The 101,896-nt window shown below is 48.3% G+C and overlaps 3 protein-coding genes and 1 pseudogene across 9 annotated transcripts; 3 read left to right on the top strand and 1 right to left on the bottom strand.

Moving 5' to 3' along the window:
• The first annotated feature begins 4,678 nt into the window (after nucleotides 1-4,678).
• LOC147375065 (etoposide-induced protein 2.4 homolog pseudogene) lies at nucleotides 4,679-5,766 on the top strand (annotated as a pseudogene).
• A 15,666-nt stretch (nucleotides 5,767-21,432) lies between these two features.
• On the top strand, nucleotides 21,433-52,102 carry LOC147375063 (bone morphogenetic protein 8A-like). Of its 2 annotated transcripts, XM_086380763.1 has the most exons (7): nucleotides 21,433-21,893; nucleotides 37,266-37,455; nucleotides 37,886-38,034; nucleotides 45,853-46,053; nucleotides 46,757-46,836; nucleotides 47,319-47,429; nucleotides 51,301-52,102. In XM_086380763.1, the coding sequence occupies exons 1-7, from the start codon at nucleotides 21,557-21,559 to the stop codon at nucleotides 51,448-51,450; spliced, it is 1,218 nt and encodes a 405-aa protein (XP_086236889.1). In that variant the 5' UTR covers nucleotides 21,433-21,556; the 3' UTR covers nucleotides 51,451-52,102. The 2 variants fall into 2 exon arrangements, with proteins under 2 accessions (XP_086236889.1, XP_086236885.1); XM_086380759.1 differs by lacking the exon at nucleotides 51,301-52,102 and having other exon boundaries at nucleotides 47,319-47,636.
• Nucleotides 39,744-41,770, top strand: OXCT2 (3-oxoacid CoA-transferase 2). Its single transcript, XM_086380754.1, has one exon. The coding sequence runs from the start codon at nucleotides 40,016-40,018 to the stop codon at nucleotides 41,567-41,569; it is 1,554 nt and encodes a 517-aa protein (XP_086236880.1). The 5' UTR covers nucleotides 39,744-40,015; the 3' UTR covers nucleotides 41,570-41,770.
• Nucleotides 52,103-56,713: 4,611 nt separating the features above from the next.
• Nucleotides 56,714-71,567, bottom strand: PPIE (peptidylprolyl isomerase E). Of its 6 annotated transcripts, none has more exons than XM_086380786.1 (10): nucleotides 71,154-71,567; nucleotides 70,430-70,528; nucleotides 67,731-67,774; nucleotides 67,020-67,046; nucleotides 65,359-65,440; nucleotides 64,595-64,695; nucleotides 63,199-63,322; nucleotides 58,350-58,535; nucleotides 57,238-57,380; nucleotides 56,714-57,047 (listed from the first exon to the last, which is right to left on the bottom strand). In XM_086380786.1, the coding sequence occupies exons 1-10, from the start codon at nucleotides 71,179-71,181 to the stop codon at nucleotides 56,979-56,981; spliced, it is 903 nt and encodes a 300-aa protein (XP_086236912.1). In that variant the 5' UTR covers nucleotides 71,182-71,567; the 3' UTR covers nucleotides 56,714-56,978. The 6 variants fall into 6 exon arrangements, with proteins under 6 accessions (XP_086236912.1, XP_086236945.1, XP_086236901.1 ...); XM_086380819.1 differs by having other exon boundaries at nucleotides 71,403-71,567; XM_086380775.1 differs by having other exon boundaries at nucleotides 71,528-71,567.
• Between the last annotated feature and the right edge of the window lie 30,329 nt (nucleotides 71,568-101,896).

The following is a 101,896-nucleotide window of genomic DNA, read 5'->3' as shown; positions in this document are numbered from 1 at the left end:
GGCTGATGATTAGAGATCCATGCTGCCACTGCAAAGGGCATGGGTTTGATCCCTGGTTTTGGAACTAAGATCCCACAAGCAGCTTGGCCACAAAAAAAAGAAAAGAAAGAAAGAAAGCACCTCAACTCCATACCATCACAATCTCTGAAATTGTACTAAGGGCATCCTAGATTGCAAATCTCTCCAGGTGTTTGGCAAAAGCAAAACAGTAAGTCCCCTCTGGACTTAGTCTCTGGAGGAAGATAAAACTACTCTCAGCCTGCAATTGTTTCTATAAGGAATGTTCCAAATACAGTGACAACCCAGTTCATGCACATATGTAAACACAAACACACAACAAGCACGTGAGGAGTTAACATGAACAAAATCAGTAGAACAATAGATTAAAAAAAAACAGACCTCAGAGGTTTCAGATACTGGATCTATAGACGTATCTTTATTGTAATTTTCAAGTGTTTTTCTTTGGGGTTATCTTTTTTTTGGCTGCACTGTGAGGCATGAAGGATTTTAGTTTCCCAACCTGGGACCAGGGCTTCCCAGGCGGCACCATGGTAAAGACCCCACTTTTTCATGCAGGAGACTTAAGAGATGTGGGTTTGATCCCTGGGTCAGGATCCCCTGACCTGCAATTTCCAGGAGTAGGAAATTGCAATCCACTCTGGTATTCTTGCCTGGAGAATCCCACAGACAGAGGAGTCTGGTGGGCTCCAGTCCATTGGGTCACACAGAGTCAGACATGACTGAAGCACTTAGCACACAGCATGCAACCAGGGATTGAATCCCTGCCCCCTGCAGTGGAAGCACAGAGCCCTAATCACTGGACTGCCAGGGAAGTTGCCCAGTATTTGTCTTTCTCTGTGTGACTTACTTCACTTAGCATAATGCCCTCCAAATCCATCCATGTTGTTGCAAATGGCAAAATTTTGTTCTTTTTCATGCCTCAGTAGTATTCCATTGTATATATGTACCACATCTTTATCCATTCATCTGTTGATGATCTTTTCGATTGCTTCCATACCTAAGCAATTATAAATAAAGCTATTATGAAAATTGGGGTGCATGTGTGTTTTCGAATTAGTGTTTTTGTTTTTTTTTCAAATATGTACCCAGCATAGAACTGCTATTTTTAGTTTTTTGAGAAACCGCCATACTGTTTCCCACCCCAGCTGCAAGGGCCCGGCACTTTCTGAAACGAGCAGCAAGCCAGTCTCATCCCCTGGAGAATGAATGGGCGCATCGGCCTCCTGTGGTCTCCTTGACCTGCCCTGTCATCTTCGTGATAAGCTGCAGAGACTGCTCAGTTCCAGGTAGTTTGATTGAGTCCAGCAAGCATAGACAGGGGCTCTCAGGGCCCAAGGTGGCTGCCTTTCCCAACAATCCAACCCCTCAATGCTCCACATTTGTAAATGAATTTGAATTTTCACATGAATAGACCATCCTATCAGAAACTCAGATTAGACCCCATCAGCAGAAGCCCAATCAGCCATATGAGGCCAGGCTGCAGTAGTGACCTCATTCACGAACCCCAGGCTCCTGGACTCAGCCAAATGACTAAGTCCCAGAGGGGTTGTTTCAGATAACCTGAGCTTCCTTCTTTGTGCTGTAGGTGGACTGTTCTGCTTAAAGAAAGAAAGTGAAGTCGCCTAGTCGTGTGCAACTATTTGAGACCCCATGGACTATAATGGTCCTCCAGGCTCCTCCATCCATGAAATTTTCCAGGCAAGAGTACTGGAGTGGGTTGCCATTTCACTTAGACTATGGCCTTAATTCAAATTTACATGCATACAACCATACATCCATGAGAGAGTATAAAGCTAGATTCCTAGCCATTGCAACCACACAGGAGAGCTTAGACTGACCTGTTGACCTCGGACTTGTGCCATCTCTGTGGCTTGGTGGCTAAAGTAAAAGGTGGGTCTCTGGGGGTTTTTTTGGCCCCATCATGCAGCTTGTGGTATCCTAGTTCCCTGATCAGGGATCGTGCCCCTGCAGAGGAAGTGCAGAGTCCTAACCACTGGACCCTCAGGGAATTCTAGGTGGGTCACTGATTATGGTCTTGGGATCGTGGTCTCTGTTGACAAGGTATGACTCATACTGCTATACAGAACCAGGGGTCAGTGTACGCTCCTGGTCCCTAGAACTACCCTTTATCTGGGAACCCAACAAAGAAAATGTGACCCAAGGGGCAGGGCAATTGTCACTAATTACAGAGGGTAATAGGTAAGTCAGAAAGCACCCCCATCCGAGTGGGGAAGCATTCATGCCTCACTCTCCCCCACATACAAACATGTGTCTCCAAGACAGAGTGGGGCCAGGTTGGAAGCTATACATGCAGTGGGTTTCACCATTCCTGCTCCAGTACTTTTGCCTGGAAAATCCCATGGGCGGAGGAGCCTGGTGGGCTGCCGTCTATGGGGTTGCACAGAGTCGGACACGACTGAAGCAACTTAACAGCAGCAGCAGCAAGGGACTTAGGGCCAAGGACCCAGCACATTTTGTTGGAGCAAGTCAAAGAGGTTATTTGAACAAAAACAAAACATATAATAAACTTCAACTTTGGGACTTCCCTGGTGGTCCAGTGGTTAAGGCTCTGAGCTTTCACTGCCAAGGGCAAGGGGTTCAATCCCTGGTTGGGGAACTAAGATCCCACATTCAGCATGGCCAAAAATAAAATAAAATAATAATAAAGGAAACAAACCCCCAGACTCAGCCTTCAATGTTTTCAGATGACAGAATAAACTCTTGTAAAATATGCTATTAAAAAAAATTATTCTGGCTTATTGAATCCTGAAACTTGGTCAAAGGATGCTTACAAAGCTATGTGAGTTGAAGGCAAAAAAAAAAAAAAAAAAAATCAATAACATTAAGTCAATTAATCAAATATGACATGTAAAGTAACGATATTCATGACTTGGTTGATAATAGAGATAATCTATAATATATAAAAATCTCACACATCTACTAAACTGGAGGATATCAGTAGTAAATTTTCTAAAGAAATACTCAATTTCATTCACTGTATATTTTTTCTATTCAATTTAAATGATTTTATATAAAAACGTAGGACCTTGTTACCTAGTCCAATAAACAACCGAAATAATAAAAAAAATCTTATACAGTATTATAACGGTTAGAACTTTGAATATAAACAGTTAGTTCAGAACAAACTAAGAAAAGTTTTAACACCATGAACAATATCACTGCTTTTGAGGAAAAATTCTCTATTGAGAGGACACAGCACCTAATAATGATCAATTTTTTTTAATGATGATCAATTTAATGGAGAAAGTATAAGAAGAGTTTAATGACAAATCATGGCTCAGATGACAGTATCATTTAGCTAGTGACAACTGCATTGTACGAGCAACATGCTCACATTTCTAAAAACCAATACATGATTTGGAAATTATTAGAATAATTTGATGACTAGGTTGCGTACGTGCTCAGTCATATCTGACTCTTTGTGACCCACTGGGCTGTTGACCACCAGGCTCCTCTGTCCATGGAAATTTTCCAGGCAAGAATACTGGAGTGGGTTGCCATTTCTTCCTCCAGGGAATCTTCCAGAGCCAGGGATAGAAATCCTGCATTGGCAGATGGATTCTTTACCACTGAGACACCTTAGAAGCCCATAATGAATAGATTATCACCTACAATTTGTATCACTTGTTAGTCATAGAAGATATAGTGTAGATAAAAGGGAATATTTTAAAATTATTGCTATACAAGCATATAGACACATCACATACATTTTAAGGATCATATCCACTTGTTATATAGTTTTAATATTTCCCTTTTATATATGTCATTTCTCAGTGCAGAGACCTGTCTATACAGTAAATTCTCACAAGAAGGATTGCTGAGTCTAAGTGCAAATGCATTTAAAATTTTGATAGATACTGTCAAATTGTGGGCTTCCCTTGTGGCTCAGACGGTAAAGAGTCTGCTTACAATGCAGGAGACCCGGGTTCGATCCCTGGGTCGGGAAGTTCCCCTGGAGAAGGCAATGGCAACCCACTCCAGTACTCTTGCCTGGAAAATCCCATGGACAGAGGAGTCCGGTAGGCTACTGAGGTAGTCCATGAGGTTGCAAAGAATCGGACACGACTGAACGACTTCACTTCACTTTACTGTCAAATTGCCATTGGTAGAGATTGTACTATTTTTGTACTCCCATCAGGAATTTAAGAGTACCTGTTTCCTCAGAGTCTCATCACAGCTGTATTGACAAAATTTTTGATTTTTTTTTGTTCTTTTGATAGGTGTGAAATTTTAGCTCAATGTAATTAAAATTTGTACTTTTCTTATTATGAATCAAGTTGGCATATTTTGATATATTTGAAGATTGCATCTCTTTTCTTGTGAACTGTATATTGGTGAAGGTCATGTCAAGCATATTGAATTTTATTTATTTTATTTTTTTAATTCTAAGATCAATAGGAAGGTGCTATAGGGTTACTTGTTGGGAATGAATATACCCAAATATGCACTTTAAAAAAGCACCTCTTGCCCGGGCATGCCCAGTGTGGGCACAGCGGCCCCGGCCCTGGCAGCGCCCGGGCGGGAGCGTGCGACCCGGTGCGGAGGGGCTCGGAGGAGAGGAGCGGGCCCTCGGTGGGCGAAAGACCCGGCTGGAGCCAGAGCCGGAGTCGCGGTGGCGAAGCTGCTGGGTCCTTCATGATGAAAAATCTGGGGACACTTCTCTCTCCTTTGTGTAGCTGATTGTTTGGGCGGTAAAGAGATGGCTGACAGTGTCAAAACCTTTCTGCAGGACCTTGCCAGGGGAATCAAAGACTCCATCTGGGGAATTTGTACCATTTCAAAGCTAGATGCTCGAATTCAACAAAAGAGAGGAGCAGCGTCGAAGAAGGGCAAGCAGTATCCTGGCTCAGAGGAGAGCCCAGAGCATAGAGTATTGTTAGCAGAATTTTTCAGTGCTGCACTTGCAATGGTGGAGTTTTCTGGTTCAGTCTCCTCTTGTTTTATTGAATGTTTATTCCCGTCCTTCAATCAGTAACGGCCCATTGTAACCAACAGATTATTGGTGACCCATCGCTACACGGGGATGTCTGGTCGTGGCTGGAGTTCTTCCTCACATCAATTTTCAGTGCTCTCTGGGTGCTCCCCCTCTTTGTGCTCAGCAAAGTCATCAACACGATTTGGTTTCAGGATATAGCGGACCTGGCATTCGAGGTATCTGGGAGGAAACCTCACTCATTTCCTAGTGTCAGCAAAATAATTGCTGACATGCTCTTCAACCTCTTGCTTCAGGCTCTCTTCCTTCTCCAGGGGATGTTTGTGAGTCTCTTTCCCATCCATCTTGTTGGTCAGCTGGTTAGTCTCCTGCATATGTCTCTCCTCTACTCACTATACTGCTTCGAATATCGTTGGTTCAATAAAGGAATTGAAATGCACCAGCGGTTATCAAACATAGAAAGGAATTGGCCTTACTACTTCGGATTTGGTTTGCCCCTGGCTTTCCTCACAGCAATGCAGTCCTCCTACATTGTCAGTGGCTGCCTCATCTCTATCCTCTTTCCTTTATTCATTATCAGCGCCAATGAAGCAAAGACCCCTGGCAAAGCATACCTTTTCCAGTTGCACCTCTTCTCCTTGGTGGTTTTCTTAAGCAACAGACTCTTCCACAAGACTGTCTACCTGCAGTCAGCCCTGAGCAGCTCCACTTCTGCAGAAAAATTACCCTCGCCACACCCGTCTCCTGACAAACTGAAGGCTGCCGCAGGCCGCTGAGTCGATCACCCGCCATCCAGAGGGGCCGGGGGGGGGGATCGGAAGGATGCTGTGGCAGCTCTTCTCTGGTTCACCTCCACCCACTCCCAGGGAAGGCAGGGCCCACCCTGCCAAGGGCCCTGCCCGCATTCCCTTCTCTCTGAGGAATCCAGATTTTTGTCTCTGGTGCACGTAAGGCAGAATCTTCCTGCGACCAGTATGGATTTTAAACACTGATGAGTCTGAAAGGACCACAGGTTTTTCTGCAGCTCTTTCCTAGCATTTGCCAGCCCCGTGCCTGGACTGATTTGAATACTCTCTCCCTGTGCCATTTCCCTTCCATTTTCCCCTTCTGCCTCCCACCGCCCTTGGATGAATGGACTTTTGTAATTTTAGCTGTTGTGTTTTGTGGACCTGTTTTTTTGTTTTTCTGTGAAGCACATACATTGGATGTGGGAGGGACAGGAGGCTCCGCTGCTCCTGGTCACTCCCTTTATAGCCATCACTGTCTTGTTTCTTGTAACTCAGGTTAGATTTTGGTCTCTTGCTCCACTGAAAAAAAACAAAAACCAAAAAACAAAAACACAAGCCTGAAGACATGGGACAGAAGAAAGACCTCAGCCAGATCTCCACTGGGTTTGAGGAATGACTTTCCTGCTTCCCCTTGCAGGGGAAAAAGCTTTTTTCACTGGTACATTTAAAGCTCCCCAAAGATAGGGAGGTACCAATTTCGGACAAGAGCCACTGCAACACGGATGCTCAGAGAACCTGAACTTTTAAACTCTGGCGGTCTGATCTTGACTGTTGGCCACTGCTGGGTCTGTCTGGTGTTTCAAAGGAATACTGGGTGCTGCAAATAGGACCTGAAGGGGTAAACTTATTAAACCCATTAAACCTGTGATTGGTTGTTTTTTTTCCTGTCATTTCAAAGAGACTAAATATGGAGGGAGGGGGCAGATGTCAAGACACCTGTACAGTGTTAAGATGTCACGGGTGTGAGCTGGTTTCTCACATATGTGTAATTGTCGAATTTATAAATTGTCACTTCAGGAAACATATTCATGGAACACAAGACTTTGTCATGATTAATTCTGAAAATTAGTTCTGAAAAATACTCCCTGAGGAAGTTTGGGTTATGTTGTTATAATCGTGTTGGCACCTAGTGAAAGAATTTGGAATTGAGTTGTTTTAAAGTCTGTACATCTCCTTTATATTTGTGAAGAAGAGAGGTCTTTCCAGACTTCAACGAATTGGACATTCTCATGAGGGAAGAGAATAGACATTTGGTTAACAGAAACCTTTACCAAATACAAGACAAAAATAAGGATCTAAAAATTGTTGCCAGGAGATGTGAACCAAGTTTGAATACAGAAGGTTTTAAAATAGTGTGTAGTTTGTTGCATTAGTTTGCAACTGATCGGCAGTTGCCTTATTTAAGATAAATTGTTGTAGTTTTTAAAATGAAATTTTAAAAGGTCAAAAAAAAAAAAAAAAAAAGCACCTCTTGGACTTCTCTAGCTATCCAGTGGTTAAGACTCCATGCTTCCAATGCAGGGGGTATGGGTTTCATCCCTGGTCAGGGAACTAAGATCCTGAATGTTGTATGGTGCGGCCAAATTAAATAAATAAATAAAATAGAGCAAGCACCTCTGCAGCTATATCCTAAATCATCTCCCTTCACAGTATCCCGTTTCCCTGCAAAGAACAGTGCAAAATTCCCAGAAGCCTGGAGAGATGGAATTCTGAGCACAGAAGAAGTGTCCTTGGATAGGAGGGAATTAAGGGAGGAGAAGGCAGTTGTGTGACAGCTTCTATTTTCTCTGTCAAGTAGAACATTCCGTCATTTGCTGAGTGTGAACAGGCTGGAAGGGAAGATAGAAGTCTGAGAACAGTGTATCTAAACAAAACATAATAAAAGTGAATAGCAGCCTTGAAGTTGGTGACTATGAATTTATAGTTGTCACATACCGTATAGTTCATGTTCTTCAGCAACTGAGCAGCATGGATGTAGGCACAAAGGAGATGGGTAGTTGGGTTCACCTAGAGTTGGAGTTTTGATATGTAAGTGGTGAAGGCAATGGAGTTCAGGATGTTTGCAGAAGTGATGACCACAACGGAACAGGGACTTCCCTGCTAGTCCAGTGGTTGAAAATCCTCCTGCCAATGCAGGGAACACGGGTTTGGTCCCTGGTCTGGGAAGATCCCACATGCCACGGGGCAACTCGCGCTTCAGTAGCCACAAATACTGAAGCCTGAGAGCCCTAGAGCCAGTGCTCACCAGCAACAAAAGAAGCCACCGCAATGAGAAGACCATGCCCGGCTACAAAGTGTAGCCCCCGTGCAGCAATGTAGACCCAGCACAGCCCAAAACAAATAAATACATGAAATAAAACAATAGAACATGGAATTTAAGCCGGTTAAAGAGCAAAGCTAAAGCTGATGCTGAAGCTGAAACTCCAATACTTTGGCCACCTGATGCGAAGAGCTGACTCATTTGAAAAGACCGTGATGCTGGGAAAGATTGAAGGTGGGAGAAGGGGACGACAGAGGATGAGATGGTTGGATGGCATCACTGACTCAGTGAACATGAGTTTGAGTAAGCTCTGGGAGTTGGTGATGGACAGGGAGGTCTGGCGTGCTGCAGTCCATGGGTCGCAAAGAGTCGGATACAACTGAACGACTGAACTGAACTGAACTGAAAGAGTAAAATGAAGTCAGAAAAGAGTTGATGGATAGGGAGAAATTGGATGGTTCAGCGGACTGGATATCTTGAGGAGGTTCAAGAAGAGAAGAGTGTGATAGGTTGAGAAAACAAGTTGGAAAGACACAAAACTGTGAGCTTACAGTGATTCTTCTCTTTGACAAGGTACAGGGGGTTGTCACAGACCTTAGGGGTACAGGGAAGTTCAGAAGATAGTGAGGAGGTAAGGAATAAGGAGTCAGGCAGGGCAGAGTCATGGGCCACGGTCCTGTGCCTTTCTTTGCAGGTAGAAGCTTTTCAGAGGATCTTGGCCGCACTTGTGTGGAGAGTGTGTGGAAGCACAAGAGTTTGCATTGTGTTTAGGTTAGAATTTGTTTATTTATTTATTTTTGCCACACCACACAGCTTGTGGGATCTCAGTTCCCTGACCAGAGATTGAACTCAGGCCACAGCTGTGAAAGCCTGGAATCCTAACCATTAGGCCACCCATAGGGTTAGAATATTTTAGAGAAATCATTTCCTTCAAGCAGTTTCCAACAAACGCAAATGGAGCAATCACAAAAATAAAGCATGTATATTAAGAATTATAAAGAAAGCCTCAACAAATCCTATAGCATTAACGTCATACAGTCTAAGTTCCCCAATCATGAGTCAGTAAAATTGCATATTATAATAGACTTACATGTTTGGGAACCATTCTATCGATAAATACATTTTGTTGAAAAAAGAAATAAAAAAGAAATTTGACAAATATTTAGTTCTGAATGATAATGACAAAAGAACAGGTCAAAGTTTGTGGGACACAGCTAAAGCGGTACTAGAGGCAAATTTATATACATAATTTATACATTAAAGTACATTTAGTGGCAACAGTGAATGTATAAAAATAAACAAGCCCTCAAGAGAATTGAAAACATACATTCACGCAGACAAATATAAGCAAATGTTCAGAGCAGCAACTGTTTAAAATAGCCTCATAATAATGCAAATGTTTTATATATTATATGCCTATAGTACAAACAATACAGATGTCCATTAACTGCTGAATGGATAAACAAAATGTGGCATGTCCATACAATGGAATGTTTTCCACCATAAAATGGAATAAAGTACTGCTACATGCTACAACAAAGATGAACCTCAAAAACATATTAAGTAAAAGGAGACACATATATTTCATGATTCCGTCTTTGTGACATGTCCAGCAAAGGCAAATCTTTAAAGAAAGAAAGTAGATTGGTGGTTGCTTAGGGCTGGGGATGGGAATGGGAATAAACTGCAAGTGGGTACGTTTCTTTCTTTTGAGGGTAATGGAAAATAGTTTAAAATTATACTGTGGTGATGGTTGAACAACTCTGTAACTATACTAAGAATTGTTCAATTTTATACTTAAAACAGATAAATTTTATGGTGTGTAAATTATACCTCAATGAAGTGTTAGAAGTAGATTAATGAGGCAAGCATTCGATGGTGAAGAAGAGCAATAAAACAAACCCCTAAAACAGGAACAAAGGAAATGATTTGAGCAAAAAAAGAAGGAAAAATATTTTAAACTTATTTTCTTGAAAAAAAAATACATATAGTTGGTAATTGTCCAGAGATGGGGTAATTATCATAGAGACTGAATCCATTTAGAACTTAGTAAACAGCTGCCAGTAACAAGTATGTCCTAAAGCTTGTAGTCATTACAGTCTTCACTGATGATAGGATTTGCCATTTCAGTTGTAGGATCTGGCTTCTGTTGATTGACTAGTCTGTGCTCACTTCTAAAGTCCAAGCACTTCTCATGCATTTCTCATGTATTATCTCTTTGCATTCTCAATAATAGCCCCAAGAGGTAGGTATTATTATTATCCACATTTAATAGATGGGGATTGGATCTCAGAGAAGGGGAGCCTTGGCATAGCTCCGGAGTCTCTAGTCTATTTCCCCCAGGTGCTAGGCTGCTGGTGTCCACCAGGGGGCAGAGAGAAGCCAGACATCCAGACACAGGCTCCACGTTTGAGCTTCCAGCCTTTCTTTGTGGTGAGAGATCTTGGTATCAGGGATCTGACCCCCGTTTCTCACGTTACAACAGGATAAACCTGGGGAGGGAGGGATAGTGACCGACCCAGGAGGCAGAGCCAGTTCGAAGCACAAGTGGGACCAGAACCCAGGACTCCAGCCTCCTGGCAGCTTTGACCTTGGCCTTAGACTTAGGTGACCCTCAGCACCTGGGAGAGACAGGATGGGCATGGATTCTGGACCATAGTGGGGGCCCCTTCCCCAGCTGTGAACTCCACAGACACCAGGGGCCCCACACAACCCACACTGCCCTGCACACAGAAGGGATTCAGCTGCATTTCCTGAGCAAGTCTCATCACAGTCATTACTAAGTTTTTTATAAAATGGGGAGAGCAACTGCCTCATAGCACTACTGTGCAGATTCATGCAAAGCTCTAACACAGAGGAAGTACTTGAGAAGTGGTGGCTATATCATCGTGGTTGTTGCATGCTATGCTAAGTCGCTTCAGTTGTGTCCGACTCTGTGCAACCCTATGGACAGCAGCCCCCAGGCTCCTCTGTCCACAGGATTCGCTAGGCAAGAATACTGGAATGGGTTGCCATTTCCTTCTCCAAAAGCAAAGGATGAGCAGTATCTTTTTAAAGACGGTATTCTTACACAAATCAAGTTCCCAAATGTGTTTCATACCAGTGTCCTGAATATTGGGGGAATAAAAGAAAGACCTCACATCTAGATGAAAACAAATGATCTGGAATTGGTTGCTAATATGTTACCAAACAAAAACTAGTTACCTCATTAGAATTATTCTCTAACAAGAGAACCAAAGGCAGAGAAAATATGCTGCTGCTGCTGCTGCTGCTAAGTCACTTCCGTCGTGTCCGACTCTGTGCGACCCCACAGACGGCAGCCCACCAGGCTCCCCCGTCCCTGGGATTCTCCAGGCAAGAACACTGGAGTGGGTTGCCATTTCCTTCTCCAATGCATGAAAGTGAAAAGTGAAAGTGAAGTCGTTCAGTCGTGTCCGACTCCTAGCGACCCCATGGACTGCAGCCTACCAGGCTCCTCCGTCCATGGGATTTTCCAGGCAAGAGTACTGGAGTGGGTTGCCATTGCCTTCTCCAGAAAATATGCTAACATTGCAAAGAATCCTGAATTTAGGTTAAATATGAGGATGATGAAGGAGCCTGGTAGGCTACAGTCCATGGGGTCGCAAAGAGTCGTACACGACTGAGCGACTTCACTTTCACTTTTCACTTTCATTATGAGGATGAGTGGCTTGAATGAGAAGGTTGCTTAATTTGAGATTAGATACTGTGAGATCTTTCTATCTGACATCTCTAGACATAGGCTGGATTATAAACTGTATATCTTGCTGTGAACAGGGATGAGACAAGATTACTGAAGATCCTGTCAAGCCTGATGCTCTTTGAAAATGAAAACCTAATTAAGAGCCTCCCTAGAGAGAAAGCCTCCCTAGGGGGCTTCCCTAGTGGCTCAGAGGTTAAAGCATCTGCCTCCAATGAGGAAGACCCAGGTTCCATCCCTGGGTTGGGAAGATCCCCTGGAGAAGGAAATGGTAACCCACTCCAGTATTCTTGCCTGGAGAATCTCATGGACAGAGAAGCCTGGTAGGCTACAGTCCACAGTCGGACACGACTTCACTTTCACTTTCAGGGAGAAGTCAAAGGCTCTTTTTAAATCCCTATTGCTCTCAATCCCAGTTCCTTGGTGCCTTATTCCCTTGCTTTCATTCAGACTACTCTAAAACTGAAGAATACACTTTGTGCAAGTTTCCACCTCTGCTTCTTCTAAAGGCATTAGATTATTAGAACATTAAATCCTTCCTCCCTTATCTCTAAACTGACAATGTTTATTGTTCAAGTGTTTATGAAAAGATTTTAACACTAAAAACTTTCTAAATTTTTTTCTTCAATTGCAAAGGACAGACTTTTTAATGTTAGACTCTGTAATATGACAAACTAAGCATCTTTTAACAAAATTATCTGATAAGTAATATTTTGTCAATTTTCAGTTCGGATTTGTATATTCTGATTTCAGAGACTGTGTTGCATGCGATTGCTCACTCAGATTAAATTCTTGTTGGGATCATCTTGACAGTGTTTCCCTTTATTGAAACAGTTTTAGGATGAGTGTTTCTATCCTATTACCCAGAGAAAAACAACTGATTCATCAGTTTTAAAACTTGACAGAATTATTTTGCAGATCTAATAACATTCCCTTGATAGTAAATGAGGCATAAACATTTTTTTGTTTTATAACTTCTTCCTCTAATGAAAAATTAGTGATGTTAATTTGAATATGGGTGAAAATATTCTATCCAGTTATGACAATTCTGTGTGGAAAAGTTCTCAATATTTACAAACAAGTGTTGGCAGTGCTGTATCCCTGATGAGCGATCTTTCTCCAGACCACTCTACAGGGCTGTATTAAAATTTTAACTTTTAATATGGGACTAAATCACTAACATTTAACTATAAGTTTTCTCTAGCAATACTCATCACTAACATCTGAGACAAGGTAGACTTCACGAAGCTAACGCGCTTTGGATACCAACTCCAATCTCCAGTGGAAATACTGTGGCCAGCAACAATTGTGGTTGTTACTATTTTTATTATTACTAAATTTTATTATTAACAACACCAATGCAGAAAGTGAAGAAGAACTAAAAAGCCTCTTGATGAAAGTGAAAGTGGAGAGTGAAAAAGTTGGCTTAAAGCTCAACATTCAGAAAACGAAGATCATGGCATCCGGTCCCATCACTTCATGGGAAATAGATGGGGAAACACTGTCAGATTTTATTTTTTTGGGCTCCCAAATCACTGCAGATGGTGACTGCAGCCATGAAATTAAAAGACGCTTACTCCTTGGAAGGAAAGTTATGACCAACCTAGATAGCATATTCAAAAGCAGAGACATTACTTTGCCAACAAAGGTTCGTCTAGTCAAGGCTATGGTTTTTCCTGTGGTCATGCATGAATGTGAGAGCTGGACTGTGAAGAAGGCTGAGCGCCAAAGAATTGATGCTTTTGAACTGTGGTGTTGGAGAAGACTCTTGAGAGTCCCTTGGACTGCAAGGAGATCCAACCAGTCCATTCTGAAGGAGATCAGCCCTGGGATTTCTTTGGAAGGAATGATGCTAAAGCTGAAACTCCAGTACTTTGGCCACCTCATGGGAAGAGTTGACTCATTGGAAAAGACTCTGATGCTGGGAGGGATTGGGGGCAGGAGGAGAAGGGGACGACAGAGGATGAGATGGCTGGATGGCATCACTGACTCGATGGACGTGAGTCTGAGTGAACTCTGGGAGTTGATGATGGACAGGGAGGCCTGGCGTGCTGCGATTCATGGGGTCTCGAAGAGTCGGACACGACTGAGCGACTGGACTGAACTGAACCCAGGGAGGCAGGTGCCACTTACGCCATTCTGTAGAAGAGGAGTGAGGCTCAGGAAGTCCTGTGGCAGTGAGGGGTGGGGCTGAGATCCTGGGACCCCAGCCTTGGGCTAGGGTGAATGAGGAACAGCTGTCCTGCTGTTATCATAGCAATCTGCTGCTAAGTCAATGGCATCCCACTCCAGTACTCTTGCCTCGAAAATCCCATGGACGGAGGAGCCTGGAAGGCTGCAGTCTATGGGGTCGCTGAGGGTTGGACATGACTGAGCGGCTTCACTTTCACTTTTCACTTTCATGCGTTGAAGAAGGAAATGGCAACCCACTCCAGTGTTCTTGCTTGCAGAATCCCAGGGACGGGGGAGCCTGGTGGGCTGCCGTCTATGGGGTCGCACAGAGTCGGACACGACTGAAGCGACTGTGCATACAATTATGATCCCATCTCACACATGAGGAGTAAGAGGGTGACACAGGTTGGGGACATGTGTCACAGCTGGCATGGACCTTTGATAAGAATTCCTGCCTGTCTGACTCCAGAGCCTGTGCTCTTGACCATTACCTTACCCTCAACCATTGCCCTCTGCTGCAGAGTTTGTCATTAGGGTGTGTTCATGTGCATAGTTGTTGGATGATAAGATGTCTGAGGTACTCTATACCTGACCCCTGCACTCTGCTTAAACCATCTAGAGTGTGGTTTGAGTAAAAATGTCTAGGCGTTACTCTTGGTAAGTTTTTTCTTATGGTGGTAAAATGTACATAGCATGAAAGATACCATTTTAACTGCTTTTGGGTATACAGTTCAGTGACATTAAATGTATTGACATTGTTTTCCAGCCATCACTGCCAACCATCTTCAGAACTTTTTCAGCATCCCACACCGATTTCTTTACCCATTAAAAACAAAATAACTCCTCTCTCCCCTTATCCCCTAGAAACTACCATTTAGTTTCTGTCTCTACGATTCCGATGACTAGACATCTCATGTAAGCGGAATCATAGCATCTGTCCTTTTATGTCTATCTTTAGTCAAGCATAAGGTCTTCAAGGTTTTTCCATGTTGTTTGGTTCAGTTCAGTCGCGCAGTCGTGTCTGATTCTTTGCGAATCCTGCAGCACGCCAGGCTTCCCTGTCTGTTACCAACTCCCAGAGCTTGCTCAAACTCACGTCTGTCGAGTCAGTGATGCCATCCAACCATCTCATCTTCTGTCATCCCCTTCTCCTTCTGCCGTCAATCTTTCCCGGGATCAGGGTCTTTTCCAATGAGTTGGCTCTTCACATCAAGTGGCTGAAGTATTGGAGCTTCAGCTTCAGCATCAGTCCTTCCACTGAACACCCAGGACTGATCTCCTTTAGGAATGACTGGTTTGATCTCCCTGCAGTCCAAGGGACTCTCAACAGTCTTCTCCAACACCACAGTTCAAAAGCATCAATTCTTCAGTGCTCAGCCTTCTTTATGGTCCAACTCTCACATCCACACATTACTACTGGAAAAACCATAGCCTTGACTAGACGGTCCTTTGTTGGCAAAGGTCTATGCTTTTTAATATGGTGTCTAGGTTTGTCATAGCTTTTCTTCCAAGGAGCAAGAGTCTTTTAATTTCTTGGCTGCAATCACCATCTGCAGTGATTTTGGAGCCCAGGAAAATAAAATCTGTCACTATTTCCTTTGTTTCCCCATCTACTTGCCATGAAGTGATGGGACTGGATGCCATGATCTTAGATTTTTTGAATGTTGAGTTTTAAGCCAGTTTTTTTCACTCTCCTCTTTCACTTTCATCAAGAGGCTCTTTAGTTCCTCTTTGCTTTCCACCATAAGAGTGGTGTATATCAGGTTACTGATATTTCTCCCGGAAATCTTGATTCCAGCTTGGGCTTCATCCAGCCTGGCATTTTGCATGATGTATTTTGCATATAAGTTAAATAAGCAGGGTACATTTTCCTAAAGACTAATAAATCTAAACATCTCATATGCTATTGACCATATATACATCTTCTTTGGAGAAATGTCTATTTAAGTCCCTGGCCCATTTCTAAATTGGTTGTTTGCTTTATTGCTATTTAGTTTTATGAGTTTTTTATTTATTCTGGATATTAATTTATCATATACATGATTTGCAAGTATTTTCTTCCATTTTCTGGGTTGCCTTTTACTCTATTGACAATGTCCTTTGATAAACAGTTTCAAATTTTGATATCTAAAAGTCCATTTGATCTGTTTTTTTCTTTTGTTGTCTGTACTTTTATTGTCAGCTTGATAACTTTTTTTGTTATCAAGCCATCCCACATGGCTTGTGGGATCTCAGTTCCCCTGAGTAGGGATCGAACCTGGGCCATGGAAGTGAATGTACTGACAAGTCCTAACCATTGGACTACCAAGGAATTCCCATCACCTTGACAACTTTTAACTATATTTCTAACCATTCCAATATGGAGGTCCTTATCTCTATAGATTTCAAGCGATATTCCTCTTCAGTTGGGCCATTCATAAAAGGGATTGTGCGCATGTGCTCAGTTGCTCAGTCGTGTCCAACTCTTTGTGACCCTTTGGACTGTAGCCCGCCAGGCTCCTCTGTCCACGGGATTTTCCCGGCATGAATACTGGAGCAGGCTGGCATTTCCTACTCCAGGGGATCTTCCCGACCTGGAGATTGAACTCCTGTGTCCTGATTGACAGGTGGATTCTTTACCACTGTGTCACCAGGGAAGCCCCATAAAAGAGATATCCCCTTGCCAAGCGGTGAGATATGTGTGCTTGTCTCAGGGAGCACAAGTTGGGGGAGGCCCTGCTGATTTCAGGCCAGTTCATGGACACTGTGCAGGTCTTGCTCCACTGGTAGTACAAGACAAAGCCAAAGCTGGCTGAGGACCAGCCGGTGCATGGGGATCTCAATCGCATCACGAACCTCGTGGATGCCCAAGGTCAGGGATGAGATCTGGGCTGCGTGGAGGGCGAAGCCATTGGGTCCTCCACCCATGTGTGCCTGCTGCTTGTGCTGCCCTTCTAGTGGAGAAAGAAAGTTTCAAAGAGTCTCTGCTCTTTGGAGAGGGGTCTCCTTGCTCTGTGTGTTTAAGCAAAACTCCTGCCAGGATTCTGCATCAGTCACAAAGAATTGACCAAAGTTGGTTTGATTCAGATTCGGCAACATGTGAACTTCATTTTGAGAGGTTCCTCCCACCTCCACCCCCATCCCTGGTGCAACCATCCACTGGTATCATGAGTCACAAAATGGATTTAATTTCAAATGGACAGATGCCCTTTTCCATTGACTCCCAAGATAAATGTGAGGACCTTTTAACCACTTTGGAACCATAAGCATCAATATTTAGAATAGCATGAGTCTGTCATTTTTAGCTGCACAAAGCCCTTCTGTTTCAGTAGGATGGATTCACATGAAATGACACGTTTATCATTATCTCTGATTAACATTTTGCATATTGAAGTCTAATGTCTACCTGATATTAATACAGCCCCTCTAGCCTTCTTACTCTTTTATTTGCATGATATATTTTTTCCATCCATTTACTTCCAACTTGTGTTTTGTATTTACAGTGAATCTTTTAAATGATATGATTTTGAAAAGATTACGAAAGTGAAAGTTGCTCAGTGGTATCCGACTCTTTGAGACCTAGTGGACTATACAGTCCATGGAATTCTCCAGTCCAGAATACTGGAGTGGGTAGCCTTTCCCTTCTCCAGGGATCTTCCCAACCCAGGGATTGAACCCAGGTCCCCCGCATTGTAGACACATTCTTTACCAGCTGAGCCACTAGGGAAGACCAAAAATACTGGAGCGGGTGGCCTATTCGTTCTCCAGGGGATCTTCCCGACCCAGGAATCGAACCGGGGTCTAGCTTATCATTTGTTCTTGCTTTCCCCCCACCCCTAAATCCTCTGACAATCTCTGATTTTTAATTGGCGTATTAACAGGAGGTAACCTGACCCACTGGCTGGACATTCCCCATGAAGACAGGACTGTCTCATCGTGCTAGTTTTTTCTTGCCATGTAATCACACCTTGAGACCACGATGGACTGAATTTTCCCAGAATCCTGGATGCGTCCAGGAAGGTAAGTGAGGCACTTAGAGGCCCCTGAGTGGTCATTTAACGAGGCATTATGGTGCACCTCCCCCAAGGCAGCATCGAGACCTGACATGGTCATGACACAGGACCTCAGGACAGGATCTTGTGACAGTGTTCATATCTGTGATGGGTCCTCAGATCATAAAATGCAACGATTACATGTATGGGTGATAACACTGAAGAATCTCCACTTCTGTGGTACCTCTTATAGGAAACTGTTTTCTCTTTTATTTATTTAGGCCATGTGGCACACCTTATGGGTTCTTAGTTCCTCAACCAGGGGTTGAAACCAAGCCACAGCAGTGAAAGCCAGGAATCCTAATCACCAGGCCACCAGGGAACTCCTTCGTCTCTTTAAAATTGCTGTCTCTTTTTCATATTCTGTACGGAGTAGGTCTTGGCAATCATAAACTTAACTTTGTGGTTTCGGTCATGGAAATTCATGGATTTGCATTTGTGTTTGTTGTGCAAGAGAGCCAGGCACACAGCTGGAGAGGGAAGCTTGCTGGCCACTGACCCCCACACTCCAATACAGCTTTGGTCTATTGTTTGTTGCTCCCAGCAATAGTGAAGAATTCTTAATGGAAAGAGTCATGAACTGGAGGTTACTCTTTTCTCAGAGACTAGTAAATTCACAGATGTTTATTAAAACCCCAAACATGAGCCTGGCACTGGGATCTGAAGGTAAATTGACATGACAACTTCTGTCTTGAGAAATTCATAGTGGAGGACTTCCCTGGTAGTCGAGTGGTTAGGAGTCCGCTTGCCAATGCAAGTAAGACGGGTTCAATCCCTGGTCTAGGAAGATTCCATGTGCCAAGGGGCAACTAAGGCTGTGCGCCACAACTACTGAGCCCACGTGTGGCATCTACTAAAGCCTGCGTGCTCTAGAGCCTGTGCTCTGCAAGAAAAGAAGCCACAACCACGAGAAGCCCACGTACCACAAGAGAGGAGCCCCCGCTTGCTGCAGCAAGAGAAAGCCTTCGTGCAGCAGTGATGACCCAGCACAGCCAAAACTAAACAAATGCAAAAAAAAGTCCACGGTGGAGGAATGGATTCAGGGGAGGAAATGTGTGCAAATAAATGCCCTTCAGTTTGATAAAATGAATGAGCTGGTGGCGGGAAGATCTATCTACCCACGAAGGTGGATAGGGCATCAGGTAGATGTGTTGCTTCAGCTGTATCTTAAAGAGAGCTCATGCTTGACCAGACAGGCAAAGGGGATCTACATTCTTGGTAAATGAAAACAAAGTTCAGATGAACAGAAATGTCAAGAGCAGGGCTGGTGAGGGGACCACAGGCAGTCCCCTGTGACTAGAGCAAAATGTACACTATTAATGGCTCGACATGATTGTGGAGAGGGGTCCAGCCATAGGGACCAGGTGATGGAGGCCAGACCACTGAGTGCCAGGCACTTGATCACATACTGCCCTCCTAGTCCCTTAGATGTGGTCCTCAAAACACCCCAGAATCATCGTCAAATGCATTTGGAAGACGCTGAACTAAAGCTAAGTAAATTTCTTTATTGCAGGACTTCCCAGAGCCTCACACCAATGACATTAGGGCTTGCCCAAGGAGGGAATGTGTAGTGTTTTCTAAACTCCTTTTTGTAGGAACCCCCTCAAAAACTTGTTTGAGAAATTCTGCTATAAGCGATGAAAGACTGTGAAAGATTTGGAGCTGTTTAAAGAGTTCAGGTTTTTATTTAGAAATTCAGTCTGGGGAATGAGGAGTGAGAGAGGGATGTGGTTGAGATGAGAAGCAAGGAGACCATTTGGAAGCCTGTTACAGTGGTTCAGGTAGGGGGAGATGCTCCATAAACCAGGTAAGTGTGGTGTGGGATTCAAGAGGCATTAGAAGGTACAGTCAGTGGTAGACTGAACTGCCATCAGGAGGGAGGGCCTAGGTCAACAACAGGGTTTCTGGCTTCAGTCACCTCTTGTCAGGCATCCAGGAGAAGGTCTGTGCTGGGGATGTATTTGAGAGTCCGGCAGGACCGAATGATGGCACCAGTCTCAGATGGATGAGCTCATCACCAGGTAGAAAGTCTAAGGAGAGCTGCTGCTGCTGCTAAGTCACTTCCGTCGTGTCCGACTCTGTGCGACCCCATAGACCGCAGCCCACCAGGCTCCCCCGTCCCTGGGATTCTCCAGGCAAGAACACTGGAGTGGGTGGGTTGCCATTTCCTTCTCCAATGCATGAAAGTGAAAAGTGAAAAGTGAAAGTGAAGTCGCTCAGTCCTGTCCGACTCTTAGTGACCCCCTGGACTGCAGCCTACCAGGCTCTTCCTTCCATGGGATTTTCCAGGCAAGAGTACTGGAGTTGGGGGGGGGGGGCATTGCCTTCTCCGAAGAAGGAGAGCAGGACTGAATAAACGCGGTGAGAAAGCACCTAGGAAAGAGCAGGCTATACAGAAGGGGATAGTCAATCAAGGAGCTTCCGCGACGATCCTTCTCTCAAAAACCGCTGAGGGCCGTGATAATTAAGACGCGCAAAAAATCAGGAAGGGCGCCAGAGCTCCTTGACCGGAGGCATATCTCGCGCACGGCTGGACCGCACCGGGGTCCGAAGGGCACACAGCAAACCTGGCGGTGACAGCGCGGCTGCTGGAGCTGCTGGGACGGCCGGCCAGAGGCGCTGATCCAGAGCGCGCCGGAGCCAGGTGGGTGGGCGCGCTGGGAGCAGTGACCCGACAGGTGTCAGATGTCCTGGAAGGAGCCCCCCAAAAGCCCAGAGCCCGGCCAGGAGCTGCGGTGGCGAGGAACTCCTGCCCGGATGCTACTGGCGAAAGGCTGAGCTCCACTCTCTAGACTTGGCTGGTACCCGCGAACCCCTCCACCTCTAGATTAGCCTGAGACGTTTCGGGCCCTGGGGCGACACCCCATGCGCCAGGCAGGGCTTTCGGGTCACTCCACGGCGGGACAGAGAGTGTGGATCTCGCCCCGGCAGGGCGATCAAGAACATGCTCCGTGGGAGCGCAGGGTCTGATCTCAGATCGCGCCTGTACCCTGGGTCGCCAGACCCAGTCCCCGCGCCCTCCGGACAGCGCACCCAGAGTGGGCAGCGGAACCCAGGACTACAGCTAGGCCCCTGACGGCGGGGCTGCGAACTCCTCACTCGTTCCGCCAGCCACCTACAGGCGGGTCTCACCTTGGGGGCGTCACGACCCGCCACCCAGCGCCCCTTCCTGGGGCACAGGTTCCGAGCCTTGTCCCCGCCCCTGCGCCCCCATTGGTCGGGTCCTGGGGGAGGGACCCGACGGCTCCCAGCTGGACAGAGAGAGGCGGCCGCGGCCCCTCGGAGCGGTACAGACTCGGTCCGCACCTCGCCGAACCCGACGGCAGCTCTCCCTGTGCCTCTAAGCTGAGCGGCCTCGGCGGCAGCTGGACTGTCGGGCGCAGCGGAACGGACAGACTAGCCGACCGTCCCTGGTTCCCGGAGGAGCTCCTGCCCGAGGCGGTGCGGCAGCAGCCGACGGTCCGGGAGCTCTAGGGACCGCGCCGCGTCCGCGGGCGACCCACGCCCCGTCCCATCGGCCCCAAGCCAGGCCCGCCGCGCGCCGTCGGGGCGGCCCCGATCCGGGCCCCGCTGGGAGCGGATGCGCGCGCGGTGAGGCCGCCGGGTCCCGCCATGGCCGCGCGCCCCGGGCCGCTCTGGCTGCTGGGCCTGGCGCTGTGCGCGCTGAGCGGCGGCGGCGTCCCCGGCCCGCGCACCCCGCTCGGCTGCCCGCAGCGCCGCCTGGGCCCGCGCGAGCGCCGCGACCTGCAGCGCGAGATCCTGGCGGTGCTCGGGCTGCCCGGGCGGCCCCGGCCCCGCGCGCCCCCCGCCGCCGCCCTGCTGCCGGCGTCCGCGCCGCTCTTCATGCTCGACCTGTACCGCGCCGTGGCCGACGACGACGACGAGGACGGCGGGGCCCCCGAGCGGCGCCTGGGCCGCGCAGACCTGGTCATGAGCTTCGTCAACATGGGTGAGCGCGGGCCCCGGGCGGGCGGCGGCGACCCCGGGGGAAGGCGGCGGGCTGAACGGCCCTACCGGGGCTGAGCGCGAGCGGCAGGGGCGTGTGCGCCACCTCGCGCAGGGGGAGCGCCTGCTGGGGGCGGGGAATCACCTTGTCGTGGACAGGGACCTGCGGCAGGAAAACCTGCCCGGCTCAGGACAGCGAAGTCTTAGAGATGTGGGGGTCGGTGAGCTGCTGGACCGACAGGGACGCACGAGGAATGTGAGTCCCCGAGGCGTGTGCCTTCACCCGCCCCCGAACACCCCCGACGGTAAGATCCTGTAGTGTTAGGTGGGTGCGGGTAGTGCCAGGAAGACAGTCCGGTCCTGGCGAGACAGATGAGTAAAAGGCTGTGATGCTGTCCCTGTGATAAGGGCGGTATGAAGAACAGGACAAAGTTCAGCGTGGAAAACCCTGTCACGTCATCAAAGCACCAGAGTTGAGGTGAGGACCCAGATGTCCTGAGCCCACATTGAGCAGCCTCTTGCCTGGGTCACCTAGGGGTGGGGGCAGGGGAGGGGAAGGCGTAGACTCTGAGTTCAGTGGGGCAGGGACTGTGGTCTTGTCACCCTGGGCTCGCATCTGGGACTTGGCTTGTCATGGAATGAGTGTCCAGCCCCAGTGAATGACCCGATGGGCAGTTTGGACCCCCTTTGTTCTCCCAGGCAAAGCCCAGCTTTTCTTCTCTGCCGAAATTATACTCCAAATCATGGAGCCATTTACCCTTGAAGTTCTCAAAGATCATCTTTTCCATAACTAAACTCTCTTAATCTACATTCATGAACATAGGTCTCCCATCCACTTTGCTTCCTGCCTGAGGCCAGTGAGGGGCATGGATCTAGGCTGCGGCAGACACCAGGCTAGACCTGGGGACCAAGGACCATAGCTCAGGCCCAGGTGGGGAGAGCTGTGGGACCCAGAGCAGGGAGAGGCCCCTGGCCAGGGCCACCAGCCTCCCTTCACCTTGTAACCCCCCAGCAACCCTGTTGGCAGACATGATATTCATCCCCATCTCCCGGATGAGGACAGTGAGGCTCAGAGAGGCAGTGTCTTGCTCAGGACAACGTGACCTCTGTGTGGCTGAGCCGGGACAGGCCCAGGTTGTTTGGCCTTCCATCCCGGGCTCAAGGAGGTGGCAGTTCTGTGTCAAGGGGGCAGGCTTTCATGGTGGAAAGAGCTGTCAGAGGGGTTTCGGCAGAGGGACTCAGGGGTCAGAGTGACAGCAGGTTTTATGCATCTTCAGCCATTTGCTTCCTATGGTAGGGCAAGAAGAGGGGACTGTCAGGGAAGCCTGTTCCCCTCAAACAGCTGGTGATGGGCTCAGGTGGGAGCGTGAGCAGCAGGAGGCAGCTGTTAACCTCTGCTGAGATCCCAGTGCCAGCTCGGGACTTGGGCTGGTGGGTTCTAGATGCCGCCTCCCTAGTTAGAGGTGGGGTGGGGGACTGGGGACAGAGCCATCCATATGTGGAACTGAGGCTGGAGCTCTGTGCTGGGGACAAGCTGACTCCGGGCACAGGACCAAGAAGAGCTGTGGATACAGCCCCCCTGAGAATGCCCGCATGGGAGCCCTCCATGTGTGAGTCACCACCTAGCCCAGGTCCCTCTCTCCCCAACACCCCCTGGGGCAAGGGGTACACGGCCCTGGTGGGAGCTGCTGCTGTGAGTGAGCAGCACCCTGAGCTCAGGACCTGGTTCCCCTCCTGCTTCTGCTGTGTGGTCCTGGGGAAGTCCCTGCTCTGTCTGAGCCTCAGAGCTCTCCTTGTAAAATGGGGCTCCTCACAGTCTGTCCTCAGAGTTGTTGTGAGATAGGTTGATAGAGCAGAAAGTCAGCTCCTTTTTCGGGGGAACCCAGCCCTGGTCAGTGCTGACCCCAGCCTCTTGCAGCTGCTGCTCAGCCTTGGTATGGATGTGTGGAAATGTTCTCACCTGTCTTATAGACACACGAGACCCAGAAACAGATTTTTGAAGCCATCCAAAGGTGTCTGTCTCTCTGTTTTTGAATAAAAATTAACATTTGAAGTTCCATAGTTCTTTGAATACTCATTTCATCCATGTAGCAACTTGTGAAGCTGTTTTACCAGCCATGGGCTCAGAGAGGTTAAATAAGCAACCCAGGGCTACACAGCACATCCGCGGTATCATCCAGACCATGGACTCCAAATTCCAGTTTCTTCCCACGCCACCTCCGCATGTTTCACGGAGATCTAAGGCCTGTGACGCTGTGGATTAACAAGCTGATCTTTGTTCAGGGGAAGCCTGGTGTGTGGGCAGGTCCAGCCAGCTGTCAGAGAGCTTTCTTTATTCTGATGTACTAATTGCACTAGTAAAACTTCTTCAGTTGGAGCAGTTTAACTGGTAATTATGTGGGCTGATGTGGGGATTAGGCAGCTACCAGCGTTGTTTCCTCCTTTGGAGGCCCCAGCCCCAGGCCCCTGAAGGTCGGCGGGCCCTGAACCACCCTGGAGTCTAGCAGCAGAGTCGCTGTGGCGTCAGCGCCCACGCCGAGGCTCCCACGCCTGTGGCCTCCAGCTCCCCTCTGCTGCTGGCCTCACTGGCTCCTGAGAGGCCAGGCCTGGGGCTTGCTGGGCCTTGACCATCAACAGCACCTGTAGGACCCAGAGGCCTGGGCCTCTCAAAGGCTTCCTTCCAGGGGTCGGGCCTCTGTCCGAGGAGACACTTCAGGGGCCTACTGGAGGTGTCACTGCTGAAGCCTGTACTGGGGGCCGGGGCTGCGGTCAGAGCCGGGCCCTGCCTGGCCTGCCTGTCAGTCTCTCCCTGTGGACTCTTGGCTCCCACTGGCCAGAATGTAGTGATGGGGCCGGGACCTCGAGGAGTGGACAGAGCTGGTCCCTGGTGTCTCCTGAGCTCTGGGGAGGAGATCCTGAGCTGGGAGGCAGCACCCAGGGTCTTGGCCCTCCTGGGCCTGCTGTGGATTCCTGCACGTCCCTCCCTTATCTGGTCCCTTCTCAGCACACTGCCCACCCCTCCGCCCAGCTCAGGTGTGACCAGCTGCACCCCGAGTGTCTCAGGCTGGCCCGGCCCCTCCAGAGAGAGGCAGGAGAGACACCTCTGGCATTTCTCCTGAATCCTTCCCCACCTCCTGTCCGCGGAGCAGGGGTGCCCATGCTCCAGACTGAGAAACTGAGGCACAAACAGCACTGCAGGCTGACGTGTCGTCAGAACTGAACGGGACCGTCTTCTCCTTTGTTCTGACCTTCCCTGAGCTGGGCTCACTCATTCCCGTGGTCCCGGGCAGCTGAGGAGAGGGGTGTGAAGGAGCTGAGCTCTTGGGTTCAGGAGAGGCAGGGCTCCGTGGGAGTGAGGGCCTGCCCGGGTCCTGTTCATCGCCTGACCTTAAAGGAGTGACCCCTCACCTCCATGAGCCCCGGGGTCACTTACTTTGCTTCCTTACTACAGAGTTCTTTCATATTTTCCTGAATTCACTCCACAAACGGTCATGGGGCGCTTGCTCTGTGCCGGGCTCCATTCTAGCTCCTGGAACGTAAGAGGGAACGAAACAAAGACCCTCCTTGTGGAGCTGACCTTCTGGTGGGAGACACGTACCTGCACCTCAGCTGCAAGGTGACTGTCACCTGGTCCCCACAGTGGCGCCCTCCCTGGGCATCAGGAGGGGGTGGACAGTGTGAGGACGGGCAGGACGGGCTGGGGTTCTGACCCGGCCTCAGAACTTGCTTCTTGACTCCACCTCCTACTCTCAGTGTGGTCTGGACTCTCCAGTCCACCTCTCGGAACCTCCGTCTCCTCCTCTATAAATGGAGACACTCATGGTACCCACCCTAGGACGTGATTTTTAAAATATCTTTGTTTTGGGATTTACAGAACTAATGCATGTTCACTAAAAAATTTATGCCATATAGATTCATTATAGAATTTCATTATAGAAAATTCAGACCATGTGTCTAGAAATATATCATATGGAAGCCTCTAGTAATCTTCTGTGTACCTCAGAGAGAACCAGTGTCTTAATCCTTTAGCATAACCCTCCCCACAACCAACCCTGCTTTTTAAAAATTAATTAATTTGGCTGCATTGGGACTTAATTGCATCATGCAGTATCTTTGTCGCAGTGCACGGATTCTCTAGTTGTGGCATAAGGGCTCAGTATTTATGGCACACAGGCTTAGTTGCTCCACAGCATGTGGGATCTTTCCAGACCAGGGATCAAGCCTGTGTCTCCTGCAAGGTGTATTCTTAGCCACGACCACCAGGGAAGTCCTTAGCTCTGATTTTTTTTTTTTTTTAATCAATTTGTGTTAATCTTTTCTAAGATCTTAAGTGGGATCTAAGCGCCTGCTGGTTGGCCATTTTGTCTTTCACTTAATAAATCCTTTATCCATCTTGAAAGTCGAATATTGGAATGACCACATTATTTCTCTTTTTATCTATCTACGTTTCATTTATTTATTTTCATTTCAACTTTGTTGTTGTTCGGTTGCTAGGTCATGTCAGACTCTTGGCAATCCCATGGACTGCGGCATGCCAGGCTTCCTTGTCCTTCACCATGTCCTGGAGTTTGCTCAAAGTCATGTCCTTGGAGTCAGTGATGCCATCCAACCTCCTCATCCTCTGTCGCCCCCTTCTCCTCTTGCCCTCACTCTTTCCCAACATCAGGGCCTTTTCTAATAAGTCGGTCATCACATCTGGTGGCTAAAGTATTGGAGCTTCAGCATCAGTCCTTCCAATGAGTACTCAGGGTTTATTTCCTTTAGGATATTTCAACTTTATTGAAGCATAATTAACATATAAAATTCTAAGTTATTTAAAGTGTACATCAGGATGGTAAAACATCCCCCCATCCAGTTAACACATCTCATCACTTCACATATGTGTCCTTTTTTTGCATATGTGAGAATATTTAATTTCTACTCTTTTAGCAAATTTCAGTTATACAACACAGTATTATCAATTGTAGTCACCAAATTTTACACTAGATCCTCAGACCTTATTCAATTTATGACTAAAAGTTTGTACTGTCTTACCAACCTCTCCCTATTTCTCCCATCCCCAGCTCCTGGCACACACTTTTTCTACTCTTTTGACTTTTTTTAAAAACCCGCATATAAGTGATACCATGTCATATATGTCTTTCTCTGGCTTATTTCACTTAGCATAATACTCTCAAGTTTCAATCCATGTTGTTGAAAATGACAGGATTTCCTTTTCTCTCATAGCTGAATAACATCATATATATATATGTATATATATACACACATAGATATTATATTTATATATATGCTGTATCTTTTTAAAAATATTCTCTTTTTATTTGGCTGCCTTGGGTCTTAGCTGCAGCCTCTGGGATCTTTTGCCGCATCGTGTGCACTTCCCTTAGTGGCACACGGACTTAGTTGCCCCACCCACGTGGGAACTTAGTTTCCTGAGTGGGAAAGCGGATTCTTTGCCACTGAACTGACAAGTACGTCCCTGCGGTATCTTCTTTGTTCATCTGCAGATGGACCCTGAGGCTGTTTCCATGTCTTGCTATTGTGAATAGCGCTGCAATGAACATGAGAGTACAGATGGCTCTCTTTTTTAAAAAACTGAGCTGTAAGTGCCATCATCTATCAGTTTCCGGTGTACAACATAATGATTCAATATTTGTGTTGAATACATAGTTATACTTTTTTTACTCCTTGATGCTTTCTTTTTATTTCCTTTGGATATATATCCAGAAGTGGGATTGCTGGATCATATGGTAGTTCTATTTTTAATTTTTTTTAGGAACCTCTATACTATTTTCCATAATGGCTTCACCAATTTACATTCCCGCAAAGAGTGCACAAGGGTTCCCTTTTCCCTACATTCACTATCTCTTATCTTTTTGACAATAGCCATTAAAAGAGGTGTGAGGTTTTATCTCATTGTGGTTTTGGTCCTGTTGGCCATTTGTGTATCTTCTTTGGGAAAAGGTCTATTCAGTTCCTCTGCTCATTTGAAAAACTGGATTGTTTGAGGTTTTTTGCAGTTGCATTGTAGGTGTTCTTTATATGTTTTGGATATTAACCCCTTATCAGATATGTGGTTTGCACATATTTTCTCCCATTTAGTAGGTTGCCTTTTCATTTTGTTGGTGGTTTCCAAGAGTTGGAAATGGGTCTCTTTTCTCCAAAGCCCTACCTGCCACCAGGGTGGTGCGCCCTGTGAATCCCTGACGACTGACTACTCCTGTCCAGCCCCCATCTTCTCGGTCTTTTCTCACTCTTCTGGGGTAAATGACTACTACTGCCCCTGGGTGACAGACGAGAAGCAGACTGTCAGCGTCTAAGTGACTGACCCAGGGTCCCGGGCACCCAGATTCAAAGGAGCAGCTATGAGAGCTGGGTCACAGCAGCGAGGAGGGCTGACCTTGGTAATGGAAGAGCTGAGCTCGGAAGACCAGGGTTTAATTCAAGGTCTGCTACTTGAGATCTGTGAAATTTTGAAGAGCTTACTTAAAGTCTTGGCATCTCAGTTTCATCATTTTTCTTTCTTTTTATTGCTGTGGCTGGACCGGGTCTTTGTTGCAGCATGTGGGATGGTTGGCCTTCCTCGTAGCGTGTGGCATCTTTAGTTGCAGCATGCGAACTCTTAGCCGCGGCACGTGGGACCTAGTTCCCTGACCAGGAATTGAACTCTGGCCCTCTGCATTGGGAGCGAGGAGTCTTAGCCACTGGACCTCCAGGGAAGTCCCTCCTCATTCTAAAAATCAGGATAAATGATATCTGTATCATAGTACAATGGGTAAATAAGTAGGTTAAGACACTGAAAAACTTAGCAAGTGCTTGAAAAGTGAAGTCAGCTGTGTCCACTCTTTGTGATCCCGTGGACTATAGCCTGCCAGGCTTCTCCATCCATGGGATTTTCCAGGCAAGAACACTGGAATGGGTTGCCACCTCCTTCTCCAAGCAAGTGCTTGGCATTGCTCAACAAACAGCAGCCAGAATGGTGAGGAAGAGCCTGCTGTGTTTATCTACCTTTCCGCCCCCATCATTCACTTGAGGACCTGGAGCTGAGTGGTAAGAGCACAGTACCAGGATCAGATCCCCATTCCACTGTGTACTTTTTAGTGGATGCTATGGTGCTGCCCAGATCTTCTCTTTGGGGTTGAGTCACTCATTGCCCCAGCTGCCTAGAGAGTGGGTCTGTCCCTAGGCATCAATCCACTAGCTTCTTGCTCAAGGTTGGGTACCCTCCCTGGGGTCACCCCACATCCAGTGACAGGCTTATCAGAATATAAATGCCCAGCCTCATTGCCTCAAGGAGGGACAGTTCTGGAGGGCCATCAGCCCCAGAGTTCCCCAGGCAGCTGGAGTCGCTTGGCCCTTTTGTGATTGCATCACCTGTGCCCGCTCCTGCTCCCTGCATTCCCTACAAGAACCCTCTCCACTAAACCTTCCCACTCAGTCTGTGGCCCAGGAAGTCTGGCCTAGGATATATTTATATGATTTTTAATACATACGCTTGTTTATGGCTGCACTGGGTCTGCGTTGCTGCGCAGGCTCCCTCTAGGTGTGGTGAGCAGAAGTTAGTCTCTAGTTGCAGTGTTCAGGCTTCTTACTGTGGTGGCTTCTTGTAGAACATGGGCTCTAGGTGCAAGGGCTCAATAGTTGTGGCATGTGGGCTTAGTTGCCCCTTGGCATGTGCGATCTTCCCAGACCAGGGTCCAAAACCGTGTCCCCTGCATGGGCAGGTGTATTCTTAACCACTGGACCACCAGGGAAGTCCCCTATTTATTTGATTTTTGTGTAAGTTATTTACTGCTCTGTGCCTCAGATCCCTCATCTGTAATACAGCCATCCTAGGATGGCTGTGAGCGTTAAATGACTTACTCTACATAAAGGGCTGAAACAGTGCCTGGTAAATGCTCAGTAAATGTTAGCTCAGTTTGTTTGTTTGGTTTTAGCCCCAGTAAATCCAGCTGGTAGTGACAAGACCTAAAGTAAAGCACAGTTATTTTCTTTGACTGCTGGCTCTGTCCCCTGAGCAGCAACCATTCCTTCAGAACAGTCTAGGGCTCCAAGTACAGGAAGAGTTCTAGGGAAGCCAAAGGCTGCAAGACCCAGGTATGGAGAAAGTTGGATCCCTCAGCCTGTGGTCATACCCTCACAAACACTCCTGGGAACCCAGTGTGTGCTCTGGCTCTCCCTGGTTATCTTGGTGCCCACTGCAAAGCAGAGTTGAGCCCAAGGTCCGCTCATTACAGTGGGAAAGATAGGCCCACAGACAACCCAATATAAGTGATCACCAAGTGGGAGAAATGGCCATTTCCCCACTCAAATGTGACCATGAAGGCTCTGTACTGCAGAAGAGAGACCAGATCCCTCTCTCATCAATGGGAGATGAACAAGGCCAGAAGACGGGGAGGAATGGCCTCTTGGCTGAGGGACAGGGAAGTCTTGGGAGGAGGTGGAGTTATGCTGAACCTTGAAAGAAGGGTAGAATTTAGTTAGAAGGGGGTGAGAGGAGAAGGTGAAGAAGCAGAGGGGAGACATGGAGGTGAAGAAGCTCTTGGTCTGTTCTTGGAACTGCAGTTCCTCACATGAAAACCCACTCCTGGCTCCTCTTGCTTGAGGTCCTTCTGTGTGTTTCTTCTTGCCAGCTTGGTACTCAACACTCAGCTCTAGTCCAGTGCCACCCCACGGTGTTCCCTTGACACGTCCCCGACCTGCTGAGGCCTTAGATGAGGAGAAGGGAAGTACACTTTGCAGACAGACACACCTAGATGTCATCCCACCTTGGGAGTCCTGGGTGTGGTCTTGTGCAGATCGGCCACCTTCTCTGATCTTCAGTGTTCTAAGCTCTAAAATGCAGTGAATAATGCTTCTTTCCAGGGTTGCTGTGGTTGCCAGCCTCCAACATGGCTCTCAAAGAACCCTGCCTCCTGGTTTTCACATCCTTATGCCCCCCCACCTCCGCCATGGGACAGAACTGGTCTGTGTGACAATAGGGATGCTGTGTCACTTTCAAGGTTAGGTTATAAAAGACTGCAGCTTCCATCTTGAGCTCTATGTGTGCCCTGCACCCCTTACCCCCAAGTGGGGGGTGATCATGAGGGAAGATCATGTCGTGAGAGGTCCACAGTGGGAGGCTGCTACCCTCAGCCCCAAGCGTGAGCTGAGGATCTGTTCGTCCCAGTCAGGTCTCCAGGGACCTCAGCCTCACCCGACAGCTTGCCTGTCACCTCATGAGAGACCCTGAGCCAGCGCCACCCAGCCAAGCACCTGGATTCCTGACCTTCAGAAACCATGTGAAATAGTAAGTGCTGGTTGTTCTCAGCTGCTACGTGCGGGGCGATTTGTTACACAGCGATAGCTAACTAACACAGTTAAGTAACGATGAGCAAAAACGCCCAGGATGCCCCCACCTCTGCCACCCTGCCAAGAAACCACGAACAGTCTGAAAGCAGGGACCAAACTGGCTCTCATGCCTTCCCCCAAGCTGTCCCCCGACCCCTGTGTGGTCAGCTCTCAGGGAAAGTGGAAGCAGTGGGAGGCAGGGAGCACCGAGAGCCAGGGGAAGGAGACAGAGCAGGGCCAGCCTCCCCGTCTGTGCGGATCACACTCCCCTCCCCTGGGACCCGAGTCCCTGCAGGGCCCTGCCTGGAGGACCATGGTCTCAGCAAGTTGCTCTCAGGCAAGAAGAATCTTGTGAACAGGTGACCTCCCTTCCCATCCCAGTATCGCCACCAGAGCAAGTCCAAGTCCAGTCGTTTCACACAGGCTCCAAGTCTGCAATTCCACGTGAAAGACCCCTAACCTGACACATGATGCCCGGCGGTCCTCTGCCCCCCTGGGCCTCAGTTTCCTCATCTATGCAGGGTGGCCCTGAAGGCCTTTCCAACTCCCACCAAAGAACATGCCCCCCGCCCTCCCCGCCCGCTGGTGGCCCCCTACCCCCACACCCCAGGGGTGAGGCAGGCTCGGGGAAGGAGCACACGGCCAGTCCTCACAGGCACGCACTCCCTGGGGGACAGAGGGCGTGTGTCACCATGACCACGTCCTTCTGGAAAGCCCCACAGCTCAGGTCTTTCCCGGGTTGACCTGGAGGAGCCGCATCCTCCTTGCTCACATCTCCTGGGATCTATTTTTGGCCGTGGCGGGCTTGATGTGGTGCGGCAAGCGGGTGCCGCTTTTAATTTGGGCTCTGAAGCCGGCTGAGGTCTGGATGGTAATTATGAGCATGGAGCCATTTATGGAAACAGGTCCTGAAAAAGTCAGTAATGAGAACTGACTAAAAATGCCCCAGGATGAAGCAGTGCTGAGATTCCTGGCTGGGAGGGAGCCCTTCAGGAGGCAGAACTGGGAGGTGATGGAGTCCACGGCTCTTCCACGACCTGGGGCCGCAGAGACTGGGTCTTGTCTTAGGTCTGAGGGGCCCCTTGGCCTCGTTACCAGTGGGACCAGCCAGACAGGCCCAGCCCGTTCGCCTCTGGGGCCCCGAGGGAGCCTGTCCTCCTTGTCGGACTGTGAACAGAGGCGAGTCCCACAGCAAATTGAGAACATGGGTCCTTCAGATGGAGGCCTGAGGTGACCTGCAAGCCACTCCCAGACCAGCAGGACACCTCAGTTCAGGGGCTCCACTGCTGGACGCTGAATCGCTGTCCTGGGGACCAGGGGCCCTTGGGAAAAGGGGCCAGACATCCCCTCTCTGGGCGCCGGAGACATGAGGGACTGGATGAGCAGAGCGCTGAAGCCTCCCATTTCCACCCAATTGTTCAGTCTCTGCCTCCAAATTGGTCACCGTCCAGAGGACAGATGAGCCAGGGATGGGGACCCTGGGACAGGGAAAGGGAGAGACTGGCAGGCTGATGTGTGGGGTCAGGGGAGGGCAAGGGGGCTGTTACAGCTGGACTGAGAAGAAAGTAGCCTTCATACTTGGTGGGATGGGGCAACCCCTGGGAGAGGGCTTCAAGGAGGGTCTCCGGGGTAGGGTGTTTACACCAGAGGGTCCAGGAGACCATGAGGATGGGCCAGGCCAGCTCAGGAGGCCTGGAAGCAGAGCCAAGCTTAAGACCCTCCTGTGGGCCCTGAGGGGCTAGGGAAGGGCTTCAGAAAGGACTGTCAGACAGGGCAGAAGATTCCAGGCTCTTAGCAGCCACAGCAAACTGGGGGAAGTTGGTGTGTTTTGAAGTCTTACTTTTTTGGTCAGAAAGAAGGTTCAGATTGTCCGGGTGACTGTAAATTTTGTTGAGGGCACAAAAATAGCCAAAGCCTATGTAGGTTTCTGGGCGGTGGACGTAGGGTGTGGCATCTGGAGCTCTAGCCTGTGAGTGGTGGGTGCAGGGCCTCAGAAGTGGAAAGGCAGAATGAGGATCACGGACATGGTGTCGGTGGCCGCCTCCTGCCCACAGAGGGCCCTTCCCTCAGCAGGAGAACCTGCAGCTGGTTTATCAGAGGCTGGAGGAGAAGGTTGAGGCTCCAATTAGCACTTACTGGTGAGTCATGTCTGCTCATTGTTCGGAGGGCCACATTAAGGTGATCCAGAAGGTAAATTCATTTGCTGCTGCTTCCCCAGACAGAAGGAATTGGCAACCCTCTCCAGTATTCTTGTCTGGAGAATTCCATGGACAGAGGAGCCTGGCGGGCTACAGTCCATGGGGTTCCACAGAGCCGGACATGACTGAGTAACTGAGCACACCCCCTAGACAGAAAAGCTGGATCAGTGATTAAACATTTTGGGCAGCTTTTATAATTTTTGGAAAACAAATATGTGCCTGTGGAGCCAGACGTAGCTTTGTCTTCTCTCTGTGCCCAATGAAGAGCTTTGTGGCTGTCCTTTCATATTTTTGCCAGTGTGTCTTTGGAACTCTTGTGTCAAAGAATAAATTCAGGATATTGCAAAAGCATGTTGCCAAAGTCCTCTCCATGGTTCCTATCAGCACCATATATGGGAATATGCACAACAGCACTTACTTATTTCCTTCTCGCAGGTCATGCTAAGCACCCACGGACAAGCCCCCCAACCCCTTCCAATTCCTTGAGCCCAGGTCACTCTGTAGTTCACTTACAATAGAAATGACAGCCTCTAGTTTACTTGTCTTGTTTGTTTCCATTCTGTCTCCCCCATTAGACTGGAGACACTATGCATGCACCATCTTTAAAAAAAAAATTAAATTTATTTATTTGACTTCACTTAGCTTCACTTAGCTTCACTTCACTGGGTCTTAGCTACAGCATGGTGGTGGTTTATTCACTAAGTCATATCTGACCCTTGTGACCCCATGGACTGTAGCCTGCCAGGCTCCCTGTCCATGGCATTTCCCAGGCAAGAATACTGGAGTGTGGGTTGCCATTTCCTTCTCCAGGGGATCTTCCCAACCCAGGGATCGAACCCGTGTCTCCGACATTATAGGCGGGTTCTTTACTGCCGAGCCACAGGGGAAGCCCCAGGATCTTTAGCAATCACATGTGGGATCTAGGTCCCTGACCAGGAATGGCCCCTGGGCCCCTGCATTGAGAGCATGGAGTCTTAGCCACTGGACCACCAGCAAAGTCCTTTGAGTGCACTGTCTGGTTCTGTCTTGTTCATTGCTGTGTTCCCAGTGCTCAGAACAGTATGCTTTCACGTACAGTAAGAACTTGATACATTTGTTTATAAATTGCACTTGATAAATGAATGGATTAATAAATGAATGATGAGTACATTCGTTTAGATAACAATCACTCAAAATCTCCCCTTCCCCTCCACCCCTTGATCTTGGAACTGCTAACACAACCTTTCACATCTTCGCTCAAAGTTAGGAGAATGCAAGTCAAACTCATCCCAAACTCCTACTGAACAGCCATTCCTCCCAGTCCATTGCCTGACTGTTTACAAAGTTCTTTCATGACCTCGTGAGGAAAGCTGGGCTGTCTCCTCATTCTCAGTTCACACAAGAGGAGACCAGGTCCAGAAGGGGAATGTCCATTCCTGGTTAGTTCAGGGACAGGCCTGCAAGGAAGCCCTGACCCCTGGCCAGAGCTCTCTGGGCTGCCTTAGGCTGCCTCCCTGGCCGAAGCACGCTTGGTCTGCACAGTTAACAAGGGGGACAGAGGTGCCAAAAAATATTTTCTTAGAACACCAACTTTTGGAAAAATCTCTCTCCTAACTCAAGGCCACAGGCACTGAAAATCCAAAGTGGCCTCTCCCTCCCTCCCCACTAACCCTAACCCTAACCAATTTCTAATGAAAATCATTTTCCTAAAAATGTCCCACCGCCAGCACTTGCCTGGAACAGCTGGGGCAGGCAGTTTCCTGTGCGGGAACTATGGGGTGGGGGTTGGGTGGGCATCGCTTTCACAAACCCACAGCACGGAAGCTGGGAGCTGAGGTCAGTACAGGGGAGCATATGTGGGCCCCCAGGTTAGCAAGGGAGGGAGGCCACAGAGCTTGGTGCCCACGGAGCTGGCAGGTCAGTGGTTGTTCCCTCAGTCCTGGATCCAACGTGAGTCAGTGTCAGGCCTGCAGACAGGTTCCCAGGGACCCACCTGTCAGCCCCCTCTGTGCCTTGGGGGCAGATACACCTAAGGATGCTTTGAGAGGGGTCCGGCACAGGGCATGGCTGGGCGACCCCTTTTCATTCTTGGGGTCACTCCCTGGAACAGCCAACAGCCTGGACCTATTTCACCCTGCAGATCAGGGCTGCTTCCATAGCCACGTAACAAAGGTGGTCTCTGCAGTTACCTAATCCACGGAAATTGTCCCCAAAGCTGTGTATGTGTGTGTCTGTAGGGAGGAGGGGACTCGTGTGGTGATATTCATGGCGAGCATCACTTGGTGAAGGTCCGGAACCCTGCCCACCAGGCCCTGCCTGTGTGGGAGGACCTGGATCTGCCCGTGTTGTGCTGCCCACGAAACAGCCTGGCTCTGGGTGGGCATTTGCTGCGGGTCCAGCCCCCATCAGACGATGGGGGTTCTGTTCCCTCCTCCCTGGTCTGGGGATGAAAAGCCCATCTCCTTGCCAAACACGTGTGTCCACTGGCCCCGCCCAGCACAGCTGTTTGCCCATCCCTGGACCAGGTCCCCACCGCGAGGACAGGAAGTGCTCCCACATCCGCCTCCAGCACCAGCCTGGTGACTTGTGGTCACTGAGTCCAGTAGCCAGAGAGAGAATTTTTAAAAAGACTCACAAACATGTAATTAAAATCTCAGTGTTGGTTTTAGGGGAAGGCTTGGGGCGGCTCCCACCTCTGCTTTGTGGAAACACAGATTTTTAGTGTTTGAAAGTGACAGGAGGCTAAGTGAGACGCCCTAAATATACTGTCCTGGGCATTTCCGGCAGCTGGGGAAATGTGGGATTTACTCCACTCCTGCGGTCTCTCGCCCAGACAGTGAGAGCAGCCCCGCCACCAGCCCGCCTCGGGTCCCTGCAGTCTGGGCTTTACCCTCGCCTCCACACACAGCTTCCACTCCACCCTCAGACCACGACCCCCTGCTGCCCAGAACCCTGGCCCTCCACTGGTCAGAGCACAGCCCACGCTCTGAGGCCAGGATTCCAGCCCTTGCAGCTGGACCACAGCCAGACTCACACCACGAGCCCCAGCTCCGCACACCTGTGCATAGAGGTCCCCTCTGCCTAGAAAACCTGTCCTCCCAAGACTCCTTCCCGTCCTTCAAGGCCAGTCCAGGTGTCACCTCCTCCAGGAAGCCCCCTCAGATCACGCCATGGGACCCTTCAACTTCCCCCGCACTTGACACAGCATCTTTGGGAGCTGTCATCTTACCTCGCCTCTTTCTGGTCCTTTCCACATCTCCCTCAGGTCCCCCTCCTCCTTCCCCTTGTTCCTCTCCCCCTTTGCTGGGTGTTATGACTGTTTCTCCTTGCTGGTGCCATTGTCCCTCAGCTCTAGATCTTTACTAACACTGGTCCCTGCCTCTGTGGTGTCTTCTCCCTTGACATCATGGCACATCCACACTCAACCCCAAGGCCCACAAAGTCAGCTACACGCCCAATCTCCCCTCACCTGCCATCCAGACACCAGCAGGCTCTGGGAGCCCTTGTCCCACTTGAGTGCACTCAGTTATGTCTCTTTTCTGCCTTGGGTCTGAGTCTGTCTCCCCAGAGGAGGGACCTGTCCTGTACCCCATCTGTGGGTCCAGTAGGATGCTGAGTGGGGCAGGCTGGGTTTGGGGCCCGGGGGCCAGACGTGGACGCTGCCCTGCGGCACTGCCACGTGCCGGGTGCTGAGCCAGGCATCTCACCACACAGCTCTCGGAGCCCTCTGAGCACCCAGGAGGCAGAGCTGAGACAAGCCTGTTCTCGAGGAGGGAGTCAGTCCTGCCCAGACTGCCCAGGCCCCTGGCTCCCTCCCTGGAGCCCGAGCCCGAACCTCGAGTGACCGCCAGCCCCACTCTGTCTTGCAGTGGAGCGCGATCCCGCCCTGGGCCACCAGGAGCCCCACTGGAAGGAGTTCCACTTTGACCTGACCCAGATCCCGGCCGGGGAGGCCGTCACAGCCGCGGAGTTCCGGATTTACAAGCTGCCCAGCACCCACCCGCTCAACCAGACGCTCCACATCAGCATGTTCGAGGTGGTCCCGGAGCAGTCCAACAGGTGCCTGTCCCACACCCCCACACACATCTGCTCAAATCTCTGTTGGAGTGTCTGGTCCAGCCAGCCCTGGGGTGCATTTCCCAGAAGACAGAAGGGGAGCTTCCTGGGCAGCCCACCCTCAGAGAAGAAAGTTTGGCCCAAGGCCTCGTCTCACCACGGGGACAGGCCAGCATCAGTCCTGGATTCAAGTCCCCACTTTGCTCTCTTGGCTGTGGGACCATGGATGGGTCACTGAGCTCCTGAGCCTCAGTTTCCCCATCTGTACACAGGCTCTGTAACATCTTTGTAGAGTAGACAGTGAGATAAGGCCTGGAAGGCACCCAGGCCAGAGCCAGGCGGGTAGATGCCCCACTAACGGTCCCCCGGTGGGCACTGGAAACACAAAGGCAGCTGTGCCGACCCTCGGTTAATTGTTCTTTCGTGTCCACAGGGAGTCTGACTTGTTCTTTTTGGATCTTCAGACGCTCCGATCTGGGGACGAGGGCTGGCTGGTGTTGGACGTGACAGCAGCCAGTGACCGCTGGCTCTTGAGCCGTAACAAGGACCTGGGACTCCGCCTCTATGTGGAAACAGATGATGGTAAGACAGGGCTCAGCATCGAACCTTCCCCTGGGGGCTCCTCCAAGGAAGCTGCTGGCAGCAGACACAGCTGGAGCCCCCTCATTTGGCCCCGGAGGGCTGGCCTTTCTCAGTGGAGGGGACTCAGCGGGTAGAGGACGAGGGTTCCTCAGTGCAGGACAACAGTAGGGCAGGTTGCTTGCCTTTCCAGGCCTCAGTTTACTCACCTGTAAAATGAGGATTCATGCCTTCATTCATTCATTCAGCAGGTGTTTGGGGGAGAGCCTCTTTTATCCCGGCAGTGGGACTAGAAACCCTGCAGGTGGGCCCACGTTGGTGTGTCTGAGGTGCGGCAAGGGGTCGCCGTGGCTGGAGCACAGAGGGCCAGGGAGCGACTGTGAGGAGGTTGATAGAAGTGGTCAAAATATAAAGTATGAAATCAGTATTATTTTATTTAAGAGCAATGGAGGCTGGCAGGATCTGATTCAGCTTTTTATAAAACAACCCTCCGAGACACTCCCCTGGATGGGGGTGTAGCCTCTCCCCCTCCTTCAGTGTGGGCTACACTTAGTGACCTGCTTCCAAGGTGTGCACAGGCTGAGGCAGTAAATTTAATTTATAGGGGAACCTCAGCAGCACCCCCTCAGCCAGGCGCTCGGGCTCCCATGAACACCTCGTGTAGCTCCCAGACGAGATGAGAACCCTTTACCTCCATGGTCTTTTTCCCTGAAACCCAGAACCCCAGGCTGACCATGAGAAAAACAGACACCTTGAAACTGAAGAACATGCCACAGAATACAAATACAAAGACAAAAACTGTCAAGGTCATCAAAACCCACAGGAAATCTGAGAAATTCACAGCCCGTAGGCGCATAAGAAGTTGTGATGACTAAGTGCTATGTAGGACCCCGGGTGGGATCCTGGAAAAAGACACTAGAGAAACTAGTGAACTCGGGTCAGTCATGGTGTTTAGTAAATAATAAGACACCAATGCTGGTTCATTAGTTGTAACAAACATTGTTCAGTCACTAAGTCCTGTCTGACTCTTTGCAACCCCATGGACTGAAGCCCACCAATCTCCTCTGTCCTCCACTATCTCCAGAGTTTGCTCAAATTCTTGTCCATTGAGTGGGTAACAAATGTACTATAGTTGTTTAAATGTTAACACTTCCCAGGGGAAACCTGGTCTGGGTGTATAACTATCTCGGTGTATTTTCTATGAATCTCAACTATGGTTAAATGAAAAGTTCATTTGTCTTACTCATAAAATAAAGACCCCCTGACTTCAGTCAGGAGAGTAGACTCTGGGGGACGGAAGTGAAGTCAGAGAGGCCCCAGAGCCTCACAGGGTCGAGGTGGGAGCTGGGGTGGGGGAGCTTGTCCAGCGGCAGGGAACGGAGGCGGGTGCTTGGAGGAGGCGCTGGTGACAGGGCTGAGCCAGTGGCTCTTTTTAACAGGTTTGGTGTTGTTCTTGCCCGAGGTGGGGACAAACAGAGGAGGAGCAGGTTTGATGCAGGAAAGCAAGAGGTCTTCGGCGGGGCTGTCGTTGAGGCCCGGCTTGACGTCCGTGGAAATGTCGTTTCTGGACCGGGAGTGCTGGGGACACAGGTGTTGGAGCCCGTGCCCCAGAGGTGGAATTTTGGGGGGTGGGCTGCGACGGGAGTAGCGCGCCTGGGAGGAAGAGTGGCGATGGAGAGAGCAGGAGGCCGGCGCCCAGGCTTCCCGGGACGGACGTCGCCTCGGGGTCTCCGAGTCAGGCCCGGGATCCCTCTGGTCCTCCAGATGATCCAGGCGGTCCCGCCTCCCGCCTTCGCGGCCCGGGAAGCTCGGCCCCTCGGGCCCTCGGAGCGCGGAGACGGAGCGGAGCGGCGGGAACCGGGCGGGCGGGCGCATCACGGCTGGGCGCCCCCTGCTCTGTGACGCGCGGGCGGGGACGCGCTGTTGCCTCCTGTCCCCGCCTGTCCGCGCTGGGCCCGGAGCCCGAGCCGGAGCGGAGCGGACGATGGCGGCCCTGCGGCTCCTGGCGTCGGTGCTCGGGCGCCGGGTCCCCGCCGGCCGCTCGGGGCGCGCGCTGGCGAAGGGTGGCGCGTGCGGCTTCGCCTGCAGCGCCCGCGCGCACGTCAGGTTCTACACGGACCCGGTGAAGGCCGTGGGAGACATCACTGATGGCTCGAGGATCATGATCGGGGGCTTCGGGCTCTGCGGCATCCCGGAGAACCTGATAGGGGCGCTGCTGAAGACCCGCGTGAAGGACTTGACTGTGATCAGCAGCAACGTGGGGGTGGAGAGCTTCGGTCTCGGCCTTTTACTGGGGACCAAGCAGATCACCCGCATCATCTGCTCCTACCTGGGGGAGAACTCGCTCTGTGAGCACCAGTACCTGGCGGGTGAGCTGGAGCTAGAGATCACGCCCCAGGGCACCCTGGCCGAGCGCATCCGCGCAGGGGGCGCCGGTGTGCCCGCCTTCTACACCCCCACGGCCTACGGGACCTTGGTCCAGGAGGGAGGCGCACCCATCAGGTACTTACCAGACGGCCACATCGCCATCCTCAGCCAGCCCAGGGAGGTGAGGGAGTTCCATGGGCAGCACTACCTGCTGGAACATGCCATCACCGCTGATTTTGCTTTGGTGAAAGGGTGGAAGGCCGACTGGGCAGGAAATGTCATCTTCAGGGCCAGCGCCAGGAACTTCAACGTGCCCATGTGCAAAGCCGCCAGAACCTCCGTGGTGGAGGTTGAAGAAATTGTGGACGTGGGGTCCATTGCCCCAGAAGACATCCATGTTCCTAACATTTATGTAGATCGCATAATACAGGGGGGAAAATATGAGAAAAGAATTGAGCGTTTAACCGTCCGGGAAGAGGATGATGAAATTTGCACGTCTTCAGATAACATAAGGACACGGATCATCAAGCGGGCAGCTCTTGAATTTGAGGATGGCATGTATGCCAATCTGGGCATCGGCATCCCTCTTCTGGCCCCCAACTACATCAGCCCCAACATCACCGTGCACCTTCACAGTGAGAACGGGATCTTGGGCTTGGGTCCCTTTCCATTAAAAGAGGAGGTGGACGCGGACCTCATCAACGCGGGCAAGCAGACAGTCACCCTTCATCCCGGGGGCTCTTTTTTCTCTAGCGATGAATCATTTGCCATGATTCGAGGGGGGCACATCAACCTGACCTTGCTGGGAGCCATGCAGGTTTCCAAATACGGTGACCTGGCTAACTGGATGATACCCGGCAAGAAGGTGACAGGCATGGGGGGTGCGATGGATCTGGTGTCCAGTTCCAAGACGCGAGTGGTAGTCACCATGGAGCACTGCAACAAGGCCAACGAACCCAAGATCGTGGAGAAGTGCACCATGCCACTGACTGGGAAGCGGTGCGTGGACCGAATCATCACCGAGAAGGCCGTGTTTGACGTGCACAAGAAGACAGGGCTGACCCTGATGGAGCTCTGGGACGGCCTAACAGTGGAGGACATCAAAAAGAGCACGGGGAGCCCCTTTGCCATCTCCCCGAGCCTCAGACCCATGCAGCAGGTCAAAATGTAGCCCAAGAGTGAACCTCGGTCCCCGAGCGTGCGCTTCTGCCATCACCTCCCAGGACTGCATTCCAAGGAAGCCACAGTCACATTTGTGCTTTTCACCAGCATCTGGCCAGCTTTGTCCTGCCATCCCAGGCTGGCTGCCCCTGGATAGCCTAGGTTCTCTCAGGAGAGACGTGTCTTTAATTAAAAACCAGAGGAAAGCAAAGATGTTGACCTTGTATGTCCTGTGAATTCTGAGAAAGCTCTGCTCCCATCGCCCTCCTCACTGTCTGTGATATTTACGTTAAATTCTATGTGGTTTGAGATGATCCCACAGAAGGGGTTTCATTGAAGTGCCTGTTGGCATGAATGAATCATGAACCATAGGGAAAGTGATGGGGGAGGAACAAATCCACCCAGAGTCTGCGTCTGGAGTTTCCTAGAACCATGAAAACATACACACGTAAATGTGAATTTGTGATCAGGAGAAATGCTGTCTTAAAGAATGACTTTCTTTTCCTTTGGCCCCTTTGACTTTCCTTTTGGACCTTTCGTTTTGTCCCTAAGATTTGTTTTCATTGTAGCCTCACCTTCTCTTCCCACTATTTTTCTCCTTCTTGTAGCTAAGCATTTGTCTCTCGAAGGGAAGCAAGTACGTCTAGGCAGCCAGTAAACTGGTCATAGGGGCAACTGAAGGGGGAGAGACTGTGAGTGCCGATATTCTGCAGGGAGGGCTCCTCTGAATAAACAGTCCAGCCGTGTGCTTCCAAAGGCTTTGGCTTAGGATGGGAGGGATCTAGAAACCTGACAGATGGACTTCAGTGGGTTTTCTCATCTCAGATCGTCCAAATCAGACACTGGACCCTTCCGCTCTGTCACAGAGCCTAAACTGGCCTTTTGTTCATACTCCCTTGAAACTCAAGAGAGGCAGAGAGGTACTTCATCCCGAATCCACAGTCTCACAAGCTAAACAGAAAAAAATGTGTGTGTGTGTGTGTGTGTGTGTAGGGTTCAAACTCAGGCCTGCCATGGAACTCAGGCTTTCTCAGTGTGGCCCTAGGGCTGCACAGGAGCTCGTGGGTAAGAACACGAAGCTCCAGCTGGTCAAGGAAGGCCTTTCGGAGAGGCTTCCCTGGATCCTCACCCTGGTGGGAGGCCCAGATCCTGCAGTGGAGACGTTGCACTTGAAGGGACAGCCACGGGGTGTCAGGGGACCGTCAGCAGGTGGGCAGGGGATGGGCGTCACTGGGTGGACAGTGCAGCACCTTCCGGGGCTTCTGGAAACGAGGACCTGACTGCCCTGGCTGTCGGGAGAAGTCTTCCAGCAGCAGCCAGGACAGGCAGAGGTTTCCAGAAGCAGAGCAGTGAGAGGGCTGTTCAGCAGTAGGAAGAAGGAAAAGCGCTGAGTTCCTAGTTCTGGTGAAGGAACAACCCGTTGGGACAAAGGCGCCAGGTCACAGCTGGCTTCCCTCCCAGGGCCCCCAGGTGCCCGGACTGCCCTTCAACATGGCACAAGGGTGCCATCCATGGCAGCAGGCTGAGGAGGGCAGGGGCTTCAGGGAGGCTCAGGTGGCACCCAGGGCAGAAAGAGGCCTTGGGGAGGGATGGGAGCGACCTTGGCCTGGCCCAGGGGCAGGGGGATGAGTGCCCGGGGATGGGACGGGCAGGGGAGCTACCATGACACCCAGGCCCTGATGGGGGGGACTCAAACATGGGGGAGGCTGGACATGTCAGGGTTCCGCCTGGCCCAGAAGAGCAGCATCTTCATCCAGGTCTGCAGTAGGGGAGGGAAGGCCACAGTGTGGCCCCCATCTCTAGGCGTAGCCACACATCCTCGTCCCCTGCATAGGGACGGCGTGCCTGCTGGCTCTCTCACAGCTCAGGTCTAGAGCAGGGACTCTGGGCCCCAGAGGCTCCTGGAGTTCCTGCTCTGCTTTCTCGAAAGGGTCCTGCCAGAGCCAGGCAGCCTGGGCGCCACCACCTGGACAGTCCAGGCCTGCCCTGTGACCCCCCCTCTCTGTGCCCAGGAGACCCCAATACCAGAAAGTTGCACAGAGAGAAGCCTACAGTGGGCCCAGCCTTGGGTCATCCAAGGTCTCCCTGGCCCATCTATGGACAGGGCTCTCCAGGAACTCACAGGACAGGGGGCTGCACACACAGGCCCGGAGGGTGACTGGGCCGAGGTTGCCTGAGGTGTCCACTGGGGTGCTCCACTCCAGTGCCACGTAGCCAAGAGCTGTCCACCTGCCCACATCGCTCCATAGGCACCTCCTGGTGCCCTCAGGGCCTTTCCCTCTGGGGAGGGGCTGCTGTGTGTCTTGTGACTTAGCTTCTTCACAGGCCGGCTCTTCCTGTCACTCTCTCTTGTCGTGACCCAAACTCCCCGAATGGCTTCTCCCTGGGCCCCTTCAGTGTCAGCTCCTATCTCAGCAGAGTCATCTCTGCTGAGCCCTCTGATGGGCCCACTGCATGTTGTGGCAGGTGATGTCATAGGTCAAAGGTTAGTCTCTGGTCAGTTGGTTGTTGTCAACTCTGGCCCCTGGACTTGGGCGTGAAGCACAGCCGTGTAAGGGCTGACCTTTGAGGCGAGCTGTGTGTGGGGCAGGCAATGTCCTTGCCACGTCGTCTGCAGTGGAGATCATGAGACTGACCCGCTAATGTGTACATTTGCTTCATATCAACATGCCTGTGTGTGTTTGTGTGTACACACACATTTATGTGCACGTGTGTACATGCCTGTGCATCAGTGTTGCAACACTGGGGTGAAATGTACGTGGAAATGGGATGCTCCACCTTGTGTTTTAAGAAATGTGACAGTGAGCTTGTAGTCACATCCCTGTGGTTTAGTCTGAGAAAATCCCATCAGGAAAGGAAATGACATTTTCCCTTTATGGAAAAGGAAAAGACAGTCTCATCTTTATGACGAGAGCCAGGAAATAAGCTAAATGTCTTAAGATGAACTAACATCTAAATATTCAGATCTACTCAAAGGAATTTTATCTATTTGAAATGTTCGTAGTTGAGACTTAAGAACCGGGAAAATGTTTAGGTGGAAAAATTTGGGGAAAAATATGGACTTCTTTGTTATGCGGAAAATTTTTTTAAAAATTATTTTATTTTGGTCGTGTGGATCTCTGTTGCTGTGCATGGGCTTCCTCCGGTTGCGGCTAGCACAGCTGCTCTTTGTTGTGGTGCCTGAGTATCTCGCTGCGGTGGCTTCTCTTGTCTCAGAGCACAGGCTCTAGGCACACGGGCTTCAGCAGTTGCAGCTCTATGCTCACAATTTAACATGAAAAACGAAAGCCGAGAAAGAATGAAAATGGTGTATTGTAGTGCGGAAGGGGTTTTATATTTTTCCTAAGTTTCTTTACAGTTGTTTTTATATCACTTTGACAATTAAAAAACAAGAGGTCACTGGGAATACAAACAGGTACAGGAAGATAGTTTTATTGGTGGAGCTGACTTTTCCAGGGATAATCAGTGTGTTTTTCCTGTATCCTCAGGCTTTAAGCGGATGTGGGTAAAACTCCACTTTTACAAGCATCACTGCTTTGAGGCTAAAGCCCCAGTTGTGTCTCTGCCCTCAGGCTTTTCTCTTTCTTCCTTTTTAAACCACAAACCTGGTGGCTAAGAACATAAGTGGACAAGAACTTGGGCTCTGGGATTAGATGCTTGTGTTTGAACCCGACTCTGGGACTTGGGGTAAATGTCTCTGCCTGCTGAGCCTGGGGTCTCCTTCGGGGGCTTCAGGGGACATGAACACCCTATTCTTGGGTGGTGTCAGCAGAGCAAGCAGTGAGTCCGGGTCACCTCCCAGCCAGGAGCTGTAAATCCTACACTGACCCCCAGAAAGGATGGGGTGGGAGCTCGAGCCCCACGATGGAGGTGTGACCCTGCCTCTGACATCCCTGGCAGTGGGGCTCTGGGCCGTCACTGAGCAGCTCTGTTTCTGGGTGAAACAGAGCTTCACGGTCCAGGGTCACCGTGAAGACCGGCTGAGATCGTCACGTGAACGGACTGAAAGTTGTCCACCTGCGTGCCCTCAAACATCACTAATCCTCACCCTGTGCTGGCAAGGCCCCTCCCTCACCCCATAGAACTGCCTGCCCAGGCAGGAGGCAGGCTGAGGTGGGGAGGTTGAGGGGCTGGGGCTGGACTGGGGACTCGGGTCTTCAGAGGAGGAAACCCAGGCCCAGTGGGTCCCCCAAGGCCTCAGCCTCGAGCTCCTGGCCCGCCCAGAGAGGGCCCCGCTGTGTCCCCGCGCAGTGCCCACCCTCGAGTGACCCCTCTCTGCTCTCTCCATCTCAGGGCGCAGTGTGGATCCTGGCCTGGCCGGTCTGCTGGGGCGACAGGCTCCGCGCTCCAAACAGCCTTTCGTGGTCACCTTTTTCAGGGCGAGCCCCGGCCCGGGCCCCGCCCGAGCCCCTCGGGCAGTGAGGCCCCTGAAGAGGAGGCCGCAGAAAAGGACCAACGAGCTGCCGCCCCCGAACAAACTGCCGGGGATCTTCGGTGAGCCTGGGGATGGAGGCAGGAACGGAGCCCCTCTGGCCTCAGCGCTGTCAGGCCGACGGTCACCCCGCCGCCTTTCCTGACACCCTCTGCCCTGCCCCCTGCGGAGCGACCCCCCCACAGTCTCCGGGGCTCTGAGCATCCACCCTTGCTGCCCCTGCCACCCCAAAGTCCCTTCTCTGCCCTTGGGAATCAGCAGGCCTCGCCCTGGTCTCTGTCAGAACCAGGGGCCCCTGCAGGGTCCAGGTGTTTGTGTGAAGGTCACCCCACCAGGCTGAGCCCCGCAGGATCAAGGCCACCAGGGGCCCTTTCCTTCACGGGAGCCAGCCTTTGCTTGACCTTAATGGGAGCACATGTCCTGCGGAATGGGCATGGCAGGAGAGGTGGGGGAGGTCGGGGTGACTCCGGGGGGGAAGGAGGTGGGACCGCTGGATGGCCAAGGGCCCCCGGGGCTTTTACTGGATTATCAGGACCCCACAGGCTGAAAGTCAGGGGAGGCTGGGCTGAGTGTGAGGTGACTGCCACCAGAGGGAGCCATCGAAAGTTCTTGAACTGGGTCATGGCACCAGCAGAGCTGCAGACATGGGCTTTATGAGACCAAATGGGTTAGTTTCCCAGCATTTATTATTCAACAAACGTGCGCCTCATGGCGTCCCCCACCCTGGGAACAGCAGCCCAGCAAAGCCCTTGCGTGTCCCCGCAGATGACATCCACGGCTCCCACGGCCGGCAGGTGTGCCGTCGGCACGAGCTGTACGTGAGCTTCCAGGACCTGGGCTGGCTGGTGAGTTCTGACTCTCCTTTCCAAAATGACTGTCCCCACCTGTGTCCCAGGGGAGGTAGACCCACAGAGAACTTTGTCTTTATTTTCCTCTGTTTTCCAAGTTCTCTAAAGGGAGAAGGGAAAAGGGCTGTTTTGTAAAACCATGACTATGGAGACTGAGTCCTCAGCCATAAAATGTCCGAGCTGCAGCAGGGAAGCTGAGGCCAGGGTGGGCAGTGCCTCTGGCGGGGCTGTGACTGGGGGCAGCGGGGGAGGACGCAGCTGCGCGCTGACGGCGTGTGGAGGGGACGGAGCTCGTGTCCAGCTCTGTTCACCGAGGGACTTCAGTGGATGTCTGACCTGGAGGGGGTGGCACTCTGCCCCGGGAGGTGTCCTGAGGCTGAGGGAGGGAGGGGGCAGCCCTGAGTCATGCTGCGACAGGTGCTGGATGAAGGGCTGGGAGGGCACGTGGATGGGACTCACCTTCTCCCACTACCCCCCAGGACTGGGTCATCGCCCCCCAAGGCTACTCAGCCTATTACTGTGAAGGGGAGTGCTCCTTCCCGCTGGACTCCTGCATGAACGCCACCAACCACGCCATCCTGCAGTCCCTGGTCAGTACCGCGCCGCCTGCCCGGACACCTGGGGGAGGGGTTCGCCCTGGGGAGGGGGCGTGCAGCCAGGAGGTGACGGTGGACTGCTGTGTCAGGGAGCCTTCTTCACGTGGAAACCCAGCCTGCACGTGCCGTGAAATCCCACGGCCGTACAGAGACGGGTCCCTGTGTGGCCACTCTGTATGGAGACCCTGCGTCCCATGAACCTGAACAGCGTGCAGCAGGCTCTTGCTGACTGGTGTGCACACATACACACGTGTGCACTCCACATGCACATGGGGGACATTCACATCCATGGGGTGGGCCTGCCTGCTGGTGGTCAGAGGCACTGCACGTTCATGACCGGTGGGCATCCCACACGACTACCCGTGCCCCAGGTACACACATGTGCACCGCATTCACTGTCGAGTTTGGCCTCCTGGGGACACACACCCTGGGGGTCGGGCTGAGTTACACACGTGGAGGTTCTGTCCTCTCCCTGCACTAGAATCGTGGGCTGCCCTGTGCCCTTCTGGCTTTGGCTTCCCCTCCCGGTCCTCTCCTGTTGTTTTTCTTCCGGGTCCCTCTTGCTCTTTGTCTTTCTACAGATCTTCTGATGCCCTGGTGTCTGGGGTAACTTTAAATGCTGGAAGTTTCTAGTAGGAACATGGTTGAGGCTGCTTATTGCTAAGTGTTTGCAGTGGCTTGTGTGTGTGTGTGTGCTGAGGCTTATTTCTAGAACGTTGACCTGGGCACTCTAGTTAGAGGCTGTTCAAGGTGTTGCCAGAGTGAGAGTGAGTGAATTAAGAAAGCAGCCTGGACGCCTGGTAATGCCTCCTTTCCCAGTGGTTACGTGGGGTTTGCTGGACACCCCCTCCTCCAGGAGCCACCTTCCTTGCAGAATCTCAGGGGTGATGAGCGGTGTGTGGGCTTCTCTCTGCCCTGTGAGGGGGGCACAGGGTGATGACGGCGCTGCCCCTCCCAGGACTGGTTCCCTGGCTCTGCAGCGGCCCCGCCCCTCAGCCTCTGAGCTGTCAGTCAGCAGGAGGGAGCGCCAGCTCTGTGCTCGGTGCTGTCAAGGCAGCGGCTGCCCTCTGGGGAGGCTGTCAGTGAACACGAGAAGAAAGGACAGCCAACACCATGGGTCCCCTGAGGAGGGGAAGACTGGGGTGAGCTGGGTGGGCTCAAGGACCCTGGCTTGGAGGGGAGGAGGATGAAGGGAGATGATGTTGGGGGGAGGCAGGGCCTCTCCCATAGGCTCGGCAGGTGGTAGATTTAATCCCAAGTAAACTGAGGGGCTGGAGTAGATTTCAGAGAAGCAGGGCCTGATCTGGGCACTCTCTGGAAGCATCTCTGGCAGCTGCAGGAGGACAGACCATGGGGTCGAGGGTGGAGGAGGCAGGGAGGAGTGAGGAGCTGCTGTGGTCCCGACAGGAGGACCAGGCACCTGGTGGGGTGAGATGTGGACAGTGGAGGCAGGAGGGCAGGAGCCCAGGCCTCCAGGTGAGGCCCTCCTCCAGGACGAGGAGGGGGCAGCAAAGGTGTTGGGTGGAAGAACGGATTGGAGGGAATCAGCGGTTCTGCTTCCATCCCCATGTGTGTGAGGCCCTGCAGGACCCTACGTGAGAAGTTGAGGGTTGGGGGTGCAAGTCTGGAGTCTCCGAGTCGTGAGTGCAGAAGAGATTTTCTGGGGAGACAGTGGAGGTGGGAGAGACCTGGGGAGGAAGAGGAGCCTGGGTGGGAGGGAGGGGGTGAGATGGTGGTTGGGGTGTCCTGGGGCCGAAGAGGAGGAAGTGGGTCCCTCCAGCCTCACCCCCCACATTCCCCACACAGCAGCTAGAGGGTCGCACTAAAGCACAAATGTGACCACCTCCTTCTGGGTCAGGAACCCCCTCCCCGTGGCATCCCTTATCCCTGGGGAGAAGTCTGAGCCTTTGGCCTGTGACCCGGGGCCCCTCACTGGCCTACCCACCTCCTCAATGTCCCCCAGCCCATGTCCCAGTGCCCTCACCTCCCTCCTTTGACCAGGGTCTCCTCATCCGCCCCGGGCCAGGCCAGCTCCTGCTCGCCCTGCTGCCTTGTCTCTGGGTCCTTCCCAGCCAGCGTTGGTCTCCAGCGCTCATGCTCCCAGAGCGAGGACACTGCTGTATGTTGTGCTGCTCTTGGGTGTCCTGGGTGTTTGCTGGAATGTTCCCCCGTCTCCCCTCCTCCCCTGCTGAGGATGAGAGCAGGGACCATGTCTGGGACCCTTTTGTATTCTTAACCTGGGTAGGGTTGGCACAAGGCATGTGAAATTACATTTGTGTCGGAAGAGAGGAAAATACCATTGTACCCATTTGGCAGAGGAGAAAACAGAGGCCCTCAGATGCAGGACTATTTCCCAACGATGCACAGCCAATAAGTTACAGAGCCTCTGATTTGGTCTCCCACATGGCTCTAAAGTGAATTGAATGCAAAGGCAAATTAGGCTTCAGGTCAGTCTGTTTGGTGCAGATAGGGCAAAGACCGTCCTCTGTTGATCACGTGGTGAAGCCTGGTCCATGATGGACTTTCAGAACAGCTGCGCCCCTGTGGTGCTGACTCCTCTCTTGAGGGTCCCAACCCAGGAAAGGCCCTCCCAGGTTTCCAGCCACTTAGAGCCCCATAGGCGGCTGGCACAGGTGGGCAGTGTCGCCTGGTTTCTTTCATGTGGGCCTATGAAAGTGGAGCCCAGCCACCCCAGGTGGAGGCTGTGAAGTTGGGGAGCAGTGCTCTCACAGCCCAGTCTGGCCGGACATCCCCACAGAGGCCTCAGCTCCCCCTGGGGCCTCAGAGAGGCTCTGGGCCCTAAAGCAGCCTGGTGCCCGGCTGATGGTCCTGGCAGCAGGCTGGCTCCAAGCTGGGGCTCCCAGGACAAGGGCTGGGCTCTGGGGACCCCAGGCCAAGCTGCTGGACAGACCCCCCCCAACCCACCCCCTTCATCAGACGGCTTCATCCTGGTCCTGCTCATCGGCCTTGGTGAGGGCTGGGAGGTCCCCTGGATGGAAGCAGGTTCCCTTTTCTCTCAGGCCCCGACTGACTGAGGGTGCCTTCAAGGCCCATCCCTGTGGCGCCCTGATGAAGAGTCCAGTACGAACTGCAGCTCATCCTGCCCGAGTCTCTGCATAAATATTTGCGTGGAGGCTGCAGTAGCTTCCTCAGATGGACTGTTTTTAGGGGTAGAGCTGTTTGCAGGAGGGTAGCAGGGACTCCCGGCCCTCTCCCCGAGTCCGGTCCCAGCCTTGTGCAGGTGACTCGGCCCCTGTGCCCCCAGCGGTCATCCACCCAGAACAATCCCTGCCTGGAAGTTGTTACAAGGGTGGAGGTGCTTTGAGAAACAATGGTGTTGGACACCCCAAGGGTGAGCCTGAAGTCTGGGCATTGCGAGGTGTAAAAGGGACCTTCACCTGCTCGCAGCCTGGAGGGGCGGATGGACCAGAAACAGCTCAGGCGGCCAAGACCCGAGGCGGGGTGTTACAGAAGCGATCAGGGAAGAAGGAGGGGCAGAGGGGGTGGGGGAGGGGAGACAGTGTCGCAGCGGCGCCAGGCCGGCGCTGGCACAGGTGCGGGGGATCCGCAAGGTCAGGGTTCTCCCGTCTAAGGGGAGGGGCTGTGGCAGGAGCCCCCGGTGCTCAGTCTGGGCCTGAGGGCCTTGGGCAGGGCGGGCGTCAAGGGGGCGGGGCCGGGGCAGAGTTCAGGCCAGCACCTGCCCAGTGGGCTGTGGGGGGAGGGTGCGGGGGCGGGGAGGAGATGGAGCTGGGAAGGGGCCAGCGGCGGAGCCCCAGGCGGCAGGAGCTGGGCGCTGGGACGGGGGTCCCGGGAGGAGCCCGAGGTTCTCACGCCTCTGCCCGCTGCCCCCTCCCGCCCCCGTCAGGTGCACCTGCTGAAGCCGCACGCGGTCCCCAAGGCGTGCTGCGCGCCCACCAAGCTGAGCGCCACCTCCGTGCTCTACTACGACAGCAGCAACAACGTCATCCTGCGCAAGCACCGCAACATGGTGGTCCGCGCCTGCGGCTGCCACTGAGGCCCCAACTCCACCGGCCGGCCCTCCGCGGGGGCAGGGGCCCGGAGACCCCCAGCGCAGTCCCAGCTCAGGCAGAGACGCCCCCCCCCCCAGCGCCGTCCCAGCTCAGGCAGGGCAGCAGCGAGGCACCCTTCCCCTGCCCACATCCTGCCAGGGGCTGGTCCTCCCCAGGCCCTCTGCGCCATCACGTGCCTGATGGTCGTGGTGGAACTCTGCATGGTGGTCATCCAGCAGGGTTCTATCCCAGCTCCCTCCCCAGAGGCTCAGGCTGACTGTTCTTTGGGGTTGACAGAGTCCTGTCTGAGGACCTACTCTTGTCCATTGCTGGCGCAGCTTCGGGGGCTGTGGGGTGAACTGAGGCACCTTGAGCCCAGGATGGCCACCTCAGGCCCTTCACCATCCAGGACTGGGTTTGGGGATGTGCAGACAGGTCCTGGTCCATCCCCAGTTGCCTGACCCCCGCCCCCCTCCCCCCCCCCCCCCCCCCCCCGCGTGCAAAACTGGGCATTTCTGGGCACTCAGAGTGTGGAGTCATCCTGTTTTCTATATTTGTGGGTCTGAATGACCAATCTGTTGGCCACAAGGAGGCATGTGGGTCACCTCCAGAAAGAGCTGAATGAATAGCATGATTTAGGGCCAAGGCCAGTGTCAATTACCTTCCCTGTCTTCCTGCATTGATTTGTCTCTGCTGTCGGGGGAAGATGTGCCTTGCATGGACACTTTGGTGAAAAAAATTCTTGGGGGCTTTACAATCTATTAGTCACTGTGTTGAACCATCAGGAGTTCAGCTCTGTGAAAAAATTACCTTTTCGCTGAGCCCAGTATGGTGGCTACATCGGGTGGCCCAGGATGATAATGCCCAGCAAGGGTGACAAAGTTTCTCTTAACTTTCTGCACGGGAGTCATCAATAATCAACCTTGATATTTTTTCGTTTAACTCTGGAGAGAATTTCAGTGATCAGCACCAAACTCAAGTGGCCACCACCAACAGATTAGAGTTGGCATGTAGAGTGAAAACTGTCTGCCTTCTCCTGCTAAGGAGCAATTCACTGCACCCAGGGACAATGGGTGGCCTGTGGCCAGGCGTGGGGCGAGGGCAGGGCTGGTCAGCACCTGCCTGTGTCAAGTTGTCAAAAACAGACTGGTCACGCAAGTCTGCGTCACCCTGTGTACCCTGGAGTCCCGTCCTGTTCTTGGGGCCTGTGAGCCAAAGTAAAGGCCCCGGTCCCAGGGGAGTGACAGGTGGCAATTAGGCTGAGCTGGGTGGGGAGGTTCCCGGAAACCACTGTTCTCCTTGGAGAGGCCACCAGCAGCTGGAGTGTTTATTTGATTTCTGACTTGGTAAGCCTGTAATTTACCTGCTGAAGCAGACAGAACCCAGCTGTCCAAACCCCAAAATATCATTAAAAACAGATCCTGGGCCCACCCCAACCCATGGGCACAGCCCAGGATGACACCCCTGGAGTTCACTCTGTGCCGAGGGGCTCCAGGAGCACAGCAGGGGTGGAGGAGGGGGTTGGGCTGTGGGACAGCAGCCCCTCCACCTGGACCTGGGAAGGGCTCTGGGAGCCAGTGCACAGGAAGAGCCACTCTCCACGGACACAGGAAGGCGGTGAGCTCCCCAACAGTGTAGGGATCTAGGCTCTGGCTTACATGTTAGGGATGTGACTTTGTGACTTCCTCCTCTGGGCCTCATTTCCCATCTGTAATATGAAGCTTTTTGATCTGCAAAGGGCTTTCAGCCTAGGAAACTGTGTCTGCCAAGCTTTCTCACACTGAACCCAGAGGCAGCCCGGTAACCCTGAACGTGGAGCTCAGGTGGCCATCATGAATCAGAACTGGCACATAATGTGGAACCTATTTTTTATTCTAGTACTTACCTAAGAGTTTTCTCTTCCCAACAGCAAAGACTGTCTCTTGTGCATGTGCTTAGTCGTTCAGTCATGTTCAGCTCTTGTGACCCCACGGACTGTAGCCCGTCAGGTCCTCTGTCCATGGGATTCTCCCAGGCAAGGATACTTGAGTGGGCTGCCATTCCCTTCTCCAGGGAACCTTCCGACCCAGGGATAGAACCTAGGTCTCCTGCATTGCAGGTGGATTTTTTACCATCTGAGCCACCAGGGAAAAATAAGTATAAACCTTAAATTAGCCAATTATTTTGATAATTTTATTCGAAAATTGATATATTGCACATTAGTAAAGTCAAAACATGTTAGCTCACCAGCTACAAATTACCAAAGAAACTCTTATCAATGACTACCTTTAAAATGGAAGAATTGACAACTGATTTTCAATTTGGTATTTTTAGGCCCAGCCAGTGATTGGCTTAGTTAGGGGTACACCAGGAATGTCTGTCTGGTCACCCAAAGGTTAGCAGATACTGAGTACACCTCACCTCCCAACCAAGCAGTGCTTAGCAGAACAGAGCTGCAGTCTTGCTTTTTCATCCAGAACAACTGAAAAACAGTATTATTGTTTATGTACCTGGTCGTCACACTTCCAGCGACTTCTGCCATCCGGTCACTAAGTGAAATCAACAGGAAAAAGCCTGAGTGGTGGAACAGTAGTGAATGAACACAAGGCCCGTGTATTTTATCCCGAGAGTTATCTTTGCTCAGCCAAGCGGTGCAGTGGCAGGAGAGATGCCACCATTTCCCTTTCTCTTGCTCAGGGCCTGGCTTGTTTACCTGGCCAGACTAAAAGGATAAATAAAGGTGGTCAGTTCAGACCCACTGACAGCAATGAGAAGTCACTGACAACTGATAGTTGAGGAGGATGTGGGGAAAAAAAGCTAAAGGAGAAGCACACAAGTTTTGCTCTCTGCAGTGCAATCCTGGCCTCAAGAGCACGCCATCATGCCAGGCTGTTTCAAACCAAGGCAGGCTAGTAACATGTTCTGGAAAATTTCCTAAGAAACAGGAAAAGAGGCAGCAGGCAGAACAAGAGCACAGATTTTTGAAGCCAAATGGACTTGAATCCTGGGTATTCTTCCTCTGTAGAGCAGGATAGTGGCTTTCTCCTTCCAAGCTATTAAAAAGATCATCTGTGTACACAAACATTTAGTACCATTCTGGCATATAAATACTTAACAACTGGTTAAAGTCAATTGTGTTCAACTCTCTGCAACCCCATGGACGGTAGCCCGCCAGGCTCCTCTGTCCATGGAATTCTCCAGGCCAGAATACTGGAGTGGGTAACCTATCCCTTCTCCAGGGAATCTTCCTGACCCAGGAATTGAACCCAGGTCTCCTGCACTGCAGGGGGATTCTTTACCAGCTAAGCCATCAGAGAAGCCCCTAAGAATACTGGGGTGAGTTGCATTCTCCTTTCCAGGGCATCTTCCTGACCTCGGGACTGAACCTGGGTCTCCGGCATTCCAGGCAGACTCTATTTAACAACTGGTATCTGTCGGTATTATTACAAAAGAATTTGCTAGTTTTGAGCCCCCTCTATGCTTGGTCACTAAAACTTTCTTCTTCTGAGAATGTATTTTGTGGGTGATGGTGTTTGTTCAGAGCTGTGCTTTTTCCTAAAACATTTACACACCACAATCCTTTGAAGACAGGACTTGTGTTCTCACCTGCTTTAAAGGCCTGGGCAAGTGGCCGGTTATGCGGCAGTGGCCAGGGTGGTGACACCGTGCTCTGTGCTCCCAGGAGCCTGCTGAGGGCACCCAACACTGCCGAGGTGCCCTTTAGGCAATTTAAACAGGGCTTGTCCATCCTGAGTGTTACTCCTCATGGAGAGGCCTTTTATAAGCACTTGACCCACTCTTTTTTTAATGTGCTTTTATTACAGCAATAATACAATTTTGGAGGAAAGTTTGGAAAAAACAAAAAAATAAAATACAATTCCAATCACCATAATCTTACAAGTCAGATAAAAATATGCTCGTTAATATTTTGTTGAATTTATTTCTAGGCTTTTTTCTTAGGAGATATATAAATATATATAAAAAATATAGATGTTTACATATTACAGATAGGTATTTGTACAAAATAGGAATCATACTGTACTATATAAACTGCTTTCGATGTGCTTTCTCCACGTTATATGGTATAATTTCCCATAATAAATACGTTTTGAAAATATAGCTCTCTGATTTTCCATCACCTGAAACTCTTTTTCACCACTAAAAAGTAGGTCCAACAGTCTTTTTTTGTGCCAGCAGCATCTGGAGCAGACACACTGTGAGAAACTCCTAAGCCACAGAGTCCTGGGGCCACAACCCTGGGTCTCTTCCTCTGTGCAGCCACCACACCCAGCAAAGATGGGGCCTGGCCCTGGAGGAGCTAGTGAGGGATGGTCTTGGTTAATTTTCTGTCTATAGCTAGGCTGTGGTATCCACATTTTAGCCAAACACCAGTCCAGATGGTGCCGTGAAGGTATTTTTCAGATGTGACTGACATTTAAATCAGTATGTCAAGTAAAGCAGATGACTCTCCCCCAGTGTGGGTGGGCCTCATGCAATCGGTTGAAGGCCTCAAGACAGACAGATTAGGGTCCTGTGAGGCAAAGAATTCTGCCTTCACAACAGTCTTTGGACTCAAGCTTCAACATGACTCTCCCTGGGGCTCCAGGCTGTTGGCCTGTCCTGCAGCTATCAGACTTGTCAGCCCCCACAACTGTAGAGCCAGTTCTGTATAATGGATCTTTCTCTGTGTACACATATGCATATCCTATTAGTTCTGTTTCTCCGAAGAACTCTAATACAGGGACCATATGGTATGTCACCAATTACTCCACTCTGTCACTGCAGTAAGAATATGTAAACCAATGGCTCTGACTTTCCAATAAAACTTTACTCATAAAACCATGTAGTGGGCTGGATTAGAACCAAGGGGTTTGCTAACCCCTTGTCTCCTGACAAATAGGTATAGTACCTAGCATGGAAAAGGCACTGTGAGTAATAAAGTATCATTTTTAAAAATCTGTAAAATGAAAGTGAGCAAATAAGCAAATGCGTCACGGAGACTGAGCAATACACTCACTGGCTCTGAGGCCGGCAGTGTGATGCGGGAGTGGAGGCACTGAAGACAGGAATTTTTCCACTGTCTTTGATGCCCACGGTCTTGACAGTGGTCTGACAAGGGTATCTGACCTGAAGATATATCACCCAGCATCTCAGGGAATCATCCAAGGGAAGAAAAGAAAAACCGTGGGGAAGAGATTATGCCCTATTCATTCACCAATCCGTCTCAGGGGACAGTTTAGCTTTATAGGTGACATCTGACAACTCCCAGGAACTAGCTGGAGGCAGTAGTATCAAAACTAGGATTTATTTTACCAAAAGAAAATGTCCAGGAGTCACACAGGTGGGCCCACGAGAAGCCCTGGTGGCAAAGGCCTGGACAGGCCATGCATAGCTGTCCACAGCTGGGGGGGCAGCCCTGGGCCCAAGGCCACACCTGAGGAAGAGCCAGAGGAGGCGTCCCACGCTGACCCCGAGGAAGGGCCACGACACGAAGCCCTGCTCGCTGCCAATGGGACACCTCGGGTGCCAGTGCCCCGGGTTGACAGCTCCCCTCTCACACGTACTCCCCACAGTCGGAGATGATCACCTTCTGCTTGGGCTTCCCGTCCTTGCTGCCCTGGGCCTTTGCGGGCCGAACAGAAGAGGAGGAATCAGGGGAGGGAGGGTGGAGAGTAAGGGTGGCTCAGGGATACCCACCCCCCTGCCCGTCCCACCCCCTACCCCACAACAGCAGCTTGTTGTCTCTCTCCAGGCCCCGATTCAGCTCTCCCACATTCATGGCTGTGCCCCAGGGGCCCCTGGCAGCTACCCACCTCAATCTGCCGCAAGACGTCCAGGCCATCCGTGATCTCCCCAAACACTACATGCTTGCCGTCCAGCCAATCCGTCTTGTCACACGTCAGGAAGAACTGGGAGCCGTTGGTGTTTGGGCCGGAGTTGGCCATGGACAGCAGGCCTGGGGGAGAGAAGCGCCCGTCAGCTCCCCTGACCCTGCTGGTGGTCCTGGGCATGGAGCGGGGAGTGCAGATGCTGCCTCTGCACCTGCAGATGGGAGGGCGAACGGGACGAGGAGCAGGAGCCGACTATGGGCCGGGTGGAGAAGAGTGCCTTCAGTGGGCCAGTGGCGCCTGAAGTCTGTCTAGAGGGGGACCGAGAGAACCAAAGGCAGGGAGCCTGGATAACTTTGTCAAGAAGTTTCGGTTAAAAAGGGGACCAGAGGCATGGGTGATAGCTGACGGGGGGACGTGAGTCAAAGAAAAGATCGACACTGTGTGCTTTTGTGCTGATCGAGCAGAGCAGGGGACGTGCATTACAGGGGGCAGCGGCGGGGCATGAGTGCAGAACCAGGTTCCGAAGGGCGAGGGGTGGGGAGGGTCCGGGTCATGAGCAGAGGGGAGGTGGCTCAGCCCCTGTACTTGGGGGGAAGTCAGCGCAGGCAGGTGTGCACAGATGTGGGAGGCCAAGCATCAGCTGGGGCAGAGGGTGACGTGGAGGTTTCGGGAGTGAAGGGGCAACTGTCGTCTCTGACCAGGACTGAGCGTGAACTAGGGAGTTCTGTCTACTGTGGCTGCCGAGGGCCCCCTAGAGAACTGCGGTCTTAAATATCAGTATAGTTCTGTATTTTTTTCTAGTTGCTGGGGAACCAACCACTGCAATTTTTTACTAGAGAGTCTGACAGAGAAGCAGGCAATGGGGTTGAGGGAAGAAGAGCGGGCTTACAGTGGCTGACCACAAAATTTAAGCTATGCCCACAGTTGTGGACACTGTGATGGAAACAGGCTCGCTCCGTTCCAGCCAGACTGAACGCCTCTCCTGTTCCCTGGGTGGGGGTCTGGAGGAGACCAGAACCACAGCCTGTCACCCCCTGCACAGCCATCCTGCCACAGCCCAGCCCAGCGACCATCACCGACCAGCCAGATCCCACCTGGTCCCGTGTGTTTGAGGATAAAGTTTTCATCGTCAAACTTCTTCCCGTAGATGGACTTGCCCCCGGTGCCGTTGTGGTTGGTGAAATCACCGCCCTGGCACATGAACTGGGGGATGATGCGGTGGAAACTGCTGCCCTTGAAGCCAAAGCCCTTCTCGTGGGTGCACAGGCAGCGGAAATTCTCTGGGGCCGAGAAAGGAAAAGGCACCTGATTAAAACACAAACCAATGGGGGGACTTCCTTGGTGAGCCAGTGGTTAAGAGTCCATGCTTCCAAGGAAGGAGCACAGGTTCAATCCCTGGTTGGGGAACTAAGATCCCACATGCCTCGGGGGCATGGTCAAAAAAAACCAAACAACGAGATCTCTAACTAGACTCTGAAAAACTATGTTATATTTGTTTAATATTCGTATTTTCATTTCAAAATATGACATGTTCATTATAAATCTTTGAGATATGATTATCTTGAAGGATTAGATGGAATTCTACTTAAAGAAGGCGTGAAAACATGCATTCTAGAGCTGCTCCACCCTAAACTGGTGGTAAAGCAATTTTTAAAAACAAAGACCAAACAGGATCTTAGAGAAAAAGACAGGTCAAGTCTTTGTGACTTTGCACTTGGCAATGTCTTAACTGCAACACTGAAAGTATAAGTAACAAAAAATTGGCAAATGAGACTTCATCAAAATGAAAAACTTCTGGACATCAAAGGACACTCTCAACAAAATGAAAAGGCAACTTAGGGAATGGAAGAAAACATTTGCAAATCACGTCTCTTAAGTGTTCATATACAATGAACTCCTACAAATCAACAACAAAAAACCAACCTAGTAAGTAAATACACAAAAGACTTTCACAGACATTTCCTCAAAGAAGATACACAAATGGCCCCTACCCCTAAGCATGTGAAAAGATGCTTCACATCATTAGTGATTAGGGGAATACAAATCAAAACCACAATGAGATCCCACTTCCGAACTACTAGGATGACTATGATAAACAGAAAACAAGTGAGGATGTAAAGAAACTAGAATGCTTATACACTGCTTATGAGAATGGAAAGTGGTGCAGCCACTGTAGAGAGTAATTTGGTCGTTCCTCAGAAAGTCAAACTAGAATTACCACATGACCCAGTATTTCCAGTCTTAGGGAGGCACCCAAAGTAATTGAAAACAGGGATTTAAATCCTTATTTGTACACAAATGTTCACAGTATCATTATTCATAATAACTGGAAAGTGGAACCAGTGTTCAAGTGTCCATCAACAAATGAGTAGAGAAACAAACTGTGGACTATCCAGACAAGGGAATATCAGCCAGCCGTACTGATACCTAAATGAGCCCTGAAAACACAATGCTGAGTGAAGTAAATCAGACATCAAAGGACAACTACTGTTATGACTCCATGTATATGAAATGTCTAGAACGGTAAATTCAGAGAGACAGAAAGTAGATTAACCATCACCAGAGGCTGGGAGTAGAGGAGAAAGGGGAGTGACTGTTAACGAGTCCTGAATTTCTATTTGGCTTCCCTGGTAGCTCAGCTGGTAAAGAATCCGCCTGTAAGACTCCAGTTCGATTTCTGGGTCATGAAGATCCACAGGATTCTTGGGCTTCCCTGGTGGCTTAGACAGTAAAGAATCCGCCTGCAATGTGGGAGACCTAGGTTCGATCCCTGGGTTGGGAAGATCCCCTGAAGAAGAGAAAGGCTACCCACTCCAGTATTATGGTCTGGAGAATTCCATGGACTGTATAGTTGCTATTAGGGGTGGTGCAAAAGTTTTGAGAGTAGATAGTGGCGATGGTTGTACAACATTGTGAATGCAATTAACGCCAGTAAATCATACACTTAAAATATGGATAAAATGACTATCCCCTAAAAAGGAGCAAGAGAAGAGACAACAGCAACAAAAATCTTTGGAACCTAGAAGACAAACAGGAGCCATAACTGACAGAGCAGACCTAACAAAGCTGAAGCTTAAGCTGATAAAGCCAAGAAGCAATTTGATTTCTGCTGCAGAAATTCCAAAACCTCAGTGACAAGGATGAAGATGGTTCTAAAAGCAGTAAGTCTGGTTGAAAGCTCACTTAAAAAAGTAGCTAGCCCCCAGATCCTCTCTCTTCCCTAGCCCTGGCTGCTGGTGGGAGGTTTACCCTCCAGCAGGTTAAAGCAGAGGGTCTCTGGTCTGGGATGCTTTATACATACCTGAGCGTTGAGGTACCATGATGACAAATGGAGATTTACTGAAGTTCATATACTGCTCCCACAACCTCCCACCCTCCATGACAAACAACTGGACATAGAACCATTAGCAAGAGACTAGAGTCTTCTCTGTGGCCTCTGCTCTGTCCAAGAGACTATGACTCAGGGATACTGATATCCGAGGTCCAACAGAAAGACAGAATCACCTCATAGAGGAAGCCTCAGTCAGCAAGCCTTACCAATGTCCAGGGAGTTTCCAAGCAGATTTTAAGGACCCTAGTCTTATATATGAGAAAGGCATCTAATGTGAAAAGCAAAGACTGAAACAAGCAAACAGATCAATAACAAACAAAGAAAAACAAAGAGAAAAAAAAAACTGAAAAAAATAATTTCAAACATAAGCTGTATAGGAAAAAGAAATTTTAGTATACTAATCTCCCAAGATGAAATGATAGTACATGCATGAAATAAGCAGGGGATACTATGAAAAAGAACATTTAAAAATGTTCCAAAATATGAGTAGAGAAAAATCAGAAGGGATAAAAGTAAAGAAATAATTCAAGGAAAACTTTTCAAAAGATAGTACTGTCCTAACTGATGGCTGTGGTATGCAGGATAATGGCTCCCGAAAGATGTCCAGGTCCCAATTCCTGGAACCTGAGAAAATGCTGCTCACAGCAGAAGGTACTGTGCAGATATGATTAAGGTTCCAGACACTGAGATGGGGAGAATGGCCTAGATTACCCCGGTGGGCCTAGTATAATCACAGGTTATAACCAGAGAACCTTTCCCAGCTAAAGGCAGAAAGAGAGAGTTAGAAGTGGATGGACTGTTGTACAGCAAAAACTAACAAAACACTGTAAAGCAATTATATTCCATCTCCCCGACAACCCACCCCCAAAAAAAGAAGTGGATGGGAAAGGAGGCAGGCGATTCAAAACGTGAGAGGGACTGGATCAATCACTGCTGGCTGTGATGATAAAGGAGGGGGGCCACAAGCCTCTGGAAGCTGGGACTAGCCCTCAGCTGGCAGCCAGCAAGGAAATGGGTACCTTCATCTACAGATGCAGGAAACTGAATTCTGTCAACAAAGTGACTGTCTCTGGAAACAGATCTACCCATAGAGCTTCCAGTAAGGAATGTGGTAACCCAGCCACCATCTTCCTTTAGCCTGGTGAGTCCTGTGTTGGACTTCTGGCCCTCAGAACAGCTAAGACAACAAATTTATGTTCTTGTAAGCTGCTAAGTCTGTGGTGATTTGTTACAGCAGCAAGGGCCCACTGAATATCTAGCAGGATGGATGGAAGGAGATCTACTCCAAGGGGACAGTTTTTCAGAACACAGGACACAGAGACCCTTCAAGCATCTAGACCAGTGTTATCTAACAGCTGTTAAGCATCTGAATAATTGAAGAAGTGAAACTTAATTTTATATAACTTGAATTAATTTAAGTTTAAAGAGTCACACGTGGACAGTGACTACCATATTGGGACAGCTCAGCTCTAGACAGAAAAAAAAAAAAAAAAGGTTTTGTATAAAGGACCAAGAATCAGAATGACATTAGACTTCTCTAGAATTCTACATCCAAACTATCAGGTGGGAAAGTAGAAATTTCCACACATCAGTCTCAAAAACCTGACCCTCCCAAGTTCTTTTCTCCAGAAGCTACAGAATTATATCCTCTACCAAAGTGAGGGAATAGATCAAAAATGACAACAGAGGTCCCAACACAGGAAGCGAAAGCAGGAGATCCCAAGACAAAGGCTATGAGATGGGCCTGGAAGGCAACTGGTCCAAGCTGGAGGAGGTCAGAGGGCTCCAGGGAGGAATAAGTGAAACTGACAAAATATCTGATGTGTTTGAACATGATGGAGATTTACACAAGCAGGAAAATTTGGGAAAGCTCAGGAATATGTGTACAGAATACTAAGCAAATGTGAAAACAAGAGAATTATGAATTCCAGGGAAAACAAAGTGCTGTGTATGAAAAGAAGCTATCACAGTATGATGCTTAAATAGAATGACCTGTGACCTAACTAAAATTATGGTAACAGCATAAAAGGATGAAGGAACTGGGAAGCTGATTTCAAAAGCTAATTCTTTATCTTCTCAAGTGGGAAGTCAATAGATGTCTAAAATGAAAAGACATTAAAACAAAACACAAAAAAAATCAGAAAGTAGCAACATACATCTATTATCTACAAATATGGAGGTTAAAAATCAAAAGAATCAGCTAAGAGTTGAAATTGGCTGCCTCTGAGAAGCAGCAAATGGTGCTGGGGGATGGCAGTAGGGCAGGGGGGCACTGCTGTGTTTTTCAAAACAAACTGTGAAATTAACACTCCTAACTATGTGTCTACATAATAAAATTTAGATTAAAAGAAGGATAAATAGAATTCAGTATTTAACAAATGAAAAAATATTCAAGAAGTTGTTAGTTATCGGTAGTTACTTCTGAAGAGTATGATTAGATATGGAGAAGGAACAAAGACTCAGGTTTTCAATTCATTGCCTTCAATACTGTTGGGGGGGGGGTGGGGAGAGAGAGAGTGTGTGTGTGTGTGTGCGTGTGTGTGTACTTTAGAAGAAACAAACAAACCAACCATGAATACACATTCACTTGTATTAAAGAAAAAACTGCTCACCTGCGGTCATGGGCACGACGTCTGAACGCAGGAGCATTTGGATGCGGCCAGCTGGCTTGTTCCCAATCTTGATGTCCATGTACACCTGAGGGTTTGACCGGGCCTTTTTTACAGCGGGCTCTCCCTAGATGCAGGAGAAATGGCCAGGTTAGAGAGAATGCCCTGACTCCCCAACTAGGAGAGCGAGTGTGAATGAACACACCTGAGAACCCAACTAGTGAGCAAGCTGAACAAGGTGACGCCAGGGAAGGCCCTGGGCTGCAGAAGGTGAAGGCCACGGCCACGGCCCCCAGTTTGGCATCCAGTGGCAGGAGACTTCAGGCTCGTCTACCTGGAGCCCCACCCGGCAGGCATGTCATCTCATCACACTCCCTCAGACACATCAGGTTGCCTCGCCTTCACCCTCCTGTGTGTTCACAAACAACACTTTTCTGGCCCCAAACAGACAACTCTCAACATCTTCACACCCCAGCTCAAGGTCACCCACCTTGATCCAGTTAAAAGGACCCATTTCTGTAACACCATCCCCTCCCTGTGCATAGCCCTGCGTGTGCACAGGCTGGCTGCAACGGAAGCAAGGAGTACCGAAGTGCTCACAATGGAGGTGGCGGGGACCTTGCTTTATACTCCACTTGTAGGCACTCTGCTTAGCCTATTTCCTGCTTGAGTCAATGTGGATGGAAAGTGGCAAGTTAGTGAGTTGGAGAACACAGGATGAACAAGATTAGAGGAGGGAGGGCAAGACTTGCATTAGAAATGTCTGAAGCTCAGGACTAGAAACAGAGGCCAGGAGAGTCCAAGAGCCTAGGAGAGGCTGTGAAAGATCAGAGTGACTGCTGCTGTTTTGGCAGAGAGGGGAGAGAGATTACGAGTCAAGAAAGAAACCCAGAATATCAGTTATAATGGGGAGGGGCAGCCAGAGAGGCAATGGTTAGAGAGGCGCACTGAGAATCAGAAGGAAGTGCCAAGGCAGATTCCCTGGAAGGGAGGACCTCACACCTGTGCCCAGACTGCAGGGAAGGTACCCTCACCCCGCTCTGCCTCCCTTGCGTCAGGAACAGAAAGACGGTGAGCTGGGAGCACAACACTTGCGTGAAGGAGGAGGACTGACCAGGAGGGTGCAGAGGCCCACTCACTGCCCTTCCTCACCTCATACTTCCTCCTAGTCAAAAACAATCACAGAACAGAACCCAGCAGAGCTGAGAAGCTCCTCACGCAGAGCACAAGGTTGAGAGGCTTAGAGCTTCTCTTCAGTTCACTCATTACCAACCTCCACCAAAACACTGTGAGTTCACTTTTCATTCTCTCTACTTTTGTATATACATTTACAGATTTCCATAAAAACCTAAAAAAAAAAACAGTCTTCTGGGGGGGAAGTGCCAGCCTGCAATCTCACCTCCTGCGTTTCCACTTTGGGAGGCTCTGACCCCTCCTCCTCTTTGTTCTCCTCAAGCGTCTTCCCAGAAAACTTCTTCAACCAGTCATCATCAGACCAAACTGAAAGGAAAGAAGCGAGCAGATGAGAACCAACTCAAGCCATCAGCCAGCTGCTAAGTAGGTGCTCTGGTCAGTGAAGCAGAACATGTTTTGTGGCCCTCTCGGCCAGAGGTCTCCACTTTGGGAAGTCACATGTGTCAGGCAAGTTCCCATCTTTTATAGACTGCCAGCCCTCAAGTCCAGCTCTTGTGTGTGTTAGTCGCTTAGTCGTGTCTGACTCTTTGAGACCCCATGGACTATAGCCTCCCAGGCTCCTCTGTCCATGGGATTCTCTAGGCAAGAATACTGGGGCAGGTTGCTATTTCCTTCTCCAAGCTCTTAGCAGGGCTACATTAAAAAGCTACATTAAAAGCCCCAGGGAAAGGTGCAGCCCTTGCCAGTCCCAGCCCCTGATGGAACCTGCCAGGAATGTTGAGAACACTGGGACAGATGAGAGATCAGGCATGGCTTCTCTCATAAAGGAAACAATTACCCTGGCGTGGCTGAGAAGCTACACTCTTTATTTCCCCACAAAGGTGGCACATGTCCTTTGCCAATGTAAACCATCCTCTACTACTGTCCGCCAGAGAAGCATTCAGTGCCTACTTTCAAAAAAACTGGGACAGGAAGGCAGGCAAGGCTAAACTGGAGGGTGTGATGGGCATCTGTATTGCTCCCACTCACCTGGTCTAGAAGAGCCTTCCTTAATCCTCATGGGTTTTGCCAAATTGACACGAATTGTCCGTCCAAAGAGCTCAGATTCATTCTGAAAAGTGTGAAAATCCATTTGCTTAAACTGTTAGGTTAAAAGAAAGTCAGACGCTTTCCATTTACTTCTGATACATCTGAGACAAGCTCATGATTTGTTCTCCCTTAATCCCTGATCCCCTAACAGCAAGTTATACACCTGCCACAAGGCAGCCCGTGGGCTGCAGAGAATTTCCTCCTGGGAGCCATCATACAGTTCCTTTCTCCTTTCTTCCTTTCAACTTTATTAGTTCCTTATTTAGCTGTACTGAGTCTTAGATGCAGCACATGAGGTCTTTGCTGTGGCCCATGGACTCTCTAGCTGCAGTACAGGCTTAGTTGCTCCATGGAATGTGGGATCTTAATTCCTTGACCAGGGACTGAACCCGCGTCCTCTGCATTACAAGGCGGATTCTTAGCCCCTGGGCCACCAGGGAAGTCCCTTTCTTTTTTAAAATTGAAGCATAGTTGATTTACAATGTTTTGGGTGTGTGTATATATATATATCTTTGTCAGATTCTTCTCCACTGTAGGTTATTAGACGATATTAAATAACAGGTTCCCTGTGCTATACAGTAGGACCTTGTTGTATATCTAGTTTATATGCAGTAGTATCTGACCTCCTTTCTTTCTAGTAATGACCTGTGCTAGCAAAAGTGACGCTGTTTTCAGAGTACTCTGAAATTACAAGGATAAATGCAATTTCCAAGTACCTGAGTTCATTTTCAAAAGTCAAGGTCAGCCTTAAACAATGAGAAGTGATCTCGCTCTGAGAGCTGAGGACAACAGTTGATGAATGGGAAACAGAGAACAGGAATGAAGGAAAGCCTTATTACCCTAGGATAACTGGTACCAGGAAAGGTCACTCAATGTGAAATCACTTAAAGACAGTAACACATGGTAAAATGTGAAGGGGGAAAAAACTGGGAATGTACTGTGATGAAACTGAAATTAATGAAAATAAATTTCTTACAGTTAAAATTCAGCTTTTAAACTATGGCCTAATTTGAAGAACAGAGATATAATGGATGTTTATACATCTGCAGTATTTTTTCCAATAAAATCCTATCAACAGTATGATTATCTTTGCATTTCCTATCTAATGTGAAAATCCTAAGTATCCTGAAGAGGGAACACACACTCAAGAGCTACATCATTGCCCCAAGGAGCTCTCCAGGCTGTCCCAATCACTTGGATCAGCAGCACATCCTATCATTATCCTTATCAAATTTCTCTTCTCAATTGTTAACTGGTCTAACACTTCATGAAACCCTGCCTCTTTTGTAAAATATGCAGTTTCACTGTGCAATTACTTTGCATTGTTTACAATTTCCTATCCTAGACACAGGCAGCCAGTGAGAGACTGGTCAACAAGGATGTTTAGCCTTTACATTATTATCAAATGGAGAAAGATATGTGAGAAAGGACAATTTCATAAGTGATCAATTCACAGTGAATATTTTCACACGATGACAATTTGTATGTACTTCCTGATGCAATCTTGTAACTTTGGAGGTTTAGCAAACCCAATGTAGAACTAAGTGCCCTCTGTACCACCAAAAAGCAACTTCTGTAAGCAGCACGATTCCCAGCCTTACCATGTTGTCAATAGCTGCTGCAGCATCCTGCCAAAAAAAGACAAGGTACGAATTTAGGTTTGCAGTCAAATGCTTCTTGTAGTGTCTAAACACATACTTGGTAAAATGACAACAAAAAAACAATCCAACAGAAAAAGGTCTCTTTTTTTTCCTCACCCAGGTTGCACGTGTCTAACGAAGTGCACTTCCTGGCTGACTTCAGCTATTTGCCATTTGAAAGTGAAAGTGAAGTCGCTCAGTCGTGTCCAACTCTTTGCGACCCCGTGGACTCTAGCCCACCAGGCTCCTCCGTCCATGGGATTCTCCAGGCAAGAATACTGGAGTGGGTTGCATTTCCTTCTCCAGGGGATCTTCCTGACCCAGGGATCGAAGCCAGGTCTCCCGCATTGCAGGCAGACGCTTTAACCTCTGAGCCACATTTAGTGGAAGACAAAGAAATTATCACCAGTGCTACCAGGCAAAGATGCTCAATGAGCAGGGCTGCAGGAGTTCTGCAGAGCAAGAGGGGCAGGACCGAGCAGGTCTGTGATGTTTATCACAGCCCATGGTTTCATTAAGTGAAGGCAGCTTTCCTTCAAACAGTGTTTCTCATCTCTCTGGAAGCATCAGCATGAGGCCCCAAACCCCAATCCCAAATGAAGAACAGCTCCTTTTGTAATCAGTAACAATAATAACAAGCCAAATACTTAACACAGATAACAATTTTCTCACCTCTGCCAACTCAAATTCAACAAAAGCAAATCCTCGGTGCTTTTCTGAAAAAAGGCAGACAATATCAAGCAATTATCATGTTGGCAACAGGAAGAAGCAGGTGGTCACAAAGAAAGTGAAGTCAGTCACATGCCTTATCCATTTACTAGAAATTCTACACCATCACTATTTAGGAAAAAAAAGTATCTTACTCTGATTCTTTCTAGTTTAAATAACATTTTAAGCAACTAAATTAAACTGTTTTGTAGTGAGTGAAAGTCACTCAGTTGTGTCCCTCTCTCTGTGAACCCATGGACTGTAGCCTGCCAGGCTCCTCTGTCCATTGAATTCTCCAGGCCCAAATACTGGAGTGCGTAGCCTTTACTTTCTCCAGGGGATCTTCCCAACCCAAGGATCAAACCCAGGAAATTATCCCACATTGTAGGCAGATTCTTTACCATCTGAGCCACCACGGAAGCCTGTTTTGTAGTGAACATAACTAAATAATGAACTATACTTTTAATCTTTAAAGGCAGCATTCTTTACCAAAGCCAAATCTTAACCTTTGCACGAAAGGCAGCTAGAAAAATGAAGTCATTTAACCTATCAATCAATCATTCCAAACATACATTCTGAACATCAACTGTGCATAAGTCGTGAATCCTAAAACCTGGGTAAGGATGCTCAGTCTTAATCCTCAGCAAAATGCTAATCTAACCAACACCAACTAGGAAGGCCAAGTGCACAAAAGCATTTGTTTAAGTAACCAATTAACCTTACAGAGTCAACATAACCTTATTGTTTTTATACATATAAAGGTCCCAGGAAGGTTAAATCCATACACAATGTTGATGATAAGAGCTGAAGCCATACAACTCGTCTCAGGACTCAGCAGAGCACAGGTTGCTGAAACCACAAAACAATCTCAGGACTTAATGTAGCTGAGGTTCTTTTGTCTCCTTGAGAAAAGAATTCACTGAGAGGCAAAGCGGCATGGAAAAAGTCATTTATTAGTATATGACGCTTGTGAGAAATACAAGGAGGCAGGCAAGAGGGTGCTGTGACAAGAACTTAGTGGGGTACAATTTAATTTTCTTTACTTTTAAAATTCATTTATTTGTTTTTGGCTGTGCTGGGTCTTTGCTGCTGCATGGAGGCTTCCTCTAGTTGTGGCGAGTCGGGGCTACTCTCCGGTTGCGTGGGCTCCTCTCTAGTGTGTGGGCTTCTCATTGCAGTGGTGGCGAGTCGGGGCTACTCTCCGGTTGCGTGGGCTCCTCTCTAGTGTGTGGGCTTCTCATTGCAGTGGTGGCGAGTCGGGGCTACTCTCCGGTTGCGTGGGCTCCTCTCTAGTGTGTGGGCTTCTCATTGCAGTGGCTTCTCTTGTTGTGGAGCACCGCTCAGTAGTTATGGAGCATTATCTCAGTTGCCACAAGGCATGTGGAATTTTCCCTGCATTGGCAGGCAGATTCCCAACCCCTGGATCACCAGCGAAGTCCTGGGCTATACTTTTATAATTAAAGGAAAAGTGAGGAGGAGAAGAAGACTACCCTCTTCCTCATTCTTTGAGTCTCCCATCACTGATTCTTCCTACCTGCTGGGTAGGGGAGTTTTTGACCCTGCGTGGCCCCGCTAGGACTATCATGGCGCTATGGAAATGAGCAAGAAGGCAGTAACAGATATTAAAATATGGTAAATCATTTCGGGTTTCAGTATAATGTCACCTTTCCCCTATATTTTTGTTTTTAGTGTGTGCACAGGAGCATGGCCAGGAGAAGGCACTGGCGACCCACTCCAGTATTCTTGCCTAGAAAATCCCACAGGCAGAGGAGCCTGGTGGGCTGCAGTCCATGGGGTTGCTAAGAGTCAGACACGACTGACAGACTTCACTTTCACTCTTCACTTTCATGCATTGGAGAAGGAAATGGCAACCCATTCCAGTGTTCTTGCCTGGAGAATCCCAGGGACAGAAGCCTCATGGGCTGCCATCTATGGGGTCACACAGAGTCGACAAGACTGAAGCGACTTAGCACCAGCAGCAGCAGCAGGAGCACAGCCAAGGGATCATTAACTTACTGACCTCAACCAGCAGAATGCAGGTGTCACTGCTATATGGTGCTGTTGTTAAGCGGGGCTGCTTGGTTTTGTTGCTGAGTAAGCCTGCTTTCTTGAATGATCAATTAACTCACATGGGTCTCCCAAAATTCCCTCTCTATGATCCCCTAGTGGGATTTCTAAACTAGTTGTGTACTCTAGAGCTGGGCCTAAAACTCCAACCTTAAAAATGACAACAAAGGTTAAGACAGAAAACTGAACTGTAGCTGTGATACTAATTGAAGGAAAAGTTCAGGTGTAAAGAAGCTGAGGCCCCATTGTTGAAGCTGGGCTTTCCTGCTACCCTATTTAGCAGCACAGCTGCCAAGGAGAGAGCAGGTGTAGGAGAGTGCCTGGCAGGCAGTTTGAAACAACAGCTCTCCATGTAGCTCGAAACCAATCTTCCTACTGGCTAACTGAAAAGCTTGTCTTACTTCAAATGCAATATATGGGATCTGAAAAGCATACTTCAGCTCACAACCCCAACTCTCCGAGAAGTCCTTCTGTATAAAGATCACTGTCACGCTGCCCAAAGCATATTTAGAACATACTGTAATATGACTTACAAAAATTTTAAGTTCTTTCCTAGCAGGAGGATTCTGGGCATGAGAAACACTAAGACAACTCACCTGTTTCATAATCCAGAGGAATCTGGATATCCGTGATGTCTCCAAAAGGGATAAAAGCAGCATGGAGAACTTTGTCATCCACCTCCTCTGCGAGTCCACCTGCAAAGACATTAAGTGCCTTCTGAACTACCGTCCTCCATTCTCTTGAGAAGTCCCTGCTGTAAAATCAGCATGCCGTTGTCAGGGCAGGGATCTTTCCATTCAGTCCTTCGGGTTCATAAATATCCCTCTCATTTGCTCCTTCACACTTACTTACGAAGCACACTCTTCACTCTCCTTTCAGACCCTCATCTAGCCCGGAGATTCCCTCCACAGCTTCATAACTGCCTCCCTTCTCCTCCACAAAGCCAACCAGTACCATCCTGGGAACGTACAGACTTTAACTCATCACTTCCCTGCTTAAAGTACTTAATCCTCGGGATAAAGAACAAACTTAGCACTGTACACAAGGCCCTGCCCACTTCTTCAGCCTCTTACCCTTTGCTTCCTCGCAAAACGACACATTTCCCTGCAAGTGTTAGACTATTTCACACCTTTGGGCCTTTGCTCGTGCTGCTCCCTTTCAGTAAACACACTTGCTCCTATTTCGCTACCTGGCTAATTCCAGCTCATCTCCGGCGTCACCGCAACCTGTAAACTTGCTCTCACCTCTCCAGATGGAGGGGTCATTTCTCCCTACACCGAGCCCTAAGTCACCAGAGTCCGTCCCCACCAAAGCTCTCACCAAACTGTGCTATTGGGGTTATTCTCATTTTCAGGCGGCTAGCCTGGGAACTCTTTCCCTGAAGAGTGGGGGCTGAGCCTTTGCTGCGGTGAATGTAAAATGAATGGACGCGAGGATTCAGAGATCCCTAATATTCCTCCAACCATCGCCCCGGCCCCAGGTGATGAAGAGGTTGTTGTTAGAGGATGGAGGGCTTCGAAAAGAGGTGCAATTATGTCTCAGGCTCACTCTCTGAGACCCAAGCAATACCGCCACAGATGCCACCTAGACAGCTGCTCGCCGCCTCCCGCGTCCGGAAACCTGTCCAGCTCCACTCCACGACCCACTCCCGGCCCGGTTCGCCCACCCTCCGCCTAGCCCCCAAGCCTGCTCACCCACATACAACACTCGCTTGGTAGTGGCCATCTTGCTCTTGCGCTCTTCCGCCGGAAGCCTGTATTCGGCCCGCCCCTTCATCAAGGCTCCGCCCCCGCGTACGGCTATCGCAGACCCCGCCCACTATGGCAAAAGCTGTGGTGGCCTCTGGGTGCCGTCGAGCTGCGAGTGAAGCGTAGGTGCATCTTAGGGCCTGAACCGACACGGCTTTGGCTCTACCGGTGCTCCCTGCTGTGGAACACACTCCCTTGCGGATTCAGAAGGAGTCAGCAAGTAATAAACAACCAATAAAATACGGTCAGCGGGTCACCTCGCCCATCTATTTTTGGACAACTAAGAGCTAGGAATGGTTTTTACACTTTTAAAGAGCTGGGGGGCGGGGAAAGAAGAAGAAACAAGAATAATATTTCGTGACATGTGAAAATTATATTAGATTCAATTTTCATTAAAAAAATTTTATCAGAACGCAGTCTTGCTCATTCTTTTTAGTATTCATATGTGAGTGCTTTTAGGCTGCAGGGGCAAACCCAGAGCCTACAAAGCTTGAAATACCTACCATCTGGATCTTTGGGAAAAACGTTGACCGACTCCTGGAATACATCAACTAGTAGCAATACATAAATTAGCCTAAGTGGTACAAAATAATGGGGCCACTTCTTTTAGGCAGAGCAGTTGGTTAAGACCTCTCTGAGGCCATATTTAAGCTGAAACCATACAGAAGAGGAGCCAGAGAGAGGAGGGAGCAGGGGAAAAGGTTTCCGGGAGAGGAGACAGCTTCTGTACCTTCTTGTGGGGCTTGGGGAGGAGAGGGACGTGGAACATCAGACAGAACAGATGGGTAGGGGTGGCAGGATGCATGACCCTGCAAACCATGTGGAGTACTTGGGGGCTTTGAGAAGCTACTGAAGGTTGTGATGGGTAGTTACATGGTCACATTTATACTTCAAGATAGTCTCTGACCCTTGTGCCCAGAATGATTTGGGTGGAAGCCTAGAGACCAGGAGGTTAATGCAGTCAAGACTAAGGAAGAGTTGATGATGGTTCTGTCCCCCAAGTCTACCCTCTGCCTTGTTCTGAGGGTGATCTTATGGGAAAAAAAAAAAAAAACTTCAAGTCTCTAGAGCTCCCTTTTTTTAAATTTTATTTACTTATTTATTTTTGGTTGTGCTGGGTCTTTGCTGCACAGACTTTTTCTCTAGTTTCAGGGAGCAGGAGCTATTCTCTAGTTGCTGTGTGAGGTCTTCTCATTGCTGTGACTTCGCTCATTTCAGAGCACAGGCTCTAGGCATGCATGCTTGAGTAGTTGTAGCATGAGAGCTCAGTGGTTGTAGCATGAGAGCTCGGTAGTTGTAGCTCCTGGGGTCTAGAGCACAATCTCAGTATTTATGGTGCAACGGCACACCAGCTTAGTTGCCTTGCAGTGTGTGGGATCTTCCCAGACCAGGGACTGAACCCCTGTCTCCTGCATTGGCAGGCAGATTCCCCACCACAGAGACCCCAGGGAAGCCCCTAAAGCTCCCTTCTTCAATTAGTGCTGCTGATGACAAGGCTCCTACAGCCCTTGATACGGGGACATGACATGGCCATGCCAAGTCAACCCCTGCCAACACTCCAACTCTGGCTCTGACCATATATTCAGTTCTCTTGCCTCTGCTCATTTAGGTCTCTCCTTTCTCCATCTGGAGGCGCCCACCAGTCCTTGTTGAAGGTCCTGCTTACCCCACAGATGGGGGTCATGGCCTCCACATCCAACAATTGACTGGAACACATCCTGTGACTGTAGCCAAGTGTGTGTTTATCTTTTTCTTTGACAACAAGGCCTGTGCCTACTTTGGTCCCAGAGCTAAGCAGTGGATACAAACACAAACCTCATTGTCCTCAGGACAAACCAGAGGGATACCACTCATAGAAATAAGGCTGTGAGATCTGATTACAAGATTCCCCTGTGAACCTATCACTATTCCCTACTAACGAGGACATTCTCAAGGGAATCTGACAAGGTATCCTTTATGAAGATGTGGTATTATATATATTTATATATTTGGTCTTTGTCCCCACTACCTGGCACAGAGCCCTTAAAACCCTTAAACTTTTCTGAAAGAGGTTCTTTTTAAATTCATAATGAACCCTTTTGACCATACCTGAGTTTACTCTAAGGTGACTCATGGTGGAGTTGTGTATTAGTTAGAGTTCTACAGAGAAAAAGAACCAATAGGAGAAATATATATGTATATATATTATATATAGTAGGAAAAAATATATATGTATATATAGATATATATACACACATTATATGGATACATATGGAGAGATTTATTATGAGAACCAGTAAAACCAATTGTATAAATCCTGGTTCAAGAGTAGGAAAACATTGCGATGTCCCAGCTCAGTCATTCAGGCAGATGAAGGTGCGAATTCTCCTCTCCTCTACCTTTTGTTCTATTCAGGCCCTCAGTGGACTGGGTGAGGCCCACCACCTTACAAAGGGCAATAGCATTACTGAGTCCATTTATTCAACTGCTAATCTCATCTAGAAACACCTTCTAAGACTTTAGAAATAATGTTTAGCCAACTATCTGGGAACCCTATGACCTAGTCCAGTAGATACATAAAATTATTCAACACGGGTCCCTAGATAGCTTCCAGATGGGGGCTGGTCACCAGAGGAACTAACTACATGATTTATAGGGTTGGAACTTTCAGCTCCACCCCTGACCTCCGGGCAGGGAAGAAGGGATGGAAATTGAGTTCAATCGCCAATGGCCAGTGACTTAATCAATCATGTCTGGATAGTAAAACCACATGTAAAAACACTAAATGTGGTTTTAAACTGGAGCAGGCATCAGAATCATCCGGAAGGCTTATTAGAACACAGGTTGCTGGGCTCCACTCTCAGAGTTGTTAATTTTGTAGGTCCAGGGTGCCAAGATTGTTCATTAATAACTAGTGCCCAGGTGACCTTTAAGCTGCTGGCCTGGGAAGCATGGTTTGAGAAACATCTCTTCCAAGAAAAGAAGTGACATATCAAGAGCAAGGCATAGAACCAATCCCTTCTGACTGAAAACAAAAAGGAGTATATGGTGTATGAGAATTTTCAAACAGTAATAAAACAACTAGAAAGTCAGTCGTTTTTTCTTTTGGGGGAGGGATGTGACAAGGGAAAATACTGTACTTGCTGGGCCTTTGGATCCTGAACAGAGAATAAGGACAAAAAAATTATCCATAAAGGAGAGATTGTATAAGTCTTTTCTTTTTTTTTTTTGGCTGTGCCGCAAGACAGGATTGAACCTGGCCAGTGAGAGTGTAGAATCCTAACCATTGGACTGCCAGTGAATTACCAAAAGTCAGTCATTTTTTGTTATCATGTGCAGGCAACTCTAATCAAATTTTTTTAATTGTCTAATTAAATCCCAATCCCCAGATCACAGACCAGATCGTTCCAGAGCCTGTTAGGAACCAGACCACAGAGCAGGAGGTGAGCGGCAGGAGAGCAAATCTTCGCCTGCCATATCTGGGGACTGCTGGTATAAAACAATTACTGTGGCTACTCTTGAACCTGTTTCCTATTAGTACATTTGAGTACTTATCTTTAATAAATATTGTATTCTGTTTAAAAGAAAATGGGAATCTATATGGTCAGTCCCCAAGACACCTGGACTCAGTTACGTGCACTTATTTGGAGAGTAAATTCTTAGTGGTTCAGAATGGTTTGTGTTCCTTCAAGTTCACTTTGGGTGCAGTTTGTGTCTCTAACTCTTGTGTAACTATGGATTCCTGCATTTAAAAAGTATTCAAAGAGATAGTTGCATGTGATTTTTCTCTTTCAAGTTACCTTTTTTTCTGGAGTGAAAGTTTAGATGAGGTTAATAAGACAAAAATATTTGCAAACTATAGGGTTCAGCTTTGAAAAATGTACAATAAAATATTGTTTTAAAATTGTCCCTTGCACATGGCCCATGATGCTGCTGCTGCTGCTGCTAAGTCACTTTAGTCGTGTCCGACTCTGTGTGACCCCATAGACAGCAGCCCACCAGGCTCCCCCGTCCCTGGGATTCTCCAGGCAAGCATACTGGATTGGGTTGCCATTTCCTTCTCCAATGCATGAAAGTGAAAAGTGAAAGTGAAGTTGCTCAGTCATGTCTGATTCTTAGCAATCCCATGGACAGCAGCCTACCAGGCTCCTCCATCCATGGGATTTTCCAGGCAAGAGTACTGGAATGGGGTGCCATTGCCTTCTCCAAGATGGCCCATAGGCACATGTAAAGATACACAGCATCACTAATTTTCAGAGAAATACGAATCAAAACTACAGTGAGGTATCACCTCACACCAGTCAAAATGGCTCAAATAAATGCTGGAAAACGTGTGGTGAAAAGGGAACCCTCCTACACTTTTTGTGGGAATGTAAATCGGTGCACCCACCATAGAGGACAGTGTGCTATGCTATGCTATGCTAAGTCACTTCAGTCGTGTCTGACTCTGTGTGACCCCATAGACGGTAGCCTACCAGGCTCCCCCGTCCTGGGATTCTCCAGGCAAGAACACTGGAGTGGGTTGCCATTTCCTTCTCCAATGCATGAAAGTGAAAAGTGAAAGTGAAGTCGCTCAGTCGTGCCTGACTCTTCGAGACCCCATGGACTGCAGCCTACCAGGCTCCTCCATCCATGGGATTTTCCAGGCAAGAGTACTGGAGCGGGGTGCCATTGCCTTCTCCAGAGGACAGTATAGAAGTTCCTTAAAAAACTAAAAACAGAGTTACCATATGATCCAACAATCCCACTCCTGGGCATATATCTGGAGAAAATTCTAATTCAAAAAGATACATGTACCACAGTGCTCATAGTAGCACTATTTAAACAGCCAAGACATGGAAGCAACCTAAATGCCCATGAACAGACAAATAAATAAAGAAGATGAACTATATACATACCCATTGGAACACTACTTAGCCATAAAAAGAATGAAGTAATGCCATTTGCATTTGTAGCAACATGGATTGGCCTAGAGATGATCATACTAAGTGAAGTAAGCCAAACAGAGAAAGATAGGTATCATATGATACTTGTATGTGGAACCTAAAATATGATAGAAATGAATTTATTTATGAAACAGAAACAGATTCACAGACGTAGAAAACAAACTTATGGTTATCAAAGGGGAATGGAAGGGGATAAATTAGGAGTTTGGGATTAGCAGATAAAAACTACTATATATAAAATAGATAAACAACAAACGTCTTACTGTATAGCACAGGGAACTATATTCAGTATCTTGTAATACTCTATCATGGAAAGAATATGAAAAAGAATATATGTATGTGTAATGGAATCACTTTGCTATACACCAGAAAATAATACAACATTGTAAATCAACTATACTTCAATTAAAAAAACAAGCAATTGAGAGATACTATCAAAAATGTCAACTATTGGCAATAGTTTCTTAAAGTTTCTTAGATATGCTTTTCTCACCAAAAGCATAAGCAACAGAAGAAAAATAGGTAAATTAGACTTCATCAAATTTAAAAATTATTATGCATCGAAGAACAGTATCAGGAGAGTGAAATGATAAGCCACAAAGTGAGAGAAAATGTTTGCAAATAATACATATGATGAATCTTCTATCCAGAATATGAAAAGAACTCTTACAACCCAACAGCAAAAAGGCAAATAACCCTATTAACAAATGGGCAAAGGACTTTTCTCCAAAGAGACACAAATGATCAAAAGTGCATGATCAGATCAGTGTCATTATATCACTTATATGTAGAATCTCAAATAACTGAACTCAGAAACAAAGCGTAGATTGGTATTATCAGGGGATAAGGAGTTGAGGAATGGGAAGATATTGTCAAGGGGTGCATTTTAAGATGAATAAGTCCTGAGGATTCAATGTTAATAATATGTAAAGATTACCAAGAGAGTAGATCTGTTCTCACAACAGAAAAGACATGGTAATTATGTGACATGATGGAAGTATTAGTTAACTATGGTGGTCTTCCCTGGTGACTCAGAGGGTAAAGCATCTGCCTGCAATGCAGGAGAATTGGGTTAGATCCCTGAGTCAGGAAGATCCCCTGGAAAAGGAAATGGAACCCACACCAGTATTCTTGCCTGGAGAACCCCATGGACAGAGGAGCTTGGTAGTCTATAGTCCACGGGGTTGCAAAGAGTTGGACACGACTGAGGGACTTCACTTCATGGTGGTAATAATTTTGCCATTTACAAGTGTACTAAATCAAGACGTTGTAGACCTAAAACTTACACGATGTTATAAGTCAGTTATATCTCAGTAAAGCTGAAAAAAAAAATCAATGTCATTATGTCATCAGTAATTCAGTTCAGTCGCTCAGTCATGTCCGACTCTTTGTGACCCCGTGAATCACAGCACGGCAGGCCTCCCTGTCCATCACCATCTCCCGGAGTTCACTCAGACTCACATTCATTGAGTCAGTGATGCCATCCAGCCATCTCATCCTCTGTCGTCCTCTTCTCCTCCTGCCCCCAATCCCTCCCAGCATCAGAGTCTTTTCCAATGAGTCAACTCTTCCCATGAGGTGGCCAAAGTACTGGAGTTTCAGCTTTAGCATCAGTCCTTCCAAAGAAACCCCAGGGCTGATCTCCTTCAAAATGGACTGGTTGGATCTCCTTGCAGTCCAAGGGACTCTCAAGAGTCTTCTCCAACACCACAGTTCAAAAGCATCAATTCTTCGGCGCTCAGCTTTCTTCACAGTCCAACTCTCACATCCATAGGTGACCACTGGAAAAACCATAGCCTTGACTAGGCAGACCTTTGTTGGCAAAGTAACACCTCTGCTTTTGAATATGCTATCTTGGTTGGTCATAACTTTCCTTCCAAGGAGTAAGCGTCTTTTAATTTCATGGCTGCAGTCACCATCTGCAGTGATTTTGGAGCCCCCCCCCCCCACCAAAAAAAAAGTCTGACACTGTTTCCACTGTTTCCCCATCTATTTGCCATGAAGTGATGGGACTGGATGCCATGATCTTCGTTTTCTGAATGTTGAGCTTTAAGCCAACTTTTTCACTCTCCTCTTTCACTTTCATCAACAGGTTTCTTAGTTCCTTTTCACTTTCTGCCATAAGGGTGGTGTCATCTGCATATCTGAGGTTACTGATATTTCTCCTGGCAATCTTGATTCTAGCTTGTGTTTCTTCCAGCCCAGCATTTCTCATGATGTACTCTGCATAGAAGTTAAACAAGCAGGGTGACAATATACAGCCTTGACGTACTCCTTTTCCTATTTGGAACAGTCTGTTGTTCCATGCCCAGTTCTAACTGTTGCTTCCTGACCTGCATATAGCTTTCTCAAGAGGCAGGTCAGGTGGTCTGGTATTCCTATCTCTTTCAGAATTTTCCAGAGTTTATTGTGATCCACTCAGTCAAAGGCTTTGGCATAGTCAATAACACAGAAATAGATGTTTTTCTGGAACTCTCTTGCTTTTTCCATGATCCAGCAGATGTTGGCATTCTGGTTCCTCTGCCTTTTCTAAAACCAACTTGAACATCTGGAAGTTCACGGTTCACATACTGCTGAAGCCTGGCTTGGAGAATTTTGAGTATTACTTTACTAGCGTGTGAGGATAGCCATATAATGCAATGCTATTCAGCAATATAAATGGATAAAATTTGCATGCTGCAACATGGGTTAACTTCAAAACAAAATGGTAACAACCATAAAAGACCACATATTATATAAAAATACTTTTATAAAATGTCCACAAAAGGCAAACTTATAGACACTGAGAGCAGATCAGCTGGGTGCCTGGACCTGAGGGTGGCAGCAGAATTGACTGAAAATCGGCACAAGCAAACTTTTTGGGATGATGGAAATCTGCTCAAATCGGATTGTGATTTACAGAGTTGTCAAACTGTAAATTTACTAGAAATCATCAAGTTACAGATTTATAATGGGCATATTCCATGATATGTAAATTATATCTCAATAAAGTTGTTTTAAAATGAATCACATTCAACTGGTACACAAAAACTGTGGAGAAAGCCATTAAGTATGGAACAACAAAATGCAAGGAAATGGAAGTTTGCATAGAAAAATCGAATTTAATTTTGAATGCTCAAAGAAACAACAAAAGATGCTGGTCTTCACTCGGAAGAAATAAAAAAGACTTGAAGGACTAAATTGTTTTCACCAAGAACTAGACACTCATTCTAAACCAATGGATCACATAATTTTGTGTTTATTATTCAGCCAATTTCTCTGATTTTTGCAGAAGAAGACTAAGTAAAACAGAAATGCTCAATAAATGTCCTTGGGGAAGGAAATGGCAACCCACTCCAGTGTTCTTGCCTGGAGAATCCCAGGGACGGGGGAGCCTGGTAGGCTGCGGTCTATGGGGTCGCACAGAGTCGGACACGACTGAAGCGACTTAGCAGTAGCAAACATATTTTAATGGAAATTTTTTGACTGTGGAGACATTTGAAAGTTACTAAATTCCAAATAAATCCATAGATAGTGTATTAGACATGGCTCTCCAGAGAAACAGAACAGGATGTATTTATCCCATTTTTATTATTTTTTATAAAGTGTAAATCATATATAAATTAACCATAGGAATTGGCTCAAGTAATTGTAGAAGCCACAGCCTGCCATCTACAAACTGGAGAGCTAGGAAAGCAGGTGATATAAACCAGTTGTGCACTAGGGCCAGAGAACCAGGAGAACTGATGGCCAAGGGCCAATAGAAGACAAATGTCCCAGCTCAGGCAAAGAGCAAATTTGCCTTCTTCTACCTTTTTTATTCTATTTAGGCCATCAGTGGATTTAGGACATAGTCTATCCTTGACCTGGGAGGTAACATGGTTAGATTTGTCTTTCAGAAAATCACCCAGGTTTTTGTAGAATTAAGAGGGAATGGGTGAGATGGGGGTGAGGGAGTGATGTATATGGTCTCTGCCTCCCTCCTGTTTACAGGCTTTTGCAGCCTGAAGGAAGCCAGAGGCTGCAGGGGGCAGGGAATGAGCCAGGAGGCAGGACAGAAAGGGCTGGGAGGTCCCTAGGATAGCTCTCTGGCATTTGCTTTCATGAATAGAAGGTTGGCAGTGCCATTTACTGTGGTAAAGGAACAGATGCACAGGAAAAAGGAACGAATGCTGTTTGGGGGGTGTGCTGAGTGTGAGATGAAGACAGGAATTTGGGAGTCTGTGAAGCTGACATCACAGAAGTGGATGAGCTCACTCAGGTGAGGGTGAGTGGAGTGAGAAGAGGAGAGGGTGCAGGATGGAGCCCTGGGATGCCAGCATTTAATGGGGGAGCAGGAGGAGGGGGAGCAAGAACAAGAGCCTGCAGAAGGCCAGCAGGGGAGATGGAAGGCTTGGGGCACAGGTGGCAAACCAGATGCTTGGGCAGGATTTTCTGATAGGTATCTGTAGTTAGTTGGGCCAATTCTGTTTTTTGTTCTCATTTCGTTTTGCTTGAAAGGTGCTTAACATGTTCTTCATTGAGACATAATTCACATACCATAACAGTCACCATTTCAAAGTGTACAATCAGTGTTTTCTGGTATGCTTACAAAGTTGTACAACCGTCACCACAGTCTAATTCTAGGACATTTTCATCACACCTCCAAAGGTGCCCTGTACCCGTTAGCGGCTACTCCCTGTTTCCCCTGCCTTCAGCCCCTGGCAACCACTAATTGACCTTCTGTCTCTGTGGGATTTGCCTATGTGGGATATTTCATATAAGTCAATCGCATAATATGTGCTCTTTTGTGAGACTGGCTTCTTTCACGTGCATAATTCTTTTAAAGCTCCTCCATGTTGTAGCATGTGGATTTGTACTTCATTTCCTTTTACTGCTGCGTAATAATCTGCTATCTGAGTATACCACATCTTATTTATCCATTCATCAGTTGAACTACGAGCTATTATAGATTACACTTTTATGAACATTCATATACGAATTTTTGTGTGAACATATGTTTTCAATTCTCTTGGGCATATACCTAAGAATAGAATTGATGGATTATATGGTAAATCTGGACTACCCTGGTGGCTCAGACGGTAAAGAAACTGCATACAACACAAAAGACCCAGGTTTGATCCCTGGGTCAGGAAGATCCCCTTGAGAAGAGAAAGGCTACCCACTCCAGTATTCTTGCCTGGAGAAGTCCATGGACAGAGGAGCCTGGAAGGCTGCCGTCCGTGGGGTCGCAAAGAGGCACACATGACTGAGTGACTAATTTATGTATACATGGTTACTCTATGTTCAGCTTTTAGAAGAACTCTAAGTCTTGTTGTATCACTAACCAGATACAGGACTGTGGCTGAGGTCCCTCATCTGTAAAAATGAAACAATAAAGGACATTTTTGCCGTTTCCAAAGTAATTGCACTGTTTTACACTCCCACCAGCAATGTATGAGGAGTCTAGTTTCTCGCATCCTTGCCAACACCTGTCGTATGTCTTTTTTTTACGATAGCCAAGCTGGCTAGTGTGAAGCGGTATCTTAATGTGGCTTTGACTTGTGTTTATTGGAATATTAATGATTTTGAGGATGGCCATGGTGTTTTCCTTTGTTGAGATTTGCTTGTACATATCACTAGACTTTTCCCCCACTGATTTGCTTTTCTCTTGTTGATTTACAGAGATTTTCCAGCTGATTGTTCCTATACTATAGTTCCTATGCTATTTAATAACATGGTCCAATCCCTCCACTCCATCATCCTGTAGGATTGATTGTGCCCTTGCAATCATATATTGTCTCCAATTTCTTTAGAATGATCCTGAATTAATTCTATCCTATTTAATTTCTATAGTTTAAAGAAAAATCTTTATATCTTGTATCTTTTTCTTTTTTTTCTGAATTATCTTGGATATTCTTGGATGTTTAGTCTTTCACATGAATTTTAGAAGCTATCTATCTAGTTACATGAAAAATCCTCATACATTTTTATTGAAATAAATTGAATTTGTAGGTTTATTTTAAGGAAGAATTGACATCTTTACGACAGTGAGTACTCTTATGCATAAACATGTTATATTGCTCCATTTTAAAAATATTCTTTTTATAACTCTAGAACTATTTTGTATTTTCCTCTGTAAATGTCTAGTGCATTTTTTTATAAGCTATATTCTCAGACACATGAGAGTTTTTACTGACATTGTGGACCGTATTATTTTGCCTATCACATCTCTAGCTTCTCATTCTTATTACAATCAATATGATAATCTATTGATTTTTGTATATAAATTTTGTATCTTGTATCCCTGCCAAACTCCTCTATTAGTTCAAATAGTTTTTCTCTAGATTTTCTAAATTGACAATAATGTAACCTGAAAACAAAAACTGTTGTCTCTTCCTAAGTTTTCTTTTTTTTTTTCTGACTGCTGAGTCTTCATTGCAACACGCAGGTTCTGGGACCTTAATTCCCAGACCAGGGATCAAACCCATAGCCACTGCAGTGTAAGGCAGATTCTCAAGCACTGGACTGCCAGAGAAGGCCCTATTTCTTCCTAATTCTTATCCCTCTGATTAGTTTTGCTCATAATGTAATGATCAAAACTAATCAGAGGGATAAGAATTAGGAAGAAATAAGGCCTAGCTAATGTAAGCTAGAAAGTTGAGATGGTGATGAGTAGTAAGGTGACAGACAGCAATCCTTTCTTGTTCTTGACTCAGTGGATATCCTTCCAAACTTTCATCTTCAGTATAAACTTTAGGTTTTGGGCTCAGTTCAGTTTAGTTCAGTCGCTCAGTCGTGTCCGACTCTTTGCGACCCCATGAATTGCAGCATGCCAGGCCTCCCTGTCCATCACCAGCTCCCGGACTTCACTCAGACTCACGTCCATCGAGTCGGTGATGCCATCCAGCCATCTCATCCTCTGTCGTCCCCTTCTCCTCCTTCCCCCAATCCCTCCCAGCATCGAGTCTTTTCCAATGAGTCAACTCTTTGCATGAGGTGGCCAAAGTACTGGAGTTTCAGCTTTAGCATCAGTCCTTCCAAAGAAACCCCAGGGCTGATCTCCTTCAAAATGGACTGGTTGGATCTCCTTGCAGTCCAAGGGACTCTCAAGAGTCTTCTCCAACACCACAGTTCAAAAGCATCAATTCTTCGGCGCTCAGCTTTCTTCACAGTCCAACTCTCACATCCATACATGACTACTGGAAAAACCATAGCCTTGACTAGACGGACCTTTGTTGGCAAAGTAATGTCTCTGCTTTTGAATATGCTGTCTAGGTTGGTCATAACTCTCCTTTTGACCTTTTAAAATTTCCTTTCTATTCTTAATTTGCTAAGCATTTTTATAAGGAATCTATGTTTCATTTTGTTGAACAGTGTTTCTGAATTTTTGAAAGGATAAATGGATTTTCTCCTTTATCAGTTAGCAAATCACAGTGATAAATTTTCTAATGTTAAATTATCCTTTGGTGAGTAAACAAAATTAATATCCGTCCTGGGCTGATGCCAGCCTGCCTGATACTGACCTTGATCTTCCACAATAATGTTTCCTTGGAAATAGCAGAGTTTGAATAAAAAAGGGTTATAGTGAATACCTCCTTTGTTGTGTGCTTAAATTTAGGGGGGTTGTCAATGGGCTTACACAACCAGAATGATGTAAATTACTGATGGGAAATAGAGGCTGCAACTTCTATGAGTAGTGACCCTCATGTACCTTGGCTCTACTGTACATGACCTGTGAGTAAGTAACAAAAGAACCTGTGTGCTTGGGTAGCTGCTGGGCCGCCCGGGAAGACGCCATACCTCCTGCTTTGTGTTCTAGATTAACATCTATTGTGTCTCATGGGTCTGATTGCCGTGAGACTTGAACCCACAATCACAGCAGTGGTACTGCACCTTCCATTCCAGTTGTCATGATATACGATTTTTTAACTATGTTGCCAGATTAAAATCTCTAGCGTTTTATTTTAGGGTTTTTGCAAATATATTCTTTTCATGTACTAGCATCCAAGTTTGGTTTGGCACCAGTTATAGAAGTCGACGATTCTTATCTGCAATTCCAAAATTCGGAAAGTTCTGAAAACTAGCAATAAGTATAGGGAAGGGACACATTTTCAGCAAACTCACCTGGCCACTAAACCTGATCTGAACTAATGTGACACTATTTATAGATTTTATTTTCCCCACTTAATATGTTTTATGGTGGAAACAGTAAACATATTTGATTGTAGGGAAGTGGTCCCAACTGTGCTAAGGGAGTTAAATACAAATTACTTACTGCATCATCTTTCTAAACTTCCGAACCCTAAAAAGTTTAAGATGAAGGATATTTTATCATAATAAACTGGTCTGATTTCCTCTGGTTTGTGTGTGTGTGTGTGTGTGTGTTTTGTTTTGTTTTTGGAGGGGATGGGTGTATTTGAAGTAGTTTGCATAAGATGGGGATTATTTTTTTTTTAAGTGTGGAAATCTTGTGAAGCCAGTTGGGCTTAATGGTGTGTGTGTGTGTGTGTGTGTGTGTGTGTGTGTGTGTTATTGTTGGTGGTATGTAACTTATTTTTCATGGCAATTAATTCTTTGGTTCCATTCTGCCCTGCATTGCCCAACTGGGCCAAGCCTTCCTGCTTCCCCTTGTGAAAGGTTGATACTGAAATTCAAAAATATTGGAAACACATTAAAACCTGTTGTTGTTGGGCAATTTGATTTGCAGAAATTACTGCTTTGGGGCTGGATAGTTTGAGAAGAAAAAGACTTTTCAGGGATTTCATTTAGCATGGTTATGGAGGCCAAGTTTTAGTTTTACCTCTAGAGGGCAGTCATAGATCATAAATTGGTAGGACTGTTTTAAAAGACCGTTGTGCGAGGTACGGCGTTTCAGTCGTGTTTGACTCTGTGAGATCCTACGGACTGTAGCCCACCAGGCTCCTCTGTCTATGGGATTCCGTTCAAGCAAGAACACTGGAGTGGGTTGCAGTGCCCTCCTCCAGGGGAACTTCCCTATCGAAGGATCGAACCCAAGTCTCGTGTCTCCTCATTGGCAGGCAGGTTCTTTACCACTAGTGCCAACAGGGAAGCCCCAAAAGACCATTACCTAAAAATAGATTAAACGGAGTGCCTGATTTTGGTATGTATTATGTATTATTGATATGTATTATTATTTCCTCCACTTGATAGATAAGGAAACTGAGCCTTAAAAAACGAAGTAATTTGCTTATTTCATGGAAGGTGTAAGTCACATAAAGCAGATTTGGGATTTTAACCTAGATCTATTAACCATTAAAATCCATGCTCTTACCCACACTATATTCTCAGGCTCTCTCTCATTCTCCCTGTCTCATTCTCCTCCTGCCCCCTTTCTCTTCTCAGTAGAAACAGTATACCAAACTGGTTAAATGTACCAACTCTTAACAATTCTAAACTCAATCTGCTGGACTAGAAAGGCGGCAGGGCAGAATGACGTCAGGGAAGTGAGTCTCATGAAGAGCAAGTCGTCTACCAAACCTCCCAAGCTCTGGCTCTAATGCTTGCCAGCTATGTGACCAAGAGGAAGTTAACTGCTCTGTGGCTCAGGTTCACCATCAGTAAAAGTGATATGATAAAGGAAATTTTTGCTGAGTCTTGAGCATACGCAAGTACACTGTATGACTCTGAACCTGTATTGCTAATAAAATGCAAGAAAACAATCAGGTAGGGTCCCAGAAGAAGGAGCCAAAGCAACTCCCTCTTAGAGAACTGATCAGAATCAACATAAAACAAAACAACAACAACAAAAACCGCCTGATGATGAACTTACTATGCTTGTGATTTGTGTCTTAGATGTACTACTTGGACTCGACCTAATGGACCTATTGGGTTAATAAAGTCTTAAAAAGCCACAAGTGGAATTGGGGCTCTGCTTCATTACAAACCAAACAGTTCTGTGTGGACAAGCTAAAGACTTGCTTAAACCAGCCGATCACGTCTCTTTATTTGTTGTTGTTCAGTCGCTCAGTCATGTCCATCTCTTTACAACCCCATGGACTGCAGTACGCCAGGCTTCCCTGTCCTTCACCATCCCCTGTAGCCTGCTCAAACTCATGTCCATTGGGTCGGTGATGCCATCCAGCCATCTCATCCTCTGTCGTCCTCTGTCATCCTCTGTCATCCCCTTCTCCTCCTGCTTCAATCTTTCCCAACATCAGGATCTTTCCCAATGAGTCAACTCTTCGAATCAGGTGACCAAAGTATTGGAGCTTCAGCTTCAGTACCAGTCCTTCCAATGAATATTCAGGACTGATTTCCTTTAGGATTGACTGGTTTGATCTCCTTGCAGTCCAAGGGACTCTCAAAAATCATCTCCAAAACCACAGTTCAAAAGCATCAGTTCTTTGGCACTCAGCCTTCTTTATAGTCCAACTCACATCCATACATGACGACTGGAAAAACCATAGCTTTGACTATACAGACCTTTGTCGGCAAAGTAACATCTCTGCTTTTTGATACGCTGTCTAGGTTTGTCATAACTTTTCTTCCAAGGAGCAAGAGTCTTTTAATTTCATGACTGCAGTCAGCATCCACAGAGATTTTGAAGCCCAAGAAAATAAAGTCTGTCACAGTTCCCATTGCTTCCCCATCTATTTGTCATGAAGTGATGGGACCGGATGCCATGATCTTTGTTTTTTGAATGTTGAGTTTCAAGCCACTTTTTTCACTCTCCTCTTTCACTTTCATCAGGAGCCTCTTTCATTCCCCTTTGATTTCTGCCATAAGGCACTCCTTATAAACAGTGCCTTTTCCTCTCAGAAGCTCATCTTTGCTTTTGGACTGGGAGCTAGTCTTCGTGAGTCCTGTTCTTCCTTGTAGATTACCTTTGTTGCTGTTGTTTAGTTGCTGAGAGTAAACCCTCTGTGCTTTAGCTAATTGTCCTGAGTTGTTTGCTGACTTTTAATATGAAGACCCAATCTTACATGGCCTAACTTCTGTTCTAGATCAAATCTCCCTGCCTTACCTGGCAGTACAGTCTTTAACACTCACTGCATATCAGTGTTTATTTTTCTTTTAGTAGGGATTAGGGTTACTATCGGAGAAGGCAATGGCGCCCCACTCCAGAACTCTTGTCTGGAAAATCCCATGGACGGAGGAGCCTGGTAGGCTGCAGTCCATGGGGTCGCTAAGAGTTGGACACGACTGAGTGACTTCACTTTCACTTTTCACTTTCATACATTGGAGAAGGAAATGGCAACCCACTCCAGTGTTCTTGCCTGGAGAATCCCAGGGACGGGGGAGCCTAGTGGGTTGCCGTCTACAGGGTTGCACAGAGTCAGACACGACTGAAGTGACTTAGCAGCAGCAGCAACAGGGTTACTATCTCCTGAGATTATTTTGATAATGAAACAAAATGATACATGTAGGGCACTTAGAACAAAGCCTGAGATGGTAAGAACTCACTAAGTGTTATTGTTATTTGTAAAACAAGTATTTTTTTGAGTATCTATGACATCACTATTCTCCATTCAAAGGACACTTTGAAAGCTGTGTGTATAACAGGGAGAGTCTGATCAGGAGATAGAAACTACATTGGTTATTTGAGCACAGAGTTTAAAAAATTGTTAACAGGGACTTCTCTGGTGGTCCAATGGTCAAGACTCTATGCTTCCAATGCAGGGGGCTCGAGTTTGATCCCTGGTTAATGAACTAAGATCCCATATACTGCATAATGTGGCCTAAAAAAAAAAAAGACTTGTTACCTAGGTATAAAGTTATTAACTGCATAACTGACAATTCTAGAAAAGGACAGTAAGGTATCTTGGAAGCAGCAATAAAGGAAGCATCTACCACCTCTTAGGCTGGGAGAACAAAGGGAGGTATGTATTTAAATGATTAAAACTCAGGTTTAGTGGAGTGGTCCTGCTGAGCAGAAACTCAGATCTCTGAGGTGGGGGTACAGTTCAGCTGTTGCTGGATTTTCTGGGTGAAGCACAGTAAGGCTGGTTTGCAAGTACTGGAAAAACTGCAAACTGAATTCAGCAACCTCCCCAGGAAGGAAGTACTGTGGCCAGGGTAAAGAAGCATTGCTGGGAGATGCTCACAAGTTCAGGAAGTCCAAGGGAAGAAACCAGTTCCTTCTTCCTCCTCCAGACTTGTAGACACCTCTCTCATACCACCTCTGCACAGAGTCTAAGAGGAACTTGCTTTTGGCAAAGCAGAGATACAGTTGCTCTGGTCCCTGCCCCAGCACCATAATGCAGAGTGTAGGAGGGTGGGTTGGAGCTAACAGACAACAGGTTAATTAATATACAATCCATTCCTTCATCTCTTCAGCATCCCCATATATCTTCTTCACATATTTCAACTTCCATGAGACAATAAAAACAACTTGATCTTTCTTTCCAACAAGATACAGCTGTCCTTTATTCAAAGGAAGATATCTAATTCTCTCCTTCAAATAAGAAGATGCAAAGTTACAATAATCATTATGTCCATCTTTGAGAGACACTCATACCATCCATTTCTTTTTTAAAAAACATATGTATTTATTTATTTGTGTCGGGTCTTAGTTGCAGCATGTGGGATCTTAGTTCCACGCCAGGGATTGAATCCCCATCCTCCTGCACTGGAAGGCAAATTCCTAACCACCTGACTGCCAGGGAAGTCCCTCATACCATCCATTTCTAAGATATGTTACTTACTTCTTAAACATAGCCTTAATCCCAAATGATTATTCACTTGAGCTTGTCATTTCCTTTCTATATGCACTCTAGGGCATTCAGAAGGATCCATCCCAGACCACAGTCCTTGCAGTCATCATTACTGCCCTAAGACCAAGTGAAACAGCCCCTCTGTCCCATGCGTTTCAATGGGCACTTCATCACTATCAACCACAGGTGACAACTTAATCTGTTACGATGTCACTGCATGCCATGGATTGCTAGTACTTTCCATCATTAAGGAGCTCAGCACTGAGTTCAACTCTAAGAACACAACCAAGGCAATGTCAAAAAGTTCCTCTTCTGGTACCAATTTCTCAACCAGCTAGGGTTTGTTAGGAGACAGACCCCATCAGTTATTTGGACAGAGAGAGCTGATCATAAATCATTGCAAAGTAGGTATAAACTTGTTGATGTGGTAATAACTAAAAGAGCAGTAAAAAATATACCAACTCATCATAGATTGTAGTATTTGGAGGAAGCAGCTACTATCAGGGCTAAAGGACCTAAGAGAAGAGGTGTGAATAATCAGAACATTTAAGTGTAGAGAAGGAGCCCTGTAGCTGAAACTCAGACCCCTAAGAATGGGTCACTGCTTAGTGTCTCTGAACCTGGAAGAGGGTCCCATGGGGCTGAGACTCAGATCCTTAGAAACAGGGCACTGTCTGGCTGATGCTGGTATCTTAAAGATGAGCACAATTGGAGCTGTCTCTGCAAGTGATGGAGATTGTGATTGGATGTAGCTTCTGTTACCAGGGGATAGAAGCATCGCTGGGGTGATATTCAGAAAATGTAAGCCATCAGAGAGCCCAAAGGAAGCCAGAAGCAAGTTTATTCTTCTCCCTGTGTCCTTGCATGTTCTCTCTCCCTGTATATTAATCATGCCTTTTAATTTTCTGTTATTTGATGCTTGGGCATTCTGGGGCCTTATGGACCCTAGAGGGAGTGCTTCTTCTAGGGCTAGCTTTAGAGACAGCAATATGCTTTTCATATGCAAACCAACTGATCCAGAGCCTGTGATCCCAACCACCTGCGCTGTTGGGCTCCCACACTCTGGGCCACTGTCCACTCACCCAAATCACTGGAAGGCCAGGTTCAGTTCAGTTGCTCATTCGTGTCCGACTCTTTGCGACCCCGTGGACTGCAGCACACCAGGCCTCCCTGTCCATCACCAATTCCCAGAGTTTACTCAAACTCTGGCCCACCCTGGTGCTTCCCCATGAGACCCTGAGTGGCAGCCATGCCTCCTGTTTCTAGGGAACTGTGAGCAAACTTCTTCTTTCATGATGATCCATTCCATTATCTGTGTGTCATGATGGAACAAGTTCCAGGTACCCTTAAAACATTCTGCAGCACCTCCTAATGACAGAGCCTAACAGGAAACCAGCTAGCAAAGCAGAAATGTGGGCTTCAGAGGCCCAGCTCCAGCCTCACAAAGGAGGGTACATAAGGGAGGGTCTGAAGCGGAGAGACCACAGTGGATCCTCTAGCCAGTGTGCAAGTTAAATAAGGTCCGTTTGTGAAGGAGCTTCTAGTCTAGGACAAGATTAGTTTATGACTGTACTGTAGCAGTGAAAACCGCACCTTTGAGACATGCTTCGCCTGAGACCACCACACAGGGAAGTCCAGCAGGGAGGGCCTGGGAGAGCTGAGGCTGGCGGGGGTGGGGGTGGGGGGTTCGTAACTTGAAATAGGGCTGTCAGAGAAGACTTCACTGGAGTGACAAGGAGCAAAATCGCAGGAGGGGAGGGAGTGAGCTGTGCGGTTGTCTAGGAGCCATGTGGATATCTGAGAGCAGAACGTTTGGGGAGTGAAAAGAGTAAGGGCAGGGATTTACTTCCCTGGTGGTCCAGTGGTTAAAACTCCGTGCTTCCTGCAGGGGCCCGGGGTTGCATTCCTGGTGGAGGAACTAGGTCACACATGCAGCAAATAAGAGTTCGTGTGCTGCAGTTAAGATCCACTGCAGGCAGATAATTAAAAAAAAAAAAAGAGTATATAGCACAGAAAATTTTTTAAAAATTAATAAGGGCAAGGCTCTGAAATAGGATGGCCCTGTCAGTATTCTTGGGCTTCCCTTGTGGCTCTTTTCCCCAGTAAAGGATTTGCCTGCAATGCAGGACACCTGAGTTCAGTCCCTGGGTTGGGAAGATCCCCTGGAGAAGGGAATGGCTATCCACTCCAGTATTCTGGCCTGGAGAATTCCATGGACTGTATAGCCCACGTGGTTGCAAAGAGTGTCAGACACCACTGAGCAACTTTCACTTCATTTCACTTGTCTTCAAGAAATGACAAAGAGAGCGTGTGATGGTCATTTTCTGTGTCAGCTTGGCTAGGTTATGGTGCCTAGTTCTTTGGTCAAACACTAGTCTAGCTAGTGCTATGAAGGCATTTTTTGGTTGTGGTGAACGCTTAAATCACTCGACTTTGAGGAGAGAAGATGACCCTCTATAACATGTATGTGTTTGTTGGGGTAGGGGGGCGGGGCTCATTCAGCCAGCTAAAGGCCGTAAGAGCAAAAACTGAGGTACCCCTGAAGAAGAAGGAATTCTGCTCCCAAACTACACAGAAATTCTGTTTGAGTTTTCAGCCCTCAGACCCAAGACCACAACATCAGCTCTTGCCTGAATTTTCAGCCTGCCCTGTGGATTACAGGCTTGCCTGCCCCTACAATTTTGTGAGCCAATTCCTTAAAATAAATCTCTCTCTCCATAGTTATAATGTGCACCCTATTGGTTCTGTTTCTCTGAAGTCCTCTGACTAATACAGGCCAGGGTAGCAGAAGAGAGTGACTAATGGGCTAAGTACCGTGAGATGGAGCCAGAGATGAGGGGTGGGAGGGAGGAGCCATGGCGTAGGGCCTTGGAGCCAGCAGGAGGGCTTTGGCCTTCATGTGGGCTGGGAAGTCACTGGAGGGTTCTGAGCAGAAGGGTGACACCTTCTGACTCGTGTTTTCAAAGCTTCCCGGGCTGCCATGGGGAGAATGGGCAAAGGGCAAGGGCAGAGGCAGGGAGCCCAGGAGGAGGCCGCTGCAGGGAGGGACACGTGGTCTGGAGGGTCGGGGAATGGCAGTGCAGGTGCTCAGAAGTGAAGAGATGCCTCTTAGACACTTGGCTGTTGGTCTGCCAAATCTGGACTTCAGGGGCCTGGTCTGGAGATGTAACTCTGGTGGCTTTGGGCCGGCCCCGGCCATGACCACACAGGGATGCCGGCCAAGCTCTGCCCAGGACTGGGGCCTGGGTTCTCCACTCAGCACCTCGAGTGTGGGCTGTGTGCTAGGGAGCCTGCCGCAACACCCACACCTCCCCCAGGCAGGTCTCCCAACAGAAGCACTGGCCTCTGTGTCCGAGGCTATCACCCAAGCCTCGGCCCCACTGTTCACGGCACAGGGTCATTCCACTGCAGGCCAGTTATTCACAGAAAACAGAAACAAGCTTGGAAAACCCTAAACCCAGTTGTCTATTAACCCAGCCCTGGGGGAGGGCCAAGCAGACAGTCCTGATTTTCTTACCAGAACTGGTTTCTGTTAGTCCTGGCAAGGCAAACAGGTTTCATCTCATGTGCAAACCTAGATTAGTTAGGCTTGCATGTTGTTCTAAGTCGTGTCCAACTCTTTTGCAACCCCGTGGTCTGTAGTCCGCCAGGCTCCTCTGTCCATGGGGTTTTCCAGGCAAGAATCCTTGATGGGGTTGCCATTTCCTTCTCCAGGGGATCTTCCACCCAGGGATTGAACCCGTGTCTCCTGCATTGGCAGGTGGATTCTTTACCATTGAGCCACCTGGGAAGCCCCTTGGCTCTGAATAGAGCTATATTAACCAGAGGGAAGTGGCGTGGTCATCCTTCAGGAATGGAGACACGGAAAATGAACAGGGGCAGAAGAAAGGAAAGGCTGCTCTTCCAATACCCGTGACATGGCCGCAACATTTAGCTCTGTCCTCTCAAAGCAGCCCAGGTAGGGGATCTGCGGATTGGCATGGGGGTGGCAGATAGCTAAAGCAGTGGGCTAAGTAGGGAGAAGTTTGTGTGGAGCCCATTCATTTATTCAGCAAATAATTACAGCCTACATGTAGCAGTCATTAAGCTCAGTGTAAGGGATGAAAAAGTAGTAACAAGCCGACTCTGTAAATCTGCTGTGCTGTCTTAGTCAGCTCCAGTTGCCATAACAAAGGAGCACAGACTGGGTGGCTCAAGCAGCAGAACTGTATTTCTCACAGTTCTGGAGGTCAGAGGTCCAGGGTTAGGTGCCACGGCCAGTTCAGTTCCTGATGAAAGCTCTCTTCCCGGCTTTTGGACAGCCATCTTCTCACTGTGTAGTCTTCTTCTGGGTTCTTACATGCCTTTCTTCTGTGTGTATTTTCTAGGGGAAAGAGAACTCTCTCTCTTCTTTTTTTCCCTTTCCTTTTTGGTCATACAGCTTGGGGGATCTTAGTTCCCTGACCAGGGACTGAACCCAGGCCCCCTGTAGTGAAAGCACAGAGTCCTCACCACTGGACTGCCAGAGATTTCCCTCTCTCTTCCTAAGGTCAGCAGATCTATCGAGGGATTAGGGTCCCACCCTTGTGACTTTGTTTAATCTTGTGTGCATGTGTGCTAAGTCATGCCCGACTCTTTTGTGACCCCATGGACTATAGCCTGCCAGGCTCCTCTGTCTGTGGGATTCACCAGGCAAGAATACTGGAGTGGGTTGCATGCCCTCCTTCAGCGGATCTTCCTGACCCAGGAATCGAACCCACATCTCTTCTGCCTCCTGCATTGGCAGGCAGGTTCTTTATCACTAGCACCATCTGGGAAGTCCTTATTTAATCTTAATTACCTTCAAAAACCCTATCTCCAAATAGTCACATTGGGTGTTAGGATTTCAACATGAATTTTGTGGGGATAAAATTCAGTCCACAGCACCTGCCCTCATGGAGACTATAGTTTCATGAAGACTGACAATTTAACACTATAAGAAAGTAAACAAAGATATAATTACAAGTCCTCTTAAAAAAGTAAACAGAGTGGGGGACTTCCTTGGTGGTTAAGAATGCAGAGCATGCAGGTTTGGTCCCTAGTCTGGAAACTAAGATCCCACAAGCTGTGGGACAGCTAAGCTGGTGAGGACAACTACTAAAGCCCATGCACAACAGCTAGAGAGAAGCCTGCGCACTGTGACAAAGAACCCATGGGCCACAATGAAGATTCCATGCAGCCAAATTAATTAATTAATTAAAAACAATAAACAGGGCACTGTGATCGAGAATAGTAGAGGGAATCTAATTTCTACAGGGAGGGAAGTGCTCTGTGAGGGTGTGACATTTAGGTCTGGACCTGAAGGATTAGAACTACCCATTCAACAAGCAGGAAAAAGGTGTTCCCGGAAAAGACACCCACAAGTGCAAAGGCCCTGGGGCACGAAAGAACTTAGTATGTTAGGGGAACTGTAAGCACAACGTTGGCTTTTAAAAGATCGCTCTCCTTTCTGTGCAGAAAATAGACCATATAGGAACAAGAGTAGAGGAAGGCAAACCAGTTCCAAGGCTATTGCAGTCATCCATATAAAAGATGATGGTTGGAACTAGAGTCTTAAAAGAAGAGATGGAAAGAATTGACTGATTTTAATATCTTTCAGTTGAAGGTAGACTTGATAGGATTTGATGATTGATTAGAGTTTGGAGACGTGAGAGCAAAGTGAAGAGAATGCTTCCTAGGTGGCTGGCCTGAGCCACCAGATAAATTGTGGTGCCATGTATTGGTGTGGGGATGCCTGTGGGAGGCACGCATGTGGCAGGGTTATTCACGAGTTCTAATGGGGATGTGTTTGACTGGAGATTACTAATAAATACCTAACTGAAGAGCCTGCAAAAGAGTCCAAAGTGAGGCCAGTGAGTTACAGAAAAGGTGTGTGGCAGAAGTCGATGAGGAAAGTATTTCAAGGAGGAATCTGTTCAATTGCATTGAAAGCTGTTGAAGGGATTAAGAGGGACAAGAATGTAAAATTGATATTGCATGTGGTAGAGTGGTGGACTTTTGTACTCTGGACTGCCTTTAGGTAGGAAATGAACACTTTGCATTTGCGTAGGGACAGAAGAGATAAATCCAGACAGGAGCGGTTTGTAAACTTGGTGATAGAAGGAGAACAGAGTTCCTCTTTTTTCCTAACAATATGTCAATAAAATGACCTCATGAGTTGTGGCCATGAGTCAAAAAAGGCATATGAGATCATAAAAATGCCATCAAACACATTTTAGGTAACATGACCTACGAGACCAACCTGTGACTATAAAAAGGGCTTATGTAACAGTCATGATGGTGAGAAAAACCACCATGGATGTTCCCAGTGCCAGGTCTCACCATCTGAACGTCTCCAGCCATTCATAACTTCAATAAACGACTGGAGATGGTTGTTAGTTAGGATGAGTAACATTCACTGTTGCAACAAACATCCCCAAATGTAAGTGGCTGAACTTAATAGAAAGATATTTCTCATGCATGTCACCATCCAATGCAGAATGGTGAGGGCTTTGCTCTATAGTCAGTCAGAGACCCAGACTTCTCCCACCTTAGGAGTCTACCTTCCAGGTTCCCAAAGTCCTCTCCATTCAGCTGATAGATGGAGAAGACAAAGGGTCATGCTTGGAGGTCTGTGTGAGGAAGTGAGGCACATCACTTCCACTCACATTCTGTCTGTTAGTTCTCAGTTGCATGCTTACACCCCAACAGCCCCACAGGGGGTTCCCACCAAGACCAGCATCAAGCCCCCAATGTGTGTGTGAGGGTGTCTCCAGATGACTTCAGCCCTCAGCTGTTGAATTTTCCCAATTGAGGACCCAGACACCAAGGAACTGAAACCCACTGCTTCCCACTCTGCCCTGAACAAAATCCTACAACTGTATACATTTTAATCCTTAATAAATTCCTTTTCCTATACTAGTCTCATGTTTCTATTTATATGATCCAAATTCTAACCAACTATGGACTTGAACTGAACATAATTGTCATTCCCAGTGGTAAGAGCGCTGCACCCGTGGGTTCTGTATCTTTTAAGAAAACAAAATCCTACTGACTTACTACTTATACAAGTGTTAGAACACACCCACAATAAAACCAAAGTAAAGGGTAAATTATTTAGGCGCACTAACAAGTGAGTAATTGGAGGATAAAGATAACCTGATGATTCCTCTGAAGCACAGAGCAGAGTTCTCCCTAAAGAATGAGCAATGTGGTGTGTGCCGTGGGCAGGGACGTGGGCGAAGCAGCAGAATGCCATCAATTTTTCTCAGAAGTGGCTATTTTAGGAGGCCCGTTTATCAATGTTCATGATGATATACCATCAACAGATGAACTTATATTTATAAATAATTGATTGTACTATTTATTGCAGTTGCTACTTACCGTTTCCCAACTAATATCTTCATATTTCAACATTTCATCCACTGTCACAGGCTGCACAGGGCACGCCCACCAAGCAGCCCTGTTAGAGCCTGCTATTTTGGGGGGCAGGGGGCGGGGTGAACTGGTCATCTAGTTAGATGTCTCCCCACCTGCAAGTCCTCCTTTCAGAATTCAAATTGTAGAAACATTTTGCTTGATCTTTTCAAACAAGAAAAACATTTCCCAGATGCAGGCCATTCCCATGTCCTTACCCCATGCACATCTGGTTTATTCTGGGGCCCTTTCTTTCCCATCCAATGCTCTTCACCTGAGGGCACAGACTACCCTGCTTTTATTTCTCCTCCCTGGGTCTCCAGTTTTCCTGAATGTAAAATGAATAAGATGGACAGGTCAGCAGTTTACAAACTTTATCACAGTAGACTGACTACAGTTCTCTGTGCTAGTAGGACTTTGCTGTTATCCGTGCTGTGTATAATGGCTTGATCTGCTATCCCAAACTCCAGTCCATCCCTCCCCCAGCCCCTTGGCAAGCACAAGTCTGTTCGCTATGTCTGTGAATCTGTTTCTGTTTCATAAATGAGTTCATTTGTGTCCTATTTCAGATTCCACATATAAGTGATATCACATGGTATTTGTCTTTTCCTGTCTGTCTTATTTCATTTAGTAAAATAATGTCTAGGTCCATCCATGTTGTGGCAAATGGCATTATTTCCTTCTTCTTTATGGCTGAATAGTATTCATTACACACACACACACATCTGTATATATGCCACATCTTCACATCTTCTTTATCCAGTCCTCGGCCAGTGGAAGTTTAGGTTGTTTCCATGTCTTGGCCTTTGTAAACAGTGCTGCTGCAAACATAACAGGGGTGCATGTATCTTTTTGAATTATAGTTTTGTCTGGGCATATGCCCAAGAGTGGTATTGCAGGATCATATGGCAACTCTAGTTTTCTGAGGAGCCTCCATACTGTTTTCCATAGTAACTACATTGATCCACATTCCTACCAACAGTGTAGGTGGGTCCTGGGACCATGATTAATCCTACTTCTGAAAGGAGGACACCAAACATCAGTGAAGCCCGAGTAGGGAATGTAGGGCAGAGTCGGGACTCCATTCAGACCTGTCCTGAAACCTTCTCTTTTCTTTCCTACGTGCTCACCCAAGAGCAGGAGCTGGAACTGGGGTCCAGAAGTGACCCTGAAACTCACTCTAGCTCCCTGTCGTCCATCAGGAAGAGCGGGATGAGCTTAGCACTTCCCTCTCCATGGCGACGACTCTCCCCCAGGCTTCCCCACTCACCCCCAGCCTCCTAATGCACAGACACCCCCGTGCACCCACAAGCCAGCTAGTCCCCAATATCAGGAATGGGGAGCCAGGCTCCTGATCACCTTCTGTACTCTAGGTGTGGCAGGTCTGCAGACTCCCCTCCCAACAGCGCTCATGTGCTCACCCCTCTCCACCACGTGGCAGCACTTCCGGTCCAGGCCCCCATCCCCTGAACCACTCCAGCTCTCGGGCCCCCAGCTCACTCTACACCTGGAAGCCTGAGAAATCCTATAACGCGTGATTCAGGTTGTTCACCTTACCTACCCCCAGCCACAAAACAGCCCGGTGGCACTGGATATAAGACTCAACCCCTCAGCCGAAGTCTTCTCTCAAGGAACTCACCTCTCTCCGGCTGCAAGGGTCTCCTCTGAGCTCATGTGAGAAGCCACTCTTGTCCCACCTCAGGGTCTCTGCCCACGCAGTCCCTCTGCCTGGCACCCTCTTCCTCATCTCTCACCAAGCTGGCCACTCACAGACCTTTAGATGCCATCTTCATTGAGGAGCTTCCCCACACCTCCCGTTTGGCTCCAGATTCCACACCCCCTTACTCCTTCAAGCACTCTGTTGTTTCCCTCAAGGCCTATTATAACAATGAGGAATTATACAGTTATTGGCTTACTTTATGTCTATTGTTCCTGTTTGACTGTAAACTGTGAGAGGGGTTGCCATGTTGGACTCTATGATGGTTAATGTCATGTGTCAACTCAACTGGGCCATAGAGTATGCCTGGGAGAGTGTTTCTGGATGAGGTTAGCATATGACTCAGTGGACTCAGTAAAGCATCTGGGCTTCCCAGGTGGCGCTAGTGGTAAAGAACCTGCCTGCCAATGCAGGAGACATTGGTTTGCTGGTTTAATCCCTGAGTCGGGAAGATCCCCTGGAGGAGGGCATGGCGACCCACTCCAGTATTCTTGCCTGGGGTGTCCAGAATCACATGGACAGAGGAGCCTGGTGGGTTACAGTCCATGAGGTCGCAAAGAGTGGGACATGGCTGAAGTGACTAAGCACGCATGCATGCCCTCAGTAAAGCAGTGGGCCTCAATCCCCAGCTTGGTGGGCCTCATCCAATCCACAAAGGCTCAAATAGAATTAAAAGCTGAGGGAGAATTTGCTCTCTCTCCTATCTCTGAGCTGGGACATTGGTCTTCTTCTGCCACAAACTAGGACTGGGACTCACACCACTGGCTCTTTTGGGGCCCCGGCTTGCTGGTTGCAGACGTGGAAGATGCTCCTTCTCTCCTTCTCTCAATAGATAGACAGATAAACGCTTTTAGTTCTGCTTCTCTCAAGAACCCTGACTAATACAGTCTGCTTCACATTTGTATCCCCAGAGTGTAGTACTTAGTACTACTTTAATCCAAAAATGTGTATTAAATGAATGAATGATGCAAGTTAAGAGAAGAATGATGCAAGAATGATGCAGGATCCGCATAAAAAAGGAGGCTCGGGGTTGTGAAGGTGGGGGGGCTGAGCCTCTCTCATCAGACCCTCACTGAGCCGGTGGCCAGCTTCACAAAGATGAGAGGCCTGTGTGAGGGGAGGAAGTCTCTCAGCTTACACGCCTATCCTCAGTTTTCCAGTATTTGTCCTAATTTCCCTTCTGATCACCTCAAAGGAGAGTGTGTCCCCATTTCCCTTTCGCAGATGGTTCTTCCAACCTTTGCCGTCAGAATCTTCCTTTTACCCCTTCTCCTCTGCACCAAGAACCCTTCCCCTTATCTCAATAACATCTCTGTCCTCTAGAAGCATCTGAAGTCAGTGACCACTGTCCAGGGGCCCTCTTTTGTTGTCACTTATCATTTTCTGGCTCTGTCTCTGGCCTTTTCCTAAGCACTTAAGATGCATTGTTGCAGACTCACAGAGAAAACAAGCTTACAGTTTCCAAAGGGGAAAGAGGGTGGGGAGTAAATTAGGAGTATGGGATGAACAGGTATACATCACTATATATAAAATAAACAACAAAGGTGTACTGTATAGCACAGGGAATCATATGCAATATCTTATAATAATCTATAACGGAACAAAACTGAAAAATTACATATAATGTATAACTGAATTGCTTTGCTATTTACCTAAAACTAACATGGCACCCCACTCCAGTACTCTTGCCTGGAAAATCCCATGGACAGAGGAGCCTGGTAGGCTGCAGTCCATGGGGTCGCTGAGGGTCGGACACGACTGAGCGACTTCACTTTCACTTTTCACTTCCATGCACTGGAGAAGGAAATGGCAACCCACTCCGGTGTTCTTGCCTGGAGAATCCCAGGGACAGGGCAGCCTGGTGGGCTGCCATCTATGGGGTCGCACAGAGTTGGACACGACTGAAGTGACTTAGCAGCCGCAGCAGCAACACAATATTGTAAATCAAGTATACTTAAATTTTTTTTTAATGCATTTTTACATTTACTCTTCATAACAACTTTGTAAGGTCAGTTCTAATTTTATCTCATTTTCACAAATGAGGTAACCAGAGAGGTAAGGTGACCTGCCCAAGGTCACACAGTGAGTGAAGTTAACGATGCAACCATGGCTGGAAAAGAGGCTTCAACTTTTCGTCTCACCATCTGCTCATGCACCCTCCCTGCTCTTGCTAGAATAAATACTTGAAGGAAGAGCCACCCATCTCTGCTTCAAAGGCCTCAGAACCTTTATGAAAGTGTAAGTCTCTCAGTTGTCTCCGACTTTTCAACACCATGGACTGTTGCAAAGAGTACCTTTGCGTGGAATTCTCCAGGGAAGAATACTGGAGTGGTTTGCCATTTCCTTCTCCAGGGGATCTTCCCAACCTAGGGATCAAACCCAGGTCTCCTGCATTGCAGGCAGATTCTTTACCATCTGAGCCAAACCTTTGGGACCACTAAAAGGCCCCCTTTCAAAGTTAGCCCAGAGTGCCCTCTGCTGACACTGCTTCTTATTGCGCCTCCTGTCTCTGACCTTATGTGGCCTACATTAATTGAGAGTGGTTTGGCTGCAAGCCCTAGAAACCAGCTCTGGCTAACTTAAGGTGAAGAGGGCAGGAGGTAGGTAGGGCGAGCAGGGGATGAACATTAGAAGGGTCAAGGGATAGCTCATAGATTCCAAGACAGGGTTGAACAGCCAAGAAATTGCCACAGAAGGGCAGACCTGGAGACCTCCCAGCAAGAGATTACAGAGCTTTTTTCCTAGAGCACTGCCATCAATGGGCTTCTTGTCCACTGATACTGAGATTTCTATGCCTCTCCATTCAAAATTCCAAATTCCTAGCATTTGATCAGTTATTTCCACAAGCCGTGGGGCCGCATGACAGCTCTCTCCTCTAATGGCCAGGCTGGCCCTGTATGCTTTGATCTGTTCCAGTATCCCCAAAGGCCCTTGGAAGTGTTAAGAGGCAGCCAGGCATGCTAGGATGTGTGTGTGTATGTGTGTGTGTGGCCAAAGGACAGGGCTTGTCATGGGTTCAGTGGCTGAGCATCCCAGGGCCAGGGAGAAAGAGGAGACCTGCCAGAGATGCACAGTGGCAGACAGGAGAAGATCAGCAACTGGATCACGGAGCACATTCCTTGCCCCTGCCCAAACCACTCTTCAGTCCACCGTTTCCATCACCTTTAAAGATTGAAATTCAATTAAAGTTACAGTTTCCCAGCTCTACTCCAAGAAGGGCAGACTTAAAGCTCCAGCTCCTGGGGGTAGGGAGGGAGCTCTTACACACTCACCCCCTTCCTTGTGATTGCTTCTCTGCTGTGAGTTTCAGGGAAGAGGGAGAAAGGAAAAACAGGTTTCTCATGTGACTGCCCATGGTGAGTTTGGGCAGGCCTCTTTGGGCAGGTAGGGTCATAACCGCCCTTCCCCTGCACAAGTAACCACAGAGCAATTGCTGTGCTTTCAGTGGACTAAACCAGGGGTGATGCTCCAAGCATCTAACAACCTCAGTGGCACAGGCACCAGCCCACCGGAACAGTGGCTGGCGAGTTGCCAGTCCTGAAAGCCCCTTTCTGTGTCAGGCCAGAGGCAGATGGGCAGGGCTGATTCTGCATGGTGGTTCAAAAGTCCAGGGAGTCCTACTGGG

Source organism: Bos grunniens, chromosome 3, assembly GCF_055505025.1.
Source record: "Bos grunniens cultivar Pamir isolate PY7600 chromosome 3, Bosgru_T2T1.0, whole genome shotgun sequence".
In the NCBI taxonomy this organism is placed as follows: domain Eukaryota; kingdom Metazoa; phylum Chordata; class Mammalia; order Artiodactyla; family Bovidae; genus Bos; species Bos grunniens.
This window is presented reverse-complemented; position numbering and strand designations above follow the sequence as displayed.

What these genes read in the sequence shown, in the direction of transcription:
- LOC147375063 (XM_086380759.1), top strand. Translation starts at nt 21,557, where the DNA reads ATGGCCGCGCGCCCCGGGCCGCTCTGGCTGCTGGGCCTGGCGCTGTGC. An exon ending in CAAACTGCCGGGGATCTTCG is followed by an intron (nt 46,054 to 46,756) that starts GTGAGCCTGGGG and finishes GTGTCCCCGCAG; the next exon opens with ATGACATCCACGGCTCCCAC. An exon ending in TCCAGGACCTGGGCTGGCTG is followed by an intron (nt 46,837 to 47,318) that starts GTGAGTTCTGAC and finishes ACTACCCCCCAG; the next exon opens with GACTGGGTCATCGCCCCCCA.
- OXCT2 (XM_086380754.1), top strand. Translation starts at nt 40,016, where the DNA reads ATGGCGGCCCTGCGGCTCCTGGCGTCGGTGCTCGGGCGCCGGGTCCCC.
- PPIE (XM_086380775.1), bottom strand. Translation starts at nt 71,558, where the DNA reads ATGGCCACTACCAAGCGAGTGTTGTATGTGG. An exon ending in CAGCAGCTATTGACAACATG is followed by an intron (nt 65,441 to 67,019) that starts GTAAGGCTGGGA and finishes CACACTTTTCAG; the next exon opens with AATGAATCTGAGCTCTTTGG. An exon ending in CGTCGTGCCCATGACCGCAG is followed by an intron (nt 58,536 to 63,198) that starts GTGAGCAGTTTT and finishes TCTCGGCCCCAG; the next exon opens with AGAATTTCCGCTGCCTGTGC.